Raw genomic sequence first — 110,730 nt, 5'->3', positions numbered from 1 at the left:
GTAATTGAGGTGTGTGAAAAATATGACATTTCACGATTGAAATGTTATACGCCGTTGTTCGAGTATTCCTAGTTACTTCCTCCAAAACATCTTTCACTTACACCTTTAATTCATGTGTATTTGAGGTGTGTGAAAATGTGACATATCGCCGATCTGATCTGATTTGCCATTGGTCTTGAGGGTTATAGTTCCATAACCTTTTTCTTTCTTGTTGATCTTATTATTTGACAAAAATGGAAAGGTGTTTTAGAACGCTTTGTGAGAGTTTTACACTTTATTTTATTAGGGCAGTGTGACAGTGTCAGTTAACATTTTGTTAATGTCCATTCCATTCCCCACATGCAATGAGACATCTGAATTAATTAATAATGTAAACAAAAATGTTTCAAAGTAGATTTTTTAAAAGGACAGCTGACGTTAACATGTGTTCTCGCGATACTTTTGCGTTCTTTAACATGTTTTGGGAGGGAAGGCCGCAGTGTATCATTTATTCTTTCATTCATTCACATGTACTTTCTTTTATTCTTTTTCTTTATTTCGTTCATTCATTCACATAATTCTTGTTCTTAATTCTTACTATAATCCATTCATTCATTGTAAAATTCCGACTGATACAATAAACTGGCCGAAGTTCCGTTAAACTAGGAATAATCTACAACGTATATACTCTATATAGTCTCCCAGGTTAAACACAACTGAAGTTGCACTTGGAACGAGCCAAGTCACTGTGTGCGTAGGAGCATGATGAGACACACGTTCATTAGTACAAATGGTAAAGAAAGCAAGCGAGTGACCTATCCCTGTTGTAAGGTATCCCTGATACAAGTGAACAACAGCCTTAACTGTAAACTGAAGACTTGAGTTTTATCTGCCGATAGTTGAAAGGGCTTCCACACCTTGTTTTTACATCGTGTTCCAGGCTTCGAAAACACCGCGTCGTCAGCGGCCATTTTTACCTGTGCGCTTGCGAAAAGTGCCGAAATCTCACAAGATTCATTGTCACCTAGCAACCTGAAACATGGCGCTGCCCTGTTTTCATCAGTCTCGAAATTCGCGATGATGTACAAAAAATACAACCACCTGAAATGTAGGTGACCTTTCAGCAAGTATGTATCGTCGGTGAATCGATACACGTGGATCGTATCGATATATTGTATCGTTTGATTTTGATATCACGATTATTCAAGTATCGATATATCGTCACAACTCGTATCAACGACACAAAGCCTTCGGCCGTTTATATAAGGACGATGCAGCATGGTGGCAAGGCTATTCTAGCGTGTCCACACAGACAATCTCAAGCTTGTGGAGCTGATGCAACAATACTGGGACCCAGGTCATGGCGACCGAGAGTTACCAACCCCGCCCAGGATCGCTACATTCGGGTGACACATCTTCAAACACCATGGCTGCAACAATCCAACTCCCAGTACTGCGTCGAATCCCTGACCAGGCAGTGCGCATTTGGCTATGGTAAGTATGACGTTTAAGCAGGAAGCCAGTTCAACGTCACGTCGTTCCTGTTATCAACGTCAGTGCTTGAACATTTGAGCATGACAATCCTCGATCTCACGGTTTTGACAGGACTTCCTCCTGCATAACAATGTTTAAGTGTTACCTTGACCTTCGCCATCACCCGATTTGCTCCCCATTGAACATCTATGGGATTCTCTTGATCGATGTTTGCACCAGCAAAACCCACAACCTCAGATACTAAAGAACTGCACACAACACTTCAGAAAAAGTATCAAAATATTCCTGAGAACAACATTCGGCATCTCCTTTCTTCTGTGGGTTGCCCTACCAAGTTGTTATCGATGCTCATGGTGGTAAACTAAATACTGACATGTCATTCTTACCAAGTGCCTACAACAGCCATCTGTGATTTTATAGGTTTCAAACAGTTATGTCCACTCAGTAACTCCAAAACAGTATGTCAAGTTTCTTTACTTTCTTTTTTATATTTTGAAGAGTATATTATCAGTATACTCGGAGGTCAAATGTACAGGTAACATCAAAATCAGGTAATGTGATGCACCCGGCCTTATTACCCACACCACATATCTTGACTATGTGCTTGAACATTGGTGCTTGTCACCGTCCATGGTTGTACTGTACTCAGTACTCGTGTATACATAATTATAAACTTGATAGTTTCTGAAAGGGTAGATGACCAAGCACGATTGTGAGATTTATCTCATACTCAGAAATCACAATCCATGGAGTGATTACTACTCGAAAGGTAAACTATATCCAGGAATGAAAACAAGTTTGACAAGGATCCGTGTGCTTAAAAATGGGTGATTTGTGGAGATTTGTGGATCAGTAACAGGAAGGATTTCCTGATCCACAAATCACAACGATTTCATGTTGAAGAAGAAAAAGCTAAAGGTAGTTCATCAAAGGCACCCGTGTACATTCAGATAACCACAGTGTTAATGGTAAACACCGTTCCTTGAGCAGTCCAGTGGCCAGTTGATGGATCCTGTCTGTTCTGCTTGGAGTGCAACACTGAGTTCGTATATCTTGAGTGCCCTGTAATGCTGTCACACACGCACTCAGCCACCAATGATGGTAATGATGAAATGGTAATGAAGGCATGAAGTGAACATCAGGCATGCAGGATTTCGGAAAAGATAACAAATACAGACTAACAATTATGCTTGCTAATTCATCAGCTGAATAGTAGGGAGTACAAAGGAGGGACATATACAAAAAACGCTACAAAGAAAATTTGTTTAACGTTGAAGATTAAACAATACAATACATACATTAGGCCAGTAATGTACTAAACAACATGGTAATTGGCTTGATGGGATACAACACAAATAAGAAGGGGCCAGTGATACACTAAAACAACATGAGGAGGCCAGTGATCCACAAAATAACATGGTAATGATGGGGTAAAGAATACAATGACACCGAAAAACAACACGAGGAGGCCAGGATCAGTCGTCTACAACACTGCCCAGTTCCTCAGCCCCCATACTACTTTCCTCTCTCGCCTCCTTCTCCCCTTTGGGAAAAGAGGGTAAATCCTACATTAGCGACTCCTCGTCCTTCGTCAGTCAGCTGAAAGACGCCAGTCTCACAGGTACCATGGTCGGCTATGACGTTGTCGACCTCTTAATCAACATTCCTCTACAAGAAGCCCTTGGCATCCTTCGTACCAAGCTCCACACCAGAACAGACCAACTCAAAACTATGCTCACCACAGACAGCACCATCAACGTCGCCTCCAGCTGATTTGAAACCTCCTACTTCACCTTCAACAACAAGTTCTACAAACAGATTCACGGACTCCCCATGTGTTCCCCTCTGTCTCCCCTCATCACAGAGATCTTCATGACCTCCTTCGAAAAATCAGCCTTCTCAACTGCCCCATTCCAACCTCTCTGCTGGTACCGCAAAGTAGACGACGCCACCAAGATCATCAGCAGGACCCCCAACACTATCGAGACAATCCCCAAGCCTGCACCATCCTCCATCAGAGTCACTACTCCCTTCATTGGACCATCAGCCTTAAGACCTCCCGCCTCATCAAGAACAAAGCCAGCATTGACGTCACATTCTCAAGTGGCAAGACCACCAAAATTCTTCTTATAGCCAACGGCAGAGGACCCTGCACTGCTAACTCCAGCCTCAAAAACATGTCATCAAACATGTCCTCGAAAGCAAGGACCATGCCATCAAATGGGAAGCCACCCAAGTATTATCCACCACCAACAACAACTGGCGCCAAAGGAAGTTTCAGGAAGCCACTGACAACAGCCAGCCATCTACCATGATCCATCCCATTTCCTTAGGGGGGCCGTATGCGGTGCCAGGTGGACACTTGGAATTCGGGCAAGTCTGAAACATGGAGAGATGTCCAGGCATAGTATCGAAGGGAGATAACTCATATTAACGTACATCTATTTACAGGCGTTGTAAACCTAACGGATTGGCTTCTGGAATAAGGCTTTGCCAACACATCGGCAAGAACCCCTTTGGTGCAATGCAACAACACGGCAAATCCAGGTATCCACAGAAAATGGGCGTAGCAACATATTCAGGCTAACACTAGATCCTTCACAATCCCACTGTGATGACCTCTGCGTTTTTCAATCTTATTACGTTTAGGACCTGCAGGGTAATAAATCAGATTCAGAACTGGCACTTTGGCATTGTTGCCCTCTCATTACTGGGGTAAATGTCTAACAAATGCTGTGTTCTACTGTGGTACATGTTCTACATGGTGTTCTAAACCCTAAGAAGAAACTCTCGACTAAACTAATTTTGACATATTGTAAGCAATGACTGAAATTAGTTGTGCATGTCCGATTCAGTTACTCCAATATTCCTATATACACTTGAGAATACCATTATAACAGAAAAAAGGAAGGGTGTTCAAAAACGGTATGGATATGCAGACACATAAACGATTAGGTAAAACAACTGTTTGCCTGACATAAATAGAGCTATAACAATGTGAAGTATATTAATATAATCTGGTCGCATATGAAAGACACGCGTGTTGTCGCATATCACAAACCTCAGCTATAAAGTTCACAAACTTCCACTAGACCTGTATGAAATGTGGAGACCCACATGTCCTTTCAAACAGAGAAATCCATGAAGGACTGACCCTTACCAACAGCCTTTGGTCTCCTTAAACTCAAGAAATGGGCCTATTGTCTGTACGAATTTGTGAACGGCATTGATGTTTTCCATTTTGGTGGACACTGCACAACGGCTGTCTTCTTCCAGACCCTCTGTCACACGGCTATTCCTACAACCAACATGTGTGACTTCTAATGGCGCATTATCATCCATAAACAACATGCATCTATTTATTCATTTATTTACTATGCAATTTTGTCTTTGTCTTCACCGCCACAAAGACAGCAGGTTACAACTGTAAACGGACGAACTAACCTGACTTCAAATAGCTTCACGGCGGCATTTTTTAAAAGAAGTGTTCTTCCAGATCGATATTTACCATATAACGGCACTATGTTAAGTCGTCCCCGCGCCGGAGTGAAAACAGAACTGATTTGAAATCAAACCTGTTCTTTTAAAAAGAAATCAATTTTATATTCACGTGTTCTAAGTTTTACAACGAAACGGGGATGAGAGTTTTGTTTGTTTGTTTGTTTGTTTGTTTTTAAGTGGAGACTCCATTCTTACTAGCGGTATGATTTGCATTCAAAATGACGGAGGCGGTGGGGTGGCCCAGTGGTTAAAGTGCTCGCTGGTCACACGGAAGGCTTGGCTTCGATTCCCCACGTAGGTACAATGTGCCAAGCCCATTTCTGGTGATCCCCTACTGTGACATTGTTGGAGTTTTGATAAAACGCGCACAAATTAACGCACTCGAAATGACGATCTACCTACATGCCGCACATATGTACAACGTGGCATGCAGGTCTTTAATACCTGCAAATGTGTACGTCAGCATTATTCACATGTTGATTTTAATATAGTTAACATGTTCCACATCTTCAACTTCAGAAGGCAGATGTTTTTGTGCCGTGGATATTCAGTTTAAAGCTTTCATATCTTAACTGCTATGTTTGAATCAGGTAATTTGTTTATGATGAAGAAACAAATCAACAAAATGGTGTGTCTGTTTTTGATCAGAAAAATGCCGAGTACAGATACATCGCTTTGTATCTTCTCTCTATAAGTCGCCAGACATCCAGGCCCATATTACTACAACTCACTCGCACTCCGACCGAAAGCTCATAGGTCAGTTGAACATTACTTCTGATGAGAGTGAAAATCGCGAACATGCCACATAGGAAAAATGTGTTTAATCAGTGGGAACAGTGCTCGTATTGCCAGCGAATCATGGGAAGAGTGAGGTGCGAGGCAGGTGCTGGACTATTGACAGGGCCGCCACAGAAGGCGGTGTGTTACTGCACCGTACTGAACGCAGCGAGGAGAGGAGAATTACCACAACACTGAGCTGTTTGTAAAGGGAGAGGCTGACCTCTGCCTTAAACCAGAGCCAGAGAACATGGACCCAACAAAATGTCTGGGTGATTCAGGCAGCAGTAGATTTGAAACAAAGATCCAAGCAAAAACAAAACAAACCTAATAAAACGCTGTGCGGTAGATGTAGTTATCGTCACCGCTGTGTCCCTAATGACAACATTACGTATCATATCATCTGATCCGTCATAACATATACGGAACCTTTTTCTTAGTCACAGTTTATGAGAAGAAACCTGTTTAAAGTGGTGTTAAATCAGAGATATATGGCCTCTGGTTAAATGAAACTCATTCAGTTACACTGTTGGATTTACTATTGAATGTTACAGGGTAAGTGGGAATGGATGACGTGGGACGAGTTTCCTCCCCTAGATAAACTCTACTTTCTCCGAGAATTGTTTCGAGACCAAGATTACAACCTATTTCAAGAATGTTGATATTCAGGCACACTTGACCCAAGGGCACACAGAAGAGACACTTGACTGAGATCATGCACACACCATGGGTTGTCAGTGTCATTTGTCATGGATTCTTGAACCTGTTGTGTCAAACGAATGTCTTGATGCTGAGGGGTATATATAGTCTCGTTCATAATTATTGAGAATTTTTCTTCTTACTTTGAGCTATCCTAACACCTCAACTGATTCACTGATACTTAAAACTAAGTAATGGTATAAGGGAGGTAACTCATTTTGGCCTACTGAGTATAGTACAATTAGAGTTACCTCCCCTGAATTTGTAGCAGACGTCATTTTCCTCAGCACTGTCAACAATGTCTGCTGAAGATAAAACAAGGTTGATTTTTGAGTTGTGTAATCAAGGAATTTATGATGTAAATACATTGGCAGAGAGAACAGGAACTCCTCTTTCTACTGTGTATAGGATTAGGAAGAATTTTAAAGAGGGAAAGGATTTTGGGCACCAGAAAGGAGCAGGGAGACCCAGAAAATTGGACTTCTCAGATCGCGTCCGGCTGGGAATTTTAGCGTCTAAAAAGCAAAGGGCAAGCATCTCCAACATCAGGTATGAAATGATAGAAAGGGGATCAACAGTTGTATCAAAATCTACAGTTAGAAGAAATTTGATTGATCTTGGATGGGAGAAAAAGACTGGAATTCCTTCTCCTCTCATGAAACAAGAACATAAAGACAGGCGTGTTGAGTGGTGTTTGGCACATGAAAACTTTGACTGGGAAAATGTGATTTTTACTGATGAAAGCTCAATATGGGTATATCCCAATAATGTGAAAATATGGACAAAGTCTGCGTCAGCACCGTTGTATCGACGACCTAAATACAGCCCAAAGTTTCATGTATGGGGAGGGATATCCTTATTAGGAACGACCCCGCTGTGTGTGTTTGAGGGAAATCTGAGTCAACGCTACACTGGAAATGACTGGATTTTGCAGCAAGATAATGATCCTAAACACACCGCAAAACATGCCAAGCAGTGGTTTCAGGAGAAAAATGTGACTGCATTACCATTTCCTGCATATAGTCCTGACTTGAATCCCATTGAGAACATTTGGGGGATGATGAAGGAATGTGTGAATCAAAAGGGGTTGACAAAAATTGAAGACATGAAGAGAGAAGTGGTCCGATACTGGGACAGCATAACTCACGAGACACTAACCTCTCTGATAGGAAGTATGCCTACCCGTCTTAGACTGTGCCGTGAAGCTCAAGGAGACTTGATAAAATATTAAATTGTTACCTACACAACATGAAAAGGTCAGTTCACTTTCACAATACATTCAATTTTATCTGATTTGTTCTCGTTTAATATGAAATGCTTTAGCTATTCTCAATAATTTTGAACCATACTGTATATATGTGTGTGTGTGTGTGTGTGTGTGTGTGTGTGTGTGTGTGTGTGTGTGTGTGTGTTTAACGTCGCAATCAGCAATATACCAGTTATTTGACGGCAGTTGTAAATAATCCAGCTATTCGACTTTTCGACAGGATTAGAATTGGTCGTGAGCAACCCATTCTTTCAGAGTGAGGATTAGTCTTCGGTAAATAATGACTTCTCCCCTGAAAGACCAGGGATATAAGTGGTCGTCAGCGACCCGCACTTGACGTATAAGAGGCGACGAACGGTAACGGTTGACTTGGTTAACACTCCATATTGTACAGTGCTCATGATGTTGATCACTTGATTATTACTCGACGCGATTATTTACAAACCTCCACTATTCAAATTGAACATTGTTGACATGTGAAAACATTGACTTGAGAACAGTCTCGTTTCCTGTTTACTTGGTTCCGTCCTATTGCACAACTTAATGCGATAACCAGTCCAGAATTTTTAAACTATGTCAGTTAATTGGATGCATAAATATTAATCAGTATGATTTCATAAGTCTATGCACTTGAATATTGCAACACTAAGCTCCTTCTAATCCTAGCAAACACGTCGTACGGCGTGCTCTGTCGTAAAGCGAGCTCTGACAAATGGAAACCTAGAAATCGTGGAAATCTCAAAACGAGGCCCTGTCGCTAGAAACGTTGGGCGGTCTCTGACGGAACTGATACTACATCAAACTCGTTGTGCGTCACAGGACTACGGTGAATAAGCACACAAAAAAATACATAACAGGTTTAACTAGTGAGCCAGATGCATTGTGACTCATTTTACTACCACATCATACAGGGGCAGTCTGCGATTCCATAGTTAAGATATGCTGCCTGAACTTCGACATAAAGTATAGAAAGACGGTGTTGTTAACGTTTATAATTACAATTCATTTATAAATATTACTTTCTTATGAAACAAGGAATTGAAATTCAGTTTAACTAGAATTGTTTGAAGTGTCGATTTACACTTTCACACAAGAAAATTCGGATCGGCTGAAAAGTAGGTCAGTGTCTGAATAGGTTAATGAGACTTATGTTTTGGTATGTGTGGCGTTAAACAGCAGAGAGAGAGAGAGAGAGAGAGAGAGAGAGAGAGAGAGAGAGAGAGAGAGAGAGAGAGAGAGAGAGAGAGAGAGAGAGAGAGAGAGAGAGAGAGAGAGAGAGAGAGAGAGAGAGAGAATGCGTAACTCAGATACTGGTGTTCAGCCGTATACCTCGTAATTTGTCTATTTGAAGCCAAATACTTATATACCAACATGTACCTCAGCTGGTTTGATTAACTTGGGTGTCAATGTGAACTGCACGTTAGTTAGAGAAGGAAGGCATCACGACATTTCAAGAGGTCAATCGTTTGGTCTCCCTCGTGCTCGTGAATGAAGGAAATTTGTGGAAATTGTTGCGACGGCTTGTATACTTAAGTGAAGTGTTTTATTGTGATTTCCTGTGACGTGTAAACAAAATGATATCGTAAAGTATATTTGTAGAATGATTGTGGTTGGTAGGTTGGTTTAGTACGCATGCGTGGTTGCTACGTCAAATCGATGTCGGGTCCCCTGTGTCACTGTTGGCTTTGTTGAGACTGTCTGCTTAGCGATCCTTGATGTGCTGTGAGTTTTTGCTGCTGTTAAGGAAACATAATGACTATATTTACCCATACACAATCATAATTAATCAACTGGATAGAATTAGGAAAATATATTCTATATCTGTATCATAAATGAGAAAGTGAATGGGTAATTCAGGGTTCTCCATATTCACTTGAGCACTTGTAAATCTACGGGTAAAAAGAAGACGTTTATCTCCCTGCTGAATTAATGAGTTGATAGTCCTCGCGGGGTAATTACAGAAGGTATTGGTTTTGACTTGATGAATAATGGCTTCTCTGACATAGTTTTAATACTTATTTCAATAAACACCGGTTTGATGCATTCGTCGTTGTACGTGTTCGTATTAATACATATTTCTACACGGATAGTAAGAGAAGATGTGTTTAAATCATTAACAGTTAACGCCTCCCATCCGGTTAAAAAGTAGATTAATTTCTTGTCGTACGGGGTTATGTCTAGTTAAAGCTTATCCTGCGAGTGTTGTAGGTACAATGCAATGAAGACACAAACAATGACAGACTATCACATCACTGGGGGCAGGGATAATCTACATATAGTTTATATACTCTCCCTGGCAGGAGTCCCTGCTCGAGGCCACAGATGTATTGCTGTTGATATTAGGCCTAGATGTAAAAAATCGATGTTAACGTTTGAAACAAGTTCTAGTTAAATCGTGTTCTCATGCGATTACATCAGAATTTATAATCCTGTAAAAACATCCGTGAATACTTTCTTAAACTTTTGAATTTTAACTGAAATAAACTAATATTTACAAAACAGGATGCCCTCATATTAATGTCTTATTTCTTTCTGCGGGACTGTGAAGATGTCTGCCCCCATCGAAGAAACACATGAAAGGCCTAAGGTCGGGGTTGGCGTGTTTGTGACAAGTGACAACCATCCTGGCTGTGTTTTGCTCGGCATCAGACAAGGCTCCACGGGGGAGGGAACGTATGCAGTGCCAGGTGGACACCTGGAATTCGGGTGAGTGCGGAGATACATATGTAGAGTGTACATACATAGCACTGTGTTACCGCCACCTGGGGCTAGACATTCGCCATGTCCTAGTTGCTGTCGGGTTTTGCCTAGCAAGGTTATAGTGCTAGCCTACAGTTAGAGTGGGATTAAAACTCTTCACAGACATAGCCCATTCGCGGAGCTCCACTGAATGTCATTTCTCAGTCTTTCTGTTCGCCGAGGAAAGTTCCTGCGCGGGAGCTGGTGGTCCAAGGGAGATAACTCTAATTATGGCTGTCTCTGCAAGAACATTGCTAACATCGGCCTCAGCCACAGACTAATAACTATATTCGCTGAAATGAACATATTTTACAGATAAAAACGTTTATAGTAATATAATAAAATACAATAACATAAAATGAAAAAGCAGCCTTGAGACTGCTTAGACATCACTACTGAGAAGTCATTCACTTAATTCTTGAAGTTGCCATGTTTGTGACGATAGTGAACATGCAAACAACGGATCTGATAGAAGCTGAATAATTTCATAGATGTTATTAATTCGATATCAATGCAAATTCACGGGGATCAGCTGCTTTGTGAATCGCCCAGTCAATCAATACCAGGTGTTGGAAGCTCGAAAAGTGTTTGAAAAATGTTTTTCGTTCAGGACGAGAATGTTTATACATTTATTAAAGTTCTAAGCGAAATTACAGTGTATTTGTATACGCCATTTACCCTCAGTACTGTACTTCCTCATCAGAGGCGCCCCTTACACCCTGCAAGCGAGGGATGCTGTATGTAATAATGACTATAGTAAACACTTGTAGTAGAAACCAAATACCGATATGGTCACTGCTTGTATCTTTTCAGTGAGTCTTGGGAGGAGTGCGGTGCGAGGGAGGTGCTGGAGGAGACGGGCCTTTCACTGAAGGGGGTGCGTTACTGCACCGTTGTCAACGGAGTGAAGAGAGAAGAAAATTATCACTACATTACACTGTTCGTCAGGGGAGAGGTGGACCTCAGTTGCAAGGCAGAACCAGAAAACATGGAGCCAACAAAATGTCTGGGTGAGTCTTGAAGTAGTTGTATGGGTTCAAAATAAAGAATGGGAATATTTTTGTGAATCGGAGATATTCCATGTTGTTTTTCTCGTCATTGCTGCGTTCCAGGCACATAAGGGAATCATAGTGTTCCTTTGCTGTTTCCAAGGTTTCTATAACTTGTGAATAAACCAGGCAAAAAAGGGAACACATGCGCTTTCATGTGATCCATTTCTTTCCGTCATATATATATATATAGAGAGAGAGAGACACGTCTATCTAAATACATTTATTTGAATACTCTTTAATCATATTTACAGGTTGGGAATGGGTGGAATGGGACAAGTTTCCTCCCTTTGAAAACCTCTTCTGTCCTCTGCAAGTGCTCCGAGACCAAAACTACAATTTGTTTCAAGAAAGTTGATGATCCCCTATAAAGAAGCCTCCATTACACCTTGAAGGAAGCACTAAGAATGTAGAATTTACTTGATGCCACTTGTGACATTTTTTAAAAAATAAAGCAACTCTTTTTACTTCATGTCCATAACACGTATGTGGTAAGATGTACCATTGTCGGTGGATTTTAGAAAATGAAAAATGATATAAGGACAAACAAATCGTCAGCAATTTGACTGACCTTTGCGAGAGAGGAGTGGGTGAATTTAGTTTTACGCCGCACTCAACAATATTCCAGCTATATGGCGGCGGTCTGTAAATAATCGAGTATGGACCAGACAATCCAGTGATCAACAACATGAGCATCGGTTTGCGCCTTTGGGAACCGATGGCGTGTCAACCAAGTCAGCGAGCCTGACCACCCGATCCCGTTAGTCGCCTCTTACGACAAGCATAGTCACCTTTTATGGGCCAGAGATAACATGGTAATAGAATACAGTCACAAGGAGGCCAGTGATACACTGAAACAACTTGGTAATTGAAGCAGACGCAGTTGCAATCCATAAATCTTGCTATTCTTGGTACGACCACTCTATTCAGCCCATAATGAAGGCCTATTCTACACCGGGACCTTCACGGGTCTGCGAGAGAGGAAAGTCAAGCCTAGAGCGGTAGGGATAGATGTTAAACAGGATAGTCTGGTAACACCCCCGATACTGGAATGTACACTGCCCGGGTGGCCACACTTCCTAATGCTTCACTGAGTGGTAACAGAAGACACCATTCTTATGAACAGTGAGTGTGTAATTGTAATTTGGGTTTTACGCCGAATTATGGAGTAATATATAATTCATACAAAAATCAATTACTAATTATTACCACTATAAGCGATATGTTATGATTCACGTGTTAGTAAAATATATAAATGGAACATTACTGGCAAACAAGGACATATTGGATTGGCGCAGAGACCACGTTTACGAGAAGTAGGCAGTGCACATCAATGAGCAAACCCATGTGTTTTCTGACAAATAGAACAGGTGTAGGCTAGTGTACATGCAGTGCATGACGATGAAATATTTTCTACGTCTGTACACGGCGTGCTCCTGAGACCCTCACGTGGTTGGTGTAGCAAGTCGGTAATATTCTGACCTGGGGACCCTTCGCTCACAATGGCAATTATCAGAAGGCGGAATTCATACATGCTCATATGGGTCAACCGACAGGTCGGTGTTCAACTTATATTTGTTTGCCAGTAGTTTCACAATGATAAACAATAGTTTAGAGAAAGAGTCAAGTCAACATGATAAAAACCCATTTCACAGACATGATATTCAAAAAGGTATATCTTAAGACGACATAGTTTAAAAGATGTTTACAGATAGATCCTAGGACCCGTCTCTTAGACACTTTTCAGTAAGGCCCAAACAACGTCTGTACTGTTTGATAAATTGCCATGATTTATGTTGTAAGGTAAACATGGCATATTGGAAAAACTAAGCAAACACTCCAGTTTAGACTCACTGAGATTTATCTCTGAGTATGCGCGTTTATTGTAATACCTTTTTAAAGGCAGTCAGTTAAGATGCGTTCACGTTGATCACGAGCGGTATCATGTTAAGAGACAGAGTGGTCCAGCATGACGCGCAATTAACGCCAGTATGTTGCATTGAGCGTATTGATCCAAGCATTTTTCATTCACGTGTTATGAGTTTTTACAACCAAACGATTATTACTCGTATGATTCGCACATTCTAAAAGATGATCTACCGAGGTGCTATGTACACCGAGGCATGCGGGTCTCAAATACGTGGCCTGTTCGTTTGTCGGTATTATCAGGGAGCCTATGTAGACGGGGAGAAGAAACTCCACGAAAAGCCCCTGAACGTATGTCTCGGGTCGTTACGTAACCAGTGTAGCCAATATGGTGGCAGCGTAGTAATTAGATTGAGCCCGGTTTATTTTCAACAGCTAATCAGACTGATTAAGTTCGCTGAGTGTTGTAACAACTGAAATCCAACATGTAGAAGATAGGTTAACTATTTTGTCACTCCAGTTTAAGCCAAATAATTGGTATTAGTGTCCGTATTAGGACAGTAGATTTGTAGTAATGTTTCAAGTCGGTATGTTATAGCTTACTGACTTCCATTCTCGATTCACAGCGAAGACTAAATTGTGCCGATAAAAGCTTTTTTCACACATTCGTTTAATTTATAGAAGGAAAACATAACTTCATTTGAAAGGTATTTGCAAGTAATAGTGACAGTTTTATGACTTAAAAAAATTATTAGGGTGTAATTGAGGCGTGTGAAAAATATGACATTTCGCCGATCTGCCTTTGAAATGCTACACGCCGTTGTGAGTGTTTCTAGTTATTTCTTCAAAAACATCTTTTACATACACCTTTAATTCACATGAGGGGAATATACTATCAGGTGAAATGTGTTTGCAATTAATAGTGATAGTTTCATAATCTAAGAAAGAATGTTAGGGTGTATTTGAGGTGTGTGAAAAATATGACATGTTGCCGATCTGATCTGATCCGCCATTAAAATGCTATACGCCGTTGTTTGAGTATTCCTAGTTACTTCCTCAAAAACATCTTTCACATACACCTTTAATTCATATGAGGGGAATATACTATCAGGTGAAATGTGTTTGCAATTAATAGTGATAGTTTCATAATCTAAGAAAGAATGTTAGGGTGTATTTGAGGTGTGTGAAAAATATGACATGTTGCCGATCTGATCTGATCCGCCATTAAAATGCTATACGCCGTTGTTTGAGTATTCCTAGTTACTTCCTCAAAAACATCTTTCACATACACCTTTAATTCATATGAGGGGAATATACTATCAGGTGAAATGTGTTTGCAATTAATAGTGATAGTTTCATAATCTAAGAAAGAATGTTAGGGTGTATTTGAGGTGTGTGAAAAATATGACATGTTGCCGATCTGATCTGATCCGCCATTAAAATGCTATACGCCGTTGTTTGAGTATTCCTAGTTACTTCCTCAAAAACATCTTTCACATACACCTTTAATTCACATGAGGGGAATTTACTATCAGGTGAAATGTGTTTGCAAGTAATAGTGATAGTTTCATAATCTAAGAAAGAATGTTAGGGTGTATTTGAGGTGTGTGAAAAATATGACATATTGCCGATCTGATCTGATTTGCCATTAAAATGCTATACGCCGTTGTTTGAGTATTCCTAGTTACTTCCTCAAAAACATCTTTCACATACACCTTTAATTCATATGAGGGGAATATACTATCAGGTGAAATGTGTTTGCAATTAATAGTGATAGTTTCATAATCTAAGAAAGAATGTTAGGGTGTATTTGAGGTGTGTGAAAAATATGACATGTTGCCGATCTGATCTGATCCGCCATTAAAATGCTATACGCCGTTGTTTGAGTATTCCTAGTTACTTCCTCAAAAACATCTTTCACATACACCTTTAATTCACATGAGGGGAATTTACTATCAGGTGAAATGTGTTTGCAAGTAATAGTGATAGTTTCATAATCTAAGAAAGAATGTTAGGGTGTATTTGAGGTGTGTGAAAAATATGACATATTGCCGATCTGATCTGATTTGCCATTGGTCTTGAGGGTTATAGTTCCATAACGTCTTTCTTTCTTGTTGATCTTTTTTTGACAAAACTGAAAAGGTGTTTTAGAACGCTTTGTGACACTTTTACTCTTTATTTTTTAGGGCAGTGTGACAATGTCAGTTAACATTTTGTTAATGTCCATTCCACCCCACATGCAATAAGATATCTGTATTAATTATTAATGTAAACAAAAATGTCTCAAAAGGACAGCTGATACTTTTGCGTTCTTTAAAGGTCACATGCAACCAAAAAATCAAACATAATTAAAACACATTTACCACTTATTCATGACGTATAATATACATTGCTGCTTTTAAAAAAACAAATAAACACTATTGTAAGCGTACAATCGCGATTCAAAAGTGCGATATTTTGCACTTGGACTTACTTCCCCCGAAACGAAGCCCTCGGGAGACCGAACCCAGTCATAGCGGGTGGATCTGCACTCAAGTGTAACGACGGCTTCCGATTGGCTGTTTCATTTGCTGATGTGCTGAGGGTTCGTTGTGTGTACAGAAAGATGATCTGTTTGATGGGCATTTTAGAAGTATAGCCTGTCACAAGAAAGTAAGATTCTTTATGGATAACAACTTCTTTTTGTGTACATGATGCGTCGTTTCAGTATGGATTCATATACTGTTGTCAAACAAAATCATATACACGAAAAGAAGTCGTTATCCATGAAGAATGTATATAGAGATGTTGGGTTTTGAAAATACATGTTCTCTGAATTTGCGCTCGATCCAATAAAAAATGAAGTCAGTAGAGATGGTAACCTACTGCGTGGCTGGAATCTGTCATTCGTCCAAGTACAAAGCAGGACTTGAAACTGACAAGAGTTTGCACCAGTTTCCGTCAGATCCAGTCATCCGGAAAAATTAATGTAGTTTGTTTGCAACCCACAGACATAAAAACACGTCATGTGTATCACACCTGCCTAATTACATAATGTGGCAGAGACGGGACTCGGGTGCACGAGTCATAAATCAACTTATTTTCTTTATGTCGTATAGTCTGATAGGTGTTAAGTTCAAATTGCACGTGGTCAGTGATTGAAGCTGTGTATTGCATGTTGTCTTTAGCAGACAGGCAGACAGACATATAGGTGTGAATAAACCAGACACTGAGCTTTCTCTGTGAAAGAGACTGCTTACTACAATCAACAACTTGTTTTACGTAACGAGTAGATTATTTACTTGTTTGTGTACACAACCAAGATTAGACTACTGCTCACGACCTCAGACGCTGGGCATGCATACTGTTTGCAGCTCCTCGAACCTATTCACTGTGCATGCGCTATGGGCGCAGCGCAACACAGCAGTTGAAACCAGTTTTCCCCCCAGCGCTGGGGGGAATTTAGTGAAACGTTTGAACTCCGATTTCGCGGGCTTTTTTTTCATCGCGTTTTTTTCAACTTTATAGGTTGAATTAGCATTTTTTATGATTTGTTTCGGTAAGTGCATACCGAAAGGTACCAGAATCTGTAAAGTTGTGTTTTACGTTGCATGTGACCTTTAACATGTTTTGGGAGGGAAGGCCTCGGTGTGTCATTTATTCTTTCATTCATTCACATATGTACTTCTTTCTTCTATTCTTTTTCTTTATTTTTTTTCATTCATTCACACAATTCTTGCTCTTAATTCTTACTATAATTCATTTATACATAGTAAAATTCCGACTGATACAATAAACTGGCTGAAGTTCTGTTAAATACAATTGAAGTTGCGCTGGGAACGAGCCAAGTCACCGTGTGCGTTGGAGCATGACGAGGCATACGTTAATTAGTACAAATGGTAAAGAAAGCAAGCGAGTGACCTATCCCTGTTGTAGAGTATCCCAGGCATTATTCACATATTTATTATGTAAAGAATAAAAAAGGAGTTGTTATCCATAAAACGTGTCACATGTCATCGGTTCACAAATGCGCAGATCGGTGCTCATGCTGTTTATCACTTTATTGTCTTGCCCAAAGAAGTTTATAGGTCCATTTCATTTTACTTAAGTCATAAATATTTTCAGTCATACAATATGAGATGTAGCAGTATTCATTTCTCCACCGTGATTTCCTCTCCTGTCTTCTGTTTCCTGTCGCCATTCTATCTCAATGGGGAGAATAAGGCTAAAGAAACCACCACAGTATATATGTGTCGATGAAGTGCAAGGGACTTGTGTCACACTTCCCACCCCAGACGTACACCCAAACTGTGAATTCCTTATTTCTCAGGACTGCTCTTGGATGCATCCTTTTTGGACTTCGCTTGCACCCAGTTTCTGGAGATGGAGCTACAGACAATATAGTTCGGCGTATGAATTATATCGTAGTCTACACCTTTTCAGTCAGTGTACAGTTTTCAGATTAGAATTGGTTTCATACGTGTGATATTGAGGTACCAAATCCGATCATAACGGGTTGTCACCAGGACAGTGCCACATGTAACGCTGTGGACTTTGCTCAGACCAACGTGTACTCCAGGGATTTGAAATGAGCCAACGCTCAAATATCATAGCAATGTATCACATGTTTAACAGTGCTCTCAGCGGCATCAAACTAAACCATGAACCTATCAGACCAGCCTCTAGGAGCATAACATTCATTTATAGAAACATTTAGTTCATTAACATCAGTTACAACCCATCGGATTCAACAGGCTCCACACATCGAATAATTTACAAGTATTCAAACTCGGAATTCAGTCTTTGGTAATTGTTAAGTTATCGCCTCTTCTGGTTAGTCCTGAATTGGTCCCTACAACATGGCACCACATGTCAGTAGCCACCTCAAAAGGAATATGATGTTTTTTCTTTGTTGTAGAATCCTAATTTCTGTTATGAACATGGAAAATTAATGTTATCTGACAAACTCTGTCTCACTATCAAACTTCCTGTTGTCCTTTGGAAAAAGCCTTTAAACGTTTTCACATTAAATCATACCCTGTCCCGATCAATGCAACTTTAAAACAGGCCACACAATTATAGGACTTCGCGCCACATACAGCAATCTCTACAGGCGAGAAATATTACACAATGATATCAGAAATCGTCTGACACAATGCATATGGTCTCGAGACATTTCACTGTCCATTCGGCATCCCTTGAAGTGCAACCTCCTCGTCGTGGTAGCAGGATAATGCCAGTATCCCCTCGCTCTGTGGACCCAGGGTCGCAAGAGGCGACCAGACTGGGCAACCCGCTTGCCGTGGTTTGCGCCCCTGTGTCGGCAGACGGAGGCAATCTGGGGGGTTCAGGCACAGACCCTCTTTTCATTGCGAGGATTGAAGAGATTTTTTTATATATCTCGGTAAATTGTATTGTGAAGCGTTTCCATTAGGGGGTCATCTCAATTTTTTTATACTAGTATTTCAAAAAAGAATCTTTAATCCTCGCGATGACACGAGGGCCTGTGGGTTGAGGAACCGGCAACAGTGTTCATTAATCCAACACACCACTTTGACTGACTTTGCCAAGATGGGTGGTAGAATAAGCCCTACTGCGCCTTGCCACGTGCATGGGATGTCTACACAGGATTTAGTATTACAAAACACTTTTGGACATGTTCAAAAATGTTAACGGATACTTTGCCACGTGTAGAGTTGTAGACCCATGCACAGTAGGCAGTGACTCATTGGCCAATCTGGTGAAGCTCACCTCCGATATATATACGTCCTCAACTGATTGTCGTTGACCCAACCATCCTGACATTATCTGGTAGACAGCTGCAGCATTTCATGTTAAATTCGCTGGAGTATAGCGTCCCTTATCTTCGGTCTTAGCACCTTGGAGATCCGCTGCAGTATGAGATCGTTCTCGTTGACAGTTCATGGTGGGTGGGAGAGGGGGTGCCGAACCACATTCCAAACAACATGGCTTTCTAACACCCCGACTCAAAAGACATATGGATTTTGACAATTCTTCGCCTGACGAGAGTATGTCCATTTGAACTGATTACTAGTCACATGTTTTGATCATTGAAGCTTGTAACAAGCAGCCTTTGCAACTGAATATGTGCAGTCTCCAATGGTATCGCTGGTATCTGAGGAAAGGTTGCCAATGCCATAAAGTTCTGTTCCGTTCCGCTTCTCTCGTTGTAGATTGTGCTCGGAGAGAGTAATCCTTGAATCTACTGAAATTAGAGTCTGTCACTGTACAGGCTGCTGTCTCAGCTCAGAAAACACTGAGCGCGTGCAGAGACATTTCACGTGACAGAGTTCGATGCTTGTCTGACATGAATGAGGAAAAACTTGTCCATGCAGGAACTCTCCCAGCCGTCTGTCACAGCCGTAAAGAGATTCACTATCAATAATTATTATGTTTGGTCACGTGACAACCCCTCCAACCACACATTCAGCTTGTCCAGTCAGTTACTGTTACTTTGAACACCTGATCTATATCCACCAACCATAATCGCAATTAACAGACTTATAGTATATGTTTTGGCCAATCGAAAGAGAATTCCAAAACTGGAATTGATCAGTGCTGTTTCGAAAATAAGAAGAGGGCAGTGATTTCCTACCAGCAATTTGGCCGAGCCATAAGCCGACGTTGAACTCTCAAACAGTCTTCGTCGCCTGTCAACATTCTGACCTCACAGATATTGAAACATCTTGACTTAACATTCACCATAGGAATTCTACATCCTGTTTTAAGGTAGCTTCTTTAGTACAATTCTATGAATTATGTCAGATATATAATGCCATGCTTGAAATGTATTATGTATGAAGAGATGGTGGCAATATCATCTGTATTCGCATAGGCATTGTCGTGCGTAATATCTCAGTCGTTACTGGATATGTAAGTGCTGTCATGTATTAGTTGTGCCTATAATGCACTTATATTTGGACACATTCGATGTACTTTACATCTTTAATCTAAGAATGAACGTTTTTTTCTGATTTAAGAATGAAAAAAAAAACATTCAGAAACATTTGACTTATTTTGATGCAAATATCAATTCTCTGTACATTATGAAAACAATGAGTGTATCATAACAGGTGTTTTTCTGAGTTATGTCCTTCAGCGCATTAGAAATGTTCACCTTAACCAACATGTGCAATAAACCATCAATACCATATGCAAATGACTGATACTGGGCCTGTGGCCTTTCACTGAATAAACTTGTCTGTTTGTCTGACATCATTAAGAGGTTGATAATAAACTAATTTACATGATTGGTTCAGTGGCAAGTATGATTTACATATGATTTATATCAGTAAGCCTGTGCACATCTAGCGCAAATGGGGTTGCGCAACATACAGAATATGACAAGCCTTCTTATATACGAGCGAAGCGAGCAGAGGTTGGCAACGTACTTTCCTCGCTTCGGATCGAAAAATATTTTTCATGTCAAAATATAATATCGCCACCATCAAAGGTACACTTCCATTTCCTCTCTTGGCTAAACTCTCACATTTCCTACCCCATATTTAGTCATTACTCACGTGAAATATGTTTTATTCAACATTTTAAAGGGGCACTGATGCGGAGCAATTTCCGTGGACTGGTGTAAACTTTTGTTATTGTTTTTCTCCCGTGAGTACCCGGATGATATCCCAGAATTCGTGACTGGTTCGTGACCTCTGCTGCGCAGTCCGTAGGCGCAGCTGATAGTTTAATTATAGACAGATCAACTGAGGTGAAGTAATTTTTTACTTCATTACAAATGTATTATGAAAACAAATGAAACACTTTGAAGGTTAATCATCTGCCAGTGGTAGAAATAGTAAAAAACTATTAGGACGGAAAAATAACGAAGCCAATGTACGTCTCTATATTTTGCCTCATAACCCTAATTAGTTTATTGTCATATTTGTATGATTCTGAAAATTAATAAAAGAACACACGATCTGCTTATACTCATAGTAAATTTCTAACATAACAGCAACATTTATACAGTGTATAGATTGCCAATGTGGATCCTATTTCACACACATACACGATCTAGTGTGTGTTTTCTGTCATACAGATTCTGCTGAATGCTACAACAAATAAATTAAAACAAAATGCAAATAATGAATGTAAAACAGACTAATTTTATAGCAACAATGTCAGGCTACTATACCTTGTTCAGGAGTGTATCCATCAATATCCACGTAAAAGAAATCGTATTCCATTCATCTGCAGCTGGTAAATAATCCTGCTCTGTGTCGCGTGTCTTACAACTGTCTCATTTTTCGAAAAAGTAACACATCGTTTCAGGTCTTTCGTTGGTGAAAACCAGATAAACCTCTCATTGGTCTCCCAAGAAAGCACACCTGGCAACTAATTGTATGATGTCCACTCCACAGGGACTTGTATCGCTTAGAAACAGCGCTCGAAAGACATATATGTGTATAGACCCTACCCTAGTACTATATAAAAGGAAAGGGATGTAACGAAGAAACCACCCCCTGTTCGATCAAAGTTACATGTCAACGCGTAAAATATTTTTAAGGCAACGTCGAGGCCAACGGATCGAACGCTAGATGATTTCCCTACAAAACGAGCCACAAATGGCCACAATTGGATCATTATTTCAAAAGTTATACTCCACGAATCATCGAAAACAGCTACCTCCGCAATTTCACGCCAAAATCATGGATCACCAAATACGGCGAAAACTCACCTTTTAAATTAGTTTATTAATTCCAGACACGTTGACAGCACCAGCGCTGGGCTGGATTCGATCGGCTGCGGCATTCCGTGGGTCGGAAAACTTATTGCAACACCTACATGTCATTTTCTCGACAGTAAGCAAACATTTTCACCAAAATCGCTGGCAAACCTACTCACTTGTCGGCCATACGTGACCTTGACATTCATTGAACTGAGCAGATCCGCGCAAACAGACTCGGGCCATCCGACTGGCCACTGCCACTGTATATTTTATTTCCCACCAATCGGATGGCCCGAATCTGTTTGCGCGGATCTGCTCAGTTCAATGAATGTCAAGGTCACGTATGGCCGACAAGAGAGTAGGTTTGCCAGCGATTTTGGTGAAAATGTTTGCTTACTGTCGAGAAAATGACATGTAGGTGTTGCAATAAGTTTTCCGACCCACGGAATGCCGCAGCCGATCGAATCCAGCCCAGCGCTGGTGCTGTCAACGTGTCTGGAATTAATAAACTAATTTAAAAGGTGAGTTTTCGCCGTATTTGGTGATCCATGATTTTGGCGTGAAATTGCGGAGGTAGCTGTTTTCGATGATTCGTGGAGTATAACTTTTGAAATAATGATCCAATTGTGGCCATTTGTGGCTCGTTTTGTAGGGAAATCATCTAGCGTTCGATCCGTTGGCCTCGACGTTGCCTTAAAAATATTTTACGCGTTGACATGTAACTTTGATCGAACAGGGGGTGGTTTCTTCGTTACATCCCTTTCCTTTTATATAGTACTAGGGTAGGGTCTATACACATATATGTCTTTCGAGCGCTGTTTCTAAGCGATACAAGTCCCTGTGGTCCACTCTTCTAAGCAATTTAGTTAACCAATAATGAACAATCAATCAATCAACGCAAGGGTGGTTAATTCTTTGAAGGGAGGATGTTGTTTTTGCACTCGCACTTTACGACAGGGTGTTGTCATCTACACACACTGCCTTTCGACAAATTCGCTAGAAGATAAAAGTAATTAATCAATCAGTGTGTTATCGGTTAATCCTTTGATCGAACTCAGCTGATAAACCCTCTTGCATCACTTACATGCACATATTACATAACACACAATACATTTGCCATTACAGACCTTAATTTATAATGTTGAGTATTTACTCCAGACAGGAGAAATGCCAAATGGGAACCTTTGTTGAGTAACCGAAGTGGTGTTACTACTAATTATACCTGTTAAAACATCATTAATTGACCATCCAGGGAATGATGACAAATAACACGTGTAGGTTTACACCATCACGCGCGAGTTACAGCAAGGAAGATGTAATCTCTGTGTCGCATGCAGCCTGAAAACACTTATGGGCCGAAACTGTTTTGAGGATACCAACGGAATTTCGTTACAAAAGGAATACACACTAGCATTTGCTGTGTACTTGGGTAAATAGGTGAAATAAGGGTTTTTTTACGTAAGAAAATTTTCAGATTTTTCTACCAAAGGCAAAGTCATCGTTTTTTGTTTACGAATTCAAATAAATCAACTGTGTGTTTTTACTATCATAAATAAGAAACCATTGTAGCTACCATAGCTACCAAAATTTACGTGTGATATTTGCTATCACAGCTCAACCAACACCCAAAACTACCTAAATATAAAGCTTTGCAACCTTCCGTACTGAAACAAATGGCTTGCTACGTGCCTGTAGACATCATATTTTCATGTGACATGATTAAATATCGAGGTTAAAAACGCAGAAATAGGATCAAATTGGATCAGTAACTATACCATCCAAGCATCCGAAAAGTACTACACTGCTGCGATATTTGGTTACGATCGGACAAGGAATACCATGGATATTTTTAAACAAATGGCATATGATGGGCATCCGGCCTCCTGACTGTTTAGGTGAAGAAATTCTACTAATATGGACAGGAGCCCAGTTCCTTTGTCCGTCACGGTCGAAGGAGCGGGCGCTGACCAAATTGCGGTTTGGTTTCGTAATTAGACCGTTGGCGAGAAACATTATTCGCTCCGCATCAGTGCCCCTTTAAACGCAACTCATGGTATTCAGATCGTTCTTCGCCTCCATTAACCCTGCCAGCTTCCGGTTGAACGGAGTGATGGAACAAGAATAAGCAGAAATTAGAAAGAAATACCATATTGCCGAATTTTATCATGAACCTGTTTGAGTTTATTTGTCTTATCTGTCGTCGCTATTGGTAGATTTTTCGTAACATTTGTTCTACATAAAACCACTTCCGGCACCATGGGCGAATGAAGCAGGGGAGGTAACTGTACGTATTCCATATATAGTAATACCCTCCTGTTCTTCACTCTGTTGAACCGGAAGCCTGAAGGGAGAATGGAGGCGAGGAACGGTCTGATATGCCACGAGTTGCGCTTAAAATGTTGAATAAAAAATATATCATATGAGTAATTGTTCAATATGGGGTTGGAAATGGGAGAGCACATCCCAGTGGGTGTAAATGGGTGTGTACTTTTGATGGTGACGATATTTTATTTTGACATAAAAAATATTTTCCGAACCGAAGCGCTTCACTCGCATGTAAGAAGACTGGTCATTTTCTCTATGCTGCGCAACCCATTTGCGCTTCAGTTTGCCTGTGGGCTGGGGAACAATTGAGATATGAGTACCATGATTTGCAAGAGTGGTTCCCGAATAATTATTAAATGTTGTTAGGTTGAAAGAAGAAATATTATAATTGTTATGCATACAAGCTCTACTAGCTGAGACACTAATTCCCTCCATCGAAATGTTGATGTATATGTATTTTTGTATAACACACACGACTTCACAATGAATGTTGAAACATCTCCTTGACTGATCACTCTTCTCCTTGACTGATCACTGACTTGCGGAATTCTCCGTGCATTCTGTTTTAAGGATACAAGAAATAAGAAATGTTATCCCATAGCAATCCCAATAACAGTATCACTATCAATTGGTGAAAAATTGCAACTCAGATATAGTTTTAATAACTACTTTAATAAACAATGATTTGATATATGAGACGTTTTTTTCTGAATAGATGCAACGACTCTTGTGTGTATTTCTAAAACTGAGTAATAAATACACTTATTTTTAAGGGAATCGTTCGTATAAATTAATGAGTGATTTCAAGAAGCCTGAGTTCTGATTGGTTAACCACCGGCATCATATGCATATGTGGCAGAGTCAACTTTGTATATAGTTACTGCTGTAAATATAATACATCATGTGAATCTTTTAAAGTATCGTGTCGTGGTATTATTTTGATGAGATATATTATCTAATTAAATAGCCTAAATCTACTTAAATTTATCAGTCATTTTATCTTCAACATTTTATATCCTAACCCTAGCTCTCTAAACACCAATCTAGTCTTAATGTAATTTATTTCAGTAATACTCATTTGCACTGCATGCTTTTCTCCTGTCAATCCCTCTTAAAACATGTCCTTTGCTCAGGCTAGTGTGTACGTTCTTTTGTTCTGTGTTTACCCAAGCGTGTAAGGTATCATGGTATTTAAAGTTTAATTTGATCTAGTTTCATGTCAGTATCTCATGTGGTCAGCGTCAGACAGGCTGTGTTTTTTTGGATCCAGATCATGGTGATATGGACTGTGTTTCGTATATGAAGGTTAGGAAATCCTAGTCTTGTATATATTTCTTGTGGTTTGCTATGTGTGTTTCATAGTTGGTGGTTGCATTGGCTATTGTTTATAGTATTGTTAATATCTCAACATTCACTTTTCATTGTGTGTAAATAGTTTAAATGTTGGTAACGCACAGTATAGTGAGTTATGTTATTGTATTGGTGTAGATTGTAACTCACATTAGAGGGAGTTATCATACTGTTGTTTAGTCTGTGTGCATAACTCAGGTTAGATTTAGGTTTGACTCACAGTACAGTGAGTTGTGTAATTGCTATGTTACATAATTACCTATATTATAGCATCACATGTAGTTACTAGTTTCTATTTCACTTAAGTATAACCTCAATAATCTTCACATCTTCCTACTATGTTGAAACAATTGCCGTTAGTACCCTCGTCCTTACAATAAAATGAATGCGTGTATAGATGTATGTGCGTATGTGTGGTTCGATGTGGTTGTTTGTATTTTTACCATAGTTGCTATTTTAATAGTTTGTTATACATATTACTATCTGCACATGGCATTTATTCATCCTGCAGATAATGTGGGCAGGATGACGTAGATGTGTCACGTTGGCATTAGTACAGGTGTCGCCAACCTGGTATGTTTTCATTGTTTAAAGTACATTCTTTTTCTGTATAGTCTAATGTATACCATAAGTGTAATGTTTACATTATCAGAGTCGTGTAATGTAATTAATGTATTATGATGGTACTAATCATAGAAATATCAGAAGTTGTCATGGTAATGCATTTATGTTTAGCAATAAATGCGCATGTGTGTTTTTACATTTAGTATTTGTGAATATGTAGTAAGAATGTAGTAATGAGATTTGTTTTACCATATTTCAGGCTAAATCGTTTTTTATTACATTTATGAAATAAAATATTAAACTCTTCACACCCCGGTGGCTTTGTGGTTTTGTCCGCATCCTAAAGCTACTACACATATTAAACCCTCACACGTTATGCCTACATGACATTGTGCCTACAGTCCTAAAACATACATAGGGAGTGTAGGCACATTGGCAGTGGAAACATTCACCACTCCCATGTGTACATGATATGACCCAATGAAGTAACCGATAAAGAGAACATCATTCAGAGTGCATCATTTATTTAGATAATAAAACTAGCAGTTTGACGACGCGGTTATTCAGGCGGTATTTGAAGTCTCCAAAGAGAACCCGTTGACCTTGGGCTGAGAACTAAAGTACTGAAGATCTGCCATTGTACAGTCTATCTGAGAAACAGAATCTAACTACATAAAGCTTTTTACGCTTTGGCTTTGACAGTACTGCTTTCTTAATCAACATTCTTAACACGACAGAACAACTTCATAAGCCCAGAAGCTTTATAAATGTGTTTATTCAGTTTAATTAATCTAGACAAAGTTACAAGGCTTACAGATGAGAAACTGTTATTCTACTCACTAGTTTTTCACGGGATTCATGACGGATCAAACGGATCCCTCGATTGTGGAATATTACTATGAAGTCACAAACACACACAGCTTATCACATCTCTTGAGGCCACAGATAGTGCTGGTCATTAGCTAAATCGATATTACAGCTTGAAACGAGTCACGACTAATCGTGTTCTCATGTGATTACATTTAGAACGATAATGCTGTACGCATTCGTGAATGTATTTATGTAAACCTCGAATTTTAACTGAAATCGAATAATATTCACATAATAAAATAGCTCACATATCTATGTGCTATTTCTTTCTGCGGGACTGTGAAAATGTCTGCCCCCATAGAAGAAACACACGAGAGGCCTAAGGTCGCGGTTGGCGTGTTTGTGACAAGTGAAAACCACCCTGGATGTGTTTTGCTCGGCATCAGGCAAGGCTCCACTGGGGTAGGAACGTATGCGATGCCAAGTGGACATCTTGAATTCGGGTGAGTGCGGAGGTGGTCTCCATGGCTCTGCGTGACCGGTTTGGCGTTTAGCTTTCACCATGTCCCAGTTGCAGTCGGCGTTTGCGGAGCTGGGCTATAGTACCGGTCTACAGTCAGCGTGTAATTTCAAGCTCTGCACAGGGAAAGCCCATATTCGCAGCTCCTACTCGGTTTGCGGGGAGCAAGGGCGGATATGTGGGGGTGTACCTTCATCTCTCATGGGGTGTACCTTCATCTCTCATGGGATAACTTCATCTCTCATGGGTGTACCTTCATTTCTCATGGGGTGTACCTTCATCTCTCATGGGGTGTACCTTCATCTCTCATGGGAAAACTTCATCTCTCATGAGGTGTACCTTCATCTCTCATGGGGTGTACCTTCATCTCTCACGGGGGTAACTTCATCTCTCATGGGGTGTACCTTTATCTCTCATTCGGGCAACTTCATCCCTAATGGGTGTACCTTCATCTCTCATGGGGTGTACCTTCATCTCTCATTGAGTGTACCTTCATCACTCACGGGGGTAACTTCATCTCTCATGGAGTGTACCTTTATCTCTCATGGGGGTAACTTCATCCCTAATGGGTGAACCTTCATCTCTCATGGGGGGTAATGTCATCTCTCATTGAGTGTACCTTCATCTCTCATGGGATAACTTCATCTCTCATGGGATAACTTCATCACTCGTGGGGTGTACCTTTATCTCTCATGGGGTGTACATTTATCCCTCATGGGTGTACCTTCATCTCTCATGGAGTGTACCTTCATCTCTCATTGAGTGTACCTTCATCTCTCAGGGGATAACTTCATCACTCGTGGGGTGTACCTTTATCTCTCATGGGGTGTACCTTTATCTCTCATGGGGGTAACTTCATTCCTCATGGGTGTACCTTCATCTCTCATGGGGTGTAATGTCATCTCTCATTGAGTGTATCTTCATCTCTTAGGGGATACCTTCATCACTCATGGGGTGTACCTTTATCTCTCATGGAGTGTACCTTTATCTCTCATGGGGGTAACTTTATCCCTCATGGGTGTACCTTTATCTCTCAGGGGATAACTTCATCACTCATGGGGTGTACCTTTATCTCTCATGGAGTGTACCTTTATCTCTCATGGGATAACTTCATCTCTCATGGGATACCTTCATCACTCATGGGGTGTACCTTTATATCTCATGGGGTGTACCTTTATCTCTCATGGGGGTAACTTCATCCCTCATGGAGTGTACCTTCATCTCTCATGGGTGTACCTTCATCTCTCATGGGGTGTAATGTCATCTCTCATTGAGTGTATCTTCATCTCTTAGGGGATACCTTCATCACTCATGGGGTGTACCTTTATCTCTCATGGAGTGTACCTTTATCTCTCATGGGGGTAACTTTATCCCTCATGGGTGTACCTTTATCTCTCAGGGGATAACTTCATCACTCATGGGGTGTACCTTTATCTCTCATGGAGTGTACCTTTATCTCTCATGGGATAACTTCATCTCTCATGGGATACCTTCATCACTCATGGGGTGTACCTTTATATCTCATGGGGTGTACCTTTATCTCTCATGGGGGTAACTTCATCCCTCATGGGTGTACCTTCATCTCTCATGGGGTGTACCTTTATCTCTCATGGGGGTAACTTCATCCCTAATGGATGAACCTTCATCTCTCATGGGGGGGTAATGTCATCTCTCATTGAGTGTACCTTCATCTCTCATGGGATAACTTCATCTCTCAGGGGATAACTTCATCACTCATGGGGTGTACCTTTATCTCTCATGGAGTGTACCTTTATCTCTCAGGGGGGTAACTTCATCCCTCATGGGTGTACCTTCATCCCTCATGGGTGTACCTTCATCTCTCACGGGGGTAACTTCATCTCTCATGGGGGGTAATGTCATCTCTCATTGAGTGTATCTTCATCTCTTAGGGGATACCTTCATCACTCATGGGGTGTACCTTTATCTCTCATGGAGTGTACCTTTATCTCTCATGGGGGTAACTTTATCCCTCATGGGTGTACCTTTATCTCTCAGGGGATAACTTCATCACTCATGGGGTGTACCTTTATCTCTCATGGAGTGTACCTTTATCTCTCATGGGATAACTTCATCTCTCATGGGATACCTTCATCACTCATGGAGTGTACCTTTATATCTCTTGGGGTGTACCTTTATCTCTCATGGGGGTAACTTCATCCCTCATGGGTGTACCTTCATCTCTCATGGGGTGTACCTTTATCTCTCATGGGGGTAACTTCATCCCTAATGGATGAACCTTCATCTCTCATGGGGGGTAATGTCATCTCTCATTGAGTGTACCTTCATCTCTCATGGGATAACTTCATCTCTCAGGGGATAACTTCATCACTCATGGGGTGTACCTTTATCTCTCATGGAGTGTACCTTTATCTCTCATGGGGGTAACTTCATCCCTCATGGGTGTACCTTCATCCCTCATGGGTGTACCTTCATCTCTCACGGGGGTAACTTCATCTCTCATGGGTGTACCTTTATCTCTCATGGGGTGTACCTTTAGCTCTCATGGGGGTACCTTTATCTCTCATGGGGGTAACTTCGTCCCTCATGGGTGTACCTTTATCTCTCATGGGGTGTACCTTTATCTCTCATGGGGTGTACCTTTAGCTTTCATGGGGGTACCTTTATCTCTCATGGGGGTAACTTCGTCCCTCATGGGTGTACCTTTATCTCTCATGGGGATAACTTCATCTCTCATGGGGATAACTTCATCTCTCAGGGGATAACTTCATCTCAAGAAATGGCCATATGAATTAATTGTATATGTAGAAAACTTATAATTGATCACTGTCTCACATCATATATCTGCCCTGTTACATTCTGTATTGTCAGTACTTTCGGATCAATTTGCACTCCATCCGGCTATGAGCTCCTTCTGAAATGAATAAAAAGATTGCAAAAACCAAAACAACAACAACAAAAGCAACCAGGCAGTATCTCCACCTTCATGAAAATGGTAGATAATGAGCAAGTCTGTGTCTCCGAGGTGATTTGGGGTCATGTATATGCTTTTGTAGCTAATTTCGTCTCTTAAAGGAACTAGGTCAAAGGCTTCCTCATATTCAAATATTAACATCCATTCAGCTAGTTTGACACATTATATGCGGCCTTCACACGACAATCTAACGTTTGACAAAACGTTGTCAAACTGGAGATTGAGAGTGTGACCGTGCCAAGATTGAGAGATGTACATTACCTGTACATTTTCTATTTATAGGTTTGATACAAGTTGATGCAAGTGTTTAAGTCACTAGCATACACTGATTTTTCAGTGCACAGGAGGGAAGGAAGTGCAATGTGGAGCTACCTGTTCATGTTTTGAACTGCATACCAAAGCCCAGTCACCCCTTTCATATGATGTTATTGTCATACCGACCCCAGATCTATTCTGGGTGCTCGGTATATTACAAAAGGCTAAACTGTAAAACATTCATCACATTGGGTTGACCATCAGTGATCAGTATAAAGTATATTTTAAAAGGAGGGGGGGTTAAATACAAGTCACTAGATCACTAGGGACAACAGACAACATAGACATAAGCTTCCACCTGCAAGTATCTGTAAGCCCTGCTGGATGTGTCAATACTGACCTGTGTCCAGTGATTTATCGTTTCTTTGATGTGTACATTTGGATTTCAACAGTGTGCGCTAAAGCATTCTGATACAGTTATGTTGTAAAGGTAAAAAAGGTATTTGACGGCTTCGCGAGATCGGAGTACATAAATAAACATTTTATGAATAAAGAAAAAATAAAAATAAATCTTCATCTCCCATGTAGGTGTCACTACGTCTCTCATGGGGTGTATAAGCATAGGTACATATAGACACATCATGCAATAAGTTAAAGTTTCAACTTTGAAGCCTTGAACAGCAGAAATTCACATGATCTTATGATCGAGAAGTACAGATATTCCTAGAGATGCAAGAGAAACAGACTGTGCAAATTTTGTACATTAAATGTAAATGAAGCTGAGTTTCACTTATTGCTTGTGTGTCCTTACTGCACTGATTTAAGGACAAAACATATCACAATATTACCATTCATATCCTACCATGTTTAAATTTAATTTCTTTATGGACTCCAGTAATATACCTTATATTCGCAAACGTGGTATGCATACCCACCATGCTTTTGAAAATAGAAAATAACGTTTGCAAATTTAACATTGTGATTGTATGCCTCAATCGTTATTATACTTTGTACTATAAGCCTGTGGCATCTTTAGTACCGGAATAAAGAGACTAAATAAGAGTTTAGCATTTAGAGCAGACCTCCGCTCAGGAAGAGAAGGCATGTTGCACTGAACCATGCCTCGGACAGGTACACAAGAGAGAACTAACAACTGGTGCCAAAACCCTACTGTCACACACTGACTCAGTATCACATTTAACCAGTCTAAGTAAGCTAGGCTCAGAATTATTCCTCACACTGCCATCAGTATTAGTAGTGTAACGATGAATACTCAGCCTGAGTTTATGTAGACTGACATTTAATTGGATATTAAGTGTATTGTTGCGAAAAATTGATGTTTTATATCATGTAATATGATCCATGAGTCAATATGATGTTGATGTTGTATTAAATTGTATAACTAGATAACTTTATACTCACCGCCAAAAGAAACGCGAATACTGTGAAATGATGATATTGACAATAAGCGAAAAATGGATTTATTTCTACCAGCTTTACTCTCTCCAGAGAAAACGGTAACTCGAAAGAAAGAGCTTAGTGCGTTTACTGTCCACATGACAAGAAAATGCAGCCAATCAATATGGAAACCACATAACGCATGACTTTATGTATTGCTCTTAAAAGGGAAACAGCCGTTAACGTCAGTAACGGGTGTGACCTCCTTTGGTATCAATAAAAGCTACACATCTCCTTCACACGCTGTTTGAGAGATGTCGAATGAACCTCCTGAGAATGTTCTAGTAAGCGTCAACAACACTCCGTTGCAGTTGTAAGTTAGTGGATATACTGGCTGTTGGTGAATTTGTCCTTTCATCTCACACCAGACGTGTTCGAGGGATTTCAGATCTGGGCTTAAAGCTGGCAAATTCACGATCTGGATGTTGTTGTTCTGGAGGAATCTCTTTGTCATGCTTTTTGCGCGTGCTCTTGCGTTACCTTGCTGAAAAACAAGATGACCTCTTTAAGCAAGAAATGGACGAATTACTGGTCTCAACGCTTCGTCGATCTAGTGCTGTGCAGTAATACCCCTACCACGACCTTGCCCATTGTTCTGAGAGGTTACATGTTTAACATGACGTCCCCAGCTTATGGTCCTCTGCCAACGATCTCTCTCCCAAACACAGGGTTCTGAGAATATTTCACCTTGACGACTCCAATTCACTCTCTGCGGTACATCCTCGATATCTCCATAATATACGTTCCGATAAGTCTCCGCTATACCCTGGACGCATCGACGGCTCGGCCCTATCATTTTATTACCTCCCTATGCTGGCTCTGCATTCTCCAGTAGCCAATCAGCTAGGCCGCCGTTATAACCGAGCTTGCCAGTGTCAACAAAGGTACCGGTTGTAACTGCCAAGCTTTGTTCGCAGTGCGAATCAGATTTGGGGGAAATCATGCAGACAAATTCATAGGTCCGAAACATTTAAAAAATGTCTTCAAGGTTTGTTTTGACAAGTTTAATCGGTTAGATAATTTAAAAAGCTAAAGTGAGTTGTGATTGGTTCGCTCTACTTTCCAGTGTAGACACCTGATTGGATAAAACGCAGGCCAAGGGAGGTAATAAATTCATCGGGCTGAGCCGTAGATGCATACAGGGTATAGTGGAGATTTATCTCCACTATACCCTGGAGATATGGAGGATGTCTGCGGTATCGTTACAGTAGTGACTTTAATCTGAGAAGACGATATTCTGCCACTGTCCATTGCGCCAGCTGCGATGGACTGCCTCCCAGTTCAGTCGAGCACGCCTATGTCGTCAAACGTGAACCAACGTATGGTCCAAGGAAATGTAAACCAATCTGAGACGGTAGTGTGGTAGCTGGTATGAAGTGATTTTGCAAATGAGAGGTCACTACGGAGGTCGTCAGCAAACGGTGTTTGTCTGCTGATAGGATTCAAGCAGACTGCAGATGGTTGACTGATGTGTTCCATAATGCTTGGCGACGCATGGAAATGCAAAAGCAGACGTTAAGCAGTCACCGTCCTTGCATCGAAAGAGCAAGAACATCATGCAAAGAATGCAGCTCTCACTTCACGACCTGTCTGTGCAGGGGCAATGATTTCAGAGATGCGTGACATCACGTATGCTGTGTCTCTGGTATACGCTTGTCTTTTTCAAGTTTTTTCGTGAAAAACAGTATTAACGGAATCAATTACAGTCAATATAATGCATAAAGATAAACACCGAGTTAAAAGTTGACATTTTATCACATTTGGTCCCGGACACTACTTCACTGGGAACGGAATGATAGATTAAAGGGGATTATCACGGCCCAGTGGTTTCTTCACACAGGAGTTGGATAAGTGGGAAGATCCCTTTAGAAGTGATACGCATAAAGAAGAGAAGTTTTTAGGGGCGTCAGCTTCAATATGCCAAGCCACCTGTTCCTCTTTTACAAAGACATTTTATATACTGTATATATGGTTGAAGGTGTATTTAATTGTTTTAATAAAATTTAAACAATGCAGCATATTTTAGCCTAGCTCTTCGCTTCTAAAAGACGGGAAATGTACTGACCCGCATGTTCCATTACGCTCCATCCAATTCCCTGCAAAACATTTTGTGATGCATTAAGCCAGAGACTTAATAAATGGATGGAGGAAAATAACGTGCTAGTTGATTAACAGAATGGATTTAGAAATAAGCGCAGTTGTCTAAATAATATATGTACTGTTCTCAGGACAAAACCGACCCTGTCGTTTCTTTCTTGGTGTACGTAAATTCAGGGAGCCTATATAGCCTATTATCCCTGGTAAATCGACACAGAACTGAAGTACTTCAGATCTTATTCAATACCTTCTCAACCAAATGGGATCAACTTTCCGTGTCTCGTCTACGAAGACAGTCTTGCATGTCACGAGTTATCTCCCTTGTTCACAAACTCCCTTTCAACTGCAGTGGGAATAGTGTGAAATATTTCAAAAACATAATTAAAGCGCAAATCAGGACGAACTGATGATGAACCTTCTTTTAAAGGACTGAGCAGCGAACAAATCTGACAAATAGAAATAAATTGAGGATACACTGCACATTTAAGAAAGACAGATCTCACTAAGAGAACCATAGTTTTAGTTAAACTTTGCTGCTCAATACTAACATATTAAAGAAAAGTGTGCCATATATCACACCTGTAACCCCACTGGACGAGCGCCTCTGTCCGTTCTATAGTGTGGTCGAGGACGTTCAACAGTACTTCTGGTAGATATCACTATTATCAATATCTGATTAGAACATGAGTAATTCCATCATGCCGTGTATTTAGAAACCTCACTTCATCAGGAATAAAACTAGGGGCAGTGGGAATAGAATGGTTGAAGTGTTTGAATAATGGAGTAAGAAAGAGCCCTCTGTGTGTGTGTGTGTGCAGAGACCATATAATAGATATTATATGGTCTCTGGTGTGTGTGTGTGTGAGAGAGAGAGAGAGAGAGAGAGAGAGAGAGAGAGAAGGGTGCATATATACAGATAAAAGTAAAATAAATGGCTATATAATCAAATTGGCAATTGGACTTTTAGTAGTCTCTCGTTCCTACCTCATCTGTCAGGAGGTAGGTTACATATATAATGAGATAGATCTCTGGAGGGCACGTTGTACACTGAACAAAAGGAAGAATGATACAGTAATATTATCACGCCATTTACCCTCAATACTGTTCATTCTCATGAGGGGCTTCCTTACACCCTGCAAAGCAGGGACCCTGATGATAAATAGTACACACTTGTACAGTATGGTTCAAAAAAATTGAGAATAGCTAAAGCATTTCATATTATTAAACGAGAACAAATCAGATAAAATTGAATGTATTGTGAAAGTGAACTGACCTTTTCATGTTGTGTAGGTAACAATTTAATATTTTATCAAGTCTCCTTGAGCTTCACGGCACAGTCTAAGACGGGTAGGCATACTTCCTATCAGAGAGGTTAGTGTCTCGTGAGTTATGCTGTCCCAGTATCGGACCACTTCTCTCTTCATGTCTTCAATTTTTGATTCACACATTCCTTCATCATCCCCCAAATGTTCTCAATGGGATTTAAGTCAGGACTATATGCAGGAAATGGTAATGCAGTCACATTTTTCTCCTGAAACCACTGCTTGGCATGTTTTGCGGTGTGTTTAGGATCATTATCTTGCTGCAAAATCCAGTCATTTCCAGTGTAGCGTTGACTCAGATTTCCCTCAAACACACACAGCGGGGTCGTTCCTAATAAGGATATCCCTCCCCATACATGAAACTTTGGGCTGTATTTAGGTCGTCGATACAACGGTGCTGACGCAGACTTTGTCCATATTTTCACATTATTGGGATATACCCATATTGAGCTTTCATCAGTAAAAAACACATTTTCCCAGTCAAAGTTTTCATGTGCCAAACACCACCCAACACGCCTGTCTTTATGTTCTTGTTTCATGAGAGGAGAAGGAATTCCAGTCTTTTTCTCCCATCCAAGATCAATCAAATTTCTTCTAACTGTAGATTTTGATACAACTGTTGATCCCCTTTCTATCATTTCATATCTGATGTTGGAGATGCTTGCCCTTTGCTTTTTAGACGCTAAAATTCCCAGCCGGACGCGATCTGAGAAGTCCAATTTTCTGGGTCTCCCTGCTCCTTTCTGGTGCCCAAAATCCTTTCCCTCTTTAAAATTCTTCCTAATCCTATACACAGTAGAAAGAGGAGTTCCTGTTCTCTCTGCCAATGTATTTACATCATCAATTTCTTGATTACACAACTCCGATTTTTCCAAAAATCAACCTTCTTTTATCTTCAGCAGACATTGTTGACAGTGCTGAGGAAAATGACGTCTGCTACAAATTCAGGGGAGGTAACTCTAATTGTACTATACTCAGTAGGCCAAGATGAGTTACCTCCCTTACACCATTACTTAGTTTTAAGTATCAGTGAATCAGTTGAGGTGTTAGGATAGCTCAAAGTAAGAAGAAAAATTCTCAATAACTATGAACCAGACTATATCTTCTCAGTGAGTCTTGGGAGGAGTGCGGTGTGAGGGAGGTGCTGGAGGAGACGGGGCTGTCACTGAAGGGGGTGCGTTACTGCACAGCAGTAAACGCAGTGAAGAGTGACGAGAATTTTCACTACATTACGCTGTTCGTCAGGGGAGAGGTTGACCTCAGTTACAAGGCAGAACCAGAAAACATGGAGCCAACAAAATGTCTAGGTGAGTCTTGAAGTAGTTTTTCAGGTACCAAAAAAGGAAAGAATGATTTCTGAGATATTGCATACTTATGCATTTATTTGAATAATTTTCATTTGCAATTTACAGGTTGGGAATGGGTGGAATGGGACAAGTTTCCTCCCTTAGAAAGCCTCTTCTGTCCTCTGCAAGTGCTCCGAGACCAAAACTACAATTTGTTTCAAGAAAGATGATTTTGAGACACAGTGGCCCTCCAGTCAGACAGAATCCCCCACAGCTAAGTCTCTGTTCCACCTATGAAGCAAGTACTATGAATATATATAGGATTTATTTGATACTGTTTGTGACATTTTAATAAAACTACTATAACTGTATATTCTTCCATTATGACTTGTATGTGGGTAGATGTATCATGGTTGTTTTAGGCTGTGGATCATGGAAAGTGTTTGGCAAAAGTGACATTGTTTATATCATGTTTACAGTAACACCAGTATGAGGTCGTAATAAGGCACACACAGGCAGCTTTTAAAGGTATGTACAAAGAGAGGAAAGTCACAGCATCGACCAAAACCCATTACTTTTCTCGTCTACATATGTGGATAGATATTCCAACATATTATGTAACAATCTCTGGAATGCACAGTCCTTATGGCTTTGAAGGGTAGATTTGATAGTACGTCAATGAGGCTTCACAGAGATACCTCTGTTGGGTGTGTCATCAGTGCCGGCTACAATAGACACCATTCTCAAGGTAGCTCATTCACATCACCTGACATCTTGCTCTGTCGCATTCAGTGACACATGTTCGCTTATTTTGAATATAAAACCGTAATGCCACAAGATATTACGTCTTGATTATTCGCCCAAACAGATTCCATCCTGACAGAGAGCATTGAAAACTACATGGATGGATCATACTGATTCAAGCAATTAATTATTATTGAATGTATTTTGGACTGTGGAAACGCAGTGCTGAGGGGGTTGACTGCCGACTTTGTGTGCTGGTGATAGGTGCCTGTTGCTGGAGTGGAGGATGATAAATGATGTTTAATTGTGGTTTTCAATGCCTCATTGGGGTAGCTGATGGTTTCAGTCTTTCATACGTCTATGCTCATCAGATCTTGAATATCTTTGTGGAAAAGAAGGAACAAGATATCTCTGCAAGCTTGTAAGATGTTTGCTTAATTACAACCAAATTGCATTTATGTACACCAAACTTTATTTTCTTCAACAAGAACAAACTGTACAAGAACAATATGCATGGTTACTACAACATGTTATCAGTTTAAGAAACATGAGTAGTTGCTGATCACAGAGATGCAAGAGAGGCTCGATGTCAGAATGTCAACTCGAGATACAATCAAAAACTCAAGATGCAGGGGAGACTGAATGTCAACTAGATATTGTCAACAACTCAAAATAGAGGAGAGGTTGGATGTCAGAATGTCAACTAAATATTGTCAACAACTAAAAATGAGGCGAGGTTGGATGTCAAAATGTGAACTAGATATTGTCAATATTCAAAATGAAGGAGAGGACTGATGTCAGAATGTCAACAAGATATTGTCAACAGCTCAAAATGAAGGGGAGGCTGGATGTCAGAATGTCAACTAGATATTGTCAACAGCTCAAAATGAAGGGAAGGCTGGATATCAGAATGTCAGCTAGATATTGTCAACAGCTCAAAATGAAGGGAAGGCAGGATATCAGAATGTCAGCTAGATATTGTCAACAGCTCAAAATGAAGGGAAGGCCGGATATCAGAATGTCAGCTAGATATTGTCAACAACTCAAAAAGAAGAGGAGTCTGGATATCAGAACGTCAACTAGATGTTGTCAATAACTCGAAATCACAGGATTCTTGAATTTACCCACAAGAGTGTGACAAGTACATAATTAAAAAACAACTTGTATTTTTTTAGATAGGATTTGATGTCAAACCTTTTGCTACATGGTGGAACTACACCTGTATTATGAGAAAATGTACAATAAACCTACATTAGCCAGAAGCTTCCAGAATTAGTACAACAAACCACACCATATGAATACTCTTAAGTGTCTTATTCAAACCAAATTTATTCTTTGACAATTCATTTCATAATAAACTCATAATTATTCACAACATAACACATGAAACAATTTCTTTAGTATAAACACACACAAAATGGGATTAACAATATGTCCAAAAGATTTTAAGTGAAGAATCATCAAAACAAAGTCAAAATGGTATTGATACAAATGATAAGAAGTCCATTTTGATCCGTTCAACTTTTGAAACATATACCCCATTACATGTATGCAGAATTTCTCACTGTGTATCTATTGTCTCGCTGTACATAGTGTACCTACATTGAGGCAACTATTTAACAGAATGTTCACAAGCCATAAAACACTTCAACAAATACACTTCACATTGAACCACACAATGCCATGTATACAAACACAGAACAGTTTTGATCCTATTATGAAAACTTACCATGATTCTCACCAAGGATGGCAGGAAACATGATCTCATCTATTTTGACAAATTTAAGATGTAACTGACGTCAGTCAACTTCCCAAACAAAGTTATTAATGATGAATCATCAGAATTATTTTTGAATATGCTGTCACTCACCCCAACAACATGGTATACAATGGCAACAAAAGGCTTGAGCTTGGAATACTGTCAGCGAGGGTCAGGTATACACAAACATATCCCTAAATCACATGGCATATAGTTAAGTTCCACAATACTTTCTACAGTGAACTTTTGTAATGTTTCAACCGTCTTCTGCCATTCACAGACACACATACATATAATGTACAACTAAAGGTTATAGTCAGATGTCAACATGTGGTAGTATGCAGAATGCCTCACTGAATATCAAAACAAAATAAAGGTATAACCTTTCTTATAACATAATGCAACAATACTGAACACCTCATTTGATTACCTGTTTCATTAGGCACATTATAATTAGTGCATGACTCAATGATGGAACCAAGAACGTTGAGATATCTCTGTTGGCCATCACAATCAACAGACATACTCGGCTACCACTTCTCTTGACCATAAATACATTTTGGCAATCACTGCTTGATATAAAAACTAAAGTTATTCATTTGGAATAAATGAGAATAGAGAATACAAATATTTCTGCCATTACCACTTCTTTAAACAATACACTATTTTGTCTATCACTGTTGATTATGAAAACCTTCCCTGGTACAATACACATTTTCTTGACTGGTCTTCGTCAGTGCTTGTATGTACACCAATGTCTAACTGGTTAAATCTACTTTTTTTTTTTTTTTTTTTTGCACATTTTGTGTTTGATATATCTTAATGTGAAAATGGTCAAATTAGTCAAAATATTACAACTATATCATCTATAACAAAGTGACAGAATTCTGTCCTGGTGTGTCCAGTTAAGTTACATCCTCCAACATTGACAACCAATAGCAAAATGATAATCTAACCTCAGTCACAAATTTCAATATATTTCCACCTACCATTGTATTGCAAGAATTTATCACAATTTCAAAAGACCATAATTTGAAATGTTTCACAAAGCACTGACTACCTGAAGCAGCCACTGAGGGCATTGGCACTGATACATTTACCCTTTACATAACAAAACAAACACAAAGGTCCATATACAAGGAGCTGTTCATAAATATAGAAAATCATCTCAAATGTAACAACACAAAGATATTCTCAAGTCAAAATGACTGAATTCACTAAAATGCTTCTATCAAAGATTAAATATGAAGCAGTTCCCCTGCATTGTGTAACAAGTTTTGTAATATGACAGAACAGAAGTTTAATATTATTAGAACAAGACATGTGATAGTTTCTGTGTTGTACATTTCCCCAACTCTAACTTCATAATATTTCTACAAATGTCATACCTATACTTCTGTTAAATATACGAAGTCATGGTAATAATATCTTCAAATTTGGAATATCAACAAAAGCATGGAACAGAACTTATTGGTGCCATGCATATTGGTTATTATGGAGAGGCAACTTTGTGGTATCAAAGCAAACAAACTCACTCAAACTAACTTTAAGCATATATATAGAAACACTGGAAAAAGAAATAAAATATTAACAATCTGCAGGTAAAAAGACCCTGGTTCAGTATATCGCAGTGAAGAAATTCATTCTTCAAGGAACTGAGCTTTAGAAGAATGTAAAAAGCAGAGTTATTGTTCATAATACTGGGACACTGTCAATACTCCAACATCATCTATTGTGAAAATGCGGACGAGAGGCTCCTTTCTCTATCAATCCTGAGTTGTTGGTTGCCTACCACAAGGCATAGAGTTCTATAGCATCATTAAGACTCTTCAACAACTGCTTTTGTACAGTTATCTCTTTGTACAGTTATCTCTCTGTACATCTCAAGGATTTAGTATCAGCTGTAGACAAAGGCATGGTTTTCTCTCATTTCCAACTGCCGTAGTCTCATTGTATTAGATGCACCACGTATCCGTTGTGACTTGGTTGAGCGATGGCTGGCAGGATTCTCGGTCACAGAATGGTTGGAACTGATTCTACTGAGGCCGCTTCCTGGTGATGATGTTGACACAACCATTTCAGGTCGAACAAGTTCTGGGCGTTGGACAACTGGCGCTGGCGCCGACACCACAGAGAGACCATGTGATGGAGGGGCCGGGCCAAATCGTGGAAGCGGGAGATCTGAAACAACACACCATTACATAATAAAAGAGACTACTGTTATATCTGTCATGGTCAACTTAAGTAGTTAAGCCATTTAGGAAATACACAAAAGGCCTACATCATCATCATCATCATCATCATCATCTTCATCATCATCATCTTAAAAATCAAGTAATTTAGGTTTCAGCGCATGATTTCAACTTAACATTTATTTAACAGAGGAGTTTTAAAAAGATACTTTAGCATCTCACTCATTAAATATTACATGAAATTTAATGTTACTTAGTTATTGTCCTTGTCAAGATAAGCTGTTTTGAGGAATGCATGACAGAGACGTTGTCTATCCCTGTAGTAATGTGTGCATTATTTAATCTACATGCTGTGTCACGGCTACTACAATATGACTGAATAGTGAAGCAGGAGTAGGATTTACGATTGCTAGGTTACGGAACTACAAAGACAAGAAAAGTACAGTTTTGAAAACTGAAAGAAAACTATTGCAGAGAGTTATTTAATCATATATTATAATGTTATTGAGTTCAATACCTATACTGTGAAAACAACTCCATAACAGACATACAGGATGTTAGCTCACAAAACATCATGCAAAACCAGTGACGAAATCTGTAGAAGGAGCCCAACTGAGGGTAAATAGTCTTGTTAATATATCACTATACATGTCCCACACTTACACTAAGCATTATGAGATTGCATACACAATATTATATACACGAAAATATTTCAGACATGCACATATCAAATTTAGAAGTTAAAGCATACAGCAGTATATAACGTTAGGTAAAGCACAGCATGTAAATTCTTTATTGGCTGCGTCACATACTGCCGTGGTGTCTGCCATCATAGAGACGTGTATTGTATTAGATGATAAGGATCTGTACTGCAGAAATCTAACACCCCTGGGTAGAGGACTCTAATTGTCATTTACACAAAGAATGAATCAAAACAATATCTGATTGTTGAATACACATTGAAAAAAGTATCACAACACTCATGATTTCTAACCCCTATTTAGCCATTTATATTCATTTATTCTGTTTGTTTGTATGATTATTTTTACACTTCAGGAGCACCATACATTGATGAAATTATATGAGTGCCCATGTCATACTATGTTTACAACACAAGTATCTAAATGTTGGTATTTCCTGACCGAGACTGAGGGATAAACCAACATTAAGGCACAAATGTCGCAAATATAGTATGACATGGGCACAAATATGGTCTTCTGTTTCTTACTTCAGTCATCGTATTGAGGAAAACAAACTGAGACCTACTTCCAAACCTTAGGCTGGCTACCCAGCGTCACCACTGTGATGGTGTAGAACTCAACATCAGAGAAGAATTATGACATCATAGCATTTTTTCATGATGGCATGTCACCTTGACAAAATAATATTTTGACCTTGGGCATCACATGAAAAATATGAACCCTGCTGTTTTTGGCCTCACTGGTAATAAATTTACTTTAGATATGGATGTGAGTATCATGTGCAATATATATACTCATCATTAAGCAAATATCAAGCTTCAGTAAACTGTTCTTACATCGAAAAAGCTTGGATACTGAACTGATTGAGCAGGAACTATGATGTCTCCTTAATTAACATCTGCATTCTGTCTATCCAGCAGAACTGTCCAAAATCGAATGAATTTGGTCAGGTACAGAGCCAGACGACCTATCAGATGTCTGTTGTTATCTCCAGGACACAAGGAAGCATTGTCAGCTTGGTGACAAGTTTTTCATTCTTTGCTGATTTCTTTCTTTCAATAAGATTTGACATTTAATTACTCCTTGATGGTCACTATACTCAGACAGCATGTTAAACTGAGGTCTGGATATGTTTCATCACTATAGCTAGTAACATAGAAATATGGGGTGTTGTGATACTTTTTTCCATGTGTATATTTGGAATATTTGGTAATCTTCAATAGAGAAAACAAAACAGTAATGAACAAATTCTTTTCAATGAGCTCAAACAACAATATGAAATAGTGTTGGTAATTTGTACAGTAAAATATAAGGACTAGATTGAAGGAGCAACAACAGTACTGCAGACTATGTTGTAATGTACAGGTGATGTCTTGTTGTTTATGAACATGTAATTGCTGGTATTTCCCCAAAGTCTTAAAATTAGAAGTTGAATTTATGTGGGGAACCAAAATTGGACTTTTTATGGAAACAACATTGGAACAAATGTTTACTCAAAGTATATATTTGAATGACAAGTCAGAGGCTTACTTCCCTCATCATGCAATTCATTTAAAGACAAAAACTAGCCAATACCCATGTTAGTATCCTGTGGGTCTTGTCAGACACAGACAGACAGACAGACAGACAGACAGAGACAGCAGCTATACTGAGAACAACTTTGAACACATGAGGTAAATGCAATATACATGTGTGCACTGCATGAAGCTTACTCTCAGATACACACTGACCACGATAACTGGCCTACCTATCAGATATTCCCAGCTTTTCTGCCCTAGAGTAATGATAATACATTTGTAGTGCTGTAACTACAGGTAACATTGAAAATTTAGCACATAGATCTTTACAAAAAGTTACAGTCTTGTAGGAATATTATTTTGTACGATAATCGTCTTGCAAGTAGAAAATTGTGTACAATAATGGTCTCGTAGATATAACATTCTCTACAGAAATAGCCCATTTCATAGATCATTCTCTACAATAACAGACCAAAATGTGGGAATTCTCTACAATTACAGACAAAAATGTGGTAATTCTCTACAATAACAGACAAGAATGTGGTAATTCTCTAGAATAACAGACTAGATGTTGGTAATTCTCTACGATAACAGACCAGAATGTGGTAATTCTCTACAATAACAGACTAGATGTTGGTAATTTTCTACAATAGCAGACCAGAATGTGGGAATTCTCTAAAATAACAGACAAGAATGTTGGTAATTCTCTACAATAACAGACAAGAATGTTGGTAATATTCTACAATAGCAGACCAGAATGTGGGAATTCTCTAAAATAACAGACAAGAATGTTGGTAATTCTCTACAATAACAGACAAGAATGTTGGTAATATTCTACAATAACAGACAAGAATGTTGGTAATTCTCTACAATAACAGACAAGAATGTTGGTAATATTCTACAATAACAGACAAGAATGTTGGTAATTCTCTACAATAACAGACAAGAATGTTGGTAATATTCTACAATAACAGACAAGAATGTTGGTAATTCTCTACAATAACAGACAAGAATGTTGGTAATATTCTACAATAATGCCGAAGATGAAACTTTATGATGATGATGTCATCCACCAAATCCTATGAGAAAATGCCTAATTTATGGCTTTATCTTGAAGCTCCTGTATAAAAGCATGAACTGCTGCCACTATGCATAGCCTATGGGATTCATGAACTTCCTACCCAGTGTCTTTAGTATGTCTTTTCAGTGGCCACATTGGTTTTACGCTTTGGTGAAAACCTCTTAACTTAAAAGGAACAAAGGTCGAAATGAATAAGAACTTCAAAACAAAATGGAAGTAGGCGATTTAATAAAGTTAATATTCCAGGGCTTGACTTGGGTGTGAAACTTCACATCATGCAATGCAATCTCTATATAAATCCTCAAGCACTCTCACATTATGCCATGCGATCTCAAGCACTGTCAGCAGCTGCGTAATTTGTTTCTGAGTTAAAACACATATTAGAAAAAGGTCACTTTAAAACGTGTTTCTATTTACACATGATGACAAAAAAAAGAGCATTTTCTGACAACACTTTTCAGAAAAATCACATCATCCATTTATAACTTCTTCCAAAGACGTTGCCTGAAAGCTGTTTGTTATCCAACACTATGTAACACCCTGAGGTGTTTATCCATCATCATGTAACACCTTGAGGTATTATCCACCACTATGTAACACCCTGAGGTATTATCCACCACTATGTAACACCCTGAGGTATTTATCCATCATCATGTAACACCCTGAGATATTTAACCATCATCATGTAACACCCTGAGGTATTATCCACCACTATGTAACACCCTGAGGTATTATCCACCACTATGTAACACCCTGCGGTATTTATCCACCACGAAGTAACACCCAGAGGTATTATCCACTACTATGTAACACTCTGAGGTATTTATCCATCATCATGTCACACCCAGAGGTATTAGCCACCACTATGTAACACCATGACGTATTTTCCACCACTATGTAACACCCTGCGGTATTTATCCACTACTATGTAACACCCTGAGGTATTATCCACCACTATGTAACACTCTGAGGTATTATCCACCACTGTGTAACACCCTGAGGTAATATCCACCACTATGTAACACCCTGAGGTATTATCCACCACTATGTAACACCCTGCTGTATTTATCCAGCACGAAGTAACACCCTGAGGTATTATGCACCACTATGTAACACCCTGAGGTATTATCCACCACTATGTAACACTCTGAGGTATTTATCCATCATCATGTCACATCCGGAGGTAATATCCACCACTATGTAACACCCTGAGGTATTATCCACCACTATGTAACACCCTGCAGTATTTATCCACCACTATGTAACACCCTGAGGTATTATCCACCACTATGTAACACCCTGTGGTATTTATCCACCACGAAGTAACACCTTGAGGTATTATCCACCACTATGTAACATCCTGAGGTATTATCCAGCACTATGTGACACCTTGAGGTATTCATCCACCACTGTCTAACACCCTGAGGTATTATCCACCACTATGTAACCTCCTGAGGTATTATCCACCACTATGTAACACCCTGAGGTATTATCCACCACTATGTAACACCCTGAGGTATTATCCACCACTATGTAACACCCTGAGGTATTTATTCATCATCATGTAACACCCTGAGGTATTATCCACCACTATGTAACATCCTGAGGTATTAGGCACCGCTATGTAACACCATGACGTATTTATGCATCATCATGTAACGCCCTGAGGTATTATCCACCACTGTGTAACACCCTGAGGTATTATCCACTACTATGTAACACCCTGAGGTATTATCCACCACTATGTAACACCCTGAGGTATTATCCACCACTATGTAACACCCTGAGGTATTATCCACCACTATGTAACACCCTGAGGTATTATCCACCACTATGTAACATCCTGAGGTATTTATCTATCATCATGTAACACCCTGCGCTATTTATCCATCATCATGTAACACCCTGAGGTATTATCCACCACTATGTAACACCCTGAGGTATTATCCACCACTATGTAACACCCTGAGGTAATATCCACCACTATGTAACACCCTGAGGTAATATCCACCACTATGTAACACCCGGAGGTATTATCCACCACTATGTAACATCCTGAGGTATTTATCTATCATCATGTAACACCCTGCGCTATTTATCCATCATCATGTAACACCCTGAGGTATTATCCACCACTATGTAACACCCTGAGGTATTATCCACCACTATGTAACACCCTGAGGTAATATCCACCACTATGTAACACCCTGAGGTAATATCCACCACTATGTAACACCCTGAGGTATTATCCACCACTATGTAACACCCGGAGGTATTATCCACCACTATGTAACACCCTGAGGTATTATCCACCACTATGTAACACCCTGTGGTATTTATCCACCACGAAGTAACACCTTGAGGTATTATCCACCACTATGTAACATCCTGAGGTATTATCCAGCACTATGTGACACCTTGAGGTATTCATCCACCACTGTCTAACACCCTGAGGTATTATCCACCACTATGTAACCTCCTGAGGTATTATCCACCACTATGTAACACCCTGAGGTATTATCCACCACTATGTAACACCCTGAGGTATTATCCACCACTATGTAACACCCGGAGGTATTTATTCATCATCATGTAACACCCTGAGGTATTTATCCATCATCATGTAACACCCTGAGGTATTATCCACCACTATGTAACATCCTGAGGTATTAGGCACCGCTATGTAACACCATGACGTATTTATGCATCATCATGTAACGCCCTGAGGTATTATCCACCACTGTGTAACACCCTGAGGTATTATCCACTACTATGTAACACCCTGAGGTATTATCCACCACTATGTAACACCCTGAGGTATTATCCACCACTATGTAACACCCTGAGGTATTATCCACCACTATGTAACACCCTGAGGTATTATCCACCACTATGTAACACCCTGAGGTAATATCCACCACTATGTAACACCCTGCGGTATTATCCACCACTATGTAACACCCTGAGGTATTATCCACCACTATGTAACACCCTGAGGTATTCATCCACCACTATGTAACACCCGGAGGTATTATCCACCACTATGTAACACCCTGAGGTATTATCCACCACTATGTAACACCCTGAGGTATTATCCACCACTATGTAACACCCGGAGGTATTTATTCATCATCATGTAACACCCTGAGGTATTTATCCATCATCATGTAACACCCTGAGGTACTTATCCATCATCATGTAACACCCTGAGGTATTATCCACCACTATGTAACACCCTGAGGTATTATCCACCACTATGTAACACCCTGAGGTACTTATCCATCATCATGTAACACCCTGAGGTATTATCCACCACTATGTAACACCTTGCGGTATTTATCCACCACCAAACCCAGCTACACATCCACCACCACACTAGGTATCACCTCAATGCATAGAAACAACTGCATGCATGCCACCACCCAGCAAAACACAGCACGCCACCATACCTGGGTCTCTTCTCCCATGTGCACTGAGTATTCGAGCCTTCTGTGTGGGTGTGGTTGTGTCAGACCGCCACTCTGTCTGACCACTACTCCGAGCCAGCAGCCGATTCCGCTCTGCCTCAGTCTCCACCATGCTACTGCGGTAGTCTGTCTCTGGCACAATGGTGGCTGGTCCACTCCTGTTGGCAGCCATAGGTTTCCGAGACAGTTGCCTTCTCTGGTAACAAAGTAAAGACATTTTTCTAATACTGCTACAAGTAAACCTTCATCAACCTTAAACAGAACTTCAATTAATCAAATTCTACATTTTACAGTATATCTATGAATATCATTAAGAAAAATGAATTGGACGATTTTTCTTAAAAAATATTACATAATGAAGACACTTAAAATGGAAGAATGACAACGATATGACAGGCCCTATTGAAATAACATCAGTTTTCATGTACATATAAATACACACATATGCTCATAAACAACACACTTGATAGTGAGGCTGTCAACAAATGAATTAAAATCCAATGCCTGAAAGAAGCCAATCACGTTGATTATAGTGAGTGAGCCAAGCTTGACTGATAGGTGCAGTGAGAGGAGTTAATCACACAGACGAATGAATGAGGAGACATGTTCACAAGAGCTTGACAATGGGGCACCATACCACCTAGACACACCTGTGTCATGGCAACCATATGATGTGTTGCCCACATTTTGAGACAGACTCAAAGTAAACAATGACAGATGGACAGAAAGATGAGTAATTCAACAGATATTCTGCAGACCTTCTACTCGAAGATCAGTAAATCTAATCTACAAAAGAAAACTAAAGAAAACATATTATCATGCCCTTATCAAAAGTGGTCAATAAAGTGAGTTTTAGTCAATGATGTTACAACGGTACACAATGACATAAAATCAGTTATTCGTGGATTGCTTTTAACAAGAATGAACTCTTGACTAATCTAACCAAAGCACAGGTTGAATCATAAGGTTCTACAAGTAGTTATGATGAAGTGGTATACAGTGTTCTCAGGTCTACAAAAATTAAGATGGGTGTTACTTGTGTGATACAATGCGTGCATATCTATATTTTGCCATGCATCCATGCTGCGCAGGTCTATTCAATATCCATCAATGAAGCTAGCTACAAGCCTTGTGCTGGAAGCCCATCAACATCTAGCTTGTGACACAAATCACTTACCTGAAAAGCTGGCACCGTTCTCTCATTCACGTTGGCTAAACTGGCGTTTTTGCCCTGCCATCGTGTTCCATAATTAGGCTGAGTGGACAAATGAGTATAGGGTAAGGTATTCGGTCCTATTGGTCTAGTCAAGTAGGTAGGGGGCGGTATGATAGGATGTGGGGTCGAGGCCATGGCCAGGAGGGGGAAGGAGGTTGCTAGAAAGCTAGTGGGACTTGATGCAAAGATGGACTGAGATGTCACAACAGGTTGAGGAGGCACAAGGTTAGAAGTGAGAGTGGAAGAATGTTTAGGAGAGTAAGAGTGAAAGTGGTGACTATTGTCATGCAAGTTAATTTTGGTGTTGTTGTGTGTTAGAGATTCGCCGTTCCCTCCACTTGTCTGAAAGTTAGAACAGAGTCAATCCCTTCAACACCAGTGACACACACGAGCCACAACATACAATGTCAGTAGCACCCTTAGCTCCACACACAAATACACAAGTCATCACCGTGGTTACAAAGGGTCTAGCACTGTCACATGATTGAATTTTCACAAGACTGAGGATTTTGAAAAACATTCTTAAAACTTTAGCATCACTTTCTCTTTGAAAGTGTGTGACTGAAGGTACATGTTACTTTTAGATACTCCAGTGATTTATAACACTATCAAATTAGTAACTCTTTCTTGTGGAGATGTATATTTTTTTGTAGGCTTGATTCATTATTACAACATCATCTTCAAGTTTTGCTTAGCAGACATGTAAGATAGATTCAGTTAATCCTGTTATCAGATAGTTATTTGAACACCAAATCCTGATATTATGGCAGAATTATATTAAACATAGCATACAACCATGGTGCCCAAAACAAAAGAAAAGGTCAAAGTAGACAAGTAACAGTTCATTTGTATTATCTGTCACCTGTGAACCCTACAAACTCCATCAGAAATGCATGCTAAGGCCAACAACAATGAAAAGCTCTGAACACACATATATTTATTTTTTTTTATCTTGATAACATGTATTCCTGTTATTGACCATATGAGTTATGATGACCAAACCATTTGCAATACTTTAAGCAAGAGATCCACCTTTTCCATTAAAGCTGTTTAGTATTTTCACATATAAAATAAAGAACGTTATCGGGACATGAACTTTAAAGGTATTTGGTATGAGGAAAATGAACTGGTCATAGGAAATGGTCAAGGGTAAATTAGGTTGATTGACAATTCAATACTACAACAAACAAAAGAAATAGATTAACAAGACAAGATACAAACATTAAACTGTCACATTACTTTAGCACTAAGACAAAAAACAAATTGAAATTAAAGTAAAACAGTTAGATTTTATTAACATTTCTACTTCGTTACACTAAAATGATTACATAAATAAGATTTTGGTTTGGATATTAACAGATAAACATTTTACCAGTCCACTAAGATTTACTCTATGTTAAGAACTACTGAGGGAATTACCTTTAACTAATCCAAACAATGTCAGACAGAAGGAACTACAAACAAACATGTAAGTACTTCTATATGAGAAAGAATAAAGCTAGCAAGGCAAAATACTTAATATTTTCCACAGCTCCATGCACCTAGCTGTTCAAAGGCCTGTTTGGTAACATTAATGCTGTCTCACACACGCCACCAATCACTGCTCAGCAATCCCAGCAAACCAAGCCTTCAGTAAACCACCACCTGGGTCAGCCAAACCACTGGTCAGGGAGGCTGTCACTACCACACCACAGAATCCACAATGGAAAGCCCAAACAACATAGCGGTATCTTTGATAAATCTTGAATTAAACTGTTTTGGTTTTCTTGAGGTTTGATACTGTCTTACTGAAGGCCAGTTTCCTTCTGAAAATCTTAAACTGAGTTTGGGTATTTCTGTGAAAGAAAACTTCTTCCCAGTCAGTTAAGTCTACCATCTATCTCATCGTTAGAGTGAAAGGATATTTCTGTTAACAACATCAGCACCAAGTCCAGATGCAATGGATGGCACAGTTCACTTTGGCCCAATTAACCATTCTGTCTTCCACCTTGTGTCAAAAAATACACACTGACCAACAGAGAGCTAAAACATTTTTCTGATTAAAAATTATTGAAAAACCTGTGCACCAAAATATATTTGGTACAGTAATTTGACCTCATAATGTGTATGAACTATATCATATTTTAAAAATACATATCACTTACACTGCTTTTGTCACCTTCGTTTACCTCTCTAAATTTCCTGGCATTTACAGACAATTATTCCATCTGTAAACTATCACTCTTGGGACCCTGGCTTTTCAAACTCTCTCTGTATGTGAACAAACTCAACTGATAACCATAAAACAATATTCTGGATTCTGCAGTCACTGCAAAACTTATATATACTGAAGGTAATTGACACACAAATGACACATCCCTCTGGTTAAGGAAGCAGTTACAATCAAGTCTACACAGGCAGGAGCCTTCTCCTCCCACTGCACTGTCAGTAGCCATAGGACTCACTGCATATATACACTTGTCTACACCACAAACCACCATTGTCTACCAACCTCACTGTCAACATTACTGGCTTCAGCTGCCTCCTGCTCAGTATCAAAGTCGTGTGTGAGGAGAAGCTTATTCTCTGCAGTACTGTATGACAGCCGCACATGCGGGAACTGTCGTGTGATGTCTTTAGGATTGCGGGTGTAAACCATCCCCGGCACCCCTGGGTTACAGTGTGGATAGTTGGCGGTTCTGTGGCTGGCTCTATCATACTTTAGACTGACACTATCGTTAGACAGTACGTGGTTGGCACCAAAGTATCTATCCAGCAGTTTTTTATAATACTGCCTGTCTTTGGCTCGGATAGGAGGTGGGCGACCACTCATGTAGGGGTCCATGTGTCGGCCAGGGAGTGGCCATCGATGACTGTCCTAGTGATTACACAGTGCAAGAAAAAGCAGATTAGACACAGCCAGTGAAACTGGACAGCCATCAAACATGGAGTTTGGATGAGGGACTCATGCCAACAAACTATCTCATGAAAAACATACACAAGCTGTGTATCCATCTTAAACTAATGTGAGGAAAGTGAAAGGAATTTGTTTTGTTTAGAACAGATTAACAAGACACAGGCCTCATGTGACATTGTTGTCAATGGACTCAATCTTTTTTCAGGGTAGTTTACATCCATATTTACAACCAGATAATTCATGATCTAGTTATATATTAGCATCAGCTTCTTCATATATGTTTGATGGCTGTACATGTCAGTTTGCATTTAGTGGAATTAAACTGCACATTCAAAATCAATGTGAAAAAGGAATATCTACAGACAAAACTCATAGTGATCCTAACAACTAGAACACTTCTATTCACATCTACAAAATGATACAAAAAATATACTAGGCTGACAAGTAGAAACCTAAAATGATTTGTGCATGCAAGTGCATATAAAGCAGAGTGATGTGCAAGGCAGTGATGGTGCAAACAGCTTGGTCAGCATGCAACTTAAAACAATGGGGCATATGGGGGAGGATGGGGCACTGAAAGCATACACAATCACATAGGAAGTAGTCCATTGTATCTACTTCACCAGAAATCATATCAAATTGTTGCTTTCTAAGTCATTTCTTCAACTGTACTATTCAAAAGTTATTAAAGGACACCTGATTCATTCACATCTATCCTGCCAATCTATCACACTAGAAACATTATCTTCAGTATTATGAATAAATGTGGTTTTCCTCAACAAGTAGTACATTTATCTACAGTTTTGTCACTACCAGAGTACTGCTTAATTATGTTATGGACTTAGCATTCCATAAATTTAGTTATAATTTTACTTTCATTCTATTCACTTTCATAAATGAATTTGCATTTCACATACTGAAAACAAAAACATTATCAGGCAGTAAATAAAATGCTTTTGACGAATATTGCTTCCTCAGCATTGGGTGGTCGTTTTTGGTCAGACTTAGTTGACACATGTCATTGTATCCCAGTTGTGTAGATCGAAGCTCATGCAGTTAATCACTGGATTGTCTGGTCCAGACTTGATCATTTGCAGACTGCCGCCATATAGCTGGAATATTGCTGAGTGCGGCATAAAACTACACTCACTCACTCATTGCTTCCTATTCCAGAAACCACCTGCATATACAATGTGACATGCTTCTATTCATACTGTTTTGACATCTACATTGATGTAGTTTCCAACCTAAGAAAATATATAATCATAAATAGGTGGTATTTAACATACCTACAAAAATGCACACATAGCATGAATTAATCCGTCACAAATATGCACTGTACATAACCATCAGTTACATAAGTACTGTGAAGCCTGTTTTTTGTATTGGCTAGGTAATTAGGTGTGCAGGTCAGCAGACTCTTGCCAGCTAAATAACACTCTTTGGCAAAGAGCCAACAAGAACTCTAGATTGTCACCCATGTCTGATAAAGCCAATCACACATACAATTTACAATCACAGTCTGACACTTATACTCTAAATCTGGAAGAGTTTCATGGAACAGTGTATTTATTTTCAAATACCTATGCATCATGCTGCTTAAAGAGTGTATGCAACTGGCAAGTCCCACATGGATATCATTAAGCACACATATGTGGTGATACCTAGGTCACTCATACAATCTGGCAAATGAGAAGAATACCTTCCTGCAGAGAATATGTCCAAATTGCCAAAAACTCAACCCTTGTTATGCACTATGATTTGTTTCAGTTGTATAAGATCAGATAAACTGGTTAGTATGCAACAGTTATGGGAACGTTACCTACACAGAAATCTCTACGAAAAGTTCAAGTTAAGTGCATACATAAATCCTGGTCTGTTAATGTCATGCATCTGTTAGCTGAATACACTCGGTTTATACTGACCACAGGAGGGGGTAGAGGTCTGGGATCCGCCTTCATCACCCCCATGGTACCAGGGGTACAGTGGAGAAGACGGTACACATGTTCCACGATGCCGAGGCCGCGGACGAGGTTGTCCCGCTGCAGCAGTCCACTGATTCTCTCCAGCTCCTCCTCCTCCCTGATCTCCATGGGTTTGGACGTGTCGATGACCTCCTCCTGCTGCAGTCTGCTGTCACTGCCCTGAACACAGACATGTTCACAGCCATGTACAGCTTTAAAACTGACGTCACAGATGCTCAAAAAATTCTCTAACAGTTTTCTTTAGTCCACGTTAACATTTATCAAAATCTAACAAATTTTCCATACGGGGGTTTAACATCATTCAATTATTTTCATATATATACTGGGTGATTTCATCTTTTACATAGCGAACTTTGAACGACTATAAAGGCAACTGATAACCATATCTCTTCCAAACAACTTAAATCTGGATCCTTATGAACAAGTGTACAGATCTGATCATTGCTAATATAGAGTAACAGAGTTATCATCATTATAGTGACAGCATCACTTTGTGCTTGTGGAACAAGATGTTTTCTTGATAGCAATCCATTCAAAACTTATACGATATATCACATACTTTCAAATGCAGACCAGACCAAAAACAACTGCTCTGTATTACCTAAACACTCTTCTTACACCCTCCATCCCCCCCAGGATATAAGACTTTAGGCCTTAACGGCTAAACATAAGACACATGCATTCCCACGCATGACAGGACTGCCGCTCACATATGACATACCTCTAAATCTGTTTTAGAAGAGCTCAGTTTGCGTGTTGGCATGGTGGATCTACGTAACGTGCGACGTTTCCGACTGGTTGGGGACTCCGGCCTAAGTACACTGCCATCTTTCTTCTTCCCTCCCTTGATCATTGACTCCATCTTCTCCTTCTTCCTGATGATCTCTTCTCGCTGTTGTCTGTAACACAATAAGGAGGACTCAAACTCTTGAATCACAGCACCATTACTGAAACGCAACAAATGCAGCAGCATCAGACAGATGACGTTTCCTACCTGGCCAGCTCAGCTCGAGCCCTGAATGCTGCCGTCTCCTGGAAGAGGGTGCCACTGCTGTGGAAGAACTTGTCATACTTGTCACAACCTGGCCCAGGATAGATCCTCCGGAAGTTGCCCATATGAGAGTTCTCATAGCGTTCTTGCTGCTCAATAAACTGGGCCTGAGCCTGCTCAAGCTCTTCCCTGAAGAACACAAAAGGAATGTTGCAGGAAGCAAGGAAGTCCTTCATGTCTGATGGGAACAGGGCCCACAAATCTCATACATTAAGCATCAAACCATCAAAGCTCTGAACGTTTCATGTCCATTATACATGTTTCAGGTCCATTATGATATGTATCAACTGTGCCAGTCCATAGAATGAGCAAGTGAGTGAGTCTAGTTTTACGCTTCACACAGCAGTATTCCAGTTATATGGCAGTGGTCTGTAGATAATCAAGTGTGGACCAGAAAATCTAGTGATCAACACTATGAGCATCGATCTTTACAACTGGGAACCGATGATGTGTCAACCAAGTCAGCAAACCTGACCACCCAATCCCGTTAGTTGCCCTTTATGACAAGCATAATCGCTTTTAGTGGCAGGCATATGGAACTGAATAGAAGACATCAGACAATTTGATTGGAATGGTTTTAAAAAATGGCATTCAAAATTTTGCACTTAAATTGGGAAAAACATTTTTAGTGAGTGTGCATGTGTGCATGCTCTTCTAGTAATCCTGAGTAATTCAGGTGTGTTTTAGTGGTGCAGTTTCTTAACATTACACTCTATAAAGACAAAGTATGCTGACCCGTCCTGGTTTTACTGCCATTGTGCTGAGCCCCAGGAAGTACCATGATGCAAGACTGAGGTTAAGGCCGTAATGATGACTCCTGCATGAGGTTGGGTGCAATACAAATATGAGAGTCTGTGCTGATTCACTCACTTGGTTTCCTTCTTGGTGTATTTGCCCAACAGCCTGTCCTTGATCTTTTTCTTCTCCTCCTCGATGCAGCGCCTCCGGTCACACGCCCCACAGTTGATTAGGTTGAGTGTGTCATACACAAGAGTGCCCTTGATCTCTCGGTCAAGATCTGCATCAGTGGTGAAGCTAGGAGAGTGATTTACCTGAAGTGTGAAAGGTCAATAATATTGGTACATAAAAATCATACCTTATGCTCGGTGTTAAGTCTATTAATTGCTCCTAAACTATGACAGCTTATAAGAAATCAAAAGAGTTCAATACAGATATTATACTGTTAAAAACAGGGCAAGTTTCAAACTGGTGATAACAATAATAACTCACTCAATTATTTGTTCTACACTTGTTAATACTTGTAGCACAAAGAAGGCTTGGTTTCACAGGGCCTTCCTTATACCCTGTGCCTATTTGCACCAACCTATCTTAGTACTACATCTATCTTAATCAACGTCAGTGTATGGGATTTACAATCATTGCAGAGCTAAGATGGCTTTGAGGAAGTGGGTCCTGGACAAATGCCAATGAGGACAGTCTTATGGTGTGACCTCAAATCATGTGACGTCCTGCTTTACACCAAACTTGTCAAGCTGCTTTGTGTTCAGTGCATAACACTGGATGCTTGACAGCCTGTGTGACTCTAAACTTGGCTGATTACAGGCGTTTTCAAACCGTTCTGTTGCCCAAACGATAATATGTGGATACCAGTCTGTTGTTGACGGGCAACTTGTCATGTTTGAGTTCTGTGATTCTGACTAGGACAGTATTCACCTTAGGACCTTAACTAAAGTTAACCTTAAATCCCATTCTTTAACACTGCACTAAGGTTACCTAAGTCTAAGTGGAGTGTGAAAGAATGGAAGTTAAGATTCACCCTAGTAAAGGTTGCTTTGTGAAAGGAGCCCCTGTTCCCTAGCAATCCTTAAGGTCATTACTTTCCTGACGTTTTCTGTCCACTTGGCTGGTAGTGACAACCAACATCTCTTGCAATAGCAGTCACATCATGACAACATTCCGTTAACCAATAACTTGCCATCTTTGAGCAGTTGTCTGTTGAGGAGGCCCAATATTTGCTTATCAACAATGAAATCAATTGATTTCCCAAGTTAATGAGATGTAAGAACAGTTTATCGAAACTTGATATATGATTATCATGATTATGAAGTGCACACATATTGTGATTTGCAAGTCTAAAATCAAGTCTAAAATCAATGTACATATAAATAGTCATATGAAAGTGAAATTTCATAGGTGTTGCAATACTTTTTCCATGAATATATATTGTACTTTCTTACCTCCAATATCTGTGGCCTCAATTTCCTGTCCAGCAGAATGTCTACACCTAGGATCTCGAAACATGCACTGCCCTTGACATGGTTGGGGAAGCATGTGCGATAGTTGTGTTTGAGAACAGAGTGAGCGGAGATCACAGTCTTGATGATGACATCATCAATGTCACTCCACATCTTGTCTACATCATACCCCTTCTCTCTCATGTAGCGGTTTATGGTGGATATACGTCTGGACATACAACAAAGTGCATTATCAGTCTGGGAAGGTTTAAATTGTACTGAGAAAGATGAAGACATGTAATTTTTAAAATAAAATTGATATTTTATATTTATCCTGACTCATGAAGCCTCCCTGTTTCCTCTTTCTTGCTCCGTAGTATCATAAGCTCCACATGAGAATTACAGTGAATTCAACGTGCCTGCCTGGGGTGTTGTGAGGCCTGGACATCAGGAGTCAGGATAAGTATTAAATATCAGTTTTATTCAGAAAATTCATATTTTTCCGTATCCTGACTCATGCTTATTATGCTTACAGAATCTGACTGTATCAGCAGTGGGTCAGACCACGATGGATTCTTTTGGCTGTCATATAAGTACACACAGTACTTGCCCCCGTCAGGAACTATAATGGTGGATGTCCAGTCCTCTTCTTCCCTGAAATGGGGGACCACCCCTACTCAGACTTCTCTTTTTGTGAAGTGACTGCTGACTGGAACATGATGATATATATATCAACTAGCATCCTGCTAGTGTCTAATGTAACTATATGTCAAGATTTCTATCAAGACCAGTTCTGATCTTTCACATGTACAAGTTTCTTCATTATGAATACAGCGTCATAATCACTCATGCTAGTCTGTTTGAGACGTGCTAAAGTCACGTGATAAAAAGGTGAGTGAAACCAAACATCTTTGTGGAACCATTAGTTGTTGTGCTACAACAAGTGGCCCAAACTGGTGAATTCCTGAGACATCCTCCATGGCTATATCTCGTAGGTAGTGGTTAGCAAACACTGTGTTTCATTTCCAAAAGCAGCCCTCCTTTATTGTTGTAAGCAAGGAATTTCCATGTAGACCGAGTGTCAATGCCAAGGCTCTCACTTCATGTGGATTGGAGACTTGGGGAGGTTCAAGTAATGCTGCTTTGTAGCCCTTCAGTATAATGGCTCTCATCCATAGTGGGATGCTGTTGCAGGATACTTCCATAGGTGTTTCAGTAGATAAAGGGATAAACAGGTGCTTGAACTTTCGTTTCCTTGAGATGATTGGAGATATGTTTTGAACACTCTGATTGGGCATTATGATAAATCCTGTGTATCATGTGGCACAAAGACATGTGGATAATGCCACTATGTGGGATTGTCTGTCTGTTTGTCAAGGCAGTTGAGTTTGGGCAATAAAATCCAATCTCAGTCCTAGATGTACAATCTCCCAATGAGTGGAGTCGAATCTTTTATGATTTAAATCCAGAACATGTATTTCTGAATGCATACTGCCATTGCTAGTGTGAGTAGAAAAGTGTTTTCGGTGTCAACAGTTCAAAGGATGTCCAATGTAGTGGCTCGTAGGTATCATTTGTGTGATGTTGGAGTACAACATTCAAGTCCCAAGCTGGTGCCTTAAACCTGTGTTGTTGGTCTTCCAGCTTGCACGAGCATAGTAGGGCGTGCACTTCAGGCACTTTAGTTGGTTTGATCCCAGATTTCATGGTGATAACGGAGCTGAGTGCTGCCAGGTAAGTTGATAACGTAGAACCTTTATGTCCCCTGGTATGTCATAGGTGACTTAGGTAGTCAGCCACTTGAGGATGTGTGGCTTTCGTTGCAGTGAAGCCTATCAGCTTGACATACAGTCCATTTTTTTCAGGAACAGACCGATGAATTGCAAATTTTATCATTGTACAAAATTGCCACATAAATATAAATTGTGCATGTTTATCATTTACTAATACATAACAGCTTTCTGATATTTGAAAATTTTTCCGAATCCACTAAAAAAGTTGTTTAAGAAACTATCATCACTGAAAACAAAAAGGTTGTTACCTGTCATTGTAAAATGATAAAATTTGCAATTCATCAGCCTGTTTCTGCCTGAAAAGGACTGTATGTCTCAAATCACATCCATTTATTGTCGTATAAGGTGCAAGTAGATCTCCGCAGAGCTAAGATGACTGCCTTTCTTGCTGTAGCGGAATATCCTTGATGTTTAAAGCAGGCTTTGATACTTTGTAGCTGGAATGCTGTCGTATTGCACTTGTTTGGTGTGCAGATGGACGAGTAGGTTCTTCCACTCCATGAGTCTAAGTGATGGTTGTCCTTGTTCCTCGTTGAGTACTGGGAACCATTCTCTCACTGGACAGTAGGGCACAACCAAAGTCAGTTGTAGTATCATCATCTGTTTTATCTTTCTGATGACTTTCATTAGTAAGACTGGAGGTGGGAACAGATAAGCATTCCTTCCTTCCAATGCTGAGAGCCTCTGTTGGCCATGCAAATGGATCCACTACTGGAGATATGAACGTTGGTATCTATTTGTTGAGCCCAGGGAATGGGAAGGCAGGGGCCATAAGTCATTTTGCACATTAGAATAAATAACTGCTCATTGAAAATTTGAGGTTGACTATTAATACAAGGGCTGTGGTCCATTCTGAATTCAGCAAATGGCTAACAATCCTGAAAATGGCCCATTGTCAAAGTTCTCTATCCCAATCCCTGTGAACCAGGTGAAATAGGTCTATTTGCTTTGTTCTGAATGTTTCACTGGAGCGTTGAAACACCTCTCGATGTAACATACATTCTGTCGGGGATGGTTGTAGTGGATGCTGTGGTGTTGTAGTGGTGACAGATTTAGCGTCATCCTTGATTCTGCCATTGAATACTGTAGGTGCAGACCAGGGAGTCTGAAGCAGTGATTTAGTACAGCTGTCGCCCCAAGATGACGCTGATAGCAGGCCTTCTGAACATAGTAGATTCAGCCCTGCAGACGTAAGGTCAGATGCTCTCAGATGAATTGCTGATCCTTCTGTGTGATGACAGCAGACAGGTTCATTCTATCTTCTTCAGTCTCTGGGTTACTGAAACTTAAGATGAGAGCCTTGTTGATGACCCTGGAGCAGGTGAGACTGAAGAAGGTCAGTGGGGTGGTTGTGTCTAGTTGAGACAACTGCTTGTCCTCCACTTTGTAGGAATGGTTGCAGGCTCACTGATGGAGTCCTCATCTACATCTGGTGCTTTCAAAGGGTTTTCATTGGTACCATAGATATTGGTGCAATCGGAAGAATCTGTGTTGATGTCGTAGTTGAAGATCTTGTAGGTGAGGGTGTCCCTGGACTCCTTCGAAGGTGAAGCGAGATCAAGCCAATTCGTAATCCAAAACTTCTCTTTTTGCTCATCTGATGTAGGTCAACATGTATCTCTGTCCAACGAGTCATCTCTATCCTTCCACGAATGTGTTCGCAAGTGGTTCGAATGGGTGCAGTGAGCATCATCCCTGCGCTGAATGTCAGAGTATTCACTGTGTCAGCGTGCATCCCTGGTGTGGTCATCATTCCAGTGCAGGCCTGTGTCCACATTCAACAAAGATGGGGAACTATGACAACGACTGTGATGATCGGGGATATGCACATGGCGAATCCTTGCAGCTGTAGCGGGATAAGTGCATGTGTGCACTTGCCGAGTCAACGGAGGGTGCGTCGTCCAAACTGCAATGACACAGCTGATGGTGATGATCTTCATGAATGAGAGTGCTCACACAATGCATCCTCTTTATCTGACGAAACTGTTGCAGCTGCGAAACCATCACACAGGGCGACTGTCATAGATGATGACTGATGATTCCTTGCCTCTTCAAATCGGTGCTCCATCAGGTTCATTATGTGAGTGGTGGATTGTTGAGGTTGGCGTCAAAAGGCTGCAGTGCATGAAGCACCTGCTGATTCGTTGAGTGTAGATGTCACTGAAGTCTGCATTGAAAGTAGACTCTGAAGATTGCAGCATTGTTGTAGACGCAGTTGATAAAGGTCTAGTAGATGCTGTATCTGGAGCTGACGTGCTGATGCTCTGTACCTCAAGGAGTAGGAGTGAAACTTTGAAGGGATTGCAAGTGTTCCACCATCTTCACATAGAGTGAGGATATAAGCATAATAAGCATGAGTCAGGATAAGGAAAAATATGAATTATTGGAATGAAGGGCACAAGCATCATCTGATCAAAGGCACATGAATCAATCGATCATGAGTAATATCTTTCCTCACACATGAATTTTCTGATTGGCTAAGTGCTCATATATTATTTTCAATGTACCCTGCTTACAAGTGAGGTATATTGCAATGTACCCCGCTGCCAATAACAACTCATGCAGTACCTCATGGTAACACTTCTTTATCTTGAATTACATTGAATCACCCATGATGAACACAATTACCAATGTTATGCAAATGCAAATTGATGGAAAGGAGATAACTCTAAATCTGATTTTCTTGTGTTGTCTGCAAAATATAGCAACGGCTACAGAAAGATTTGCCTCGCATTTCAAAATATAAACTTTCACAAACCATTCAAACATGGTCCCTGTGAATACTAAAAAGGGGAATTACACCATAGCATCTTCAGTAAGACAATAGCTGTTGGAAAATGAGCAAGATGCAACATTTGAAAACGTTTGATTCACACAGGTTGGCTGAAGTATACGATACGAAAACCATGCTTTAAACAGATCAAAATTAACATTGAGGTGTTCAGTAAGATACATACATTGTTCAATGGTCCCTCAGAGCCCATGGATTGATGTTTGTTTATGTTCCCTGAGCCCTCAGCTCAACACATGTCCGCATTGTGACCAGTGAACAAATGATATTATAATCATGTTACATAAACATGTCCATCCATTACACCCACCTCTTACTTCCTGCTTCATCATCTCTAACAAAGTCGGTGCTGTGCTTGTTGATGGCGTAGTTGGTCAGGTGCATGTATACATTGTCCTGAAATACAATCAGCATAAACACTTGATTGTGATAGGACATCTGTGTTTATGTGTTCAGAACCTAAAGAACATATGAGTTTTGCAAGAAGTTATTATATCTGATAATGAAATCTTCATTTCACATACTAAATGATCTACTCTGTATATACTAAGTTTGTATTTTGTGGGGAATAATACATTTGGAAAAACTTCTGGATCATATTTCACAGGAATATGCCTCTGTCAAAAACAGATGACATACAGAGATTAACGAGGGGACAGTGACTGTGACTACTCACAGTGTTGCCAGCACTGGGCTCCACATACTTCTTAGTGGCAAACCTTGCCAGACCATCTTTGAACACAAATATCCTCAGAGGGTCACAGGATGTTATTAAAGTGTAGATTCGGAAATCAAATTTGAATCCATCTATCAAGAATGGCTGAAAGAAAGAAAGAAATGTGTGATAAAATCCCTTTTAATAACAAATGGAAAAGGATAAATAATACGAATCACCTGATCAGCATTTCTATCATACATCAACTATTCTACTGGATAGCTGTGGATCGTCAACACTCTATTTCTCTTACATTATTCTGCACATGGCTGCACATGATCATGACACCTGACAACAGAGAGGTTCTGGATTCAAGGGTTTTACACTGACCTCACCAAGTAATATCAAGATATATTAAAAGGACCAGCCTTGAAGAAAGAATTCAGTTAATAATACATGTTGGCACCTTATTGAGGTAGACTTGACATATCATATGTTCATGGGGTTTGATTTCCTTGGGATTCTTGGTGACCCAGATTCCTCGACCCTGACATCCAGACTCAGGCTTCAAGATGTAAGACTTGTTCTTCTTCTGCCTTGTGTAGGCTTGGAAATCTCCGTAACTGCAAACCAAATACAGCAGAGGGTGAAATCACAGTGAACCAGTAAATGGTAAGAGTGATGATCAGCAGCTAAAATGGCAGTAAATACCCAAACACCCTTAGCCATAAAAATGGTACAATGAAAGTTTCAGACCATTTAGTACATGTTCAAAAGAATTAGTACAGACACAAATGTGCCATCATTTTTCCCTCCACTTATACAATTTCACAATATCTGCACCACAAAACATGATAAGAAAAGATAAACTGCATGATATTCCTCAACAGGATTAGCCTTCAACAGTCCCTGCACTGACAACATGCTGACACAAAAGGTGTATACACCATGTACATACTCAGCAGGAAGGCACCATGTTTTAGGGAAGACATTGTAATCTTTAGGGAACATCTTGAGCATTCGGTTGAGGTTCCGAGACAGCAAATCCTTCCGACAAATCTCATTCATTCCTGGGAAGTGATTGATTTTCTGAAGATAAACCATAAGATTAACATTACCTAACAGCTGTAGCTGACATGCTTCAAAACTAGGAAAGATGTAGAGTCTAAGTGGGATTAGTCCTGCCAGATATTCTCTGCTGACCTGATACTTCTTCATGTCCATGACCCTTTCCAGTGCCACAGAGTAGTCTGTCCAGTATAGCGACCAGTCATCATCATCAGACACCTCCTTGAAGCCAAACCTCCGTGATGTCCGGCGAACTGAAGGATAAATAAGAAACTCACAACAAAAAAGTGGCACAAAACTTGACTCACTCACTCTCCAAGACTAATAAGCATAGTTAATTATGTGAGAGTAACTTCTCCAAAGAGAAGGTACTTACCAACATCATACTTGCAGTTGGTGAGACAGATGTACAGCAATCTACAAGAAAACAATTCCAAGTCATTCCAGGTGCAGATAGAACACATACAGAAAATGACCTTCTAATGCTGTTTCAAAGTGAATCATAAGCAGTTGACATTCTGATAATCTGCAGATAAATATGGGAAAGAATATCATATATTTATCTTACAGTGGCAACTATCAACTTATATAATGTGTATATTAACAAGACCTGTGTTCTAGGTGAGAAGTGGTTTGTTGCATCCTGCCAAATGTTCCACATCAATACTCTGGTTGCCAAATGTTCCACATCAATACTCATTAGGTGGCTAAATCAGTCAACAGTCAGGAACAGTGGCTGGTGGTGTATCACTGTACCCAGCTGAATGGAACGATGCACAGTCAGTGATTTACAGTCTGTCATCATGTAGATGGAACAGTGCTGAAAGTGCTTCAACATACTGGATGAATATAACTTTCAAATTGTCTGATAAGCTGAATGCTCAAAACACTGAACAGATACCAAGAAATCAGCTACAAACACTTCCAGGCACAGTGATGAAAGGAATGTTGTGATGACTATGTGTTTTCCTACCATGTGAGACAGATCCTGATGTTAATTATGTCAATCTCATCTAATCACATTTGCAACAGAAATTTAAAAACAGTCACGGTGAAGAAATTACATTTTAAAAATTGCTTGAAAGTACACTCTCAGAAATCTTTCAAACAACAAGCTCAGTTACTAAGAATTAAACACCTTCAATTATTAATGTTACTAAAAACATTTTGAAGAGCCACTTTAGAGGGCTCAAAAAACTATTTTCAACCACTCCAGTAATGTTTGGTAATTTGCCAAACCGATTAACATAACAATGCAAATGCTAATCTTGACAATGGCAATCTTTCTACAGAATAGTTTTGTAAGGATTGTAAACTTGGAATTGGGCAGAAATGAGTAGACTGGAAGTTCTACATCACACTTTAAATTTTCCACATCAATCATGTGGCTGCCAAATGTTCCACATCAATACTCTGGTTGCCAAATGTTCCATGTTCTACATCAATACTCTGGGTGCCCAAAGTTCCACATCAACACTTTGGTTGCCAAATGTTCCACATCAATACTCTGGTTGCCAAATGTTCCACATCAATACTCTGGTTGCCAAATGTTCCAAATGTTCTACATCAATACTCTGGTTGCCAAATGTTCCACATCAATACTCTGGTTGCCAAATGTTCCAAATGTTTCACATCAATACTCTGGTTGCCAAATGTTCCTCATCAATACTATGGTTGCCAAATGTTCTACATCAATACTCTGGTTGCCAAATGTTCAACATCAATACTCTGGTTGCCAAATGTTCCAAATGTACCACATCAATACTCTGGTTGCCAAAATTCTTAATGGCTCAGTGAAGTGATTCAATTGGGTGTTAGCCTAGGAAGCAATTAGAAGAGTTGAAGTATGGCTTTGTTTACTAATTTATTAACCAACTTTATGGGACGCAAAATTCAGAAATCTGAGAGCCCAAGAGACTCAGATGTGGGTACCTGACATTGATAAGTGGGACCTCACCCCCCTAAATATTTTTTCCTCAGATTTAGATGAATCTCAAGATTGACTGATTTCCATTTGAATCCATGGATTTCAGGGAAAAATTGCCAATTCCTGACATCAATACTCTGGTTGCCAAGTGTTCCACTTCAATACTCTGGCTGCCAAACATTCCATATCAATACTCTGGTTGCCAAATATTCCACTTCAGTACTCTGGTTGCCAAAATTTCACAGCAATACTCTGGTTGCTAAATGTTCCACATTAATACGCTGGTTGCCAAATATTTCACATCAATACTGTGGTTGCCAAACATTCCACATCAACATTCTGGTTGCCAAATGTTCTACATCAAATCTCTGGTTGCCAAACATTCAACACCTTAAGGAAAACATTATCCCTGATATTTAATCATTACTTGACTGAACAATTCTGTCTGATATTGTTTCTTTATACCACTATATTGAGACAAAATAATTTTGTATTGCTCATAAACTTATCACTGTGTTTTGTTTTGGATGTTTCTTGTTGCAGTGTAACTTACACTTTTATATTTTTATATTTGTTCCTGTTAAGATTTTTTTGGGTGTTCGTGTTTTGAAAGTAGAATATTTTAAAAACCAAAAACAAACTTTTTTACTTAAACTTTTCACTATGGATGAATTAAACCCACAACCTCACATCAGTAATTATGATTTTTGCCAGTACCTACTGGCCAAACAGTTGAAGTGTGGAGGCCAGATTTCTTTAACTTTATCATTTATATTAGCTCTGTCATTGCTTACAACAGGATTTACAATGTCAATCAAACTTCTCAGTCACCTTTTGTCTTTCACTCCATCAGTTATATTAGCTCTGTCATTGCTTCCAACAGGATTTACAATGTAAATCAAACATCTTTTATATAGATGCCTATATCATATCACTGATATGACTTGATGGTCAATAATTAACTACCACATCAGATTAAGACTCTTATTAATATTGGCTCGAGTCCAAAGAATATGATCCTACTGAAAGTCACAGTGTGTGAATACTGGAATCATGCCCAGGTAGCCAAGAGACACAATGAGGTAAAGATTACAGATAAACATATCCTTTGATGTTCTCTATGTGTAACATAATTACTTGAAAAGAATGAGATCTACTTTCAAGGTGCATAGACATATGAAACACTAACATTCACGACCTCTTCAAAGCATTTTACGGCTTTTAACTGTCATTTTCAAAGGTTTTCAGTGGAGTCACAAGCCTTAGGCTGACAGTACTACTTAAACACCCTGTTCGCTAAATGTTAATAATTTTAAGCGTGTTTGAGCCTTGCCTCAGAATGATTTATAAACAAATCACAAATTCTGTAATATGAATACACATATGAAAATAAAAAAAATTCTCAAATTGTATACTGGTGTATATATGTTATATGAACAATTCAACTAACTGAGAACATTGACATGTATACCACCCATTGTCACTAACTCAGATTCACCACAGCAACCACTGAAACCTCATGAATTATTCAGCCTATTTTTTAATCTCCATGTTTCTGTGCACCAAGACAGATAACTTATCAGCTCAATTGTTTTTTACCTTGCTATGAAAATACTCTGTGTTAATTAAAAGTTGAGATTCCGGGAATGAAATTTAGACTTACTCTAGTTCTGTGATTACCATTAACACACACTTGATTAAACCAATCTTTTGCAGTGTAGTAAGTGAAGTGTGGTTGAAGGACAGCTTAGACAGGGTAGAGAGAGGAGGGTCTGCCAACCTTGAGATTGGCCAGTGTAATAATTTTGAAGCAGGACCTCTATTAATCTTCAGTTTCTTAATCAATCTGTGACATTTCACACCTTTGACTTTGATGCCTATGTAATATGTATACAGTACAGTCAGACCTCGTATATCCGAACTTCAGATATCCAAATATCTTGGTTTTCGAACATTCTTCACAAAAAACGAATTTTTCTAGAGACAGTTTACCTCGCATATCCAAATGTTTGGTTTCCGTATCCAAATGGTCAATTTTGCTAATGAAACATCATAATGTGTACAAATTTGCCATGTATATCCGAACACCAAAGCTGACATCGGCAAGATGTCGGATGTTTCCCGCTTACTAACAGTGATCACTCCTTTTACCTCTGTTGTCGGCGAGATATCAAAACACAAAGTCTATCATGTCTACCGCTTGCCAATTTATTGTGTGTCTAGCTAGTTTATTGTTTATTGTTTATTGAAGACAAGTATTTGTCACCAGGCGTGTAGGTTGATTTGTGAAGAAACAATTAAAGTTTAAGAATGAAGATTTTATGGATATCAACTTCTTTATATGAGAACACAACGTTTCAGAGTTAATGCTTACCTGATGAAGGAGTAAGCATATAAAGAAGTTGATATCCATAAAATCTTCATTCTTATGCATTTCACTTCTAAATGCCCTTCAAAGACTCAATTAAAGTTTGACACTGAGTTGACACTGAGTCGAATCATTGATTGGGTAAGCATACAGAAACAACTCTAAGACGTGGATGACAGCAAATATCTTTCGTGATTGGCTGCTGTTTTTTGACCGACAGATGAGATCACGTGGAAGGCGGGTGATACTGCTTCTTGACAATGTGGCGAGTCACAACTGCAAGAATCTTAAACTGACTAATGTTACTGTCCATTTCCTGCCACCGAACACAACTGCACACATCCAACCCATGGATGTGCAGGAATCATCCAGACTTTTAAGTTACATTATAGGAAACAAGTGGAGAAACATTTCTTGGACTATATTGAGCATGATGACACCCCTGTTGTGAATTTGTGGCAAGCATTATGGATGGTCAGTGTACAATGTAGTTATGCTTCAATGGTGTTTTGTTTTCACGTTCAGCCGACCACCTAGGTCCTGATTCAGGCATCTGAATGATTCGTATATCCGAGCAATTCAATAAAAAACCAAAGAGTTCGGATAAACGAGGTCTGACTGTATTTTGAAATTGAGGAAATACATTAACAAAATTCCATTCCAGACTTTTCATGTTGAATAAACAAGTGAGTTTATTTTATGCCGCTCTTAAGCAATAATTTCAAGCAATATCAGGGCAGGGGACACCAGAAATGAGCTTCACACTTTGTAACCATATGGAGAAACGAATCCAGGCTTTTGATGTGATAAGTGATTGCTTTAACCACTACATTACACTACACTATCCCACTGCAAGTATCGTGAACATCAGCCTGTGATCTGTGACATATATATATAAGCAGAGTCAAAAAAATATTGTGGTTCCGATTACCCCACCAACCCTTGAATTCTGGTGCTGATCCTACTTTTTATAAAGTGATTACCCCGCCAACCCTTGAATTCTGGTGCCAACCATTTTTTTCATAAAGCGTATGAAATGAATAAAATAAGCTGGTACCATTGTTTTTTCCCGGCACCAACGTACAATGGCCATTCTGATAAAGAGAGTTGACATGATGGCTTAAAGCTTCATTGAATCAACAATTTACCCGTAAAAAGAAAATGTAAAAAGAAAAAAATTAAATTCTACCTACCTACCTACCCTAAATGTTAAGAGATGTGTAATCAGAACCACAACATTCTTTTTATTTGGCCTTATGTCAGATTATTCCAGCATGAACATAACACAGTTGAGAATCAGTTTGTATCATTTTGTGCATCAAATGATCCCTTTCAAAAGTAGACTGGTATATCAAAAACCTATACCCTTATATAAACCAAAACATCACCAGAGAGTTAATGTCTTACATTTGTAAGGAGCTCTGAGAAACAACTTGCTTTGCCAAAGTCACTAAGCCAACATACCGGTACAAAGTACAGGCTAAACATACAATCTCCTAGATATCATCTCATGTTTCAGGTAGGTGGGGGACTCCTCATGCATTAACAGGAAAACCACATAAAAGACAACAAAAAATGTCATTACAATCTAATTAATTATATATTCTCACGTTAATGATGTTGATGTGTTTTGTACAGAAATCAAACACATGGTTAGAATTACTTCTGGGTGTCAACCAGTTCATTTACTTCAGTTCGTTCCCCAGTTTATGTCAAATATTTGTTTAGCAATATAAATGTATATCTATTTCACATAACTTGATTAATATATGATGACTTTACCTGACAATCTGTAAATGTAAAATAATAAGTAAATTCATCATTTGACATGTTTGATTAATAACTCCAAATATTTTCTTTTGACCTTCATTTTGATATTATTTGAAATATAGCTATTTCATGAGCTAATCAAAGGGCATTAATTTATATTTTAATTGTTGTCTGTATTACATTATTGTCTCTTAATCACTAATTTTACATCATTTAACCTTTGGTCTACTACATATTTCAGATGTAATGGGTTAAGAAGTTAACCGGGCATCCCTTACGAAACTTCTATACCATAGTTTCCTTCCTGTCGACATTCATACAACCAGACCTATTCCAAACATGCAACAGATCCCAACTAATACCATCACCACCTTGTTTAATCAATCATGTCATATCTGAGCCATACCCCACTTGAAACTACCTGGCTATCAACACAACACGTACAATATACAGTAAATCAATACTGAAACTCATCTCAGCTGGCAAATCAGTTGGTGGGGGGCAAAGCATTTATTGTATCGCGGCGAAACTGAAGACCAATCTTGACATGTAATTCATCTATCTGTTATTAGCTTCAATGTTGGCAGACGGCAACAACATATGACTGACAGAAGACAAACATAGTGAATGGTCATCAACAATATTTGTTTTATACCTTGACGCCAGAGTCAAAGAAAACCAAACATGAAGTCAAATATTACATTGATTTTAAAGGGTAGGACCAGACATCTTGCATAATGGATTGGGGAGTTTACCAAACTTGGGGAAAACATTTTTCTTGCTATGGGATATTACATTTTCTGATTTTGGCCATAAAGAGATTAGATTTCTACCAGTCCACACTAGCTATTACATGTGTTATGTTAAGATGATATTCGGCTTTGAAAGATACTTGTAAGATTTATATAAATTAGACTTCACTACATTCATCAATAACAAAAAGAATATTTAATGTATGATACTAGATATATAAATTTATGAAAATGAAAATTTTGTAATTCAGATAAAACAAGGAAAAACAGCCAATTCCAATAATACTACCATGTCATCCCCCAATTTCAAGATTCAAGCCATCTTGAACCATCATAACAGAATGGATATTTTACCACTGTCACAACCACCAGGCAGATTGCTTATACAGTTAATGCTTTCTGCAACAGTGACCTTCAACAATGCCTGAAACATTCCGAGTGTTAGGTGTAAAGAAACCCAGACTAAGTGGAGGGATTATGTTCCATATACTCCAGCATACCAGTAACGTGACTGCTGTAGCAAGGGGAGACTCATTGTAACTGTACTGCACACACGATATATAAATTCGGTACTGTCACGGCTTAAACCGGGCTGATGAAAGGTTATTGATGTCAAACTGGTATCATATGGCACCATAGGAACATGGCAACACTTCTATTGACACAGAAATTTGGCCTAACCATATGTTAACATTACAACACTGAATAATCCACATGTAATAATATTTAACACTATGCATGCCTGTAACATTGAGGCAACTGTCAAAGTCATGACTTTATTGCCCTGATTAAATGGGGTATATATATATGACACATGTTGTCGTGTTCAAGGAGATTCTCATACTGTAAAGTCAAACTGGACTTGACCCTGGATGTGCTTCAAGCCTCTACGTGTTATAAACTCTGTATACATGGCCTAGTCAGAACATAAGTGGTTCAGAGTCTCTACTTTGCAAGTAGACACTATGTCAAAGTAGCTTGTTTGAGGTAAACACACCACCCCTATAGTTAAAGTAGCAGTGCTACATGCCAGGACTGTAGTGGTCCCACCAGCCTAAAGATAACCTACAGCAGCTGACAACATTTTTTCAACTCCTATGAAAGTTTCTGCTGGGTAGTAGCACCAACATCAAATTCCATAGCAGAAATAATGAAATACACAGATGGCCGCCTAACTAGAGAAGCTCAAATTCAGATCAGAAACCTTACAACATATACTAAAAGGCACAATTTTTGAGTGGATGATAATGCAGAAGTGTGTGGTTGATGGATGGAATGTGACAAACAAGAATTGGTATATTCTTGGAGGTGGAATGTATGGTTTTGTGTTAGTATGGTTTGTCTTAAATGAAACTTACCGCCTATACATAGAACAATCAGTCCTTATGATGACAGTGAAAGATCTTTCTCACTCTCAATATCAAAACTGGACCAAGTTGGCAACAGTAAGTCAGTTATGAACGCAGTTATGGTCACCCAAATTGCTAATAGTGAAGTTAACAGATTGAGTGTCATCAACACATCCTGTAATCTGTGACTTTTCTACACAGCAAGATGATGACTATACATATACACACGGGGAAAGACAGTAGTATATCTGACAGCAGCCACTTATCTACAGTGCCATATCAAGGTAATGTAAATTCCATACATTAACAGGAACAACATTAAACATAACAAGCAAGGGTTTCACTGAAACATGTCACCATGGTAACAGCAAGACTTGCCATAAAGAGCAACTGAGTGTAACAATTGTGACAAAATGTAAAAAGACAACAGTATCTATTTTGTATATATTTAGTGGAAAACTCTGGCAAAGTGTTACCAAATGCCTGATTATTCAGGGACCTAGAACAAGTATTGACTGCTAGCCTGACCCAGGAGCAGCGTGCCAGGTACCTTCCACTGTAACCTGTCCCTACTCAGTCAAGGTTACCACTGAAGCAATGTAATTATGAACTGGGTTATGACTACCTCCCCGAAGACTACCCAGTCAGCCAGTCATGGAGAAGAATATACCGGTAATGTTTTACCCAGTCCCCGACTTTATCTTCTGGTCAGAAACAACTGTCTTGTAATATGTGGAAGTATGATCAGCTTGTACTTGGCTATATACTAAAACTGACATAATGCCCAAATGTAAATTTGGGCTAAGAACAAAACTCTAAGGTTTTGGAACAAATTGCTTACCGTTTCTTCTTTTTCTTCTTCTTCTTTTTATCCTGAATATCCTTCTTGGAGGTGATATCAAGGGTGGTTTCCACAACACTCTCCCTTCCCTCGCCTTCACCTTCACCTTCGCCTTCACCCTCACCTTCATACTCATATCCCACATCTGTGTGAAGATAAAATAGGAATTAAAACTAACCTTACTGATCAGGGTTTTTCTGGACTGTTTCACACATAATGTCTCTCAAAAGAAATGAAAATTAATCAATTGCCTATGTACTGGAAATGAAGAAATGCACTGCAGTGAAATCATCCAATAGTAGATCTAATGATAAAAATATCATGTTCACTTTCCTGAATTAAACATTTAAGGTTTTTATAATCATACACAACATTTTTGGCTGCCATTTCTCAACAGCATATTTAACCACCTTTGTTCATGCTACCTACCAGTACCTTGTTCATCTCCACCCTTTGCTTGCCAAACATAGATAATGTCCTACTAAGCAGCCTTAGTACTACCATATATATAAGGTTCAACAGAACTTTCTGAAAGGAACCAATGTTCAACAACCTAAGTGGCTGTCAGTGGGTCAGTGTCATAATCCAGAAATAGTCACCATATCCCAATACTAAAATGTTGCAAGATTCCTTTTATTTGTAACCCTTGTAAGTTCCGAGACTATTCAAGGCAGCACATACCCTGGTCTGCTTCCCCATCAAGCTCCTGGTGGATCAAAAGAGGTGAGTCATCATCAACTAGGGTCAGCTCTTGGCCACTGGTGCCACCAAATCCTGAGTCAACATTGTCTTCAGTATCACTGGCCTCTGACTCGGAGCTGCTGCTGTCACTGCTGCTGATGACAAGGTCATCCTCCAGATCATCTGCCAACTGGTCTGGGTCACCATCCCTATCACTCCGGTTCATTGCAACCTTATACCGCCCACTGGATTCTATAAAACAGACACATTATGTTAACCATCATCACAACCTTAGACCGACCTCTAGATTCTGGCAAAACTGACAGAACCTGTTACTCCAGCCACATACCACCAAAGGGATTCAGCAAAACCTATCACTGACCACTGCATTCTGCAAAACAGGCACAACCTATCAATACAACCATATACCACCCAATGGATTCAACTAAAGACCCAAGCTAACATTACAACCGTGTACTGACCACTGAAATGTGCAAAGTAGGCACATCCTATCATTTCAATCACATACCACAAAATGGATTCAGCAAAAGACACTACCTTACATGGCACACTGGATTGAGAAAAACAATCACTATCACAACAACCAAATCTAATACTCTAGCTCTTCAATAACCATTAGAACTCATACATTTGATGTATTCTTTTAACATTAGCCCACCTTGCCACAAATAACTGAGATATGATAATCACTGTTCATTGATGTCTGTCAGTGTCATAAAAGATTTCTCAGAACATACTGAGTGACATTTACCCCGTCTTATCACAAAGCATATAATTAATTACAAATCAACAACCATACTGACAAGTTGCCGGAGGTGTAAATCAAACCTTCACCCTGGCCTTCCAGATTACGTCTCAACGCATCAATTATTCAGTCTCTTAAAACATCTTAAACCATCAGCATGTTCCACACCCCTTTCACAGTGTTCCAAATACAAGTACTACATACTGTGTCCTGTGTGGAATGGCTGTCCCATGTACATACAGAGAAGAATTAATTCAAACTGATTACAGATGTACTGGATCAACGTGAACAACTGCTAATTTGTTTTTAAATGTCACTGTGTCCATTACCAACATGGTAAACAGCTTCTGAGAGTAATTAGATCATGAAATATTCACACTAAGAAGAAACATTCATGTAAGGAAAGACCGACAGTGATCAGTACCACATGCCCTCCATCATGCACGTAAAGGGCCATATGCTACAACAGTGGGCAATACACATACATTTCTCATCTACAAATGTTGATGTTGATGCTTTTGTACAGTTATTACACTCACAATCCTCACTTGGTGAGTTTGGTTTAATGAGACACATATCCACCTTTTCACAGCCAAGCATCTTAATGCTTGAGGAAAGCAGTAATGCAGATGTTGGAAAATTTAACTTCAGCCTGTTTGCCAGATATATATTCTTTTGTCTCTGATTCCTTAATTTAATGTGAAAGTAAAATATTACAATCAGTATCAGTGTTCTTCCATGACAATGATAAATGTACAACAAAAATATTTGCTAAGACATTGACTATTCATTCATCATTATTTTGGGGGCAATGTATCTATAATGGTCTGTGTCACTGTTCGTTTTTAAGACTGATCCCGATGCAGCTAGTCTAACTGTCTATGCTTACTTTTATCATGTTCATCATCAATCCAAGTAGGCAAAGTATAAGATTTGATTGACATTTCAAGTGTTACATGGACATTACATTTCAACGTCATGTTTATAACAAAAATGATCAACATCAAATTCAAGATAGTCCTGATATTTCCCAAGCCTTCTTTCAAACAATGTAATGAATTAAAGTTCATTATCAATCATGATAATAACATTCTTATCAATACCATGTTTGAAAATCTAATTAAAGTTCCCAGCTTGATAAGCATTGTACAGACACATCTGACCTTCACGTCAGCACTTGGTATATTTAAACATGGCTGACTGAATGGCATGTCTCCACATCAGCTGAATGGAAACACTCACCTTGATCAGATTACTTTCAGTATTGCGTGATTTGTTTAATCAAATACACACAGGTGATAGCTGGTATTAAAACCACTAAGATGTACTGATTGTTTTAGTAATTACCTTCAATGCTAACACAGTTGCCTTTATCAACACTGTTAGTTTATGTAGTTTTACCTGGTACCTATAAAAATAATATTCAAGTATGCTGTAAACAAGAAAGTACTCAAAAGAATGTTTATTGATTCCTTCAAAGCTAGATAATATGTGTGAGTTTATCATGTTGTCAGCATGAAATCACCTAGCCTGTCAATATGGTAGCAATTGTATCGTACTGCCCAGTCACAAAGAAATGTGATAGATCCTGGCTACAAACAAGGACCAACTGTGTACTTAAACAGTAAATCCTCCATAGGTACTCATCATGACCACAAAATAATGGTCATTCGACAATATCCATAAAGGGCATTGCCAAGTTTGAAATTAAACCATACTGAGACTTCCATTGTTACCAATTTGACCTTTTCAGGGTTTCATACAGTCTTTCATATCTTGCCTTCAATACAAATCAAAGTGGCCATATCAGCTACAATATTATAGTACTTGTACACAATACCTGGTGTTAAACAGGCATGACCAACAGTCCAGCCAACATGGCCTTATCTGCTAGGGTAAGTGTGATTTATACATAGCAGTGGAAATCCATTATTTGTCCCTGATACAATTCTCCAGTAAATACTGTGAATCTTACACCTCAGTCCTTCTTGCAATTGACTTTAATTAAATCAGATCGATTCTTGCACCTCAACAAGTATTATTAATACTAAACACTCTCCAAGTAGAACTGGAGGTATGTATATTATTGCTAGGCAATGTTGTATAGTTGCAGTCAAGACCTGAAGCCTTGACAAGGATCAAGCAGATCTCAGGAGACAAAACTGAACACATTTGAAATACTTTACAAGGGGAAAATCTCACTTTGAAAGGACTATACTTGAAAATATATTCACATAATAACACAACATCAGTATATACCCTGGCAATGTTGCAAGCCTCACTCACCCAATTGACACTCCAACAAGGCAGTTGTCAGTATCTACAATATATCCTGCTCTAACCAATGAAGACCACATAGATACCGGTACTCACCCTATGGACAAAGTATTATAAGATGCCAACAAGGCAGTTGTCAGTGTCTACAATATACCCTACAAAAAACAATTAAGACAACAGAGATACCGGTACTCACCCTATGGACAAAGTATAGTTGCTAACAAGACAGTTGTCAGTATCTACAATATATCCTGCTCTAACCAATGAAGACCACATAGATACCGGTACTCACCCTATGGACAAAGTATAGTTGCCAACAACGCAGTTGTTAGTATTTACAATATACCCAGCTCTAACCAATGAAGACCACATAGATACAGGTACTCACCCTATGGACAAAGTATTATAAGTTGCCAACAAGGCAGTTGTCAGTGTCTACAATATACCCTACAAAAAACAATTAAGACAACAGAGATACCGGTACTCACCCTACGGACAAAGTATTATAAGTTGCCAACAAGGCAGTTGTCAGTATCTACAATATACCCTGCAATTAAGACAACATATATACAGGTACTCACCCTATGGACAATTTTAGCATTATAAGTTGCCAACAAGGCAGCAGTCAGTACCTACAACATACCATGCAATAACCAACAAAGACCACATAGATACCGGTACTCACTCTATGGGCAGAATACAGTTGCCAACAAGGCAGTTGTCAGTATCCACAATATACCCTTCTATAATCAATGAAGACAACATGGATACAATACTCACCCTATGGACATGGTACAGTTCCCAACAAGGCAGCAGTCAGTATCCACATGGATGCATCTAGTAGAGCTGATGTGTATTCCACAAGAAAATCCTCAATATTTTCACCTAGTTATAACTTTCTTAGTTTATAATTGATGTTTTAAACCATGTTGGAGATCTGAAACAGAAGAAAGATTATATAATGCATGAAAGTAGATGGAGCGTGTTGATCACGTTGATATCCTGCACAAATACACATGACAACCCTTCCAGCAGGACAGGACTGGAGTTATCAAAAATACCTTTGACCATGAATTATTGAAGACTATTTTATTAATGTAAACTTCTTTCACTGGCACAATCACTTTAAGATACCAATTGGACATATAATACACTGAGCAAGTTTTGTATAACATTTAAGACTGAAAACTTGAATGCAGAAGTTCAACATTATGAACACAGCTTTACTATGGTTATTCTTAATACTACTATATCAAGTACTGGGACTCTATGTCCATCAAATCACATTGTCTGGCCCAGGACTATTTACAGATCGCCATCATACATTGATGACTGATGGGTACTTGATGTGCTTGTGTTATACTTGGCACTCAGCCATGGTCCAGTGACATGAAGACAGCATGCAAATTCTATGTTAGACAACCAAGTGACTGATATCATGAACATTGTGATATGCACTTCCATTGTCCTATGACTAAGTAACCACTGACAACCCGCATTATGATAACAGTGATGTGCCTTAGCACTGAATATGATCAGGGACCCTAAATTATACTCTTTGCTACAATATTGCTCATTGCTTTTAGAAAGTCTGCTTTAAAACTAGGAAGACATTCTTCTACCCAATGTTCCATGCAAGGAGTCTAGCACATTTCACACAGCCCAGTTACATGATTTGTCACACCTTGCACAGTTCATTCAAGGTATTGCACATGTTCACTTTGTTGATTCTACTCGTTTAAGGGTGAACTGTCATTTCACAAAATATATAAACAAATGTGCACAGGTGTAAAAACCTTGGAGTCAACTTTTAGTGCAGACTCTTTCAGTATTGTCACAACCCCTAGTGTACAGTACACAACCCTGTGCACTTAAAAGAACCCGCGAATCCATTGGTATGTGACCAGGTGGTGGCCACATGAATACATGCAAACACCTGGTTGTGGGTACAGTAACGTGCAGTGAACTCGGACAAAGTACTGTGACTATGTGTCCCACTTCCACCCAGCTGTGAATGGGTACCTCGTTAGGATGAGAGAGCCTCAATAAACTCAATGCACCAATTGGCAGCGAGAGTTGTATGATCCCCATGGAGTTGAGATTAAAATACGATTTGCTGTTGAGATTGACATCTAGTGATCGAGGGAAAAATACCAGCGCCTTGAGCATGCACTAGTGCGTGGATGTGCGCTATATAAATATCCTTAAATATCCTATCTTATCATCTATGACCTGCACACATGTTTGTTCCCAAGTAACAGAAAATTCACATACACAACAAGTTAGTGCTTAACTGAGAAAAATATAAGGGGAACGAAACATAGTCATTGTCAAATGCTAAACATGATGTCTAAATCCTGTGAACTGAACCCTAATTTAAATTTTTCGGAAAGGTAATAAAGCCTCACAGTCACATTTCATTGTTCCTATTTAAACAAACATCAGTCAAATATGATATTCATTAAAATGTTCTTGTATTTATCTAAGTTGAAAGAACAGATAGGAAATTGATAAGTTCCTTTGAATTAAAAAAAAAAAATATTTCATTTGATATGTTTCTTAATCAAGTTCATCAAATAGTTTAAAGAAGGACTGGAAGTTGAATTAAACAAAACAATTTCAACATACTGGAACATGTCACACAGATAAAAGAGAAGTTTAATACTTGACAAGCTGTACTTCCTAAAGTTAGATCTCAAAGCACTGACACATGATCCAACAACACATTTTAAGCCATGACATAGTTACACGGTCACAAATATGGTAGAAATCACGGATCACTAAAGACATAAAGTCTTTCATACTCTGTACAGGAGAGTACCATAAAGTATCCATGGTCTCACCTGTTTATACGTGCTATAATGAAGAACTTAAACAATAACCTCAGCCTTGAAATTTGTTAAAGAGAGCACACCACACAACACTGAGCAGCAGGTCAATAATTAATATACCTCCCATGCTGTAAGTCTCGAAATCACAGCCCATGGTATTGTCTCAGACTTGTAGGAGATTAAATAATCATTAAATGTGAGCAGATTGACGCAGAGCTTCAAATAAATGTGGTAAATCAATAAACATTAACATGATTACAGATAATAGCTGACAAAATAGTTGATTATTAACATGATAGCATTCCATCTGTCAATACTATGATTATCTCATGAATAAGATCACACACTTTATTATTTTGATAACTTTGTGGTATAAGGTAATAAATGTGGTTGGTGATGCATTGTTGTGTTGTCCAGCTCTGCTTCTTGTGTCATGCAAGAATGATTAACAGAACATGTTTGTAAATCATTGTAAACTTGCTTCTCTGTTAATGTTTTCATGGCAGAGTAATTTACAAGACTTGAGGAGGTTTAGATGTGACTAGGTATTATCATAGTGACGGTATTGATATTATTTTAGGATATTTATATTGTGCACATATCCATGCAATTAGTACATGCATATGGTGCTGATTTTCCCCCTCAATCATTGGATGTCAATTTCAACAGCTCATTCTGTTATCAATCTCAACGCACTGGGGACCATAAAACTCTTGCAGCCCTAGGCGCATCAAGTTGTTGCGGCTTTCCCACCTTACAAGGTACCGATTCACACCTGGGTGGACTGGGACACACTACTTTGTCCAAGTTTACTGCACACTGTTGTACCTGGAACTCAGTGTTCGTACATATTCATGTGGCCGCCATATTCATGGCCTGGCACCTTAGACAGCTTGCCCACCCTGTCCCAATTATATCCCAATGCATTGGTTTGGCTTTCTTCAGTCAAGAGCCAAGAATTTGGTTATAGGACATGACTGGAAACATGAAAAAAGTAGAAAACATGTACCGTAAACTCATGCACACTTTTACTTTCATGTTAAGCATTCATCTGGAAAACATTACCTTTAAAACATGAGCAAATGGAGAACATATAAGAGTATTTCCTGTAGTCATATTTAAAGGTGGAGTGACAATGTGAGGTATCGATTGAGGCCATTCTGTTCTTAGGAACAGGAAGCGTCCAATTTCAGGCATGAAATTCTCCAAGTCCTTGACAAAACCATAACATTAAAGCATATAGGCAAAAAGGATCCCCGTATTTTAAATCACTGATACAATTTAACCTAAAAAATTCGAGAACCTCTGCAATGTCTATATCATGTCTTTGTTATCATTATTCAAGTTAGAACTGGGAAAAATGAGTTTCTATTTGTCTTCAAGTTCCAAAAGACAAATGGCACAAATATATCTTCATAATTGCATTACATTTACAATAGATCAAGCTTTAGAATGCCTGCCTTTGGAAAGACAATTACAAAGGTAAATAATTTAAAAATCTGTATTTCACTTCCTTTCAAAAACTACCAGTACCTAGTTCTGCTCTAAAGGTCACAGGTATGTTAAAAAATAATTACTCTATTCTTCTCTGATGGCAGTTGATCATGTGAATAATAATATGGCATCTAATCATCACTAATCCCTAATCCACACAACTTCATGAATATACAAAAACACCATCTATCTGTGCTACATTTCTGAAGAATACATCAACATATTTTACATCAAGAAAATGAGATAAAATGAAAGCAATGCTGTTTGCAGGAAAAGACAAGTACTAAATGCTCAAATTAACTCTGACTAACTGATTTTGTGGACACGAACCATTCACACATTGATAGTACTGCATCACTATGGTGCCAATCCCTTGATAGATGATATTAGCACAGAGGCTTATCAGAACTTCTCATTGGCAATCAACATGCTGTTGCCTGGATTTAACGGTTGTAAATACAGACATGACAGTCACCGAGGGCTGTATGATTCCATAATTGCCCAGATCCTGACAGTTAAGAACACCTGATGTATTGCATTATGTGATATAACTGACATGTTAACCAGCTGCATCCCTTCATGCAGGGGAGTAGAGATACCACCTTGATATATGTGTTAAAACATTGGAAATTTGGACTGATAACTCTTGTACACCATGACTGGAAACAGTACTTAATGGGGAAATGTTTCGCCCCATTTAACTTCCACTTCATGAGGAAGCAATGGTGGCTGAGCAGGTTAGGTGCCTGACGTTGAGGATGTGGGTTCAAATCCCTGATGGGACTCAACCCAATAAACAATGATAAAAAGTACTAGAATTTGTGCTTTACTGAGAAAGTGAAATTTCAAACATAACATTTGTCAGATATGACCATTTTCTAAATGGTATTGCGTATTCCTCAATGAAATAATCTTCTTTTACTTTTTCATCATAAACAACTTGTCCCGAATGAGCTGTGAACAAGCTGGACAATAATCATGGTGTCTTCCTCTGTGCAAGATGCAAATGGCTTCCATGCACTACTTACACTACAAGATGCTTCTATCATTGGTTAAAAGGTTGTTAAATCTTAAAATTACTCTTATACAGGCCCCCCTAAGTAATTGAAGGAATTACAGCAAATTTGAAGGAAATGCATCTCAAATGTAAACAAAAGCAGCCCACTCGCGAAACAATTGCAGCGATATCGGTAGTTTAGCGGTAATAACAGAAATACATCGGCCCTATCAGAAGCAATGTCGGTAATACTGGAAACACGATCGGCCATCTTCGGAGATTTTTTGGTCCCGAGCGGAAACTCACACAGCAAAACATGGCGTCGTTGGAAGAAGCACCCGTCTCGGTGAGATTTGTTTTTAGTTTCTACTATTACATTTTTATACTTATCCATCTTTGACCACCCGTGTTGAATGCGTTTAGGTATGAGGTGTTGTCGGGTCGGGGCAATAGTTTATGTTTTTAGGAAAAGATTGTCACTGCAGAAGAGTGTCACAAGTCATGCCCCTGGAGAATGTTTACATCTGAACATCGAAGTCGTGCCGATGATTACGAACATCATGAACGTGCGCCATGAAGAAGTTTATGAGCCATAATTTTTCTTGCTACGAAGTGCAATTGACAAATTTAAACACATTTTACAAAAAAAATGATGTTATATCTGGCGCATGTTCGTAATCATCGGCACGACCTCGATGTTCAGATGTAAACAAACTACAGGGGCATGACTTGTGACGCTCTCCTAGAGTGACTATCTTTTCCTAAAAACATAAGCTATTGCCCCGACAACACCTCATGCCTAAACGCATTCAACACGGGTGGTCAAAGATGGATAAGTATAAAAATGTAATAGTAGAAACTAAAAACAAATCTCACCGAGACGGGTGCTTCTTCCAACGACGCCATGTTTTGCTGTGTGAGTTTCCGCTCGGGACCGAAAAATCTCCGAAGATGGCCGATCGTGTTTCCAGTATTACCGACATTGCTTCTGATAGGGCCGATGTATTTCTGTTATTACCGCTAAACTACCGATATCGCTGCAATTGTTTCGCGAGTGGGCTGCTTTTGTTTACATTTGAGATGCATTTCCTTCAAATTTGCTGTAATTCCTTCAATTACTTAGGGGGGCCTGTTATAGGAGATATACACATAACAGAGGATGTCACACTAGAGAATAAGAAAAATAGAATTGCATTCACACATCCATGATTACAGAGTGTAAAATATCAATTTCTCGGCATGCTTACAATATATGCTCTTTTTCAGGAAAATATTACAACTGTACGTGCATATATATTTTGGTATGATGCAGTGCAGGTAGTCACGGTTTTGGTTTCTGGATGCTTATGAGTTATATCCTCATATAGCCTCAGTCCACAAAATTTAGTACCAGCAATAGTACATTTAAATTAATGTTTGATAACAGCCTCTATTTAACACATCTAATTACTATCAGTTTTTGTTTCATGGCCATAAGGGGCAGTGGGGTAGCCCAATGGTCGTATCTTGGACGTCCTCTGTCATGATTTTGATGGGATATTGCTAAAAGCAGCATAAGACTCACTCACTCATAGCCATAAACAGTGTTCTCAATCATTAATGCCTTTTATTTCTAGTGCCACATTTGCATTTGTCTGCATTACTCAGAGCTGCCACACATTTAATAGATTTTCATTTGAAAACAAACCATAATTATAATGTCATAAGAATCAGCATATTTGAAACCTCCATAAAAAATGTTCACGCCTAACCAAAACCTAACCTCATACTTACGCCATTTAAACGTCGCCTTATCAATGGGGGCAAACAAAATGAAGAATTCTATCATAAGTTCCTCAGAACATTTCTTCATTATTACGTTTACTAAAGACATCAACTACTTTCACTTAAAAATCCGACTTATATATTGAAACGACTGATAACTTTGTAATAGTTTGCCATTTATCAGTAAAACAACCTGTCAAAACTTATAAAGCAGGGAAAGAAGAAACTGTGGCTTCTAAAATGGACAAACATAGACTAGAAGGTAATAACTCATTGCACCGCTGGCATTAACGAACATGTAACACGTATTTTATTTACAAACGCTTTGTCACTTACCCAACATAATTCAGTCAAATAACGCACATTCATAAACGCCTCCTTGCAGCTGTATACTATCAACAGATTATTCTAAGTCTGTTTTGATCTTACTGAAAATGATAACAGAGCACTAAACCATTCACCGTTTATACACACGGGTGATCACGACAATACTTCCAATGTGGCAATAAGTTTACCTTTCTTCGAATGGGTTCATATTCCAACTTTGTCTCCGCATGCATGCAAATTGTGGTATGTTTCACGATTGGATTGTCCCTGTCCGCCATATTGTTTAAACATGGCGAATGTTTCTTGACACTTTGTAAACAATATCATTACGCCAATATTTAACTTAAACTATCGGAAAACACATAATCTATATTCAGTCATGTGGCATAAAAAAAAAACATACCTTTGTTATAATAACACGAATCATAATGTCATTGTGCCGTTGCCATTATTATTCCTAATTGGCACTGGAACTATTTCTCTAGTCAGTGCGATTGTTGCTAGGTGACGAGATCTACTCGCGTCTTGTTCTACCAAGGGAGGCAACCCGTTACATTCACTGGCACACTGAAGGCAGTTTGTCATTGCAGTGTCAGTGAGCGTCGTAGTAGTAGTAGAGACCATGTACTACATGTGGTCTCTGGCATTAGGTTGCAAACGTTTTATGAAATTGCGAACAATTAACAAGAACTCGAAGTTTGAAAAATCATTAACAGCATTCAAATGTATAATGGTAGCTTCAACTGAGGAGAGAAATGTAGTTAGAATGTGGTCTCCTGATCGAACATATTTTTTTATCTACGTTTCGTCAAACATTGTACCTCAGTGAAAGATAAAATAGTTCGCACTTATTTATTGAGATGTTAGGACGAGTGGAGGGCTAAGACCTCAAAGGTGCGTTGAAGTTCATTGTATTGAGATCTGCGCATATTTGAACTCAATTTATTTATTAAAACATATAATAATAATAAATGCATTTTGTGGATTTTCAGGGCAGTGGACAATCCTGCATGTTTTATATTCTTCTCTCCTGGCCTGCATATTCACATCCTGTATCCACTTTACAAACAGTTATCTTTAAAAAGTATGAATGTTCGTAAACGGGACAGAAATTCAAGGCAAATCCAAAATACTTTGGGGGAAAGGACCAAACACGCCCACTCTCTTTACGGGAAGGTAATTCGGGAATACAAACAATGCAGTTTGAAAACTTCCTCACGTACAACATTATTGCATTTCTGTACCTTCCAAATTATTAATGGGACGCTGGGATAGCCTAGTGGTTAAAGCGTTTGCTTGTCACGCCAAAGACCCGGATTCGATTCCCCACATGGGTACGATTTGTGAAGCCCATTTCTGGTGTCCCAAGCCGCGATATTGCTGCAATATTGCTAAAAGCGACATGAAACCACGCTCACTCCAAATTATTAGCATGCAAAAAGCAACTCTTGAAATAACTACTAGTATTTGACAAAAGTATATTGTGACCAGGAAAAGTAATTTTACGACGTTTCAACCACCTTGCCCAAATCATGCATTATTTCCCTTCCAAATGAGATGACGATGAAAGCTTTACCCAGCAATATACGACAAAATGTCATGGATGTCAACATCTTTCTGATTGTTTTCACAACGTTTCTGGGCTATTCATTGCGGATGTCTGACGAAAGGGCGAGGAATAACCCAGAAACGTTGTGAAAACAATAAAAAAGAACTTCCATAACATTTTGTCGTATATTAGAATACCGACTTCTAAATGACTCAAGAGAACTTTACTCAGGAATTTATCAAAATGATTAGAAACCACGCTAACATGTTAATGCAAATGTGGTGATGAAATAGCTAAAGCGCATAACCGGATGCTTCATTTTCGCATTAGAACACATTTCTGAGTCGAAAACACATAAAGTGAGTGAGTGAGTTCGAAAACGCAAAACAATTACACAATTGGACATCGTGCAAACTCGGACGATCTCTCGAAACCAAAGGTCGGGATCATAAAGACGCATGACACAGGTAGTATCATTAGCATAGATAACACAACTGATGCAGTTCCACAACACTGCAGGTGACTATCAACTCAACTGATAAATGTCATAAAGACTGACATTTATTACACATGTTTCTGTTATCGTTGACATTTGATTAACCCCACATTAAGTGTACACTGTCTGTACCGGCATCACTGGGGACCAAATAAAAATGCCGGTTTTGATAGATTTTGCACTTCTTGTTGAAGAGTCAGCTCACACCTTGCACACTTTGCCACCCGAGACATTTGGCGATACTGACTATTACACTATTGACATACGATTTTACCTTAAATACCCTCTTGTTACTCTGTGTAAGGGACACGTACTCACAAATTAACAAGAAACTGATTGACACTTTCCGTTTCTGAATAATCTCGGGAACTGTGTTGTTACATCATACGATTGTAGTAGTCTGGAATCCGGAATTGTTACACTATTGGAACATTCAGGTATGTACTACTAATAATTAAATGGCTGATAGTGATTTGACCAACCATATTTACGGCTACAGCGATATTATGCGTTAAAGGTATCTTGTGGAATTCACAAGTTCGTTTTCTGTTTCAATTGAGAAACAACTTAGTGGCACGTGGACTCTGCGCATAACTATACTTACTCATATTTTTGAAGGCATGAAGTTCACTCACCTGATATAGTGAAGGACAGTTCATCATTATCTAACATTGTGGCAAATACGTTAATTTCAACCTAAACCACACGTACGTCATGCCACGGCTAACAGAAAATCAGCATCTCTGCGCCGTGACAATCTAACTTAATGATTGATGTAAATACGGGAAGTACCATAATTCATAGTGCTGAATTGCTTCCCTTGGTCGTGTCAGGATCTGACCATCGTGGGTTCAAGTTACAGAAGCGCTCCGAATACGAATCTCGACTAGTCAACATCATGTACCACTTCGATATCACTTGACAGTTCATGAGCACACAACTGAACAGTGCGCACACATCTCTTTTTGAGTGGACGCAGAGATGAAAACCATTCCTTGATAAGCGCCATATTACGTGAAGGAATTTATCCAGATGTTATTGCATGTGAGGAGAGGAGGCCGGTACACATTGTATTGCAGGTTGTGCACCTGCTTGTATAGACTGTATCGAATCAAATCGGCAATCCAGTACCTACACACTTAAATGATAAATTATTTCCCTTCGTGATATGCTTTCAAACTTTCAATGCATGTTTTACACAGTTACCTTAATTGTGATCACTTACCTCATTTTCACTCTGTCAGATCCTACTAAAGATGGAAGAAATATTTGACGGCAGTTTTGGAAATCAAAGGAAGTAATGCGTCTTCGAATTCTGTGATTGATTTGACTGAGTGTCCTTTAAATAACACAAGTTCAATGAAGTTGTCAGACTGTCAGGTTCTTGCGTAATACAAGAACACGAGAGCGGCTCATCTATTTATTTACATAGATACCAGAGCAATGACGAGTGGAAGTTGGGCTTGGCGTGACTGGCATTGTGAATTAACATCTACAGAAAATGTTCTCCCCAGTTGCGTGAAATATTAATTTGGTAATGTTTGGAGCGAGATAAAATCAGTGGTGAGCAGAGTTCGGATTGTCAATGTTGTAACATTATTTTCTACGGTCCCCCGCAGACGCCCTAGCCGAGAAAGATAATTAGGTGCTCCGTGGGGCATATTTTATGATAGGATGAGGCAATTAATCAATCTATAAAAGATGATTCTTTGATTGATTTCTTATTTTTTTGGAGATACATCAGCTCGGACACAATCTAATGCCTTGGGTGAACCTCGGTTTATGAAGTTATGCTAGTCGTTTTTATATCCATGATATGGATATATTTCTACAGTTTTGTTTTTATTTACGAAGGTACGCGAAAACTATTCTGTTAACGGTTGGTTATACAAGCATACCTGGGCGTGTTTTCATGTAAATGTTCATTTTACCAGGAGATGATAATGATTGTTTTTGTTGATGTACACACGCCATGTCCTAATGTCAGGCAAAGAGAAGCGGGCCATAATGTACTAGCAAGAAACCATATTACTTTAGTCAATCTGCCATGACAGATAAACTACAGTCATTTTTATGAATCAGGTGTTTTAGCTCATGTAAGGTATCTCTGGAAAGCCAGTAGTATTGTTTGTACAGATAATGCTTTCCAAAGACTATTTACTATTTATATAAACTGTGGAATATAAATGTGTGGTTACCATGCCTGTTCGAATGGGTTAAGCTATGTTTACATAGGTAAAACAATTGCGCTCATATGTAATTCAGAGAGAACTAAGACAACCTCAAGCTCCTCTGCCCTACTTCACCTATCCATTCGGTGGTATCTCAGTCCAAAAACCAGTATGGCCTTACACTCGGCCTTTTTAATCAATACGTGTATAATGACTGTTTTGTTACACAAAAGAAAGATACAATATAGTATTAAATGGCGCATTTGACTTTCTTGCTAAAATATCTGCCGGTTATTCACAAAAAACAATGCTTCTGAAGAAGCGCCAACCTTTGTAGTCTGTGTCACAGTCCCTGAACCACACTATTTTCCCTATTGTCAAGCATTCTCTGCAATGCTAAAGCTTTAAATGAAGCAAGTTTAGATTTCCCCAGGTTCATGTTTTTAAGCGCTGGTCTCCCTGGGTCTCCTTTTCAGTTAAATGGGTTTGTTTGTTACTATCAAAACGATATATATTCGGAGACTAATCGTTGATGTACAACCTTTTCTAAAGGTATGTTTGTGGAATACACAGTCCTCTAGAAATAAGGCCCTTTAAATGTTTTGAAGTGATACTTGAAAACAGTGTTGGCACTGTAACGTAGCAGAGAGTGGCTGACATGAAGCTAAGATCAGGGAAATGGTATCTCCAACATACCAATGATTTCATGCTCCTTGCTGACATGTGGCAGGTGGTGGTATTGCGGTCACAATAATTCATTAAATGTTGAACCTGTTACTGTTTGTTAGTATAATTCAATGTACATCTCTTTTGAGATGCTAACATTCAGTGTGAGGTCCCAAATAACATGTACCAAGGTTATTTATGTGTACAGACCTCCGCCAGCATAGAACAACAAACCCTACTTGATAATACTGTAAATAGGAACACTGTAATCTTGGGCGATTTTCAAGTGAATTTTGAGGACAAAAATTGCGGTGGAACTAAGACGTTTATTAAGTTATTGACAAGTCATGGCCCATCTCTGTTTGTGGGCAGTGCCACCCATGAATCTGGTCATATCCTGGACTGGGTTATATCATCTCAGAATGGTCACATCATAATGGGCGCTGGAGTTACTCATATGCACTTAACGGACCATTCTGTGATAACGATGTCCCGGAATATGGTGAACCAAAGAACTCCAAAAGGAACATTTAAGGTCACATCGGCAATATTTCAGCCGTATCGTGACGGGAACGTAACATTGAAATGGAATATATGAGTATTATAAAATCTGTCGACAAAGGACAGTAAAACAACTAGAGTATCACAGAAAAGAATGTAAAACTAGTAACTATACCTAAAACAGTCGATCTATACAGGACAATACAATATAAAACTGGGCTATAGATTGCTAACAACTGAAGGTAGATCACCATACTAGGGACCATGGGGACGTACAGTACTTTTGCTACCTGCATGGACCCTAGCTGGATTTACACATCATCCCCTCAGCCGTCAGCAATTTGGGAAATCTAGCCATACGATAAAAGACACTTATTCTACGATTAAAAACCTGGAAATGTAGAATTTACTTTGAATGTTTGTGGACTTACGTACCCTCTCATGAAAACAATAATTTTACAATACTTCAACCCCCTTCGAGGATACAACCACCAATAAGCACAGCTACGAATTTAAACTTCCAGTAGTAAGATACTTATCTATTTACAGTTCAGTTAATAAATCTAATTCTTTTAAAATTGCAATGATTAAATGAGAATTTGTGTTATTAAAAAGATCCTTCATTGTATGGGAATTCAAATACTGATCCCTTGTGATGGAATACTCAACACAGTCAAGCAGGATATGCTTGACTGTGATTCTTTCATCACAAGGAATACAAAACGGAGGATCCTCACTTTTAAGCATATATTTATGTGTATACCTTGTGTGGTCAATACGACATCGTCGTAAAATAACCTCTTCAAATGTGGACTGACAGCCCAAGTAGGTGTAACCATCATACGGTTTTATTTCATGTAATTTATTTATAGCTACTTGGGTTTTCAGAAACGTCCATGTCTTCAAGAGACCCGTATTGATAGCACAATTGAATTTTGTTTTGTGACCCTTTAGAAGCTCTGCCACTTTGTTGTTTTAAAGCATCAGGTCTTGGCTTCGGTTTACTTTTCACCGTTTGTTGACTATCAGCTGTCGATTGAGACTTTGAGTGTGACTGAGATGATGATTTGTGATCAGAAGAAGACTTTGAGGTACTAGGAAGTGATTCCTCAGTCTGCGATGATATAGCAGGGTACAAAAGCTGTGGAGAATCGCAATTTACCAAAGTCAGGGTAGTTTGGCAGCTTGTGGTTGATGTTGTTTTAGAGCTAGACCCCGATGATGTTTTGCTACTGTAGCATAACTTTCTGGAAGATCAGATCTCTTTACCAGTTTTTTTGGCCTCGGAAAAAGAGATATTTTGAGTAAATTTTATTTTATTGATCTCCATTTGCTCTTTCCAAATAGGACACTGATTTGAAAATGAAGAATGGTCGCCTGAGCTATTGGTGCATTTTTTATAATCACTGTCACAATCTTCTATTGTGTGTGTCTTTTCACCACAGTGACCACACACAACAGACAATGTGCAAGTATTTACACCGCGTCCATATTTCTGGCATTTCAAACGTTTTAGCGGGTTGGGGATGTAGGTATCAACTGGAATGTTACAGTAGCCTGCTTTCACTGATTTGGGAGCATTTGGACATGAAGAAGTAAAACAGATACGTGTTCGTTTTGATGATTTCATTGTTTTTCCGAGTTGAAAAGCGCTTGACATAAAGGACACCTTGATCCTTCATTTCTGACACTATATCAAGGTCCGACATATCATCAAACAATCGATCACGATCTCTCACAATACCTTTACTCGTGTTCAAGGTCTTGTGAGCAGAGACCGTGACTGGAATGCCCACGAAAGATTTAATGTTCATCAGGTTCGCTGCTTGCTGCTTTTTCCCGCATTCAACTAGCAGGGCACCTGAACGCAAGCGTCTAATGTTTTTCACCTCCCCAGCAATACCTTGAATGCCCTTGGACACAGCAAAGGGATTCAGTTTTAACGGTGTCTTGTCAGGAGTCTCAATCACAATGAAACGCGGCCAATATTCAATCGATGCAGACAGTCTGTGGTCAGTATCAACTGGGTCAGTACAAGTGGACGTTTTGTCTTTTTCAGTGGTATTTCGTAAGCCATGGTTAAGGTAATATGGTTCATCATCCGATCTCCCCACCCACCACAGAGTATCACAAGGACAATGCTAAAGCAAGCTGGCCTCCAGCTTGCAGCACCAAGGATACCAGGATGATATACTCCAGCAGAAGAATTAAAAGAGTAATAATTCCAGCAGATGGGACCATGAGCCACCGCCTTCTGGCATAGGACTCTCGGCAAAGTTCAGAACAACATATTTCAAAATCAAAAATGTTTCAGACAATAAAGCCAAGTCCAAATGATATGTGTGCATTGATAAATATAATAATACTCCATGCACAGGGCTTGGCATGACCAGCCGATTGGTCGAACCGAGCCTATTCGACCACCCGTCTAGGCGAAGTCAGGGCCAGAGTGGTGTATTGAGCAACAGGAACACGGTTGCGAGCCCCTATTGCCCTCAACCACCAGGATCCCTTCCTCCACCGACACAGGGCCACAACCCACGGCAAACAGGTTGGTGGACCAAATATCCCCCGGGTCCACTACGGGGGTGTCGGCGAGCTCTTAGCGTTACCCAGCACCCACCACGAGGAGGTGGCTCGCCACGGGTGTCCCCCAAACACGATAATATAAATGCCTCGGACTTCACAAACATGAAATTCTTAGCTGATGTGGTTGGTTTGTATTTCAAAACCCAGTTTGTAGATGTGTTTGGAAAGTATAAGTTATTAGTCATTGATGCGAAATCTGTCCACGCGTGGTTCATTGACCCGATGCAGTTTTGGCAGAACCATCTCAATTTTGCGATATGGTGCGCTACGACTGGGTGCGGTCTGACATTGACAGACACCAGGCGTGATGTCTTGAGTAAATCAGTTTTCACGTTTCACGTATACTACCAGATCAGGCGTATCCTCAAAGAGATCAGCGCTCCACTTCCACAGGACAGGGCATGGAATGTAACGAACAACCCAGATGGTAGACGGGCTTACGAAAGGATTTGTAATGAATTCGGAATTGACCCTAAGACCGATGGGCGTTTACCATTTCTAAATCATGGTTTAGGAATTCCTTACAGTGATGGGCTCTCGGTACAAGCATTTAAAAAAGATTTACTAACAAACTTTATGAAACGAAAAATGTTTAGTACGGAAAATTTTGTCCATGCATTAGATGACATTGTTCCTAAACCTACCAAATATGGACCAAAACCAGTGAAAGATGCCAGTGATGATTTAGTGAGACGAGGTATACTTAGGCCGGACTTTGGTGTGTCGGGCAATGAATGGAGAGATGATTGTATGAATTTGCAATATGCGGCTGATCAGTAACAGATACTACAATAGTTGATATGATGAAACCCAATGCCGTCAGAATGCTAGTAATGGTAACACCTTGCTCTCGGAACAATATTTGGATCCTGTCGGCAAACGTTGTATCCTCGTTTAGTAATCTATCGATTGTTTCCCGAATGCGCTTGATCTGGGATCGCAGCTGTTCACGATTCGAGTAAGCAGATTCTAATCGGGTACGTCTCTCATCTTCTAAATTACTAATTCGTTCCGTGATACGGCGCTTCATATCATCGTCTTCTGTCTCCCTGAGTTTGGCTTTTTCACTAGCGATGTGCTCATCGAGTTCGTTCAGTTTCCCCATGGTGTTCACGAGTTCTCCGCGTACGTGTTTCACGGCTTTGTCTACACCATACAATATCCTCATTGGAAATTCAAATCCCGGTAATGGTTTATGCCAGTAACTACTCAACAGATTTTCGATACTGTCAGACGCTTCTGTAGCACGTTGTGTTATGTCACCACTTCTACTCAGTTCGGATCTTGCAGTTTGCAGATCTTGAACAACCTTCGGGGGTATGGTGGTTTCCGCCATCTTAGGTTTTGCACCACCATAATCCTGCATGTTTAGTTTATCGCGGATAAAACTGGTTCCATGTCGACTGGCTAGAGTTGATAAGGCGAGTGGTTTTCTAGTGCGTCTGTTAATGATGTCAATCTCTGGGTTGTCCTTAAGACGTAGAATGCCCCTATCATCTATGGTAAAATTAGAATAGTCTCGATCCTGAGGCGCAAGGCAGTTTTTATCATTTTTTAATTCATCATAATAATCGTCTACTGTTGTTTGGCTACTCAATAAACGAAGTATCTTCATTTTAATCAACATCCGGAGGGATAGTAGATCTTACATCATCCAGCTCAAAATCGTCCATATTTTTGAAATTATATTATATTAATATAAATATATAATAATGTCATATGGTAGAAAGCTAAATCCTTTCCGAAGATTAAGAGAACCACTAGGCGCTAAAGCCGTGCATCAGTCGGTTACTATTACAAATAATCCCAGCAAGATAGACCTGAGCCAATTACTTGTGGTTAGATTCCCAAATTCGGGTGAGAAAGCCATTATAGACTGGCGTTTAACATCACGTTGACTTCAGAAAATGACATACGTGAGCTCGTGAATAATGCAGGTTGTGCTATAGTCAATAAGACCACCATAAAAACTAGTGGTAACGTGGTGCTTAATATAGACGATAGCGATATGTATTACTGTTACACAGACCTATGGAAAAGTAAGAGTGAACACAATAATGGTATGTATCAGGGACTCGGTCACAAAACATCGAGTAGGTTACGTATCGGGTACATTTTCGCGGTAGAAGAGTTAGCCCAAATATCGGTTAGTGAACAAGCAATTTATGAAGCGTATGGGAACAGGTTTTGTATCCCACTAGACTTTGAGTTACTAACTGGGCATGCACCGTTTTACCAAGCCGCATTGACAGGTTGGAATACGAACTCAATGACTACAGCAAGGTCGTGCGTATACCAAACAGTAATGAGGGTAGTTGTGAGATAAACAACATATCGTTTGAGTTCGATAAAGTGACTAGTCCGGATCTTGCCAGGCAGATTTGAAATCAGTACTCTGGAAAGATGACTATCCTCTACAATAGCATACTGCGACAAAGAATGGTAGTACTTGATCAGAGCAACACAGTTTGGAACATGAACATTCCAGCTCGATTGAAGGTATTTTAATCATACCCGAGGAAGCATACGATCCACTGAAAAGAGACAGAGAGAAATTTTTCAACTCAGAAATCACCAAAGTAGAAGTGACCATCGAGGGAGTGCCTAATCAGTCATTTAGCCATGGAATGAGAGCACACCAGAGATGGGATGAAATAAAGAAGCTACCAACGATAAAATGAAACTCAAGAGTCGACAACGTGGTTACTGACCGTGATCTATACTCCGTGAATATCGGTGATTACTTAACCACAAAGTACGCGTTATGGTTGGAAATGAGATCGACGGATGATAACACTCTACACGGTAGCGGTCGTCGCATTGACAATGGAATCGAGGGTATAACCATTCAAATAACGAAGAATTCTAAGTTATCTGGTAAATTAATATTATATTTATATGTAATTATGGGCGCGCAACTTAATACAGACAATGGAAGATTTATGCAAGCTATCTATTAATTTACCATGCATATGTAGGCAGATGGGTTGTGGTAAGACCGTTTTCATACTGGATTTGTTGGATTGGTATTATAAATTCATATCTGCCAAAATAGTTAACTTATGCCCTACTATAAACATGAACAAGACTTACAAGGATAGATCTTGGGTAATGACGGACCCGGACATACACAGAATCGACCCGGGTACACATCTGCAAGAGTGTCTAAAATTTGTTCACAACCAATTTAAAGGAAAACCGACGTTGTTCATCCTGGATGACTGTAGCGCTAATAGAGAAAAAACAAAAAAGACAGACATGCTATCGTACCTAGCCTTCTCTGGCCAGCATACAAATCACAGTATCTGGGTGTTGACACAAAAATTCAACTTGGTGTTGAAAGATTTGAGGGAGCAGACGCGATGGGTAGCATTACTTCACTGCAAGGACAGGGATTCGTTCGAGGAGTGTTTGAGAGAGAATGATGTGATGAGTAAACCAGACCGGGAATGGATGAAGAAACAGCTGGCTGAAACTAAACAAGTCAAGCTCGTGTTGAAAACCGACCAACCAGTGGATTACCAGTAATAGTTTAGAAATGGCCAGCGGCCAGTCTTTGTTTTTTTTTTGTTAATAACATTTTAGTAACTGATAGTAACTATTAGTAATAGTTAGTAATTCTTTACTAATAGTTTAGTAAATTTTAGCAATTTTTAGTAACATTTTAGTAAGTTTGAGTAAATTCTAGTATATATGTTTTTGAAGTTATAGCCTCGTGTAACCTAACCTTTATATCTATGTATTTAGTGTATGTTGGATATTAAAAAATAAAAACTAGATTACTATACTATAAAATAGCGTGTGATGAATTACTAGAACAGATGTTAGTTTCAGATGAACAAAAGGACAACAAGCAGCGAGACAGACTGCTAACACTAGTTGTGGGTGGTAAGGGAAAACAATATTTAGGAGAAAGCCTCACCGCTGATAAAATTCAGAAAATGTCAGACGAGGAATATGAATTAAATAAATTATATGCTAGGTATGAGGCACAACTCGGGGCTGAGATGACAAAAGTCATAGGTTCTACTATTTCCCTGATTTATACAGGCATAGCGTCGCACTTTTCACCAATACCACCAGAACGTCGACTCTATTTGTGGGAGGACTTAGAAAAGGACCCGTCTATCGATAATGCCTTGAGCTATATCAGTTGTGCTTTGTATCACAAATATGGTATGTATCTAGCCCCGATGACGTCAGCAATCATCACGGCAAAGCATTGTAAATTTAATAAAACAAATAGTGATAATAATATTATACATATGCTGGATAGACTACAAAAAGGCATATGACTCTGTCCCTCACGAATGGATTCTGAAGTCTCTTCAGTGTATTGACCTCCATGAGCGATTACTTGATTTACTCAAGTCTTTAATGAGTTGCTGGTCGACTCAACTTGAGATGTACTCACAAGGGCAGGTGCAGACTTCGGAATCTATTCCAATCAGAAGGGGAATTTTCCAGGTGGACTCCTTCAGTCCTTTGCTTTTTTGTCTGTCTCTAAATCCTTTGAGTTTTCTGCTCAATAGGGAGGAAGGTTATCATCCCGGGCCTCCTCAGCACAGATCCCTAACACCTCTTACTCATCTCTACATGGATGACATCGAGCTCCTTGCCAAAAGAGAGACCAATTTGAAAGAACAGGTTCTCCTTGTCGAGTCCTTCTCTAATGATATTGGCATGACACCTACACCTATCTTGGAATGCAAGTTCGAGACAAGCTCCAGAATGCCCAGATTCAAGATAAACTTCGGGCCGAGTATAAATCTCGTTTAAAGAAAATCTGGAGCTCCGAGCTAAAAGCTCGAAACAAGGTCAAAGCCACCAATACTTTTGCTGTGCCAGTCCTCTCCTATTCCTTTGGAGTAGTTGATTGGACAAAACAAGACATCCAGGGTCTTGACCGCCTGACCAGAAGGATCATGTCTGATAACAGAGCACACCACCCTCGTTCCTCTCTTAATCGTTTATATATGCCAATCAATTCGGGAGGACGGGGTTTGATTAATGTGGAAGCTCTTCATGACAGAATTTTATTGTGTACTTTTGCACATATTTATTTATCGGATGATCCTCTGGTGATGCATGTCAAGACTCACGATGAAAGCAAGGAATTCCACTGCTATTTTGAAGCGTGCCAAGGTTGTTGGACACAATCTGAAATTTGAAGTTGATTTTGTTGATGGTGATGTACTGCTGGACGGTACGGCGATGGGAGTAAACCAGGTGAAGTCCTTTACCAAATCTGCCCAGAGTCGGTCCTTTGTGGAGAAGCTTTCTGAGAAGCCATTGCATCGTGTTTACATGCAGTGTGTGGAACAGAACAGCAATCCAACCGACTCACTTGAATGAAGTCGGCTGGTCTCAAATGTGAAACTGAGGGCTTCCTTTTTGCTGCTCAGGACCAGTCACTTCCCACTCGCAATCGCCAGAATGTTATTCTTAAAGAAAATATCAATATGAAATGTCGTCTTTGCAATCAATATACAGAGACTGTCCAACACCTTGTCAGTAGATGCCCTTCCTTGGCACAAACAGCATATCTCAAAAGACATGATGGCATGGCTCGCTGCTTTTACTATCGTCTCCGCCATGCCTGTGGCTTTGACTCCGAGGTCCATCCATGGTCCGACCCTGAACATGTCCAGGGCGTCCTGGAAAAAGATGCTTTTTCACTTCTCTGGAATAGACCAATATACAGCCTGAGACGAATTCCAGCCAACAAACCTGATCATGTCCTTTTTGATAAAGCCAATGAAATTATTTATATCATAGAATTTTCTGTCCCTTTTGACAGCAATGTGATTGGCAAGATTCAGGAAAAGCATGATAAATATGCGGACCTCGCCTTTGAAATGTCTCGCTTGCATCCCAAGTACACTGTCGTCAGGCTCCCCATTGTTCTCAGTGCCCTTGGTTTGGTACCTCCTGATCTCTTGGCGCCGATCAGGAGGGTGACTGGGTTCTCCACCGAGAGCACAGCCCTTCTGACAATCTGGGTAATGCAGAAGGCTGCAGTGTTGGGGAGCCTCCATATTCTCCGGAAAGTTCTTGGTGGTTTCGACTAGGCAGTGTTTCCTGGGAGAAGTCCCATTCGCTGTCTGGGCTGCGTGTAGAGGGGGCGAGGACTATGAGCTGATGATGAGCCTTACCAGCCTGACTGTGCCAGGATCACCCGAACCCTCTCTGCTGCATATCAATCTTAATCTGTAAAACATAATAATATCATACAAGATGGATGCTGCCCAGTCAGAGATAACCAGGATTCCAGAGGAGGAAACACTGAGACCAGAGCCAGTGACGCAAGTGACCAAGAAGAAGAACCAAGGAAGAGTTGAAACTGGTAGAAAAAATGCCTAAGACTAATTAGACTAATTACATTAAATATTATATGAAAAATGAGGACAGCACAATATACTTGTCACTGGGTACTTATGGGAAAAACTTACATTTGTGGTAAAGGAAGCAAAATTTAGGGTTATTGTTGTTTTCACCGTAAAGGTTATACTAACTTTGCATGTTCTGTGTTTGGTATAGGAATTAAAGGTCATTACCAATTATGTAAAGCCCAGGGCACATATAGAAAATGATTTATGCTTATTTATGAGAAAGAAAACATCAACAAAGTTAAACGTTTGTAAAAGATAAATGTATAAATATACAGTGTTCCCAGAAATTATTGAGAAAATCTTTGGTTTTTTTTCTAATGATGCTAAGATTGGAAAAAGGGCTTTCACTATCCACTAAGCATACTAAATAAGGGAGACAACTCTTGAAGGCTTAGAAGGCAGCTCATTACGTCAAGAGTTATCGCCCTTGTCTGAGCAGACGGCTTCCTGTGTTGACATGGCAGAATTTACAGCAAGAGAGAAAAGAAAGCTCATTCTAGATGATTTTGAAAAGGGTGAGGCTGATGCTAAAGTGTTAGCTCGTAGTCATGGTATTCCTCTGTCTACAGTATACAGAACTTTGAAGAATATTCAAACAGGAACCGGGATAGAGCACAAAGCAGGGGCAGGTCGGCCTAGGAAATTCAGTGTTGTGGATCGCCGAAGACTTGGGCAGATTGTGAGTAGGGGCAAATTGAAAAGTGTTGAGAACATCAGAAATAAAATGATTAGCAGAGGAAGTCCTCAGGTATGCAATGAAACAGTTAGGCAGGAATTACAGAGACTTAATTGTGTGAAAAAACGTGGAATTCCCTCGCTGTTGATGAAAGATACACAAAAGGAAAAACGTTTAAACTGGTGTCGGGCTCATGAAAATCAAGATTGGGATAATGTATTCTTTTCGGATGAAAGTTCTGTTTGGCTTTTCCCTAAATGTCTGAAAATTTGGACCAAAGATACTGTCAAACCTATCTACCAGCGACCAAAACATAGCCCGAAGTTTCACATGTTGGGTGGCATATCGGCTCGCGGAGTGACGCCATTGTGTGTTTTCACGGGAAACTTGACAAAGGAAGGATACTTTGACATTCTAAATGGTCACCTTCTTCCGACAGCACAAACATTGTATGAAGATGATTGAATTTTCCAGCATGATAATGACCCAAAACACACTGCGCGCTACACAAAACAGTGGTTGTCGGGCGAAAATTTTCAAGTTTTAGACTGGCCCAGTTACAGCCCAGACCTAAACCCAATTGAGAATGTGTGGGGAGTCATGAAGGACAGAATAAGCCAAAGGGACTGAGATATATTGAAGATATGAATGCCGAGGCGGTCCAATATTGGGATACCCTGTCACATGATTACCTACAAACTTTGATGGGTAGTGTGCCTAGGCGTTTTCAGGCATGCATTGCTGAGCGAGGAGGTCTAACAAAGTACTAAAACAAGACTGAGACTGTAAAAGGATGATGTTTTAACATGTTTATGTAAGTAAAATGCCAGAAGTTAATAAACGTAATGAGTTACATGACGCAACATGATTGTCAATAATTTCTGGGAATACTATATATATTTTTTTCCATCCCTATGGGATGCTTTGTAATTCCTCATGAACAAATCCTCTACGTGGCCCATTTTCTAAGAAATATAGGCTAGGTTCCCCATCTTTGATATTCACTCTATCGAAATTGTATGTTTTCATAGACCATATAGGATCTGTTGCACATTTACGGGTGTCTCCCTCATATTCACCTGGTCGATATAAATATCTAACGAGCGCACGGTCTAGAATTTTACTTTTTTTCTACGGGGTGCTGCTGCTTCTACTGGTCTCTTATCAAGTAGTCTTGTTACTTCGTTGTTCATAAAGTCAACCACCTGAGGAAGTTGCACTACCCATTCAGTATTTCTGTGTGGGGGCCCCAATTCTAAATCATGTGAATATGGGTGCGCAAGCAAATGTTCGGCTATGGAGCGATTGAATCCCTCGACTATAGCTTGACTTTGATGTTCTCCGGCTGCACCCCTCCTTATCTTAGTGTTGTGTTTGGCTAGAAGTTGTGACACAGCACCCATAAATTCTCAACCTGGATCAGCTTGCAACTCTGAGAGCCACATCAGCGGACTGCAGTTGTATATTCATTCGAATCCATGGGCCACTTATGTCACATCCTTCACGGTCAAGGGTTCGGCTTCCTTATATCAGCTGGCTACATCTACAACTGTAAGGGCATACTTGTAGGTTTTTCCTCTGACTGTGTCATGTGGAAGAAACAACAGGTCGGCCTGGTGAACCTGATTGAATACCTAATTTTCTCCTGGGTATATATTTTGGTGCTAAAACATGTGCTGCTTTAGCTAATTTTTTAATAGTGTCTGTCCCTTTCCACTATCCTCGCGGGCTGTAGTAAATTTTCTCCATTATATATATGTTATTGAAATATTTTTATGACCGTAAGCGTAGGTACATCCATTCAAAGGTATCCATCATTTTGTATCCATTTGTGATAGAGACGTCTTATTTAAAGTCAACCCTGATATCTTATGCCCATCACTACGAAGTGTATTCATCTGGTGTTTGAACGTTTTTTTCTTGAATAGAGCCTGTTTGTATAGGGTATGCATATTTTGTCATTTCACCACATTCTTTTTCACACCTTTAGCCTTTCTTATTTCAGCGTCTTCTGCTTTCTTTAGAGAATACATATTAGGTCTCAATCCCATGTATTCAGTTATTGGTGTACAAGCACATTCATCCTTCATCTTAACTAAGATGTTTTTGTTGACTTGACTGTGCGTAGGATGGTGTCTCGGATAGTCACTGGTATCATAGAAGTGCATATTGGTGTTCATATCCTCGTACACGTCCTCGGTTTGAATCTCCATCAGCAATGAATCCGTATCTGTGTACAACACTTTACATCTGTCACCTACTGCTTCTATAGCTCATTGTTGTAGAAATCATACATCAGGTGTTTGGATAAGTCTAGAATGCTCATTCCAACATAAATCGGTCGATTAAGTTTAATGTGGCACTTTTTTATATGTATAGCTGCCAAGTCATCACTGAAAATGGTACTTCTCTTGTACGCAGGGCTGGCTGCCAGTTTCCAGAGTTTGTCTTCATCGCTTGAACAGACCAGCTTCACATTGACTCTTTTCCTTAAATTCTCCATCGAGTTTCCGAATACAGAGTCGTTCATGAGTTTATAGAGGTTTTTCTCAAAGTTGTTGGTGCCCAGCTTTCTCAAGTCCGTGTTCATCCTGATACAGAGTTCCATACAGGGGCTCTGGTCAAACTTCAGTATTCTATGTACTTTAGTAAGCTTCATGCCCAGTGATAAATACAGCTGTAAGTTACGGTATGTGAACAATATACTTTACTTTTTTCATCAAATTAGGTACAAGTTTCTCAACATTTGCTAGCGGTCCATTTATAAGGTTACGTTGGTATTGGGACATCCAATCTTGCTTAATCCTCACCTGTTTGGGTGCCAGGGGGTAACAGTTGTGAGATCTATGCATTTCCTCCAGGTATTCTAAGTCCACTTTGAGTATATAACCCTTGTTTGAATCTGGTGTAATGCTCATGATGTCCATCTGCTGGTAAGTCCACCATTCGAATCCACCCGTGGGTAAATATTGACGCATGGCCCAGCCATACAGATTGTTGGCATCTAGGTAGAGTAGGTGGTTCGAAGGTTCCTTAGGGTTGTAGCCTTTCACATACTTGTTATTCACTTTAGCATAACGTTTCGATACCATAGGAATACCACCACGTAACCCTTTCTCGATTAAAAGATACATGTTGTAATCTGTTGAATAATTCTAATTCAATACCGTTTTTCTTCAGTAAGGCATCTCACAAGAGCCCAGGACTCGAATAATAACATGCAGGGTCCAATGAACATGTTTTTCTAAATATCTAAAAAACATAAGCTAACACTAACACATCCGTTTTTAAATATAAATCATGGTAATCACCCAGATTCTTACACCCAAGTTTTTTCCATACCATTTTAGCATGGTCGTAATCATCTTGTGAGACAGACGCATCAGAAAGCTTACTGTAGAATTGGTCAATGGAAGGTAATTGTCTCTCATTAAACCAGTCATCCATGTATTCATAAGGGTAGATTCCCTTACGCAGCAGTAAAGCTCTAGTTTCCTCTTCCGTGTACCGAATGGTTATAGCTAAGTCATTAGGGTTATTACCCTTGACCAAACTGTCTAGAGAAGACAATAGAAACTGAAAACTATCTATGAATCTCAACCTCTTCAGCGAAAAGGATATATATCTTTCATTGTTGTTTGGGATACATGATATGTTACCTTTGACTTTTGAAATAGCTTGCATAATCAAGTGTGAATCATACCTGCGTTGATTGTGAAATACCACTGGAATGTGAATAAGATTAGGATTTATCCTTTGTTTCAAGTTACATTCATTGTGAGCAGCACCTCTGTATTTACCAGTAATGTGACAGTGAATCCCCATTCAGAGGTTTACAACAAACATGTCAATGTGTGCTTTTATTGTGGGTTTTCCAATCTGTTTGCATCATACACATTGGTATTTTATTGTATCATTTTTTCGTAATCTTTTTCTCTTCACTTTGTAAACATTTCAGAAATTCTTCAGCTGCACCTGGGCCTCTATAAATAACGGGAGGGTTAGTTTGACCAACGCAACGAATGACCACATATCCAAACCCACATGTTTCATGTTCCTGTACTCTTTGTGTTAAACATTGATCAGGGGATTGAGATACGGTATCAATTGGTTTAAAGATACCTTAGAAATCAGCATAGATAATGTATGGTACTGGCATTTTATTTTTATGGTTGGTAATTTCCAAGATATTGTTGTTTTCTTCCGGCATATCTATTCATATGACTGTCTCACCTACACCTAGGCAATAATCCCTATGCGAATTGAGTAGATCTGACCTAGAAAACCTGTGAAGGCACCTTTCATAAAAGTGTTTCTTTTACTTGTGTTTCGATTGATTATACAACAGTCGGCTAAAATGCTTGATCCATGTGTAGTGATATTTTTCACCTTGTTGTACCATAAATATATTGATAATTTTACGATCATCCTTATACATTAAAGGACTTATCCTATGTACCACTACATTTTCACCTTCATGTCCAAATATGTCTATAACTAAGTCTGAATTTCGTTTTTCTATTTTGGGGACCTGAGAGATAGGGGTTCATCTATACCTTCCCAATTGATCACATCATCTTCTGGATAACTGGAAAGTCTATCAGAATGTTTTTCAGCTGGAAATTTAGCCGATCTTATTGCTATCCTCATACAATTATCACCAGGGTTGTTAACGTTAATCATAGCATGTTTTTTCTTAAAATACTCAGGCAGTGGTAAGTACTTTCCACCTCTCAATGGTACACAGTTTGCTATATCCAAATAAACCATGCTAATCTTATCAACAGCCCAAGCAGACCCCCTGTTAGTGTAATGTTCTAGTGTTTCTCTAATGTTTTCAAATGATCGGTCTATAGAAGAGTTGATAGTGTCTGCTTGCATTGTAACTTCTTGATTACCTCTGACATAAACATACGTGTATCCAGTTGCTTCATTTGCCTGTTGTTTCTCTAGTGTCATCTTGACTTGAAATTTAATACCTCTTAAATCTTTCATTTCTTGGTCTACTTTGTCAAATACCAATTGTTTTAGTAGTATATACAATGGGGGTTTTGGCTCACTTTCAAGAAAAGTCTCTACAAAGCCTTATTTAGTAAATAAGACTTTGGTTGGGACCTTAGCTCTTGCTACTATTACCCCTACTACAAAAAAGTTGGCGTGCCTATGTCACGTTTACCGTGTGTTGGTAGGAGGTAACACTGTGCCGTACGGTACGATCAATAATTCTTCTCTTACAAACCCCCTACCCGGCCCATCCCTCAAGTAGTACAAGTTAGGTTCGTTGGCTTTCATATCCACTTTATCTATGTTGTAAATTTTGACTGACCATATAGGATCGGTGGCCCGCTTACGGCTATCACCCTCGTGTTCCCCCGGCTGGTATAGATACCTCACTAGGGCCCTATCTGGTATCTGTTTCTCCTTCCCACGCAATGGAGCGGCCGACTCTGCAACTATTGATTTTAGTTTGATAGCGTCTGCCGGTTTCTTACCGGTGAGACGGGTGACTTCATGGTTGATTGCCGACACCACCTTGGGTAACCTCGTGACCCATTCAGTCGATCGTTTTCCAGGGGTGGCCATCTCCCTAGCATACTGATGGCCGAACAAGCGCTCAGCCAAAGTCCTATTAAATCTCTCAACTATGGCTTGGCTGCGATGGGCTCCGGCCGTGCCACGCCTGACCTTTGTATCGTGTTTGGCTAGCAGTTGTGACACGGCACCCATGAACTCCCGTCCGGGGTCAACTTGCAGCTCTGTTGGCCACGTCAGCGGGCTGCGTTTGTATATGCGTTCGAATCCTCTGGCTACCTGGGCCGAATCTTTCGTGGTCAAGGGTTCGGCTTCCTTGTAACGACTGGCTACGTCCACTACGGTTAAGGCATACTTGTACCTCTTGTCGTGGGGTAGGAAGAGTAGGTCTGCCTGGTGAACGTTATTAGGTATATTAATACCGAACCTCCTTCTAGGCACGTAGCGTGGTGCCGGCAAATAGATCTGCCACAGGGCTTGTTTTTCAAGCCACGCTTTGGCTTCCTCCGGGGGTACTCGCGCTATTTTAGCTAGCTTATCTACTGCGCTAGCTCCTTTCCAGTACCCACGCGGGCTGTAGTAAATAGCCTCAAATTTTTTCATGTCCATACGCGTATGTGTTTATCCCATCAATAGCTATCCAACGTTTCGTGTCCATAGGCGACAGGGACGTCTTGTTTATAGTCAGTCCGTATATCTTATGTCCATCACTTCTAAGTGTGTTCATTTTATGCCTAAAGGTACGGGTCTTGAACAGGGCTTCCTTGAATCTGGCGTGTTTGATGTGTTGTTTCACCACATACTTCTTAACCCCCTTAGCCTTCCGGATCTCACTATTGTCGGCTTTCAGTATGGAGTACATCTTAGGTCTCAAACCTATGTACTCGGCTATGGACGTGCCAGCACACTCGTCCTTCATCTTACCTAGGACCTTTTTATTTACCGTACTGTGTATGGCATGGGTCTTAGGGTAGTCGCTGGTGTCGTATAAATCGAGGTGTTTTTTCATGTCCTCGTACACGTCCTCGGTTCGAATCTCCATCAGCAGGGAATCCGTGTCAGTGTACAGCACTTCACACCTGTCGCCGTACTGTTTCTTGAGCTCGTTGTAGTAAAAGTCGTACATCAGGTGTTTGGATAAATCGAGGATGCTCATCCCCACGTAAACAGGCCGGTTGAATTTTATGTGGCTTTTCTTCATGTGTAGGGCAACCAGGTTGTCTGTGAATATCTTACTACGGCTGAGTGCCGGACTGGCTACCAATCTCCTGAGCTTGTCTTCCTCACTCGACCGAACCAGCTTCACGGTCACGCGTTTCCTCAGGTTCTCCATAGTCTTACCAAACACCGAGTTGTTCATGAGCTTGTAGAGATTTTTCTCAAAATCACTGGTGGCTTTTTTTCGTAGGTCTGTGTTCATTCTGATGTAGGGCTCCATCCATGGGCTCTGGTCGAACATGAGCACCCTGTGTATTTTGGTCAGCCTCATACCCAACGACAGGTACAGCTGTAGGTTGCGATAGTGAACGATGTACTTGGTCTTATTCATTAAGTTAGGCACGAGTTTTTCAACGTCTGTCACACGCCCACCTAACAAGTTATGTTGGTACTCAGACATCCAGTCTGGGTTAACCCTCATACGTTCGGGGGCCAGGGGGTAGCTGTTGTGTGATGTGTGTAATTCCTTGGTATACTCTAAGTCAACCTCGAGGATATACCCTTTGTTCGAATCTGGTGCAACCCCCATAACATCAACGTGGGGTACCCATTCGAATCCCCCTGTAGGTAGATACTGGCTCATGGCCCAGCCGTACAGGTTGTTTGCGTCGAGGTAGAGAATGTGATTGGTTGGCTTGTTAGGATCGTAACCTTTCACGTATTGATTATTTGCTTTCGCGTATCGTTTGGATGCCATGGAAATCCCACCTCCCAAGCCTTTCTCAATGAATAGGTGCATGTCGTAATCTGTGAGCAATTCCAAATTAACTCCGGTCTTTTTAAGCAAGGCGTCCCACGACAGACCTGGGCTGGTGTAATACCATGCGGGGTCGAGTTTATACTGCTTGAAACATGTCCGCCTAAACGTCTCAAACACGTCGGCTAACAGCAGTACATCTGTCCTCATGTACAGGTCGTGATAATCACCCAGGTTCTTACAACCCAGTTTATTCCATACGTTAGTCGCGTGCGAGTAATCATCTCGTGAGACGGACGCCTCATTCAGCTTGCTATAAAAGCAGTCAATAGGGGGTAGTCTGGTCTCGGTGAACTTGGCCCAACTATCCATGTACTCATAGGGGTACACACCCTTCCTCATAAGCAGGGGTCTAGTCTCGGCGTCTGTGTATCGATCGGTGATAGGGAAGGTATTGTTGGCCTTGACCAGACTGTCGAGTGACGACAGGAGGAACTGAAACGAGTCAATGAACCTAAGTCCGTTTAAGCTGAAGGAGATGTATCTCTCCATGTTGTTGGGGATGCACGTTATATTACCATCGATTTTCGCGATGGCCTGCATGATCAAGTGTGAGTCGTACCCTCTCAAGTTGTGAAAGACAACTGGGATGTTTATTGTCTTAGGGTTGATTTTAAGCTTGAGGTTGCACGCGCTGTGAGCGGCGCCTCTATACTTACCAGTTATGTGACAGTGATCTCTCACCGAATCACCGTTAAGTGGTGAGTCACACACGTGACAGTTAGTGCTACTAGCGTGAGCTAGCTTGTCGTCTTGGGTCATACGCATGGGAGCGATTCTATACAATGCATTCCTAATAATTTTTTCTTCCTCCTGCAAACACTTTAGAAACCTTTCAGCCGCGTCAGGGCCCCTATACACTACCGGAGCTTTCGTTTCCCCGTCACAACGGACGACAATGTATCCAAACCCACAGGCTTTATGCTCTTGTGTTTTGTGGGTGAAGCTACCACCACTGGGGGAATCCCCACCCACAACTAAGGCTTCGAAGTCGGCGTATATGATATAAGGCACAGACATTTGGTTCTTGTGGTTACTGAATTTTAGGATATTATCACCTTCCTTAGGCATGTCGACTCGTATGGCCGTCTGCCCCACACCTTGGCAATCCTCCCGGTGGGATTCTAATAAATCAGCTCGGGTGAAGCCATGTAGGCATCGTTCACAGAAGTGGGTCTTTTCTCTGTGTGCCGATTGGTCATACAACAGCCTGCTAAAGTGTTTTATCCATGTGTAGTGATACTTGTCACCTCGCTGGATCATGAATATATTGATAACTTGGCGATCCTTCACCGGGCTGACCCTGTGTACTATTGTTGTGTTACCTTCGTGCCCAAAGACATTTATAGCCAGATTATTCTATTTTTCTACTTTAGTGATCTGGGATATGGGGGTGGGTTCATCTATACCATCCCAGTTGAGCCCATCGTCTTGGGGATAGCTAGAAAGCCTATCTGAATTAGCGCCAGCTGGAAATAAGGCTGACCTGATAGCTAACCTCAGGCAATCGTTTCCTCTATTCTTAACGTTTACTATGGCATGTTTGTTCCTATAGTAGGGAGGCAAGGCTAGGTATGACCCGCCTCTGAACGGCACGTAGTTAGCTATGTCTAGATAGACATTATCGATTTTATCTACAGCCCACCCGGACCCCAAGTGTGTGTAGCGTTCTAGGTATTCTCGTATCTGCTGAAAACTGGTATCGATTGATGCGTCAATGGTCTCTGTATGTGTGACGACCTCTTGTTGACCTCGGAAGTAAGGCTGAACATATTCAGTGGTACTCCCAACCTGCTTATCGAGCGACATTTTCACTGTGATCTGAAACTTGATACTTCCTAGGTTATTTAGTTCCTGGTTGACCTTATCAGCTATCAGAGGCTTGATATCTGTAATGTCTATGTTTCTATCAACGTGCATGCGCCAACCTCTCAAATAGTTGCCTACAGCGCGCTCAGTGCGCACGAACTGTAGGTCAATAGCTCTATTCTGTCGTAATAATTCTACAAGCTGTGGTTTTCTCATACGGGAATACCCACCTAAACCCAAATCGTGTGCCTCGGCTTTCAGTTGTTTTACAGTGGGAGGTTTTGCTACGGGGGCATGTGATAACAATGCGGTTAACCCGGCTCTCCCCAGGTTTGAATAACCCGTGTATCCAAGCTGTTTTGCTTGAGCTTTTAATTGTTTTACTGAAGGAGGGGCTTCTAAACCTAGTAATCTCAACAATGCTGACTTCCGCATTCGAGAATACCCGATCACACCTCTCTGTTTTGCGACCCGCTTCAGCTCGCGCACAGTAGTCATAGTGTTTACACCTAACATAACCAATGTCTAATTGGGTCACAGTAAAGGGAGGTAACCCTTGATAAAAAATATGTGGCATTTATTTGGAGTCTATCTTGAGCAGTCGCCTACGTTCTTTTATGTAGTCCTTTTTATTCTCGTAGATGAGTTGATGTCTGACTACGTTCGCTCCGTGAGCTTTACATAGACAGTAGTGTCCTTTAACCCCGATACCACACACAGAACACGTGTAGTTAGGACTTCCCATATGGAAACAACAGAACCCCTGATTCCTGCATTTCCTACCACAGGCCTCGGTCTTCCCCATAAGTATGTATTCGCATCGGTATGGAGCGGGTCTCATGTTTACTTATATAGGTATTTTAATTTAATTGCTTAGCAACCAATGCAGTAGCTGCTATACCCAACACTATGAAGCCCAGTTCACGATTCATTTGTCCCTTAGATGGTGTGTAGTACTGAGCGAGTGTGGGTTTATTGAGCGGTTCCAATTGTTTACCAGTTAGTAGATAGTATTCTTTCATTGCTTCATCAACATCGTTGAATGTTTGAACGGCATGGTTTTCACGCTGGAGTTGTTCGTTAATAAAATCGATCCTCTGGAGGCGTTTTTTAGCGTACTCGGCCTGTGCTCTTTGTAATTTCTCAGTAGCGAGATCGTGTTGCTTCCTTTCTTCCTGTATTTCAGCCGCGTGATCATCTCGTAGTTTCAAGAAGAGGAAATTACTCCCGGAAAATGCCAGGGCATTCACTAACGCCCCACCGACCATCATAGCTATCGTGGCCATCCCTATATTTATTTCATTATATTATCAGGTATTATTCCTTGTTTTACTAGGATGTCTTTTGTGGCCATCGCCATACCAAGGTTCATTATGAGCATACCCATATCCTGCAGGTTGAAATCTAGCTTGATAGTTGGTTGTTTAAGCACCATTTTAGTCAACCTAGCGTACCCTACGGCTAGACTGGCGACCACTGTGGCGTGGTATGCGTCGTTGACGAACGTTTTCCCCTCAGACATTATGTATATGATATAAAATATTAAAATTATTAAATTTCTCTAGGTCTTCCCACAGGTAAAGTCGGCGCTCTGGTGGAATGGGAAGGAAGTATGATACAATACCGGTGTATATCTGGGTCATAGCCGATCCTATTGTCTTTGTCATTTCTGCTCCGAGTCGGGACTCATATCTAGCGTACAGCTTATCGATTTCTTCGGCTGACATTTTGTGAATTTTATCCAGAGTGTAGTCTCCAAAGTAATGTTTGGCTTTGCCGCCAACAGCCAACGCCACCAGTTTCTCTCGCTTGGGGGAATCCCCCACACCCCCAGTGGGGGTACCCCCCAACTGTTCGAGCAATTCCTCACACTCCATCTTATAATATAACAAGTAAGATTTAGTTTTAACTATATAATACCCGATGCAGACAAAACACAGAGAAATGAAGGTTAAGTTGCACACGACAAATACTTCAAATATCATAGCTATGCTTAGCATTTGCTTAGCTTTGCTTAGCTTTGCTTAGCTTTGCTTAGCATACTATATATGCTACTGGTTGGTCGGTCTTGAGCACGAGCTTAGCGTGTTTAGTTTCAGCGAGCTGTTTCTTCACCCGTTCCCGTTCTAATTTA

General features: G+C 39.7%; 2 protein-coding genes across 3 annotated transcripts; one reads left to right on the top strand and one right to left on the bottom strand.

The window, feature by feature from the left end:
• Positions 1-9,380: 9,380 nt before the first annotated feature.
• Positions 9,381-91,785, top strand: LOC137279082 (uncharacterized). Its single transcript, XM_067811559.1, has 9 exons — positions 9,381-9,439; positions 10,266-10,423; positions 11,270-11,466; positions 11,760-11,858; positions 12,436-12,506; positions 27,398-27,597; positions 36,810-37,006; positions 37,112-37,227; positions 91,775-91,785. The coding sequence occupies exons 2-8, from the start codon at positions 10,266-10,268 to the stop codon at positions 37,213-37,215; spliced, it is 1,026 nt and encodes a 341-aa protein (XP_067667660.1). The 5' UTR covers positions 9,381-9,439; the 3' UTR covers positions 37,216-37,227; positions 91,775-91,785.
• On the bottom strand, positions 40,265-84,548 carry LOC137278577 (tubulin polyglutamylase ttll6-like). 2 transcript variants are annotated; one of them, XM_067811033.1, is made up of 19 exons: positions 84,429-84,548; positions 77,608-77,764; positions 73,785-74,036; positions 73,104-73,248; positions 64,473-64,513; positions 64,232-64,350; positions 63,987-64,117; positions 63,495-63,651; positions 63,050-63,193; positions 62,684-62,769; positions 57,793-58,018; positions 56,465-56,646; positions 55,538-55,723; positions 55,265-55,442; positions 54,484-54,702; positions 49,624-50,004; positions 48,429-48,642; positions 44,129-44,155; positions 40,265-41,669 (listed from the first exon to the last, which is right to left on the bottom strand). In XM_067811033.1, the coding sequence occupies exons 3-19, from the start codon at positions 74,008-74,010 to the stop codon at positions 41,386-41,388; spliced, it is 2,946 nt and encodes a 981-aa protein (XP_067667134.1). In that variant the 5' UTR covers positions 74,011-74,036; positions 77,608-77,764; positions 84,429-84,548; the 3' UTR covers positions 40,265-41,385. The 2 variants fall into 2 exon arrangements, with proteins under 2 accessions (XP_067667134.1, XP_067667135.1); XM_067811034.1 differs by lacking the exon at positions 44,129-44,155 and having other exon boundaries at positions 49,624-49,701.
• Positions 91,786-110,730: the final 18,945 nt, after the last annotated feature.

This window comes from Haliotis asinina, chromosome 3 (assembly GCF_037392515.1).
Source record: "Haliotis asinina isolate JCU_RB_2024 chromosome 3, JCU_Hal_asi_v2, whole genome shotgun sequence".
Taxonomy (NCBI): Eukaryota; Metazoa; Mollusca; class Gastropoda; order Lepetellida; family Haliotidae; genus Haliotis; species Haliotis asinina.
The sequence above is the reverse complement of the archived record's forward strand: the minus strand, read 5'-3'. Positions and strand labels throughout refer to the sequence as shown.

Coding starts and splice junctions, on each gene's coding strand:
- LOC137279082 (XM_067811559.1), top strand. CDS start 10,266: ATGTCTGCCCCCATCGAAGAAACACATGAAAGGCCTAAGGTCGGGGTT. Junction 11,467..11,759: donor GGAGCCAACAAAATGTCTGG/GTGAGTCTTGAA, acceptor TCATATTTACAG/GTTGGGAATGGGTGGAATGG. Junction 11,859..12,435: donor CTACAATTTGTTTCAAGAAA/GTTGATGATCCC, acceptor CACTCTATTCAG/CCCATAATGAAGGCCTATTC.
- LOC137278577 (XM_067811033.1), bottom strand. CDS start 74,010: ATGAACCGGAGTGATAGGGATGGTGACCCAGACCAGTTGGCAGATGAT. Junction 48,643..49,623: donor GAACGGTGCCAGCTTTTCAG/GTAAGTGATTTG, acceptor CTTTGTTACCAG/AGAAGGCAACTGTCTCGGAA. Junction 41,670..44,128: donor AAGCTGGGAATATCTGATAG/GTAGGCCAGTTA, acceptor GTGTTGTTTCAG/ATCTCCCGCTTCCACGATTT.